This window comes from Cygnus atratus, chromosome 7 (genome assembly GCF_013377495.2).
Source record: "Cygnus atratus isolate AKBS03 ecotype Queensland, Australia chromosome 7, CAtr_DNAZoo_HiC_assembly, whole genome shotgun sequence".
Taxonomy (NCBI): domain Eukaryota; kingdom Metazoa; phylum Chordata; class Aves; order Anseriformes; family Anatidae; genus Cygnus; species Cygnus atratus.
In genome coordinates, this window is record NC_066368.1 from 11,068,504 (window position 1) to 11,184,890 (window position 116,387).

The 116,387-nt window shown below is 43.6% G+C and overlaps 1 protein-coding gene across 8 annotated transcripts; it reads right to left on the reverse strand.

Annotated features, from left to right (window-relative positions):
- Positions 1–1,554: 1,554 nt before the first annotated feature.
- On the reverse strand, positions 1,555–101,484 carry ADD3 (adducin 3). 8 transcript variants are annotated; one of them, XM_035547911.2, is made up of 16 exons: positions 101,391–101,484; positions 100,286–100,353; positions 64,199–64,244; positions 25,862–26,085; positions 13,967–14,105; positions 12,336–12,487; positions 12,129–12,209; positions 10,691–10,840; positions 9,607–9,750; positions 9,420–9,518; positions 8,493–8,675; positions 7,432–7,689; positions 6,166–6,285; positions 4,817–4,906; positions 4,153–4,276; positions 1,555–2,053 (listed from the first exon to the last, which is right to left on the reverse strand). In XM_035547911.2, the coding sequence occupies exons 4-16, from the start codon at positions 26,054–26,056 to the stop codon at positions 1,752–1,754; spliced, it is 2,037 nt and encodes a 678-aa protein (XP_035403804.1). In that variant the 5' UTR covers positions 26,057–26,085; positions 64,199–64,244; positions 100,286–100,353; positions 101,391–101,484; the 3' UTR covers positions 1,555–1,751. The 8 variants fall into 8 exon arrangements, with proteins under 8 accessions (XP_035403804.1, XP_035403800.1, XP_050567969.1 ...); XM_035547907.2 differs by lacking the exons at positions 100,286–100,353; positions 101,391–101,484 and adding exons at positions 2,791–2,886; positions 98,926–99,137; XM_050712012.1 differs by lacking the exons at positions 100,286–100,353; positions 101,391–101,484 and adding exons at positions 2,791–2,886; positions 77,548–77,631.
- Between the last annotated feature and the right edge of the window lie 14,903 nt (positions 101,485–116,387).

Below are 116,387 nucleotides of genomic sequence, written 5' to 3' on the forward strand. Positions count from 1 at the left end.
TCCAGTATTTAGTGATAGCTAGAAAATTGTTTCCAGGATCCATTCCAACATTGCATTATCACACTTACACGGTCAAAGCTAACCAGCCCCCGAACATGCTATAATCAACATTTTTGCATGCCAAACCACTCTCCAGCCATATTTAACAATTATATACTGTATAGTATTTCAACTGGCAATTTGGGAATCACATGGATCTTTCAAATGTATGTCCTACTGTGATGACTGATTTACAGACAGTTTGACACAGTGAAGAAAACTCTATGTTAATTTCTATGCTTAGTTTGTATTTACAATACAGTAAAAGTAATAAGATGACAATATCAGTAAAAATGAGTAAGTGGCAGTACCACCCTTACCCATGGCACTATGCTCTGATTTGCTCTGGGTTCATCCAAAGGACAACACAGACTCACGAGACCCTTTTACAATTCAAATGAAAGTAAGGAACAACAACAACAAAAAAGCGTTACACTCCACATGAATCCATACAAATTATTTAAAACTTCTAATATGGAAATGTCACTTTGCTGATTTAATAAAAATATCCCACAATCCATATCATATATTTAAAAAAAATAATCACCAAACTTTTACTTTCTTTGTCTCCTCCTATTTTCTTACTATTTCACTTTCCCTTTTAACAGTTTTGTTTCCTTCATTTGGTTATGTTAAGAGATTATTTTTCTTCATTCATTAGCAATACCATGAGGAAAAAAACCCAACACTAAGTTTTAAACATGAATCCAGTTCGATAATTTTGTATGTTTTTCTTTCTGATTTCTAACTCCCTGGATTCCTGAATTATACTTACGTATATTCTAAACCAAGCATTCTTAAATACACTCTACTATTAAATGCTTGGTTCACATGCCTATAATACTTTTATACTGAATGGTATAGAAACATTTGAACATATAAAATCTTTTTTGTTTTGCCACTTAAACTAAATTATCAATGTTAAGCGTATAAAACCCCCCCCTCCTTGAAAAATAAGGGTTCCCCCCAACTGATAGAATAAAAAAGAAGTCTTCAAAAATTATAATTCACTAAAATGAAGTATTTGGCAAAGAAGTTATTGATGAATGGAATTCTTAGACATTTTGTATAATTCCAAATAAACTTTCTCTTACACAGTTCTTCCCCTAATATTATGTGCCAGTGTATAATATTTCTACATGATCTAATCTTAAAAAAAGATTTAAAGGTGTGCTGTTAATATGCACCCACTCAAACAGGGGTACAGAAACATAAAATATATGGTCATAAAGTCACAATACAAAAATGCATGACCTGGTTACCAACTGAGACAGCAGGTGTTTTTTTCTTTAAAAAACCCTCATGCGATCGCTCTAAGTAACTTTATTAAAGACTTTACTGTACTGAAAATTTTAAGGTCTGCAAAATACTCCAAGCAGAATTTGCTGCTGCATACTGCGATGGTATTTGATCTTGCTATGATGGTATTTGAGCACCTGACAGTGTAGTTCTACACAAAACTAATGAATGTTTCAAACCCTCGTAGCAATTTTGGACTCAGTTATGTGAGAGATGAATTCATTTTAATTAACATGAAAGTCTTTTTTTTTTTTTGGTGGTGGTGTTTTTTTGTTTTGTTTAAAGCAAAACCTCTTCCAGTTCCTTTTTGTTTAGGTTAAAAAGTCCAGTTACTGCACACCCCTAACACTACTCTGTTAATGGTCAACTTAAACGTTTAAAATGTGCAACATCTCCTCACAACAGAACTGCATTTATGCTTCTACCTTCTCCTTCTTTTTATTCTTTTTCAGGAAAGACGGGGTCCGGAATTTCTTCTTCTTCTTTGACGGGGATTTGGAAGGTGACCCTTCAGGGGACAGGGCCTCTTCTATCTTTTCAGAGCTTTTAATGGTAATCTCTACGCTCTCCACAGTACTACTAGTGGTTAACTGACTGACCCTCTTGGTGAGGTCTTCTTCCACATCATGTGCATCTTCCTTGCCGTTCACCACCACAACGGGTAGCTCCACAGATATTAGGTTGGCATTTTGGGTATAGAAATCTTCATGATTTTCTAAGAGAATGGAAAAATTTCAATTATTTAGGTGCATTATCATGAAAACAAAACAAACAAACAAACAAAAAACCACAACCCCAAAGCTGAAACAAAGATGGGAATCTGGATTGTGATCCAAAGAATGAAACCTAAAGTGCTTAGATGGGGACTTTTCTCCTTTATCCACATGCCTACTTGTTGTAAACAGACAAATACTTTGAAAACATAATTAAAGGCTATTGGGCTGAAAATGCTAACCTCATCTCTGCCAGGTACATATACATCTCAAGCTGCCTACATTATATTACACATACAGTATACACATATATACTCTCGCACACTCAGAATTGCACTTTACTCCAGAGACTGCTTTCCAAAACTTCAGCAGTTCCATACAGAAATCTTTGGAGCACTACTGTTCTCAAGTTCTTTCTTAGAGCTTTCTGGAAAACCCGTAGGCCAAAAATCTAATCTTAACGCTTTTAGTAAAACCAAAATATACCATCTATTTCCTCCACCTTGTTAATATCTAAAGTTCAATATTCCCCACGTTATTTTCTATTTCTGAGAATTATGTATTTGAAAAAATTGGAAAAGCAGTTTACTGGATAGAGTCCCACCCAGACTTCGGTAAAAAGAGGACTTTTTTTTTTTCCCCCTCATTTGACCTCATGCAAGTGTGAAGAACCCAGCAAAAGAGTAGATGACTCAGGTTATCAGAGCCATTGATATTTCAGAGAAACTACATGGAATACCTTCTAATTTTGCTGGGATATTTTGCGGGGACTGAGTTTGTGACTGAATTTGTGACACAGATGAACCGTCATCTGAGAATAATTCCTGTTCAGCATCTGCAGGACAAGATTTTAATTAGTAGCCATGCAAAAGTAAAAATAAAGAATGTCAGTACTAGTGTTACAAGATTTACAGCTCTGCTAGCATTGTGCTGTTCATGCTGACAACCTCAAGAAGTTGCAGTACACAGTTTAAACTCTGTAGAATTATGGATTTACACATTTCATCTGCTAACAATCATTATATATTAGTTCTTTAATAGAAAGCATAAAAAGGGGGGAGGGTTGCATTCCAGGAGCATGCCCATGGTTTTATCTAGCTGTAACAGCAGAGTGTGCGACTTACAATAAGCTATATATCCTAATATATCCTAAACACCGTATATAGCAAAGTTGTTTTATTACACAATATTAGTGAACAAAAGTGCATAGTAAGTGCTATTGTTAAAAAAAAAAGAATTAGTAATTCCCTACAGAATAGTAGTACTGGTGAAAAGATGTAAAAAGTGAAAGCAGATGAGTCTTGCACATTGGGAAAATAAAGGAAAAATTAAAGAAGCCAAGATCAAACATCTCAGTAAACTTCTGGAAATAATAAGTTACAAATGTGAACTCAAAACCACTGGAATTCGAGGGTCAGAAAATGCAGAACCTATCGACAGGGCTGTACCAAATGTGAAGCAACACAGCGTATTTCATGTTCTCAGTGAGAGCTCAACAGCTTTTTTTCTGTGAACTCTGATATCTGAACGGGTAAAAAAGACCCTGGAGATCACAAAGATTTTTTTCTACCTTACCATATATTTCATAATTAAGTGGCAAAAGTCATTTTTCAGAGAGTCAACTATTCCCATATCATTTAGATATCTTAACCTTCTGCCCTTTGTCGAAGTTTTGTTACAGACTAGCTGCACAATCGTTATCCTTCCAGGTATTCAAAGCTCTGCTGGACATGGCCCTAAGCAATGCGACCCAAATTTGAAATTCACTTGGAGGAGGAGGGTGGACTAGATGACCTTCACGGGCTTGTGTAAGCTAACTTCTGTTATTCTAAGAACCCAATGATTTCTAAGAAAAAGGTCACTATGTTAAAGCATGTTTTTTTTTTTTTTTCCCTCAACCCCACTGCTGTGCAAATCCTCCATTGCTTTAATTTCAGCATTTACCAAATTAAAAACGAAAAATTAAGAAATAATTCCATTGCCTCAAGGAACAATTAAGCAAGTAGTTACGTTTTTACAGTCGAATTTCAAACTAAGAATGAACTGATGATTGAAATGTAAGCCTCAACATAAAAACCAAACCAAAACATGCACCACTGACCTTCCAACCCTTGCTGCTTGCGCTCAATTGTTTTCTTGTACTCTTCCAGTTCTTTTTCTGTGAGATGACTGAATGGGTTGGGTGGTGCTGGTGGTGCGTGCTCATCATCTTCAAATTGCATTGGCTGGAAAAGAGAAAACCACAAAAATGGACGCTTGAGAGGCAAGCAACATGCATGTGGCTAATAGTTTGGTGACACCAGACCTGCAGAGAGACAGACAGACACATCCATACTAAAATTACCCCATTGGATAGACATTTATGTAGAAATCAGCACCAACTACAGAGCTGTAACTCACCATTCTTTTACAGTGTCACAATCATATTATTTGAGGTTGGGTGTTATTTTTGTGTGTGGTTTTTCGTTTGGTCGGTTTTTTTTGTACGAAGTATGATAGTTTCAAAGGAGAGACCTCTCTCAAAAGCTTATAGCTCAGGGACCAAGATATTCTTCTGATAAGTTTCTTCAGAGAAGTGAAAATAATTTAACAACAGAGATTCAAGCATAACGCGTGATGTTCCCCCTCCCCTTTTTAAAAAAATAATGGCATTAAAACATTTAGTTCTAACAAAGTATTTAGAAAGAAAATGACCCAAAGTGAAATTTGAAAGAAAGTGAAGTGAAAAAAATAAATATTTAAATCAGTGAATTAGTCCTACTCACTGGACTTGGCTTTTTATCCACAACGATCCCAGCGAGCAGCTGAGACTGCGGTCCTGCTGTCTTTAGGTCGTATCGGTTTTGTTCCCGAATCTATATATAGAGAAAATAAACTAGGTTAGAAGCAGTTATTTATCTGTTTGTTAATTTTAAACAAATCCTATGTCCATCAACTTTGTAAAGCCAGTAATACAGGTAGTAGCATGTGGCCAGAAGAACAAATTGTATGTTGGTGCACCTAAGATACGTCTTTCCTCTGCTGAAGGCACTGTGTATGCTATTTAGCTCTTCAAATACTGCCGAATATCCACCCTACCCCCAGCTTCTGTGCTTCATGTGAGCTAGTATTTAGAAATAAACTCCAAAGAATAGTACGTCTCTAAATCTCTCCTCTCCATCGCCAAAATGCATGACACGCTAAGCTATGAGAGAGTTCTCATTGGTCATAAAGGAAGGCAAAGTTTTTCTTTCTGAGCAAAATTCACTGTTTTCCCCAAAACAACAATCCTAGCACATGGTTAGTGCTTAAGAGATTGATAGATCAGATCTAAACAAAAAAATAGATCAGATAAAAACATTGTACAGCAGAAAAAATAGGAGCCAACTAACTAAGGAGACAGTGACTTGCACAAATCTAAAAATCATTGTCTGGGACTTGCAGTATAAATCTCTAGATGATTAGAGGGAGCCTCGCCCGCTCTAAGGAAGGGAGTTGCTCCTTCTGACTCCAGTTCAATCCCCATGGACGCTGATATGGTGCTTTCCAAGAAATAAAAGGTTCTGTAATCAAATGGAAAGCGTCCCAAATATCTGTTCGTACAGTAATGTCCAGGGTGGAGTGTTTGGTCAGTCTGACAGTCAGCGCCTTATGTGCTGGAAGGGAAAAGCAGCGAGACGTGTTTACAGAGAGGTTTTTTTCCATTGCCATTACAGAGTGGACTAGGACAGAGAGACTCCAGCTTAATAAACAGTAGGAGAATTAGCACAGAGCAGAGCCCATCTGAATTGACTGATTTATGGTTCACCTGATGCACAACTATTTGGTTCATGCTGACACCTAATTATCTACTAAATATAATGCTAAATAGCAGGGCACTACCATTTCCAATCTACCATTTCTAGAGTTAATGCTCATCATTCACCAAAGTATTGCATTCAAAATGTGCAAATATTGCATGCATCTCTACAGAATTCATGTGTATCGCATGTTTAAATACATGTTTTTATAATGCTTTTTGGTGCTACAATCACACAAACTTCCTAGTAAAGTCAGAACACTTAAAAACGTTATGTTACTTAACATATAATTATACTTGGAAATGTTACAATTTTATTCATTTCACATCTTTTACCTTATTTCTCTTTTCCAGCACTTCACTGGGGTTTGTGTTTAAAGGAACAAATTGGTTTGGATCTTCAATTTTGATTGGCGTTCCTCCGCTAGTTTTCGAAGAGTCATCAGCTTTCATCCACTTAAAGGAAAAAAATAATGCTAAAAACCAGCGTGATGGAGAGGGACAATTCTCAGTTCTGTCTTACGGCTAAAGAACGGAGATAAAGAAAAACCTTCCTGACTCTATTCTCTATTCCACACGACATCCACAAAATAATTCCAATTCCTTGCAAGTTTGTGTGCTTCCCCAAAGGGATTTAAGTTGACTCGAATATGTACCATCAAGATTACTTTCAGCAAACACCAAAATTTACTCTTGCAAAATACACTGCTGTGTACTAATGAAGTCACGTTTTGGAAGTGTCACGCTTCCTAGCGACTGGCACGCAGATCTGTAAACTCCAGAGCCTGTCCTCTCTCAGTCGTACAGTCAACTTCCACCTCTGCTAACTGCACATTTTGTCTGGAGCTTTCTTACTTTGTAGTAAGGTTTTGCATCTGTTGCTGTGGATATTTCTTCCAAACTTAAGTGCAGAAGCTTGCTGGGCTGCCAGCAGGAGGAGCTGATGCTTTTACGGTTGCATTGTGCATCTGGGAGTAGCCCAACAGCAAATAACGTGTTCCACACACACATAACAGCCACCACTCTCCAGGCTGGAAACACAGCGGAAGCAGGAAAAGTCTTGCTCATGTCTTGTTCATCTTTAGAAGCAGTAACATTAGCAGACTCTTCAGTCCCGTCCCCCCCCCACTTTTTTTTTTTCAATTCACAGAGGTGAATTAGAATCACAGAATGGTTTGGGTTGGAAGGCACCTTAAAGATTATCTAATACCAACCCCCTGCCATGGGCAGGGACATCTCCCACTAAATCAGGTTGCTCAATGAGAATTAGAACTTGTAGATATGAGAGCAGCCCACATGTGATTTAAAACCTTACTATATTTGGTGGATAATTAATAGCACAAAAAGGAATCAGAGGAACTGGTTATAAAGGGAAAATAACTGTTATATTTTAACAAACCGTTGCTCTTCCAAACAATGGCAAGGCCCAAAACATTGGGAGCCCTTAATACTGGTGCCATTAAATCTCTCACAAATCTATTTCTGCCTGCTTGATTAACTGATTTGCTAGTCCTGTTAAAGATGTCTCAAAAAAACCTGCATGTAGTTTGCTTTCTCTCAAGTAGCGTAAGAACAAAGCAACTACTCGAAGCATCGGCCTACCGTGATCTTGGTCCTAGGACTGGCTTCTCCGTTCCAGGACTCCTCAGGCACATTCACTTTCAAGTACGTGTTGGGGGAGTTCAGCCATCTTGTCTTTTCCCTCTGTTGCTTCTGCGCCAGGAATTTCAGCGGGGACAGTGGGACTGCATCATCTTCAAAGGAAAAGGCAGTCACAGTGGCTGGGATCTCAACGTCACTCTTGTGTCTGGGCTTTTCCCTGACTAACGGTTGCCTATAGGCATAGCCAGTTCTGTATCCCTATGGAGAATGAAAAAGAGAAAATAATTAAAAGGAAAAAAAGTCAGAAAAAAAAAAGTGAAGTAGTCATGAACTTTTTCTGCTGCTTTTTATGCATTGAACAGGCTCACTGAGCTTTTCAGGAAATCGGCTAGTGGTGTTCTCTGTAATTCATTCCTACTGTTCTTTTAACATTCAGGATACCCATTTAAACTACCCTGCAGGTAGGCAGCTGCACAGGTCCCCCACTCACACTTCACCTTCCTCCTGCCTTTGTGAATACACAGCTACTGAGTGACCCTCCTGCTCAGGCTGTGACTTAGTTGAATATCCTCATGAAGTCCTCCTATCTTGCACAATGACAATCCTAGTTTACAACACTCTCCCATTTCTCCCTGTTTTTATTAGAAGGCTGTTCCAGAATTCATAGTGTAGTGAACAGACATTTCAAATAATCAGTCTTATTTCCTAATGTTAGAATTATTAACAAAACCAGAGGAAATATTCTACATCTATTTACTAGGGTGGCATTTAAAACATTTTCACGAGTAGGCCACTATTAAGAGCAAATGTTTGTGAGATGGGTTGGATAAAGTTTAAGATCAAAACATTATAAATTCTTATCAGAGCAGGGTAATACTTTCAAATACACTGACATAAGAACTAAATCAAGCAGAAGAGATCTAATATACAATAGAAGCCATTCTGCCTTCATTTTCAAACTCACAAAAAAAGCCAGAAAGAAACATTTGCTGTACAGAAGCTGATCCTACACTCAGCAGCTTACGAAGGCTGTATGGACAATGCCCCGCGTGCGTGCTCACCAGGTTGTCCAGCATCCGCATGAGTGCTTCGAACTCCTGTTCCCCAACTTTCCATTTCTGTTGCGAAGCCATATTAACTCCACCTCCTCCAGCTGCTGCCACAGCATGTGTGGAAGGCTTGAACTTCTGCAGATCCAGTAGTAGGAGATTGTCTATCCCACCTGCTCCAGCTAATGCATGCACCTACAGACATCAATGAGCGTTATTTTGTTTGTGGAAATGCTTTTGGATACACTGCTTCTCTGAAAGCACTGGAGAAGCGCACTTACATACAAGTTGCAGCTGTTTCTCATGCTAGCTTTCTTCTGTGCAAAAATGTATTAAAATATACAGCAAGTGATTCTTACTGAAAGGATGATAGTATCCTGATAGTAACTGCACTCCAAAAGGAATGGGCTCAAACACTAACTCTCAGAGTACCCTAAAAAGGTCTTTTTGCATCACAATACTAAAAATTTTTCATTTTAATACAAGTTTCAAAATGAATGAGTGATTGAATTCAAAACGAATGGCAGGGTGAGGGAGGAGAGACTGCCATCTGCAACTCCTCTCCAAACGTACTTGGGAACGTGCTGGGGAACACGAAAGAGTAAAGTCATGACATTTCTGGGAATAGGCTTCTGTGGAAAGTGAGGACACTTTAGTGGTTTCTCCCCACAGAATATAAATAATGCCCAGATGGCCAACAGGACAGCTAAAGTTAGACAATAGGGAAAAACTGATCTGGGGACTCAACTTATTTTTAAATACGCAACCCTGTACCTATGCTCTAAAGACCTTTTGTTTATTGGGTTTTACAGTTCTTTGTGATCATAAGGAGAAGTTTCTTTCCTTGACACAACAGTCAGCTTTGATAAATGAGCTGAATATTAATCTATCTTGAGTCACACCTTTTGCAAGACTAAATACAGATGTATTCTTTCTCACCTGTGTTTCACAGGCCAGTTGCACATTGAAAATATAGTGGAATGCTTCTTCCAGTGTCTCTCCTAGTGCTACCACACCATGGTTTCTCAAGACTAATACCTAGTAAATGAAGACACTAATGTTAAATGGTAGAAACTGGCACAGAACATGAAAATTGCCTTTGGAAAGCGTGAATGAGGCTGAATACCTTGCAACTGGGTCCAAGAACTTTCTGAAGCTGAATTCTCTCTTCCTGTTCATCAAGAGATCCCTGATAATTGTAATACGCAATGTCTCCCAAAATCAGAGCCTCTTGAGATATTGGAAGGATGCCGCACTTCATAGATGAAACCTGTTTCAAGAAAATGAAGTAATGATAATTAGGGAAAAAAAAACAACTCTTAAAACACACCTTAACCACCCAAGTCTTTGCAGGTTGTATAATGCATCTTTGCCAGAAAAGACTCTCCATAACAAGAGAGTTGAGAAATAATACCTCTATGTTTTAACTGCTCTAACTTGCAACAGAGTGGGAGAGCTGCTGCTACACAACCTAGGGACAGGTTGATTATAGGAAAAGACAAGTTATCTCAAGTTAATTTTTGTAAATTTTATCCTCCTTTAATTTTCAACATAAGCCTCCCACTATATCTTTCTTTCCCTTGTTTATAGTTTCAAAAAGCTAGCATGAAAGAACTTAGCCATTACTTTTTTTTGTCTGTAGTCAAGGAATGCTTATATATGCATACAAAAGTAAATAGATTCATTTCATATTATTGTATTTCAAAGCATTTTTTTCAAGTCTCCTTACGTTTTTATCATTGCTGCACAAACCACTTTTGATATATTTTAACTATGATATTTCTGTAGTATGGTAAACCCAAACTGAGCATAACTAATAATTAAGCCATTTAAAAATGGAGTTGCAGAATGTAAATGATGATGTATACAGCACATTGTACGGTCTGAGATGCTATAAATAAAGCCTGAGTAAACTCTGTATTTTGTAACCTCCTCAACCTGAGCAACATCATGTCTGTACATCAGTTTATTCTTATCCATTTCACAGTAGTGCCCCAGCCCTCCTACTCTGCTGATTTCATGACCTTGCAGAATCAGCTTTAAAAAAAAAAAAAGAAATAGAATAAAATTTAAAAAAAGCAGTGTAGAACTGATGTTACAAACAAAAATAAAACTGCCATGAGTAGTGATTCAGCTAGAGAAAAGTGATTTAAGTTCATAAGGTAAACCTGTTTTCTTTTACTCTTCATGCTAGAAGGAGGAAGACTTACAGCTGCTGTTGCAGGGGTGTGTATGTGTATTATACACCTGACATCAGGGCGCGTGGAGTAGATGGCCACATGCGGACTGAATCCTGCCGTGTCAATACTTAGAGTTGTGCTCCCCTGGTCAACTACATCTCCTAGGATGTTTACCTTAACCTGGAAAGGTCAAGCAAAGGAACAATATTTAAGAAGTCTGTGACAACCACAATTATTTGATAACTGCCCCCTCCTCACCTGGTACCAAATTTTCCTCACATACTTAGGGCTCAGATCATGAGAAAAAAAGGAGAGCAGCCATCAGTCTGTGTGTCATTAAACCACTCTACCATCCAAGACACTAATAGCATTTGATAGCATTTACTACTCCTACCGTGGAAGAAGTAAAAGACAAGAACCCAATATATCATATCATATGCTCTTCTTTGGTCTAGCTAACCTTTCATTTAAAAGAAAGTCTCAGCAATTTACAAAGTGGAATCACAATTGGAACAGAAAGCAGCTATGTAAAAGAAAAGATTTTGTTCAACCTGTAAACATATTTAGCATGTTTATGTAAGCATCTTCCAACTACGCAAGAAAGGAGGAAAGACACTTTCAATATTTTCCCATAAATGACATACAAATACAAACCGCTACTGATGACGTTTTCTAAGTGAGACATTCTCATTTCTAGCAGTTTAAAATTAATTTTATTAACATTTCCTGATTTTGAATATGAAGAAACTTTCAGCCTCTGAGAAATTTCCAGTAAGAAAATTAAATGCATAGGGAATTTTCAAAATTGTAGGAACATTAGAATACTAGCACATCAGGTCATATTCTCGCATTTTTATTTTGGTTCTGTGTTTGCTGGTGCAATGCTATCAGTCTTGATCCGCTGCCCCCTTCCAACTGGAGATAGTTTCTTTACAGATACGTACTGACATGAAGAACATATGGCAGGTTCTGCAGCAAGAGATGTGTGATTTAGCAGCTGCCAGTTCCTAAATGCCAACCTGTAGCTTTACCCAGCTCCTTTGTTAGGCCCAGGGAAGATTAGTCAATTTATTTTCCCACTTATAAACATAGGAGCTGATTCTACTAACGCTACTCCTACAGAATGATTTCCCCTGCATTATAATATTGCTGGGTTATAAAAGGTTGCCGCTACACTGAGGCTATTTGGTTAGCTTCAGGAGACAGGAGAACAAAACTTTGCTACTCTGCATTGAAGCTGGAGACAAAGCAACACAAAGCAAAGCTAAACCCAGAATGAAATGCTAAGTATTAAGGATGCTGCTATCTAAATAGTTAATCAGCTTTGCATCTGGTGGGTAAACAATAAACCAAACAAACAAACCCAACAAACAGCATTACTATAGTTTAGGTCCATTTTAGCAGCCACAAAAGTATTTTAGAAAACAGGTTGAGCCTTGGTGGTTATTACTGCAGGTGAATTACATACCAAATTGGAAGCTGAAGCTTCAGAAAAGGACAGACCTCTTGGAATGATTAGAATATGGTCATGTTCTTTGCTTACTCTGACCTGCAATAGAGGAAAAAAACAAATGGATTATTGACATATTTCTTAATTTATATTATTAGGGGGGAAATTAATTTGGCTGAAAAGCTGAGATCCCAAATAAAAACTCTTATTCTCTAAAATACTTACTGTGATATAGGCATTTGGCAAATGTGCCCACCCAAACAAGTCAGCCAATCTGTATAAACTGGCTAACTTGCAACGAGTAAGTTTTTCTCCCTTAACAAACAAGGAGGTATCTATTCCAGGTAGATCATTGATAGGGGTAACCATTCCATGGCCTGAAAAACAAACAGATGAAGATGGTGGCACGTCAGACAATTAAATACCTTCTAGCTATGTCATGACCTTTCAGAAGCAGTATATTTAAATTGTCAATATAGCAATAACAGCAATTATTAGACTGGACCTGTACTCCTGGGATTTCTAAGGTTTCTTTCTGAAACCTCTGTTACTTTAGGAGAGTAGGAACCACTCCCCAAAATTAAGCCTTCATCTCTCTTTCAAACACAAGGGAGAGGCAATATATAGGTTTCCTTTGAAGTACCATTCAGATTTTGAGCGCTGTCCTGATTCAGGATGCTATGTAGGACCTGAACTGCACTTTAAGACATCTGCCACTAATGAACTATTTTTACATTTTGAAAAATACATGAGAAAATGTTCCTGCTGGAACACTAACGTAACTAATCTGAAGAGATGTCTCAGTCTGAGCCCTTTAAAGTTAGTCCTAATGAAGGAATTAGGATTAGTGCAAGAGTTCTCAAACTGCTAGATAGAAGAGATCACGTTTTAACAGAGAAGGCATAAAAATCAATTTATTTCTTTGACTTGTGATTGCACAAACATCTCGTGAAGGACTACATCTCCCCTTTGCGAGAGCATGATACCCCTCTGAGAACTATTGCCTTTGCTTACAGGGAAAGTTACTACCCTACTAGAGTTACTAGTTACTACTAGAGGGAAAAGGGTTTGGTTTGCAACAGAAAGAGTGTGCACTTTGAGATTAGTCGTCCTGTCCAAGTCCCTGGGCAAATGTTGCAGAGACAACAGTTGGACCTGCAGGACCAGCTAGAGACACAGAGATAAGGCTATCTGAGCTCTCTGATGTTCTTTTCCATTTGTTTTGTTGTAGAAACACCAAAGAGACATTTTAGGACCAGTTCTCAAAAGATGTTGAATGCTGACAGCTGCTACTGTACTTCAGGCTTATAAGCTCCCATATCATATCATCCACCCACAGAGCTTAAATTGACTTTAACACTTCAGTGCTGCAGGACTTGGAAAGACTGGAAGGTCCCAGTGACATCTTTGTAACTATAGTGCATACTAGAAGCTGTTTTTAACTCTGGGAGGTGTCTGGGTAACAATCCAGTCCTGCAGGCTATTCCTCCTTTTTACAACTTATATGCAAGAGTAGAAAAATAAACAACTTCACATCTCAGTTTATGCTCATGTTAAATTGCTAATAATAGCAAGGCACAGAATTTTGTTCTCTTTCTCAATGTAACTCCTCTTAGCAAATTCTAAAATAACCAAGTGTGAAGATTCAAAACATTTTGGATATCATACAAATTAAAGCATTTGAGAGAAAGAAGGCCCAAAAGGGAAGTTAAGACCACCATCTGTACTACTTCACAGCTTAAGCAAGCTCTGACGGAACTTTTCTTTCAGATAAAGAAGAGATCCCAGCAGTGCTAGCCACTGGTGATAATAAAAGCAAAGAGAAAAAGGGGCCATTGTAGGCATAGCTCACTTACTGAGTGAAGATGAGGAAAAGCCTGCAAAAGAGCTTGCTGTAATGTAATCAGCAATCTGCTGTAACGCAAGCAGTCCGGTTGGGTTATTGCCCTTCTTCATCTGTTCTTGAATAAGGCATTCCAGATCTTCTCTAAAAGCCTGTGGAAACATTTGACAATCATCAAGGAAACCTGGATTTGATAGAAGAAAGATTATTATAGGTGGGGCTGGTAGATTTGCCTGTTATTAATGTTACATGACACTTCCCCTTAGACGTTTTTAGCTGCTTATAACTTCACCGAACTTCCACCATCTGATCTAAGCTTTGTATGCTAAGTACTGGCAATCTGGGGGGCTGAGGGGGAAGGCGTTTGGTCACAGAGGGTTAACTATTTCCTAGAAGAACACAAGGTAAAATACATTTTCGTAAAGGCTAACAACAGTGTGTGTATCAACAATTAAAGCGCACTCCATGTTTTGGAAGAGATACTTGAAATCTGACCAGGATACATTGCTTTTAGTGCTGGATATTTTTTCTTTTAAATTCAGTAATCCTTCTGAAAATCCATCCAAATTTGATAAAGTTATAAACAAATGGAAAACTGGAGTTCATCCACGCTCAAGTAGTATTGCAGACATGCAAAAACTAGAAGGAATGTCAGGAGGTCACCTGCTTTATTTCTTTCCTTCTCCTCAAGGGAAAAGCCCTTCCCCTCTTTTCCCAGTATGAAGTATCCAGAACCCCAACACGATAAACTCATGCAGAATACATTATGAAGCAGTTTTCACAGTATCAGATTTAATATACTTAACACTGTGGACAAAGCCTGTTCCTTCCAGAAGGCAGACGAACCACTATTCCTAACAAACATCTGTTTTAGGACTACTTCAGCCTTGACATTTCTAGACGAAATAAATTCAGCTCTTTCAAACTTTCCTTATAGGTTATATTTTCTAACCCTCTCATTATTTTCTGGCAGCATCCTCGAGCTTTTGTCTGAACACGCAGCACACAGGGCTGCACACGCCACCAGCTAGGTGTATGGCAAATGCTCTTGCTGGTTCATTCCAGAAAGACATTTGGTGTCTGTACAACGCAGCTGACTCCTATTATAACTCCAGGCTATTCCCTTTATGTAATTGCTCCTGCCTTAGTAGAGTGTTTAGTCTCAATTAAAAAGGAAAATAGTTCTGTAAGGCAAACGCAATTCCTTCGCTGAATTTTAATTCATTCCTCCAAAACACCCAACTTGGTTGGGAAAAATCCACCGGTTTCGTAACACACTCTTGTATACTCAGAACTGCTGATGAACAGAGTGCTGCTGCCAGACCCCCCGAAACATCTGCAGGACTCTGCTTGATACGGCCTCTCAGTTGGGCAGCTGGGCATCCACAACTACATTTAATTTTCAAGCACAGCCACCTGTGCTCTTTTTCTCCAAGTAATTTTGTCAGGATCACATGTACCTGAGACTTACCAGATCTCCACAAAAAGAGCCTCTAAAAATCCGTGTGGACTGACTACGCAGCGATCTGCTGCACAGGTCTCTCGGAGCAGACCAGATGCATGAGGCATGCCCACAAAACAGCTCACCAGCTCCCTGCTAGCCTGCAGATACACAGGCAAAGTCAGATTTTTCTCCCTCAGCACTGGGAAAACCACTTGGTGTTCCTCACTCCCATCCTCCGTCTATCCATAGGCAACTCCCCTCCACCCAATTCAGCTCCACAGACGGCCATCGTCATCCATTTTCAAACAACAAGGTGGGTGTCACTCTTATTAACAAAACAGCAAGCACTTTCCCTGGCCCTAACGTGGCTGCAAAGCCCACAACGCCAGAGGCCAGGCACTCAGTGATGTTTCTCTGCCCGCCTTGCACACAACCTGTCATTCTACCACAGCTGTCTTGTCCCTTTGCCTCACTTAGCACATGGTAGCAAGTCCTCACTAGAAAAGAAACTCAGTATTTTTTCCTCATCACGGCTCGGCACACAGCCCTGTGCCTTTTCAGCATGCTGTTCATACCCTGTTGCGATAACAATTATTACTTATCTGACTAGATTTTCTCTGGGGCAGATAAGTACTGTAAATCCAAATGCTTCTGAAGCACTGACTTCCTAATCCCCCAAACATGCCTTTAAGGTAAAGCAGGGCGCTATCACCGTTTTCACAGAACAGCAAAGAGGCGGAGGTCAGACGGTTCCACTAATTTGGGACGTTCATTTTGAGACGCCCAGGGACCGATCCGCACAGCACTTGGCAGCAAGTAGCTTTTCGCATACTCAAAGCCCAATTTTCTCTGAAAATCCAAGTGCAGCTCTGAGTGTTTAACACAGGCTGCTGTATCTCAGGGGAACAAGTTGGAAACACAAACTCCACACCTGAAAGGCCAGGAAGCAGGCGAGTCAGCATCGCTTGTGACAACCTGGATGAGATGCTGAGGCAGGTCGGGACCAGGCCCTGAGCACTTCTGTCAAGGCAACCAGAGGCTTTGGATGAAATTCAGACATGTCTGATTTATGCAACTTTGTATAAGACACAGTGATTTTTCACTTAGCCAGAAGAAAGGATTTTGGTGATCAAATAGCTCACAACTGCATAGAGAAAGGAGCTGAGGACTGACCTTTATGCTTCACCAACCTTCTTGAAAGCACAAGAAGCGTAAAATAACAGAGGTACTTAGCCCTTTGCACATCGTATTCCTGGAGTTACAGATAGCTTTACAACAACAAAAAAAAACACAAAGTAAACCAACAAGAGATTTTGTGGCAGTTTACCTCATGTTCTGCCTAAGCTTCACAACACAACTGCTACTCCGCCGTAACAGACTTCCCAGAACCAGCCATCCCAGCGCCAGTGCTCTTTTCTCCTAATGGTTCATAATGTGGCTACAGTTTCATGGCATTTTCTCCTCCTGTTACTGTGATCTATTAAGATAGCAGAGACAGTGACTGGCCCATATATTTCATCAACAAGTAATACTAACCCTTATTTTCAGACTCTGCCATTCCAAGACATGCAATTACTCCTCAAATGTTCCTGAAAGGGGCCCCTGCACAAAAGCTCTGCCACTTCACACTAGGGAAAGCTGAAATACTCTTTTACTCTTGTTTATAATCTGTATATAAGGAAATTGCACATTTGTAGTCTCATGGGGGCCATGTAGAAGACAGAATTCATGAAATTTATGTCAGTATTTGCTTGGGAGGAGATGGAGAAAAACAGTTATCTGTGTTATATTAAATCACTCTCAATTCAACAAGGACTATAGAAAGGATCTGCAAAAACATTCACAGTAAATTCCTATTAGTCATACCCAGACTTTTTTTTTCCCCAACTTGTATGAGAAACATTACTGCTATTGCAGAAAAAAAGATAGAGTAATGTATTTTGGACAGCTTTTGATGGAACAATTTTATTTTATATTGTATTTTTATTCTTTTGCTTTCTGATCATGCTATTTTCATTCTTCTGCTCTCAGTTTTGTTCTCCCGTGCTAACAGGAGTATATTTTGCATGCTAACACAAATAAGGATTTACAGTTCAATCAAGTTGCTCTTAACACAACAAACTTTCCTTAGACGTAATTTCAGAAATACGAGACAACAGGTAAAACCCAGGGAAGTAGCAAACACGGAGGTCTGGGATGAACAAAGCAGGTATGGGTATGTTGAAATACGAATACAATAAAATGAAGTATGCCATTTATCTACGTGCCAGTGCACAGCGACATTATCTAGTAGACAGCAGCCTTTGGTGTCACGCTCATGACTCACACACATTCCTCCACGCATATTTAGGCATGTTTCCCTACCTTCCAGTCACTCCTACAGACCCGTAGTACTCCCCTCTGCTGTGTTTAGGCTTCTTCCCACTTCCACGTGCTCTGCTGCATGCCCGTAGGTGATCACCCACCGTGCTGACACAACCGCCTTCTGCTCCTGACAGGCTCACAGGAGGGGCATCACCGTCTTCTGGAGAACAATTTACCTCAGCTATTCCCCGTTAAATGAATGACATTTACTGGCACTTTCACTTGCTGTAAATCAGGGCTCTGATTTTGGGATCCAACTCATTCAGTACCAATAATCTACTACTGAAAACCCAGCTGTGGCCCCAGGGGCTTGGTTTGCTGTAATTCACAGGGCAGTAACGCGGGCGCTGCGCTGCCCACAAGTGGCATGCTACAGGGGGTGTCTTCCGAAAGGAGACAAAACACTGCTCCAGCACAAAGCAGCAATTTTTCAAGTGGAAAGGTCACTAGTAATTTCAGATGTAGTACTTGACAAGAAAATGCTGACCCAGGAAAAAACGTACTGCCAGATGAATGACAAATATATGTTATTCAACTGTATGCTCAGCACCATTCAATAAGGAGAAAGTTTCAGCTCTGGGATTCAGATCTTTTCTGCACTGGAGCACCACCCCGAGCATCCCAATGACAGCTTACACAGAAAACAGCCCCCAGTATCAAAGCTGGGCCCAGGACAGCTGCTGGAAAGGAGGCAAAGCCACCCTTCAGACAAGGTGCACAACCAGCAGGAGGGTGATTAGAGCTGTTAATCACCTGGCACTGGACAGCCTCCCCATCCGACCAGGGCAAGCCACTGGCTGCAAGCCCAACTTCCACACATACCAGCTGAGGTTGTTCTCAAAGCCATGGTAGGTGGACAACAGGAGGGCACCCCTGCTTGGCCCTGTACCTACACCGAGAACCAAAGCCCATCCGTGCAGCCCAGACAGACAGACAGACAGCCTGCCCTGTGCTGTCGGTGCTCTGCTGGCATCTCACCCGTCTCCTCGGGGCCACGCCACCACCATGCAGTGGGGCACACATTTCCCCATCACTCACAGGTAGAACAACACTTGACTTGCGTACCGGGGCTCCTCAGAGGGGGTCACTTGGTCAACTGGATTTGGTACTGCACAAGTTGCCCTGTTTCTAAAGCTCCAGCCAGCTCTTTTGCAGCAGTTTCATTAGGCAGCCTCACACAGCCCTGCAGCCTGCAGGCCTGATGCAGATTTTCTTGACGAAGTCATTCATTGCACAGTTAGCTCAACCTATTTCTAATACCATTAAATTAATTCTCCAGAAATATATGCAATTGTTTTCCAAATGCACATCACAAACAAGCAGCTTAGATGCAAAAGTCTTTTAGCCTACAACTGCAAGGGCTCTCTGAAACTCAGCAGCGAAGTTGCAAGCTTTGGTTCTGACTCATTTACCTCCATTTAGCTCACGTATGAACTGACAGTGTAAATTGGGGCTTTTAAGAATCAAAGCAACTGTTTGACAGCTGGTATTTTTCAGTCAACAGAAGCAGACAACTAGAAAAACTAGCTTGCTAGAATAACCTATAACTCTACTGTTCTCTGCTAGATATTTTTTTACTAGAAAATTTCTGTGTTAATCTCTTCCATCTTGGCAGACAGCTCTCTGAGGATGTCATGAAGCAGGCAGGCTCAGAAGTATTTAGGCTTATAGTATAAGTAGTATCTTTCTATGTCATTTCTTGTTTGTTTACCATTGATTTAAGAATGTATACGATGAGACTTATCGGCTCAACAGAAGTAGAAACAAAATGAAGAGAAAAAGAATTCCCCTGTGGACAGAGAAATGGTTGGCATGAAGTTTTATCTGCAAATACCCCACACCACAACAAACTTCTAAGAGGAGAAAGCACGTGTTCCTATCAGAGCTAATAAGAGCAAGGTCCCAACTGTTTGGTACCTCAGCCTACACGAAAGGAGCTAGAAAAGATTTGTGAGATCCCTACACTAAGTAACAGCACTATTAGCCTAAAAGCTGCAGAAAGATTCAAGAAATTCCTTTAGCCTCTTTTGCCCATTTCTGATCAAAGCATTTATATATATATATATATATATATATTTTTTTTTTAACAGGGTATAATTCAACTTACCTATGTATAAATGCACCCACAGTCTCCAAGCCAAATCACTACGATTAACAAAACGTTTTAAAACTTAACTGGTATTTTTTGTTCCGGAGAACACGGAGACCCTACCTATCTCTGGTGCTCGATCGCGGCTGCCCGGGGAGGAAGGGCTTCACCGAGAGCAGCTGGCGAAAACAGCTCTGCACCAGGCTGCCTCCAGCCCGCCGTGCAGATACAAACAACCCGTGCCTGAGTGGGGAAGGGTGGAGCTGGCCGCAAAAAACCGCCACTGAGTTAAGGCTTGCAAGGAGGAGATAAGAGCAACAAGTGTTTGTTAGCTCTACGAGTTAAAAAAAAAATAGTAAGAGAGGCTTTGGTGTTGATGCAGAAAGAAACAGGCTTATTAATAAGTCTGGGGAATAGAATACAGCTGCGACGATCTCTTCACTTGCAATGAGGTGTGTGGGTATCTGGACTGGCCTGAGCGACCCGAAGGACAAGAAGCGTCCCGCTGCCAGCTCAGTATGGGCTGGTTTTTCCTGCTCCATCCCAGCTGGGGCCATGCTTCCAAAGAAACGCCTGCAGGAGGGGTACAAAGGTACCCTCGGACCAGAGCACAGCACGGGGTGCCTCCTGCAGCCAGCAGCCACTGCTCTCTACGAGTTCCCAGGCGCTGCTAGGAACTCATGCTAAAGCACAGGATTATTTTTATAAACGGAGATATTTTTATAATATGGAGACATTTTCTGTCTCCAAGAAGAAAATGTCAAAAAAAAAAATACTTAAAAGTGAGCACAGCTAAGAGCTATGTAGGTCCTTTTAACTGCCGCTCAGTACCTGTACTGCAGTGGCAACCCCTGCTTGCTCACCAGACTGACTTGATGCCTTCAGTGGCAGAATTCACAAAACCAGTGAATGGAAGAAAAACGGTGGGTTTCATTACAACGCTTCTTATTTTACAGCTCCCTATTGCTTTCCTGTAGAATTAAGGCAGATCAAGTGATATTTACAATTAGTAACTTTAAATACATATAGGGCCGTAGAAAAATCATCAGGCAGAAGGCAGGCAGACCTGGCTGCTGAATGACTTGAATAACCTAAAGGACATGGTGCTGCAGTTACAGCAGGATCTGTACCACCCCCCGACAACAAAAACCCAAACCCAAGCAGCTCAACAACAGGAAGATTAGAAATAAAAATATATGTATATTTATTCAATCTGGAAAACATTGGCACTTTTATCTAATGAAAGCCTGAGTTCAAACTAAATGGAAAGTAGCAACATGGGAGTAAGAGAGGAGTCAAAGGTAACTTTCTTTTCTAACATAACAGAGCAAAACAGCACAGATTAAAAAAATAAAAACGTTTCAATGAGAGGAGAGTAAGGGAAACGTCCACACCTCCCCAGCAGAAAGCCACGAAGCTGTCAGAGACGCCCGAAGCCAGACGAGGGAGCTGCAGAACGAGAGGCTGGTCCAGGCAGAGGCCCCAAGGCACAGAGGAGACGGGCAGCCCTTGGCTGCCAGCAGCGGACCGTGCTCCTGAAGGACCCACAGGGCTTCTGAACTTATGGGGAAAGAGCAGTGTAAGCTGAAACGCAGGAGCAACAGAATGGACTTTGGTATTTTAAAAAAATAAACTGCCTCAAAAGGGAGCGGTGTTGTGAAAACACTGGATGTTCATCCGATACAGAGCAAAGCAAGCCAGACAAATGGAAAACCTGGGGAAAAAGTAAATATACAAAACTATCCCTCATTTCCGTCCTGATGGTTTGGAAGAAAAAACATAGCCAGAAAAAAAATCGAGTGTGGGTTTGTTTGCTTGTTTACGAGGAGCAAAATCTGCCCGTACCCTGCATGCTAGGGCAGCCGCCAAGCGGGACCGGGTTGGGCAGGACCGGCCGGGGCAGGCACACATAGGGGCAGGAAGGACAGACAAGGGACAGAAGGACGTTTAACCTAAGCGTAAGGAAAACGATTTTGTGATACACACAGGCACAACTGAATTACTGCTGTTATGCAACAGCGGCACTGAACCAGCATCGCCCTGCGGGGCCGCAGGGGCCTGATACGCCCTCCCAGCCAGCACAGAAAGAAAGCAAAGCACGATGAGATCCTGCGAGCAAGCTGCTTCTCAGCCTCAAACCAAACGTGTTTCATGGGCAAAGATGGCCAGGGCACGCTCAATGCACCTTGATGAGCCACAAGAAACATTCCTGGGTAAGCTCAAAATGTAAACCAGGCATTTAAATGCCAATGGCCAGGCATTTGTGTGTTTCAACCATTCAGCTCATTGCCTCGTACATAAATTTGACTACTTTTTGCTTGCATAGGAGAATTATGAAATATATCTAATTCTATTTTGTGTATATGCCAAGTAAATTTACGCACCCTCTCCCATTTCCACCCTGACCCTATTCAGCAGGCAGGCAGCTGCTGTGCCCCACAGGCCCCCAGAACGCAATAACAAAGTGACCACACAGCCTCCATACGGGATAGCTGGGCAATCATGGCTTTTCATGGCCTTTTTAAAAAAAAAAAAAAAAGTGGTTTTGAAGCTTTCAGTTGCCATGGTGAGGGCACCAGTGAAATGCCAGAAGGAAAGGAAGGCCAAGAGCACTTGCATACCACAGCTTAAATTAGGGTTTTGATGATATAGCAGATAGATGTTTACTCATTGAAAGAGGTAGTTATTCTGTATAACAAGCAGAATACAATTATTTAGCATGTAAAATGACAAAACGGGTTTTAGTTTTAGAGTTAACTGTGAAGATTAAAAAAAAAGCTTTTCCTATTTTGGATATATTACAGGTAAAGTATCTTAGAACCAATGTAAAGAAATGAAATTAGTCTACTGCAGAAACGTATCCTTTCCTTTAAAAATAAGCCCAGTACCCAAACCTTCTGAACTTGCAGACATTACTGAAATAAACCTAAATGCTTTTCTGTTAAAACCACGGCCAGTTGTACTTCCAGATGCTATCAGGCTGGACGTGGCTAACCTGGCTGAACGTACGTACTTTCCACCAGACAGACACAGAACACCACATGTGGGTCCCATCAGACTGTGCAGGCCTTCAGACGCACATGGGTTACACGTAGCATCAAGCAAACGCCTGAGAAATCACTGATAATGTCAGGAGGTTCTTCGTGGGCAGCGTTGCAAAACTCCTATGATTTGTTTAAGAGTTATTACGAACAGGCTCCAAGACATTAGCAAACATCAGAGGTAATGAGAATAGCTTTTCAGTAGCCTTTAAATTATTTAATTTAGGAAAGGGAAATTGCACATCAGAGAGGAGCAGTCAGACTGCACATCAATATGTGCATCAAATGGCACATCAGAGAGATGCAGCAGTTTGATGTCTGAGGGTGTCTGGTCAGGGCTGTAGCCATTACAATAACACACACTGCTCAAAATATACAGTGGTTCCTGAAATATATTCTCTAATTTATTTTCGTGCTAAGGGATGTAGATTTTCCTACCGGGAACAAAGAAAAAGGCTTGTTAATTCAATATATGAGTACCAAAGCTTCCTCCTGTGCGGCAGTGCTTAACCCTTTAGCTTTATACCGTAATTCTTTGTTTGGAGAAAGTACGTCTTCACTCAGTCTCACCTCGAGTCCATACATGCTCATGTATTTTTAGAAAAGAAAGGCATTATCCTTGCTATGTACTGGTACTTGCCAGGAGATGAGTCAATGACTATTTCTCCGATCTGAATGCATACATCAACATGTAAGACCGGGTGAAGATTTACCAGTGAGCAGACTCTTTTTGAAACTGTGTCTGATAAACTCTCTTCCTCCTCTTCCAAAACACCTTCAAACCAATTCCTACTTGTCAACTGGAATAAACCAGAGGAACAACGAAGCTTTATGCAAACTTCTAATACTCTGTAATTCTGTAGCTGTACAACAAAAGCATTATGCTCAATGCAATCCTGGACCTGCATTAGGCAGACAAGTAAGAAGACACATGTTTTCTGGTACTTTTGTGAAAAATACTGTATTTATGAGGAAACAAGATGATAATTTTCAGTCCTGACTCTCAAGAACATTGTGTCACATTGCAGCCAGACTCTGGAAGAAATAATGCAGTTTCTATCTCCAAATCAGTTATGAAATTCACTTGATGGATGTTCAGTCACAGATGTTGTATTACAAATGCTTTTATTTCCTCACAAGAGAAACCCTAACAGCATTCCTTTAAGCTTTCTATTTCGAAAAGAGACGACAGAAGGAGACAGGAGGAGAAGGAAGCTGGTAGCTCAGGCACCTTCTCTCCGTGCCTGCTCCCACACTCGGCTCCATGTCCCCATCTTCTCCCTGCCAGACGCCAACAGCCACCCAGCCAGCAGGCCCCTGGCTTATTTGGACAACCGTACCCTCGCAAAACAAAAACTTGCAACTTATTGGCAGCTCCAAACAGTCACTTCCCAAAAGCGCTGGGCTCAGCTTCTCCTGCAGCAGGACACCAACAACCGCCTGGCGGCTCTTCGTCCTCCAGCCGTCTGCTAAAGCAGTTACCTACAGTCAGAGGTAGCACCCCTTCGTCCCTTCCTAAAACCTGCATGCTGACACTTCACTTCTTAAAAAAAGAACAGAGACTGCAGCAAAGAGACATTTATTACACTTGGCAGATGCAGCAAATGGTCCCCCCCAAATGCTAACCAAATAGTTACGCCCAGCAGATTCAAAGCTTCCGTCGGAAGAACCCAGGAATGCCATGCACACAAGCCCAAACAAGGCCTCTGTAACTTATTTTTACCCTGCCCCTTCTCAACAGGCCGAGGATCTATCTAGTCTTTGCTGTGAGTCCTGGCTACTTCTAATGGGAGTATTTTAACAGGAGAGAGCGGGCTGATCACATTTTACAATTGAGTGTTTAACATAATTTTATCATGATTAAAGCATTATGCAATACCTCCTTGGAGTATTTTCTTTATAATAAAGAGGCTGGCTGCAGAACTAAACTTGCACAAATGGACTCAAAAGCAATAAATTCCTTAGTCAACAGGTTCACATTATACCCAGAGCAACGCACAGATCCAAGAGGCACTCCACGACAACACTTTAGCAAACAATCCTGTTATTCATGGATGACTATAATAGGGTGATTACTAACAGCTGTTTGCAATCTCATTACATATGGAAAAGCTTCAGGAAAATGACACAAGAAACACCCCAACTTACAGAGGAACTGAACAGCGAAGGATCCGTGAAGCAGCTTAACCCCTCCGGGCCCCGCTGTATGCATCACTCACCTTACACCCCCCACCCTCGCACAGCCCTTACTCCCCGTGGCTTTAAAACACCAGTATTACTTTCTAATGCATTCATCAGCTTAAATCCACACAATACATAAATTACAATATGAATTAAAGCTAATCTGAGGGTGGTTCAATAGATTTGAGTGTTACATGCAGTCTACACAAGTACTAAACTTAGACAACCACTAGATGTGTGCTAATATGGCCACGTATGGGTACGATCGCCCCCAAGTACACGAGAAGAATGCACAGTCTAGCATTTAAACGACTGTAGCCTGCATTAAAAAACGTTAATTAAAGCATTCCTGATGCAAATGATAGGTTCACACTCCAAACCAGGAAGAAGAACTCCTAGCAATGCCGTAATTTGTTCCTATTTCACCGGTGACTCCTTTACTCTCTTCCCCGAGCCTAAGTTTTTAATTAAGTACCCTGCAGCCAACCAGATCTTTTTGTAATGCTGTAATGAAGCATAAAACCATAAAAAACCACCAGGAGGAAAAAAAAAAAAAAAACAAAACAAAAACCAGAAACCCACTCACAATAAAGACCGTTTGTTCACAGACAAAAAGCAATGCAAACAAAACGTTGGATAATCTGCTTCACGGCACTTCTTATAAGACGGTCCAGAGTTATTCTTACTAACTGTGACATAGTTTTCTTTTTCTAAGTCTCAGCAAGTTAACGAGAAATCTCAGAAAAGAACCTTTTTTTAGTTCTCAGCCCCCTCCTAAATCCTACTCACAGGGCTCTGCAGTATCTGAGTGACCCTCTTCCTCTGCTCCATCATGTTGAAGTCCTGCCTCAGGTCTGGAGACATGTTTCTCTCCCGGATATACTCCGGGTCGTTTTCATTGATGCGATCGAAGTACCTCTCCTTGTGAGGCATTGTGGCAGGGGGAGGAGTAGTGATCACCACCTGACTGGCATCAGTACTCATGCTTCAGCTCTGCGGATGATGGCCTTCACCTGGAAAAAAGCAAGAAAAAGGCAAGAGTGATTAGCAATTAAAAGGAGGACTTTGAATGCAACTTCCAAGTTTGGACACACATAACAGTTCTCTTCAGCTCTGCAGAATGATGTCTAAAATGAGAGCGGAACAAGTGAATAATTACCGTAATTAGGAAGTTAAGGAAAAACTGTAGAAAAGTGTTTAAAAACCATTAATGAGATCTCTGGTACTTTGTAACCATCTCTACTCGAGCTCAAATAAAAACCACAGCAGAACAATATTAAAAATAATGAAATCCAAAATATACACTATATATTTTATGACAACATTTCCTGTATCATTTTACATCACATTCATCACCCCCCAACATGGTTTTTTATTATATTTCTCCTTCCTGACTCATTGAACTTCAACAGAACACATCCAGAAGACGGGGCCTCTGTTTAACATCCGCTCAGAGCTCACCTCCCAGCTCCAACGAAGGCATCCCTTAATTACACCATTTCCAAAGCATCCCATAGCTTCAGTTTATAGAAATGCTGTTGGCCCATTTGCAGCCTGCCGGCAGATCTCTGCCAGTGCCTGTGCTTGGAGTTCATGCTCAAAGCGAGCAAAGCAGCAGAAAAGGGTGGCACTGGACTGCGGCTTCAGCCGCTGCAGACATCAGGGCTTTAGCTCGTCTCCTCCGCGTGCAATTGTAAGCAAGGATTCTCACCAAAGCTCATTACATTAGGAATGAAAAAACAACTTTCATGTCTTGCACTTAAAACATCATTAAAAAAACCTGATAAGCATTTGTAAACACAAACAGAAGTGGATCAAAAGCAGAAAATCTGACGCCTGGATTTTCATACACAGAATCAGGCTCAGAAACATGCTGAGGAACACCGTTCCTCAAACAGGCACCAAGAGGAAGGTTTTCTCAGGTTTGAAGAACAAAGAGAAGCAAGATTTGTAGGAAGAGATATTATGAAAATACATTTTAGCATGCAAATACCTACATTCAATAACGTACTTAACATAAGAATATTTGCATGCGAACGTCTTCAGTATATAAATAATTCACAGAACAGCCAAACGTGAAGGAACGTCGCTTGGGAAGCAGCAGTAAGCAATGTGCTTCAGCATGATACTTTCCTCTCAGAGGCTCAAAACATCCCTCCTTTGGGTCACTGCGACTACTTTTTGCAGCACTCTGCGAGCATCAAACCGATGTGCGGATCTGACCTGTGCAGCTAAAACCTCCCACCTTTTCCAGATGAGATGTTTGGGGAGAATCCCATTAAAGCAGCTTTGGCAGCCCCAGCCCTCCTCCCGCCCGTGACGAGCCCCAGAAGCAGGCTGGCAGGAGGACGCAGGTTTCTCTTCAGCCAGTTTCCCACAACGGCGCCCAGCTGGCTCTGCTGGCACGCTGCACAGGGCAGTGCGAGTATGAGAGGCTTGGGGCACTGCTGCACTGCCCCCAAATGTGAAACCCCAGACAGACAGCACCTACAGAGCAGGGAAAGCACTCGCAGATAAGGCACAGCAAAACCACATCCCCCATTTTCTTATATACCATTATCATTAAATTACAATGCTATCCAGCTTCACACCCAGCTTTCAGGGGGGTGCCAGGCCTGCTGGATGAACGCACCATGTCCTGGGACGTATAATCCACATCCTGGACACAGGCCTCACAAACTTGGATGGCTTCTTTATGGAGGCTGCGTTGCACTGGCTGCTCTGCCACAGGCTGAGCTCACTCAGCGCTTGCTGGCTGAAGTCTGCCAGGCACGGCTGGTTGGGGGATGCTGGGGAGAAGGCGAGGAGACACTGCTTGCTTCAAGGAAGTGGGGATTTGGGGGGAAAAAAAAAATCAGTGTGTGATCTTTCCCCACTACAGACTGTAATTAGTTAATGTCTTTTCATTTAAGTCTTTGCTTAGGGCAATGTGCTACAAGCAGGGGTACAAAAGGAGAGAAGGTTTTCCTAAAGAATGAGCCATTGTCTTTTCCAGCTGAGAGCACTGAAGCAGAAGGACAGACCTCTGGGGACAGCACTCGGGGACAGCATCACAGCTCAACCTCCCTCTGTTCAGGTTAGAAGAAGAGAGACCCTTGTAAATCTAACAATGGATTATGTTGTTCCTTTCCCCCTGCCCCTGCAAAATAGTGGCGTTTGAGGGAGAAAAGGCAGACCATCATGAGGACACACAAGCCTACCAGCTCGGCCTCCAAGCACCACAAGGCTGAAAGAGCTCAGGACCAGAGCTGTTCTCCATCCCCTGAGGTAACTGCCTCCATCGGGGTCAGAACGGACACCTTCAAGTGCCTGCTGGTAGCCAAGACTGGTCTAGAGCTGCAGAAGGTGAGAACCCTTGATCCGAGCGGCAACCACCCCCCACGGCTCCTGTTCATTACTTTTCTCTCAGAAGAGCTGCCTTATCCAGTTGTTTTTGCTAAAATGCTCCTGCACCCGGCTAAGCCCGAGTGGCAAGCTGCTCCTCAAGTGCCAGCCCACGTGGCTGGTCAGACCAACTGCACGCATGTCTGAGCTTCAAAAATCTTTGATTATTATTATTATGATTATTTTAAATAGGTTTACGGGACACAATTAGTTCAAGTCCGTTACTTTACAATGAAGCCTTACAGTGACAGAAAACCCCATTCATCTGGAAAAAGACACAAATGTGGCTGGCAATGCTCAAAAGCCACAAAAGAGATTTTCTAATTGCTCTGGACTTCGTTTTTTCCTTTTTCCTGCCAGATTGGTTTGTTACCTCTAGCCATTAAGATTACAACATTAAAGTCCTTGTGCTACAAAAACCTCTATTACTGGACATAATATGGGTATTGGGTCCAGTTGTTCCTACAAGACCTGGTTCAATGCCTGCTCTGTTGGGCCCAGGCTGACTCTTGCATAACCCCTACTGTTCGGCTGGAAAACTTTCAAACAAATCAGCCATTCTTTTACTATCTGTATCTTGCACCGATTTTTTTCTAAAAAGGGGTCATTTGTTAAAACATGCTCTGCTTCTGGGGATCTAAGAATCTGTACCTCCTTCTCAGCACAGGACTGGCAATGACACAGAAGCAAGATAATCCCGGAAAATCCAGAAGTTGAAGTCTATGAGTTGTGATAGAGAATTATCACTCTCTATTCACCACTTTTATTTTCTGGGACCATTCTTTTACCTAGGAGGAAATCAGTTTTGCTGCAAGGCTGCTTTGGGCTTCCACTCCTTCCAGTGATGCTTCTGAATTACAGAGAGAGAGCGCTACCACCTTCCTGAGCAGTAACATTTCCTATGCGTGCTATACTGTTTATATCTGGGAAATCTGTGGTCACAGAGCCTGAGATGCAGGTAGGAACGAGAGACCTCATGCCCCTGCAGCAACCAGAGGCTAAATGTAGACTGGTCAGAAGGGACACACATACACACGGAAATCGAACCTGACCTAGGATCTGATGTCCTGCTGACATGATCACTCCTGCTCAGCGGAGACGCATATCTCAGCCCACATTTTGGCCTAACTTGCTAAGCCATCGTGCCAAATAGACTCAAAGCATGCAGAGGAGCAGTTTTGGCACCTGTGGTTCAGCTCCTCCAACGGGGGGCAAAAGAAACCCTGAAAAGCAAGTCAGCGTGCTCAAGTTTTTTTTATACAGGAGTCCCCATCTCCGCTGAAAATACTTTTAGGGAGCTGTAAAACAAAGGAACCTGAAAGCCCTAGCTGCGGGGCACTCGCTAACGTCACCCTGCTTCCCCCACTTACTGCCGAACTGACCTCTGACACCGCGGCAGCAGAAAGTCGGCTGTGTGCTGCCTCCCTCTGATGCCCTCACACGGCTCATCGCTTTGGCCTCTTTCTGTTCTGTATTTTGTACCTGTAACTGAGCAACACGAAGTAGAGCACGGCACCTTTGTCAGGAGGATATGCAGCTCTACTTAGTTTTATGTAATAAAAATTTCCAGTTAATTGCAATAACTTGGAACCGGGCCTTGTAGGCAGCAAGATTAAGTCCTGATCGTGCCCATCTGACACTTTGTAATGTCTGAGTAACACGCTGTGCTGCTTTTGCTGGAATAACTGTTTTCAATGTCAAATCACAGAAGCAGCTCAAAAATAATAATGAGGTCAGAGAAACACAGAGTACTGGAGGGGAAAAAAAAAACACAACAAAAAACCAAGAGCAAGAAAGAAACCAAAGACAAGGAAAATTTCTTGCCAAAGAACACCCCAGAAAGCACTGACTTAATGTATCCTTCACAACACACGGAGCACACTTAAGAATAAATACCACCATAAGAGAAATTCAGCAACAGAAAAGGGAGCAAATGATGAGATCGCCTAGCAACAACTCATTAACCTACCTTTTATTCTGACTTTTTATGGCGGGTTTCAGCCATCCCCATTTTCTTTACACAGTGCAATCCATCTGTTAGAGTTTCCAGCACCATAAACCAACGGTGTGTGCACCGCATAATTAGCCACTATGGCTGATTTCGGGTCTGAGCTCTCAAGCTAGATGAGACCGCATCCGAGCACTTCTTTTAAGGCACATTGTGTTATTCTGCTCTTGCTACTTCTCGCCTGCTTGCTTTTAAGGAACAGTCTGCTCTTTCTTCCCCCCCTCCGGTATCTTGTCTGCCAGGAGACTTGTTGGAAGCAAGCTGGATGTCTCTTGATCTTGGTTCCAGCCTCCCTGTGAAACAGGCAGGTTCCAGTCTGAATCAAAGACTTGGCTCTCGCCAACGCTGTCAGCTACACAAGCGAGATGGCAGAAGGAAACACGCTTAAGGAATATGAAAGAACGGTTAAGAAGGATAGGAAAACAGGTAGGGGAATATGGACAGAGACTAAGGTCACCGTCGCTATCTTTTAGCATTAGGAATTCAACTTGCAATCCTCTCTTCTATAAGTTTTAGTAGTGATATATTATTGAGCAATCACATCTGTTCTAGGACAAGAAAACACTTGGATAACACCTCAAAACTCATTTATTTTCTCTCTTTTTTTCTTTTGATCAGGACATCAAATGACATAAATATCTGACAATAAGTTGACAGATTACATCTTATGTTACAAGCGGCTTGGATTTCATTTATCAGTCTCACTTCACACATTGGTAAGAAGAATACGATGTACATTCATACACTAGCATCTTCTAAACATAACTTGTGGAACTGAAAATACTTGTACTAGACTAGGTAGTTAGCATTTGTTCAAAATTAACTGATTTTACTAATATACAGTGATTCTGTACACAGGTACTCAAGGAAGTCAAACTGTCAAATTACACCCTTACGTTGACACAAGGTAGTATTTGCATTAGGAAAAAAAAAAACAGTCACACCTCCCGCCAACCCTCCCAGCCATCCAGTCCTTCTGCCTCTGTCACCTCTTCACGTTCGTGCCAGCTTGTGAAGTAGGATGGGTGGGAGAAACTACTCATCTGCTGATTTTACGTTTGGGTTTATTTTTTTTTTTTTGGTCAACCCGAACTTTTGTTTTTAAATGGCTGTTATTTTTGGCTGTATCAGCCCCCTGGCCAGCTCACTGCACAGCTACCCGTGCTGTTCTGGTACGGAGCTGGTGATGATACGGGGATGCCTCAAACTACTCCTGCCAGCACAGGGCAGGCACAATGATCCGTCATACTACAGCCCAAACTGGTTACAAACCAAATATGCTAATCCACTGCCATGCACTTAATTTAAGTCTTTCTGCTTTTGAACAGAGTAAGCTAATGAAATAGTCGTCGTCTCCTTTCAGACACCACATTAAGGAGACTATGTGGCGGCAGGATATTTTTCCTGAGAAGTACGAACTTGAGTGTATCTGAACTCATTTTTTGTTTCTGTACTAAAGCTAAAGCATCATTTTTGCATGCTCATATGGTGCAACACTAAAGTCAACATGAATATGCAAGCAGTTCAACTCATGCTTTGCTCAGTGCGAGCTGGAGCTGAACCACAGCCAGTTTCTTCTCCACTGCTAAAAAGTGAGATGGCATCATGGGCTGCTGACATCCACCCAAAACACGAGGACGGCACCTTCACCCGAGGACGTGACCCTTGCTGAGATGGGGAAGGTCACCTACCGTGTGCCCACCCCATGCCCCAGAAGCAGCACCGGCCTGCTGCAGGCTGCACTGCCATGCTCTCCGACAGCCTGCCAGTGTTTTTCAGATCAAGCTGGAGTGGGGGAAAAAAAAAGAAAAAAGAAAAAAGCCTAGAGTGAGGGTTTGATGCATACAATATGCTCTACCACATGGCCATAAATGCTACTTGCATGTGTTAAGTCTCAGAACTGAACTTTTGTACTTAACCTTGCAGACACAAACTACTTTAGTCATACGCATTTGGGTATCCTTTCAGCGTTGTGCGACAGCTTTTAACGATGGAGAGCCCGTGGTGAGCTCCTGTTCTGGGTGGCAGGACTACAAAGAGCACCAACAGCCCCAGAGGAATGTGCTCACACACCACGGGGCTTCCATGCCTCGCTCCATCCTCTTGCTTGCTTGCACCAGCACGGTGCTACGGCCGTACAGACAGCAGGAGCACTGAGATTACACTGCTCTTTACACACACACACAAATTGTGTCCCTAAAACCTCACTTTAAGAGAAGGTCGGTCACCCACAGATACCAAGTCGGTTCGTTGTTTCCCTGTCCCCATACTTGTTCCTTTAAAAGCAAATTTTCTTTTGCTATTCCTATTTCTTTTGTAGTTGCATATTTTTAATAAGTACTCAGTACACTGCAATTCACCAGACAAAGTTTTAATTTAGAGGTGAGTTACGTTTTGCTTGGATGTAAGTCTTATTTACATATGCAAACACATGCATATATTTAGAAATGACATTGAAGTGCACTTGGAGCGCCTGAGAGCTGCCACCTCTGCCTGGGTACACAGGGTGACCGGTCCTACGAAATGGTGTGGAGTCTGTGCATGCAGGCTATTTCTGAGGCAATTTAAAAAATCACCTCCTTAAACTGAGTAAAAGCACCAGACTGGCTGATAAATTAAACCATTTGTTAAGCAGTAATTAGCTTCTGTACTTACTAGACTTGAAAAGCATGTCAGTCCTACCTCACACCCACTTTTCCTCTGTTTCTCTTCCACCTTCTATACCATAAAGTTCACAAAAAAGCACAGTAAAACTGAACTCTGTGACGAGTGCTCACGTCTGTCTTGGTTTACGTCGTTTTTCTGTATTAGCACCAAAATCCCACATACAGACGTAAGGGTTCACCCAAAAGCACCTGAATACCGAGCTCAAACTGCCTGTTTTTATGGCGTGGCAAGATGCCTCTCCTGGAGAGGTGTCCTCACTGCGGCACAGGGAAGGAGACCTACAGGAGCTGCTAGGGGGAAGACCTCTCCCTATGGCACATGCAAAAAGCTGCTCTCACAAAGCACAGCTGCACTGAACAACAAGGATGGAACTGAAGTTAATTTCTTCTTCCCCTTCTACATTTTTCTGCCTGTTCCCACTTTGATCCAGGGCAAAAACCCAACCGCTGCGCACAGAAAGCATCCTCCCAGCCCCGCTGCCCACGAGGACTGGGCGAGGACCACAGCAGCAGAGCGGACTTTCAGCCCATCGAGTTGCACGCTTTCTAATAATGCGTTTCCTCGTGGTGTTGAGGGCTGCTACAGAGCATCTGCAGGCAGAGGGCCCCCCGCAGAGCAGCAGACAGCACGGCGATGCCAGCAGCAGCGCTGGTTCCCAGATGGAGACAGAAGCACGAGCCCTCTCCCAATGCCACCTCGGAGCTTACGCATCCCAAAGAATGAACTGTTCATCCCCATTTAATCACTTACATTAACAACGCCCCTACCACAGTAAGTCATAAATGTGATTAGCAAACATTTACATATTACAAAGAATCTCAGTACTTATTAGTTGGGTGTTAAAGCTTTCCTTTATCCGCTCCCAAGGCTAGCTAGCACTTCAGAGCACCAGCACGGGATGCAAGTCAACCTACAGAGCAGAGATCACATTCCTGGTGTTTGACCTTACTTACCTCAGGGGACAAAAACCCCTCAGAGTAATGTCAGGGAGCTTTAACCCCAAGTGTGCATTTCCATTTAATTTTAAAACCATAAACACAGACAGAAGACAGAAATACCTATTTTCAATAGAATAATTGCTTTTCTTTTTTTGGTTTTAAGGATTCTGATGAAACCTTAGCAACACAAGCACTGCAGCACAAAAGCAGTTTCAGTTTTTGGTTCTCATGACCTAGCTTATATTCATGCTACAAACTGAATGAGGTTTCGAAAACAACTGTCAGCAAAGAGGAACGAAGTACATCACAGGTGGAAAAAAAAAGATTGTATTTTAAAATTGATACCGTTTTAAAGAAAGGTGGGGCTTGGGTAATGAAAAAAATGGGCAGTATTTTCCAAAACATTAAAACACAATAAAAAGCTATTTTTTTCTTAAAGACTTATCTCTGCTTATCTACATAATCACTTGTGGTTAAGTTACCTAAAAGATTTCACGGGTCAGTAGGCAACAGAGAGCTAAATTAAAAGATTATGTTCTGGTAGTGCTTATCCGTACTAAGCTGTGAAAGTACACGAACACATAACCCACACACATACACAAGCAATGGCTGAAAAACCTCCCTAAATCCTTTGGAAAAGATGGAACCTAGGTTCCTCTACAATAAAAACTAAAAACTTATCTGTGAGAAAAAAAAACAAACAACATTTAATTGGAAAAGCTGATTGCAGCCGAAACCTTTTGCGTTTTGCAACACCCTTCCCCTCCCACTCTTGCAACTTCCTCTGGTGACTTTTTTCTGGGGCTTCCTCTGAGCAGCACTGATGCAGGAAGAAAACAATTTCACTCTTCATGCAGACCTATGCAGCATTACGGACAGAAGAATGAAGTTTGATGCAGTTTTTTTGTTTTTTTTTTTTTTTTTTTTAAATCCCAACCTGGAAAGCAGCATTTGGAGCCACAGGGGCTACTGTGGCAATCTGTAAGAGGCCTCCCTGCTCGCTGGTACAACGTGTGACATTAGATAGCGGAGAGGAATCTTATCGATCCCAGGGCACATCAGAAGCCTTGATTTATGACATTTTGATTATCCTGAGAAGTGTCACGGCCAAAGCAGCTGCCTCCCGGGCCTGAAGGAGGTCAGAGGCTGTGACGGTGGGCGACCCAGATGATGGACACGTGGCAACTGCTGGATTTCACACGTGTTTACACCAGCAGCCCATCCTGGGTATGGCAGCACGCAGCCAGACCTTTTTATAGCCCAAACCACTGGATTTCTCCTCTTCACACCAAGTCATGACCCTTCCCCTCAGCAGCGAGCAGGCCGACAGCTCGGCAAGGACCTGAGGGCCGCAGACCGAGCACGCCGCGCTGCAGCTCAATGCCCTCCGAACTCCTCAGCGAGGAAGGGGAAACCCGGCCAACAGCTGATCCCGGCGGGGACATTCGTAATCGGAGACGTGAAGAAAAGATGAAATTGTGCCAGGCCTTCGATCATAAAGTCTTCAGGACAAATCGTATCTTTATTTATGTTATGCACCACGCCCTGCGTGATTCCCCCAAGTTCACCTCAGGATCTGTGAATCACTCTACTATAAATTTTAAATATGCAGCAGCAACATAATCCATATTAATTCACTGATCCCAGCTTAGCCATGTAAAAGTTGACTAACTCCTCAAAAAAAGGAATTTTGACACTTTACTGACCCGTACACATATTTCATGTTAAACAGAAAATGTCACTTTAAAAAAAGCTGATTTATGATAGTAATAGCCAAAAATTAAGTATGTTTTAGATAACACAACTGCATATACTTATTTCATGGGTGATGAACAGGTATAGGGGGAACGATCACAGATTTTTAATTATAACTTAAAAATAGTAATTTTAGGAATCAATGAAAGTATGAAACAAACGATGGCACCAACCTCAGGCCTGACTGTGCAGCAGGAGCGTTGCCACTGACAAGTGGGAGAAGAATGGAAAAAGAAAAACAGGCATCTTGAGAATAAAGCTAGAGATTTACTCTAGTAAATGCTCACCCAAAGACATCTATGAACTGAGGTGTAGAGAAGGTACTGTTAGTAGGACTTTAACAGCCTATATCATCCACTGGATGGCATGGAGAAAACAAAACAAAAACAACCCAAACCCCATAGTACATTATTACTACAAATTATGCTGACAGTGGCTTTTCTGACTCCATTCAGTCTCAGAAGGATCTTGCTTTTCTTTTCATTACTGGAATAAGTTTTGCCTCAACATACTGGACAAATTTTCCCCTTCTTGGTCCATTTGCAACCATAAATTAAATGCTAATGCGTGTTAAAACATAACAAGAAGAAAGCAGCATTTAATTAAGGTTGCCAAATACATGCAAAATTCTCATCTGCAGACGACTTAACTTGATATGCACACCTTATGCTACCATTTTTCATATTTTCTTGGCTGGCTCGAGGCGATCCTACCCTTCCCAACTCATGCGTTTCAATTCTCCAAATGCCACCCCAGCACATCTGTCCAAGAAGCGAGGGTCTGAACTGGATACATGAACACATCAGGGCTAAGAACAATTTGGGAGAGGAGGGCAGGGAAAAGTACGGAGCGGAGAAGGGCCACATAGAGGTTCAGAGGGCAGCCAGGACCTCCTTTATGAAAGTTCAAAAGACAGCTATACTTAATTACCAGAGTTCAAAGCATCTTGCTTTAATTATCCTTCCCTGGGAAATCCCTAGATTAATGGTGGTGCACTAATGCTTTTTTCTGTGTTTACTCACATTTCTAATGCTGTCTTTAGCTTGCTTCAAAATAATTAAAAAAATACTTGACTAGTAAATCCAAGAAGTTTCCACTGCAGTCAAAGTCTTACCTACATAAATATGCACATTAATCTCAATTGACTTGGCCTGCATTTGACCTGTTTCTTGTCTCTGGCACCTTCTGCTAACAGCACTAGAAAAGCAAATTGAATTTAGAGAGGCAAAGGTCTTACATACCTTCAGGAATGGAAAATTACTCAACTGGATTTCAAGGCAGCCAGTCTGAAGTCAAATGGTCATTTTGGACTTAGCCACAGTGCTGAGCAGAGAAGCAGATGTGCCCAGCGCAGCAGCCAGCACACCCCTGAACAAGTGCTGAGGATTTATTGACAAACGCCTCTGTAGGACACACAGCGAGGGGTACGGGGAGTCATGCTAAGCGCATAGAAAGTAGTTTTTAAGATGTCAAAAGCAGAACATATAAATACTTCATAATTAGGCTACTATTATTTTCCAGTTCAAGCAAGCAATTATTTATGTTCATCACTCCTTTTCCATCATCACCTGCAAGCATTGAAAGTCTGGATAATAAAAGAAGATGCTCCGCAAACTACTCCAGTATCCCAGCACGGATGCACCCTGCATACTGTCCACAATCCTGGGTACATGCAAACACCTGCAGTGGTTGTTTCTAGAATGCAGCCTGACATCACAACCTGCTGGAGATTTACACTATATTCTCTTTCACCTAAGCAGCTGCATGAAATGTGAAGAAAATTGGACGATTTTCATGTCTAATGGTCAGCCAGTCCAAGGCACCGGTGACAGAATTTCCTAACAGCCAAGGCGGCACCAGCAAGCAGCCTCACAGGGCACGTACTTTCTACCAAAACACTGCCATGCAAGTGAAGAAAAGCTTTTCTACAATTTCTGTAAGAGGAAAAACAAGGCAGGCTCCTAGAATGAGCTGCAGCAGCAGCAACTCACGTCCAGTTGCTAAGACCCAGGTCATGATTTTGGACCAGCACGTGCAGCCTCTAAGTGACCACATACCCAGCATGGCAGGCGTTCCTGCTATTCCTTCCCCAAGCAATTCTTCCATTTTTGACTCCTATTTTTCTTTGTTTATAATTTTAAGAATATTCTTAAGCAACAAATACATCAGATGGATCTGTCAGATACAACGATTTCAAGATAATGTGTCAATGATTATGACAGAATTCATAAAATAGCATAAAAGTTGTTTTATTTGAATTTTCTAAGTTCATTTGTATACCCACTAAAAATGATATTTGCCTGTTTGCAATTCAAGTTGCTTACGTTTGCACTGAAAGCCAGGAACAGGCACGTAACCCACTGGCTTGGAGCTCAGAATCTGTGAGTGAGGAGAGATGTGGGGGCAAATACTTCTCTCAGTGATATCGTCATGAATCAAAAGCAACTGATTTACAATTTAATCAACATTACTGTAAAAATGACACTAGTTTTTACCTTTGGCAATGCTTTTTATTTTTTTATTTTTTAACTATTTAACTCATGGAAATCATCCTAGGTAAACATGGTATTTCAGCTTACGCCATAAGAAAATTATTGATGGTACAAAAATGTCAGAGGCTACACAGAATACATATATTACATCTGCTGGAAGAGTGAAAGTAAATCACATCTTTTCTATGGCTTTCAGTTATCTTGGTCACTTATGTTTTGGGTTGTTTTCATCATCTGTAAAAACCTAATACCGCTTTAATTTTCATCAAGGAATTAGAGACCTCTGTAGTAACGTATGACCGTGCCAAAAAAATACCATGAAAGCTGATTAATAAAGTGCTGAATAATAGGTGATTAGATGCCTGCCAAAGGCTGCATTCACAACAGCATCCACAGACATGCAGGAATGCTGTGTGGGACGGCACCGCACCAGCGGGCTCCGGCTCTGCAGCAAGCACCGCATCTGTGCTGGAACACATCTCCTGCTCCAAAAAGGGAAAGAGGAGGCTGAGGAAGAATCTGGTCCCCCTAGTCTGGTCTCAAAGACTTTTTTCCCCCCTTAATTAAGATGTATTCTTCTAGCTTGCTAAATTGTTGAATTATTTGAGGCAGTGATGTAGCAGGATTTCTGTTTTTCATCTTAATTACTGGGTGGCACTTACTTACTCTAATGCACACTGAAAGTATTTAAGATACCATTTGTGAGTTACTGTAGGTTCTTTTTAATTCTGTAGCACATAGCTATGGGAGTTTGAATTCTGCCTGCCTCATCAGCATTATGTTCTCCCTGTGATAAATGATCAAAACGGATCAGAGTTAGCACTGCAGTTAGAGCAGTTAGAAAGAGGTGAAGGAAAGTATGCGAAGTTTTGTGCTGAATGAACAGACTGTTTCCTGTGACTTCTGGCTTCGAGCTCAGAATGCTGGGATTCATAATGAAAAACACTCCTACCTGGTGCACAACCCCTGCCCCTCATTCAGAGCAATTACACAATATGAAACTTGAAGACAGGTTTTCATTACGTGTATCCTGTGTTCGTTTTCATGTCACACTGAAAGTGGTGTTTGTAATCCGGTGATTTTGGGCAACGAGACCTGTGGTTTCTCAAAAACTAAAATGGGTGGAACTATTCCAAGTGGTCAATTTTTTTTTTTTTTTATTTTTTGAAGTTATTCTCAACTGTCACATTAATGAGACATTGGATACAAAGCTTTTAATAATTATAAATATGATACCTAAAATAACAAAGCATGTGATAGAGAACAATAAGTAAATAAACAAACAAATCCACCCTGTGATGGGGCAGCAAGGAGCCCAGTGTACCCAACAGCCCAAAGATAGGTCAACAGCTCTCGTGAGCTAACAGCACATTGCACCCTCTCACTCTGTGTCAGAAACTACTGCCCACAACAGTAACTGCTCTAAGGCAGCTGTCACAGTATTATTTTCATCCATGTACGGGACATACACAAGGAAAAGTAATTACCAAGTGCTGCCTCATTTATTGTGACAGCACAATAGTGACCGTTCTCAAAACTACGTTGTTTGGAAATGCAATCAATGCCTTTAGGTTACTTGCCTGCATTATGTGTACTCCTAAGTTGTTTTGCGCATTTTGCAATAAAATATAAAACACTTTACATTGAAATTGTCTCTTTGTTCTGAAAATTTGATCATGAGTTTAAGTGCGTCCACTTTTACTGGACTGATTTTTTTTTTTTTGTCACTGACCTATAATCAGATGGAATGAGCAACTTACACCTCATTGCAACCTAAGCATCAAAATCCTACAACCTTCTCTTCTAAACAGGTATCAATTTTTGTAATGCATTACAGAATTATTTTCTACCAACGGGTACCAAGTTTGGCTTAAAGTAACCAACAGGTTCAGATAGCTACATGGCAGGAATGAATACGTACACAGTGTGATCACAGAAGACCTCAATTTCTTAGAGCACCAAGTGAGCTGGAGCTCTTGCTGACATGCAGTGTGAGCCCAGACACAAGTACAGAACTTAGTTCAGTCAAAAAAACCACAAAAAACCCAACCAACAACTCCCATTAAAATTAAGCTTAACCTGTAAAGGAGGATAGCAAGCACAATTTTGCAGACAGGGACAGTCCAATGTGTACTTGGATAATCATGTTTCCTTTAACAACTAATAGCATTTGCGCCCGTGGTGGTAGTATTTCCTGAAATGTGAGCAAACAATGCAATAGATACGTTTGAAAATTTAAATATGTAGTATAAAGACAGCATGAGCCATCAAAGCATACTAAACAGTGTTACAACTGGTATCTATAAGTAGCAGAGGTTCACACTTCAGGGAGAAGACAAGCATTCAGAATTCCCCAAGTGCCAGTGAACAATGACCTCAGAGTGTTGGTTGTACCTGAACAAAAAAAGCACTTAACAGAACTGGGAACTGTATTAGTAGAATAGCTTGATTTTTTTTTTCTTCCATGCCCTGTTCTTTCATTTCCAATTGCATCATTATCACTAACAAAAAGACAAATCAAATTATATATTCCAGCGACTCTACGTTTTAAAAAATAACATATTCATTGTTATTCTTGCAGCTCATCTGACCTCCTCAGTACAGCTATGACAAATGCTCAGTCAACAAAAAAAATCTGAACAAAATGTGTGCTCAGAGTATCAGTTAAGAAATATAGCTGCTCTGAAACATTAAGGAGGATACAAAAGGGCCTCTACAATAGTATAACCTTTGCCTCTGTGTGCTAGCATCACAGTTTACATGGTTTCCATGGAAACCCTCTGCAAACATATGAATGTTCTTGCTGCGTTAGATGCCGAACAGAAAATCCTTTGTGACCATTCCGGAGGGCCATGGCCAGTGCCAACCTCCCAGTGAAATAATGCCCCTCACTATGCCTTTGCCCAGCAGGCTCATGACACGCTCTCTCACATGGTACAGCTGCTACCATAGCTTGTTTTTCCCCATCTGAAAAAAAAAGAGGTGTACATCATATCTTTTAAATGTCTCTTTCCACATCAAGAGCGTGCTTTGCCCCCATCAAACTGATGGCCAAGTCCCCAGGACTGGACCCTCAGATGCAACCCAAAAGCTGTAAAACCAGGGCACTGGCTAGGAGACTTCCAGCAGGCTCCAAGTCAGGGCACAGGGGAATATATTTACATAATGAGTAGGCAAATGCCCAAAGCAAATGCCACAATTCCTCATTATTAAATATCTTGAGAAAAGCAAATTAAAAAAATCTCAGGATGCCACAAGTATACTGGTGCAGAAGGGAAAACAAGTTTCATCACTTGTTATTTTTTGTAATGGACACACCAACTGACCTACATAACACTCAATCACAGAATGGCTGAGGTTGGCAGGGACCTCTGGAGGTTGTCTGGTCCAACCCTCCTGCTCAACCTGGAGCAGGTTGCCCAGGACCATGTCCAGACAGATGAACTGCTCAGGCACTGCATGGGCTCCTCCTGCTGCAGTGGAGGCAGAAAAATTTTATCCAGGAAAGAAAGAAACTCAACAGGAGGACTGGTTTCTGGTTTTGGTAGTTAACGGTGTGTGTCTGAGTGAAGGCTGAGGGATCAAGAAAACTTGCTTCCGTTTTATAAAGGAGGAGCTACTGTCAAAACATCTGAGTGTTGCGTCCCTTGTGAACTTCCTCAAAACGTACATCTCCCCCACAATTTAACATTTTAACCAACACTGAGATAAAAGCGTATCTAATAAAGTGAATTACAAGTGCACCTTCAAGAGACCCAGTCTGTGCACACAGCTGGACGGCACCTTGTTTGTAGACTGAAGCATTACCCTGTATTCTCATTTCTCTGAAACTAAGCAAATTCACAGCAGAGCAAGTTTGACTCTCTGATCTCTGAGATATCAGTGGTGTAATTTATCAAATTACTTACAGACATGCCCAGTCTGAGGCAGGACGATGGCTCCAAAGACTACATTGAGGAGAACAGCGAGCCTGCAGTCTGTGCGGTGAGGTAAAAGCCTGACTGTTCGATCCCAAATAAAACAGGAAAGGTCAACACCTTCTTGTTTGTAAACAGGCACTTTAGTGATTAAGCCATTTTCAGACACTATTACGGTCCCAATGACAACAATCAATGCAGTAATAGTTTTGTGGTGAGTGCTGCAGAAGGAATACGACAGAATTTGTACTGGGAAGAAAAACCACGCTCTTGCTATGTCAACACCCTTGATTTCTCCATTTATTTTTGTCCCTTTACAACAGGAAGCCCCGGCAGGAAGCTCCCAAAGCTGACACCGCCACCACCCTCCTGTCTCGCACCCCAGACCAGCTCAGTCCTGCAGGCCAGCTACCACGTTACTTCTGCAGCCCGGCCCACGTCTCCCTGCAGCACCGCCTGCGGAACAAAGTAAATATTGGGTTAGCCGCAAAGCTCTCGCTGTTCCCCTGCTTTAACAGCCCATTGTTCACTTGCGGTTGCCTCAGTGAGATAAAACACCAAAAAGCAGTGTTTCCGGAGCCTTCCCACCGTGTGTCACGGGTCCAGGGCTGGGCTTTGTGGGGTGTAGGCCCGCCCAGCCACCCCATTGCTCTTAGTGCTAGGGGCGAGCTGACCACGCATAGGCCTGCTTGGCCCATGCTCTCCTGCTTTGCTGCCCAAGGGCCATTTCCAGTGTATTTGTTTAAAGTCGTGTTTATTCCTCAGCAGGAGCTGGATGGGACCTGCTGGGGTCCACCCCGACCCATCCCATTGCCCCCCAGCCTAGCTTCTGCTGCTACCTATGTCAGCACCAGGTTATGGGTAACAGCCACTGCAGGTGATATTTAAGCACAGGAGGTGATTACAGACAATATTTAAGCACAGGAGAAAGGACACAACAGACAGAAATTAATCCAACCATACAGGAAATGATATAAAATGAGTGACTTCTCGATTTTTATTTTCAATCATATCCTCTCGCCCAATAAAGTGCACTGAACTTAATTAACATCCCGCTAATGAGACCTTCGATTGCCCAGAACAAAGCAATAATGAACGTGAGCTCTGTTTCTACCAAATCTACCAGAAAGATTTTTAAGGGTCTGCTTTCCCGCTGACATAAACACATGACTCCCATTAGCCTTAATAAAGGAAGAGAGCATTCAATAAGAGATTAATTTCCCAGGACTGCACAACTAAACCGTGGCATGCCTAAAACACAGTACAGGCTGCTAAGAAAGGGTTGGCTGTCACAAAATCATAGTGACAGATCAAATTTTTTCATAACTTTCCCATGAATTTTTTCATCTCTTGTTGCAGTTCAGAGCTTTTCACTTCAGGATGGAGAAAACGTTCAGAACTTTTCTTTTGACAAAATTATGGAAAAGCAAATCAGATAGTGGAATGCTTACCTCATTTTTAGGCTGAAAAATACAACTTTAAAATAAACAAAAAGTGCGTGTTTGATCTTAATGCATTGTCCCTGTATACTATTTTTGACTATACAGTACGTAAATCCTTACTCCCACAACAATGTAAATTTGTTGACAGGATGATAGGTTAAAGTTTATCTTTCAGGCCGCTTCCCCTGCACCAGTCAGAGAAATCTAGTTATGTCAATTTATGTCCCTCGCAGTGCTCAGCGAGGCGAGGAAACGGAGTGGAGTGCCAGAATGTGGAAACAATGCAAAAAAAAAAAACAACTAGTGCCAGAGCTGAGCATCCGATGCTTCAGCTAAGCTCTACATGTCCACAGAAAACTCTGAGATTAGTACTGCGCATCTCAAAGCTGCATTAAAAAGACTTAATTCCAGATTTTGAAAGCATATTTAAGCATCTAACAGAAGTTTTTTCTTAGTTTTTTCTCCACAGCTCACGTTTATGAATTTCAAAATGCTTGAGGGCTTTTCTTCCCTCCCCCCTCCCAAAAATCCAATTTGATAGGCAAAATGAACATATTTCATGATGTGCTTATCATAAGAAATCTACTTGACATAATCTAAGACATTCAATGCTATTATAGTATACATTAATGAACGCTGTTTCACACATTCTCCTATAGCTTTCCAAGAGAATAGACTCTATCTCTTACTGCAACGGCTGATACAGAAGAATATCTTGTTTGCTACTACTTATACACATGATAAAAGCCCATTAGCACGTATACTCACGGAAGCTGAACTGCTTTGATATAACAAACCGAGATATGGACATAGAGCGCAACAGTTGCTGTAGCTGCATGACCAGTACTGTGCTGTATTTTAGAGCCATATATTAAAACGCATCTTGCGAATTAAATCAAAATTACTTATTTGTGCTCAGCCATACAGAAATATTTGTTTTATTCTATAGAATTAAAACTGAAATCTGTAAGGCCAGTACAGCAAACTATGATATTGTGCCACAGCAAGATCAGTCCTGTGCTTGACACGGTCACAGCATACACTTGAAATCCAGCGGCCAGTCCTCTGAAAGCTGGCACTCTGTTCCACTTAAACAGAAGCAAAACTAAATCCCATGTTCATCAAAGACCAACTAACCAAAACAAACAAATGTAGAACAACTGAGGCAAGCAGGGAACAGCTGACTTAAGGACTACACAGATACCAATGCACTGGAAAACCACACTCAAAACACAAAAATTGTAACTCACCAGCCATGACGCTACTCTGAAGACAAAAATCACAGAAGTTTGAAATAGAAAATAATCAAAATACATGACAATTTTCTTCAGCATCCATCCCCGACTGTTCTGTCAAATACACAACAGCAATAGCACAAAGCATCTTTATGACAGGAATAAAAGGCTCTTTAAATGCTCCTTTTATTTTTTATTGAATGAACCCACTCTTACACAAAGTTCACGCAACGATGTCTCAAGCTCCAGCACTACTAAGTCATGTATTTGATTGGCCAACCATGGTGTGCAAGTTGCATGCAGAACAATCCAAAACATTTATTAATTGCACATAACTTCATGTGGCAAGTCAGGTGGTTGGTTAAGACAATGAACTTGCAAGCACTTTGAGATATGGAGTTGCTGGTAAGATGAAAATCTTTTCAGGGAGTATTTCACCGTGACTGACCAAACACTTCTCACCTCACAGTCACTGGCTGGCAAAAAAATAAAAGCAAAACAAACAAATACAGGTGTTGAGAACCAAACCCACAGGCTCCTCCTGACAACAGTGTTAGATTTGGTGTGGTTTGCTCTTGTCACAGCACCGTGACTCCTTGCTGATGCTGCTTCTCACTGCACGGAGGCACGCTGCACTACTCCTCCCCATCACCACAGAAATGCCAACAGACAGTGACCACCGTTTGAAAAGATAACATCAGATGTGGCAACTCCAGAGAAACCTTCCCCTAAGGAGTGTTCAAGTTTATTCATGAGAAAGGGGTGGAGAAAAACCGCAGCTGCAGGATTCACAAACACGAACTCACTCGCAGGTTTGCAAAGTCCATCACGCCACTGACCTGTCACGTAACCCACAGGCAAATGCAGCCGCAGACTCCCTGAATCGAGATGTTCCCAACAGGATAATATTACACTGCCCACCTACTCTCTCTGTTCTTAAAACTGCTTTTTGCCACTTTTAATCTCAGTCAGACAGGGACGAGATTAAAGTACATTAGGAAAGACAGGGCATGAAGCCAGAGCAGAAACCAACCTGCTCCTAACCCTTGTTTTAACAGCCCCTTGCACTGGGGGGGAAGCTAAGAGCGCTGTTTTCATACATTGCTCAGTGCCTTGAAGTAGATACAGACACAGTACTGGCCATAAAAACAACTGCAGCTCTATGATTTCTTAAATATTTATCATTCAGACACACCACAGTACAAAACCCAGAGCTGTGTTCCTGATACTCAAGCCTTTCTGTCAAAACACAAACTGAGAGAAGACCTCCTGGTAAAAACAGTTCAGAACACTTTCACGCTTTTGTTTTGAAGTACAGATCTGTCTTTTTTCCCCCCACCCCAACACCACCCACTCTTCCAAACAAGTAAGCAATCCAATGTTGCAGAGGAATTTTAATTGTTTCCATAACTTCTGTTACCTGCCAAAAAAGTGCTTAGTATGACAGAGAGAGGACAGGGTGCCTATGCTGTGTGTATATTTAAAATAAAATATGAGCATACGAATATATACATATATAAGCATAATATATGACTTTCACAGCAGTTAACTTGTGTAGCTATACAGACCAGAAGACTTTGTAAGACCCACCCTTTACTCTTTGAAGTAGCAACCATGGCTTGAACACGCTTGACTCTTGGGCTCAGACTTACAATCGAGTTACTACAGCCCAACTCCTGCCTGTCGTGTGAGCCAGGCTGGGTTTGTCGTCTCCATGCACAGTGCTCGGCATGATAGATGTTAGTTAGCAGTAGCAATCTCTTGCACGAGAGGCTAAAGTAAGGCGCACACCTCTGTATTTGTTACAAGTGCAGTCCCCCCCCCAGGTCTCCCCAAAGCCTCTGCAAGTTTGGCATATGTGGGTACTGTGACTGGAAGCCTGCCTCCTCACGAGAGTTGTGTAACTTTTTATTTATTTTATTTTTAAGATCTTGGTCTGTCATCCCTTCCTCACCCTGCGTAGTATTTCTCACCACAAATAATGGTTCAGGACCTTTTAAATACTCATCTTGTGGTAGAAGTAATTGCACAACACAAGCTTGTGAGGACATTTTCAGTGTATTTGTACAACTTCATTTATTTAGTTATTGCGACCAGGTCTAAAAAACAAAAACAAACAAAACCACTTTCTCTAGCATTTGTTTAAATAAATAATTCATTCTATACATCTCACACTCTATAAATTTACAATATGTGATTCTATGTATCAGCAAAATCCCTAGGAAGGTTGTAGTTTAGGCAAAAGTGGTTTTGTTACTACAGCTTAGAGATGTTCTCTTGGGTAAACTGCATGCCAGCATAAGCTTGCTAATAGGGGAGGCCTAACAATTTCCATAAAACAAATGCATTTAGAACAGTTTAATAAACAAGAGGAAAAATATCTGTGGGATTTGCAGGGTGGAAGCTAGCAAAATATTATCTTCAAATGGTAGATATTACACATTTTTCCATTGATTTTAAAACTAAAACCAGCAAGCGGCAGCTCCTGACATCTCTCATGTTCAGAACCTACTTTTGACAGCATTTTGTGATTTGTGATGGGTGGTTTGTTTTTGAATTTTTATGGTCTGGGGGAAGCCTCGAGGCAGATGTGCAGCACTGTTGATAACGCACATATTTTCCAACACCATGATAAATTTCCCATAACTGCTGGCCCACAACATGACTTTTAGCAGTTTGAATGTTTCACATTTGGATACAGCAGTGTCAGTCCATTTGGTGTGATAGCCTTGGAGCTACTACACCAAAGACATGTCTTCCAAAGATGGAAGACAAACATTTTCAGAACTGATTACTTTCAGCGCTCAAGTGAAGACTCCTCGAAGCAACTTAATTTCCGAAAATATTGCATGTTGCATTCAGAAGCCCAAATCTCCCTTGAGGAACTTCTCAAACTGGAAATCCTAAGTCAGAGATGACTTTTGGAAGGTATAGTCAGAATCTGTATACTGACGTTAGCAGCATTGGCTGCTAGTGCTTAGGAGATGCTTTATTTCACATGCAAACCCAAATAAGCACATGTATTTCAGCACCTCTGCATCACTACCGCTGAGAAGGTCTATGCTGTTTTCAAAACCTGAAAACCTGCCCTGTCACAGCTGCAAAGGAAGCGACAAGAGAAGAAAAACATGGGCAGCGTACATCAGCAATTAATTCCAGCCACCGCTGCCCAGCTGCTTGCGCAGGGAGGAATTGGCCCATTTCCTCTCCCTGCCCCACTGCAGAGAGGGCCCTGCAGGGCTGGAGGGGAGGTGAAATCCAGGCGAAATCCAGGCCAGCGTGCAGGACAAGAAGCAGGGCACAGGGAACAGGATGGCCACGGCCACCGCTTGCTGGCGAGAATGAGGTGGGACATACCTTTAGTCTTTCCTCTGAATATAAATCTCCTCACCTCCCAGGGATTTCAGGAAAGGCACAGAGTACGAGAGAAGAGGATGGTACCATTAACATCCACAGACCCCGCTCCACCAAGCGCCGGGAAATTTCATCCCACTCTGGAATAAATTCACAAGGCTACAGGCAGTTTTATCTGCTTCCTCTAACACATTTAAACAAACAAGCAAACAAAACAATCCAAACAAAAGAATACAACAATACATTTTTTGCTCCCTTAATTGAAGTCAACCCCCATTCAGAAGCTCCAAATCATTCCTCTGGATTCCTTATCACTGGGTAAAGCCACACACAGCAGACTCTTAATATACATTACTGGCTTTTTCTTCAGCTCCAACACCACCTGCTGAACAGCTCTTTGCTTGTTAGTAACAGCAGGTCACTGTTTGGCTTGCTGGATCTATCAGGCAGGGACAACTTCTCAAACTGCACAGCTGCTCAGAAGAATGCTAGTAAGAAAACATCAAACCTTTGACAATTTTCAGAACCAGTGTTTAAGTAAGAAGTAACTACTGGAGGGCTATCCCTCTGCAAAAAGGCACCAGGAAGAGCTATCTTGCCCATCTCACTGAATAAATTTGGTTTGCTAAAAGTATGGGCTTGGGTACCAGCGTGTGGGAAGAAAAACAATACTGGAGAAGCAGGACTGGGACCCAATGTCCATATAGAATTACAGAATCACAGAATTAAGGTTGGAAAAGCCCTCCAAGATCATCTGGTCCAACCATCCCCCTACCAGCAATGTCACCCACTAAACCATGTCCCTAAGCACTACATCCAACCTTTCCTTGAACACCCCCACGGACGGTGACACCACCACCTCCCTGGGCAACTCGCTCCAACTGCTCTTTCTGAGAAGAAAAACAAGCATGAGAAACAAGCATGAGAACAATATTCTTTTAGCAAGTAACAATGATGAAATATTTCAACACTGCCTCTTTAAATACAAATCTGTGAAGTTCAGACGTATGCTTCAGGAAGATTGTATAATCTCTGCAACACCTACACAAGCATTCAGCGTTATCAGTGGGAAACTACAAAAACAGAGGATTGCAGCAATTTAGAGTTTTCCAAGGAAAGTAAATCCAAATTCTGTGGTTGACTGGCGAGCAGTATTGCATGCATTGTTCAAAATACCTTCTCTTTTTACTTCCTTGCAACAAATGGCTTACTGATGGGTACACAGAAGCAGCAAACTATTTTTAAACAGAAGTACAGCACACTTTACATTGCCGGTAATCTCACTATACTTTTGCAGTAGTTACACTGCTTACTGAAAGCACGATCATCTCTCATAAATCGTCCTGTAATTTCAATTCTAGCTGCTCAACACTGGGCAAATCCATTGAGGGATGGTTTCCTACGTTGTTCTCTGTCTGCCACAGCAAAATCTGAGTTTCTCATGTAGGAGAAACACACGCAAAAAGCTTCTTTATACTTTCAATCCAGTTTTACAGCAGGAAGGAAGGCATTGGGGGAAGGAGGGGGATGCAGCAGCACTCACACCGCACAGTCCCAGGAACTCCAGGGTATAATGCCAGCTCTGTAAGTTAGCTCCTTTCATAGCTGCTGCAATACAAATGATAAATAATAATTTATCATAATTATTTTATATTATATTAAGTACTGGGCAATACAAGGCAAAATTCAAAACAGCAAAACAGACAGTGAAGTTGTTAAAAATCTCACAGGGAGTAAAGGCTTTATTAGACCTACCTCAAGCTCCAAGGTACTTCAGTAAACTAGGGGGTGGTGACAGTGACAGCTGCCTCCTAGAAAATCACACAGCCCAGAAGCGATGCCCACCTCACCCATGCTTACTAGAGTGTTTATTAAATCAATACTCATCAATTTCAGGACTGTTTCTCAAGCTCAGTTTTACAGTGATATTTTGACAGAAGGCTACAAAAATATTGACATGTCAAGAAGGACAAGAGTAAACGTCACTGCATCAATGAAGCTCAGCTGAGTACTACAGATAAAAATAGCCCAAATGAACCCTGCAGGTGTACACGTGCCAACAGGTTAACCCAACACGACCACTCACAGACTACTCTTCTTTTTCTTATATAGAGCATAATTCCTCCCTATGCAGCACACCTGCCCAGGACCTAGGCATTGCTTAAAATCACGTAAGATGCCTCTCATAAATTAATGCCATAATTCTTCAGTTCTTCTTCAGTTCTGTGGGATTTAGCATTTAAACTGAGGTGTGACGCTTCAGGCTGTGGTGACTAGGGCTGAATGCAGATGCAGAGCAGGCTCCAAGCCTGCACACCACTCACATCCCAAAACAGCCACGGGTGACTGCAGCAGCAGGGTTTGAAGAGGTGTGCAGCTCTCAGATGCGCTACACACCGAGCATTTAACAGGGAAAGGTTGTGAAAGGTGTTTAGAGAACCCACAGCTTCCACAGACAGCCACGGCATGAGGAAGCTAGTATTATTACTCATGCTGAGAATGCGCCCACACAACCGGACAATGTGTGCAACATGCATTACTGAAATAGGAAAGTGCTCAGTGGCACCCAGAAACACTTACATTACACAGCGGCTGAGGATAAGGAGCACCCACCTGAACCTGCTAGAGGAGTCCAGGTGAGTTACCCCACCACACACTTGATGGGTAAATAGCCCGTGAGTCACTTGGGACGAGTCAAGGTTTTCTCTCTCTTGAATTTAAACCAGAAACAAAGATGCCCACAGACTTTAAGTTCCCAGTCTGAAAGGAAAATTCCTCGCTCCTAAAGTAACAGAGTTCTCATTCCTCATTCACATGATGCATGAGCTACAGAAAAATAACATTTCCATGTTCAACTCGTGTCCACAAATCCATTAGGTCCCAGAGGGGGGTTCTTTTGCTTAAGCTCAGATGTTTACAAACATTTGAATTCATTGTCTGAAGTCTCCCTCTAGGCTGAAGTGAATAATTTGCTAGACTTTGCTGCCTGTACTGACTAGACATCCATCATAACAGAAGCACATAATTCACAAGTAGACATCCATATTGCAGACATCTTCAGTTATGCAAGACAAACGCTGCTCTGCCACACTAGCAGGGTACGTGCAAGACTGAGGAAATACACACCAAGGAGAGATCGCTTCGTTATTTTAAATAACGAGGGAGAAAAATGACAAATGTTGGATTTTAAAACGAGAACCTACTCAGTAAACTATTGCAATTCACACAGCAGCGCAGGCAGCACACTTCGGCATGTGTTTTTCCAGGCTTCTCGCTAACTTCAGAGGTATCGATCCCCTCCAGAAGCTGTATTACATACTGATTTTCTGCACTGCGACACAGAGCAGTATGAAACGAGCGCAGAGCAGCTACCAAGCAAACAGCAAGATCTGGCAACGGTGGTGCGAATGTGGACGTACAGCTAAAATATGCTGCGAGAAGATGTCACCAGCACAAACAAGCTTGCAGAATATCAAGTGCAGGAGCTGCTAACATAACAAGCGCTAAGTGAAAATACATCTGGTTCCCTGAAATATATAAATCACCAAAGATGTCAACATGCAGGGAAGAGAGCAGGAGGAATGGCGACAGGAGGAGGAATGGGAAAGATAGTAATTTACATTTTATTGTATTTTGTGATCAAAATACAGGTTTACTTGATTAGGAAAATGTATTTCCATGAAGACTACTGTATAGCAAATAACCTTAAGAGGAAATGGTGCTTAACAAGCTCCATAAAAGATTTTTAAAGCAACTATAACACTTTCCCCCTTGCTCCCCATAAATGCTTGAAGCTAATGTACATCTTGAAGACCAAAATTTCCATATTTTGTTATTGCTGTCATGAGAGGATAAATGAGCCAAAGAGTTAGCAAATGCATTAAGCAGCTCACACTTCTGGACCTCAACAAGGTATCAAATTCTTTATATTACACTGTTAGTATGACATGTAAATAAGCAAAGTGATGCTTTCTATCAGAAATCCTTTAAAAGTCCATGGTGAAAGCTGAGTTAAAGCAAAAAAAAAACCCACACATCCATCAGCCCATTACAAACATCCTGTTACACTGTTTGGTAAAGGCTAATTTAAACCCAGCCCCCTTATACCACAGCTAGATATTTTGGGGTTGAATTGGTATGATTAATGGCAAGCATGGAACATTATAAATGATGGTGAAGATGAACGGGTTTCTGAATACTTTTCTGAAGCATGCAGGTTTAGCAGCACCCACCTACAAGCATATGCTTTCTTCCATATGACACAACACGTGCAAGAAAACAACAGTGCAAACTTGATGTTTTAGGTTTTAAAAAGACTAGAATAAACGTATCTGCACATGCATCTCCCCATGGCCTACAGAAAACAGATTTTGTCAAAGAAAATGTTTCAGTGGAAGGAACCTGACCTCTTTTGTGACTTTTCCCCATTTTATGATTCCTTGGTACAAAACTGGTACATAGCTGAGAGATGCAGGAGAAGGCCTTTTTTCTGGTCTAGTAAACCTGTTTTACTTCAAAACTATTTCACCATTGTTATAGTATTAACATTTTACAAAGATCAACGTTCAGGGCTTTTTTTCAGTCACTTACCTTTTCAAATACCCACAGATCATCAGCAACTTTATATACAGTCGAAATGCAAATCCTTCCTGCTCAGGGTGGTAAGCAGCTGAAAAAAGTCCTCACAACAGACAGCCCTATTGCTTTGTGCAACTGTTTACTTTTTCAAGGGAGATGTCATCAAAACAAGTCTATCAAGCATATCTTCCTTTTCATCAGGTATTTTTCTCTTTTGCAGAAAATGTAAAGTTCATTAAATGTCTACTTTCTCTTTCAGATCATGAATTCATATACATACAATGAACTATCAGGAAAAAAATGATGTTTAAATTATTACAAATTTTTTAACATAAAAAAATGCTTTCACTCTACACACAAAGTTAAACATCTCAAAGAGACTGCACCCATAGAAGAGCTAGCACAAAGCCAGAATTAGTCCCAAGAAATTTTTTTCTTTAACTCTTGTACCAGATACAAGGAAGACACTATACCTTATTCATTACGTATCCTCTTGCCAAGAAACAAGATCGGCAGTAACATTTAAAAAAAGCCACAGGCATCCAGCCTGACTCATGCCAATCACATATGAAGACAGCAGAAATTTCAGACTTGGCAGATTTCGTAGGACTCTGCTGACCATGCCGCATCCACCACTCACCACAAAGCAAGTTTTACCTACATCTTGTGGTCAGGACTTGACCAAAACTGAACAAACATTCACATCTAAATATAGGTTTGCAGTCACAGATTTTGACCACATATAGGATATTTAATGTACTCAGTACAATACAGTTGATTTCAGTCCACTACTTCTTATGATCTAATTATTCATTAACATCCACGGGTTTTACACAAAGTTACACTGTAGTATGGCATTAAACTTCTGGTTATTAAGTATGTACATTCCTCACAAAGACACATGATTGTAGAATAAATAATTGCTTTTTTGGATTTTATGATACTGGCAGTTTCAATTCTACAAGCTGAAGGGGCAGACGAGAACCAGCAAATTGCACGTCCGCCATAAGACTGAAGAGCAACCACCTATTTGAAGTGTACACGTTCACTTTTCCCAAACCACACGATAAATGATATATGCCCACATATTTACCAATTCTGTGGGGTTTATTTGTAATGATACATACCAACTCACCTGTATAGACTTGCTGGTCTGTGGTACCCCAACTATTTCTGGAATGCTTTTAAGATACTGAAATTGTTTGCCTATTTTCATACCTCTGATCCTGAGGTAGCTTTAAGCAATGGATCACAGTTGCTAGATCAGCATTTTCACTTGCAGTTACCTTACAATCTCTTGGGCAAATATCTGCTACTGGGCAATTAGCTACTTTTTTTTTTTTTTTTTTTTTTTTAAGATTCTAAAAGTCTCTTCTATCAACTTTTCGGTATGAAACCGATTCTCAAGATTCAACTGTAAAGTTCCTGCACGAAGACTTCTCAGGGAAGTCAACTTGCATACAAATCACCTAGCTTTCATTCTGCGCCTTATCTTCTCTGGGCGCTCCTTTCACACTTGGGCCATCCATCAGCTCTCCAGTCTGTCTGGCAGGACTTCCATTTCCTGCAAGTATCTGAAATGATTCAATATAAATGATTTATCATAGGCTCTCATGTCTTTAGTGAATTGTTTCTCAGAATACCTTTTGGCCAGCCTCATTATACTTTAAAATTTAATTTGAGAGAGGGTATTTTTTTTCCTTTTTATTTTCTTTGTTTGAACACAGCTTCAGCTTTTGAAAGATGTCTCCTTGTTTCTAACAGATTCCTTAACTCTGCTATAAAGCCATCCTTGCCTCTTACAAATAAAAAGTGGCAAGAGCAGAAAAAATTGGAATACAGCATATTTGATATATGGCGTGTATTTTATCCAACCTCTAATATGCAGTCTTTCAAGAGCTGCTTTACTACCTGCGAGCTTCGATTTCCTAAAAAAAAAAAAAAAAAAAAAAAAGCTCTCATTTTTATCTAGCACTTTTTTTTTCCTAAATTAAGAACTCTACCATAATGAACTTTCTGGCTATTTCTGAAAAGATCCTGAATTACAGTATATTACAGCCACGGATACGTGATACCAAGCACTTGAAATCACAGCCCATGCACACAGAATCAGATCAAACTGCTCCCCGTCCTGCAGGCTCTTTGACCAGCTGCACCCCAAAGCACCCTTTTGGCCCAAGATGTCACTCTTTGTTCTGAGTGAGCGATAGGTACTGCAATACTAGTATTTTTCATTGTACAGAATTAGAAGTGTAAGTCATTACTGAAACAAATCCTCTGTTTCACCTTTCTTCAACATCCAGAAGCTGTCTATCAACAGTCACCTCTGCCTTGCAATTATGGGATTTCTTCCGACCATCAAGTTCTGACACATCTATGGCCTCACTAAAAGACACACATCACCATTTTTAATTATTTCTTCCCGCTGGCATTTTGTAAAACCTTCAGGTGGGAGCAGGCATATATTTGGTCTGTCTGCAGACTCTTCTATTCCCTTCATCTCGCTTACTCTTTATCCCATCTGAGCTGATTTTTGCTAATCTGTACCTTTATTGTTGGAGGATTATTCCCGATTTCACTCCTAGAAGGCAGGACATGCCAAGCTGTCTTCACCAACAGCTGACTTCCTCTCCCCCTTAAGTTTGAAAACTTGTCCATGAGCTTCTAAAATGTCAAGTACCTTTTGTTGGTTCCCTGTTGGTTTTGCATGAAGTCGTCCTTCCTTTTCAGATCTTTTGATTGAAAACGTTTTTCCTCCTATTCATAATTGAGCAAAAGCCTCTTCTCTCCATGCTTTTTCACAACCACACACCAAAGTTGTCTCTGCCTCAGCAATAGTTCATACAGGATCCTGGGAACACTTCAGACCACTTCCCCAAGGGCTCCTGCCTCCTGTCAGTATACATTTGGCTTTTGAAACTCTGTCCTACCCGTACTGCTCGTCCCTGGCTCCTTCCCAGACCTTCAAAAAGATCTGAAGAGTTGCCTCCTGAGGTCTAGGATCATTGCAGCCACACGTCTTCCTTCACCCAAGTACACCTGATAACCAACTCACCCTCTGCAGCCTGACTTGTCTTTAATTTGGCTGTGACTTGCCAGTTACCCTGCTTCTAATTTAATTATTTGTCCCGATTACATATCTTAATTGCAACTGCTTACATGGAAAGCAGAAGCACTGGCATGTACATGGTAAGGAACACAAGTGTACAGAGAGCCACTTCAGCCACAGTTTGAGTGTCTTTGCAAGAAATAACTAAACCTGTCTACTACTGGAGCTATCCAATTTTCAAAGCTCCACTTCAGTTCAGCACCTCTTTACCCTTGCCATACTGATTGCAAGTACTAATTTAAAGTGATCATCATTACACGATTCCAGCTGTGCTTCTGTAAATTATGAGCTCAACCCCAATGGCCAGGGACTAAGCGAGATACCCTGCTGAAGGTGTTTTTGCAGTAATCCAAGTGTTTAGGGATAAGTAAACTAATTATCAGATGTGGAATTTAAATGTGATCACTGAAGGATGAAACTACCACCGACAAAAAGGACATATTAAATGTTTTTCTCTGCCTTGCTGTACTGGATGAACAATTGCTGTTGTACTCACTTCAAAGACGAGAAGGTCATTTTTACAAGAACTACCAAGATCATGATCAAATAAATTCATGAAGATACCTCAATGTACAGTTTATAGTCCTAAAAAAGCCACAGGAAGTTAGTATTGACTTTAAAAGCTTACTGGAAATGGCAGGTTAAAGAAATAAAATTAAAAACAACACTGATAAGCTGAAAGTATAAAATTTCCAGCCTTACTTCTCCCACAGATTACTTCTGTCTACTTAAAATATTAGCATTGCATTCACCTGTTCATATTGATAGGTTATCCACAAAGTGCTTGCAATATTCTAATTAACTACAGGGCCCTATCGTACTCATGCTGTGAAAGTCTCAAAGCTATGCACAATTAGAAAAAAATCTTCACCTCACATCTTACCAACTCTTGATCTTGGGTTTTACCCTGGAAAGCCTGTAATGGGCACACCGGTGTTTGCGTCAGGCATGGAAATGTCTTGAAAAGGCTTCAACTAGCAGAGGCGGGAGGCTGACATGGGAACTGCCGATGGAATTTGCTATACTAGAGTCCAGTTACCAACGTACTGAAAGCAACACTGATATTTTCTGAAGCTACTTCCTCCTGCAAGCTTGAGACTGGTATCAACAGGCTTCTTCCTCTGAGAGCATTCATAAACTTACTTCCTTCTGCCCCTTCACAGAAGCATGCTCGTGCTCCTAATATCAAGGTAATTTATTCACTATGTTATTACCAGGCTTGTAACTCTTGTGATTTTTACTATTTTTTATACTTTTTTTTTTTTAAATTTTAAGGATCACATTCAAAGAATGCAAACAATGTAAACAAAGGGGTTTGTTTTGCTGCTCAGTAATTACATTTGGGGTCTTGGACTGCTTTAGCTTAGAAGAACTAACTCAATTGTAATTTACAGTCTACATCAAGTATAATGACATCCTTACAGTTAAAGACAGACATAAGTTCAGAATAAACAGATTTGATACAGCACTCACAATTCATCAATTTTATGCTAACATTAATTCAGAAGCATGGATAAGTTTTACTTAAAATCAAAAGTTCTAATTACAGTTAATTCCAAACAGCCACATAGATAAACCTCAATCTGACTGGGTTGATGTGTAACCCTGTGCTTACTTCTCCATACGGAGGTTTGACACCAGGCAATAGCAGCAACTGTTGACCACTGAAAATGATTCCCAAACACAGACTGAGCATAAAATAAACGCACTTGCACTCACCCTACATCAGAGATATTTTTCCCCCCATCCCCTCTTCACCAAGACTCTCATCAGCTTAAAGATAATACAAGACAAATCACGTTTCCTAGCACCCTGTGCGGATAACAAGCAGAGGCTACAGCTTTGGAAAAACTCAGCTAACAGCACAGGCCCTTTAGAAGCAGAATTAAGAGAGCCTCAGCTGCAAAGCACTCGACTGGCACTGTTTTACCCTGATACGCCAGGGTATACGCTAAACCAAGTCTTAAAACTCGGTCCACATTTAACAAAGTTAAATGCAAGATGTTCTCTGTGAAGAGTGACTGCTCGTTAGCAGAATGACAGAGCCCTCCTGTTCTTACAACTGAACTGTTAGGAAGTAAATCCAGCTTCAGCTGAGGCGCAACAAAAAGCAGAGTGTTTATTAAACTGACTTTCTAAATATCAACATTTGCTAAGAAGGTCAGCATTACTATATACAGTCCAATGCACAACGGGAAAAGAATAATCCTAAAAAGACAGGCTGTTGTTGAAATTATTAAATCAGTATCGAGTGGATGGAAGTTTTAAGGCTTATAATTATTTTGGAAAAAGTTCAACTTTTAAACACTCATTCTTCGTTCATTCCACTCAGCTTATGAATAAAGCCAAACCAGACTGGGTTGCTGAAAAACAACCCCACTGTAAGTCACAGTGATGAGCCGATACATATCTAGGAACATTTTTTTATGCTCATAAAGATATGGTATTTTTTAAGTCATCAAGTACAGGCTTGCTCCTGAACTAAGGAGCATTTTAAAAAGTAAGTATGGTGCAGCTGAGATAGGGTGACACATTTAAATTTCATTAATAGTTTTAATGCTAGCAAAATGGAATGATTTTGCCTATTGGAAACAGTATTTAATTTTAAACTAGATCTGTCCCTTTGTAGTTATAAGCCTATTGATTTAATGTATGCCAGTCTGCAATGCTGAATGAAAATTTTCAGCTTTAATTCCAGCATCACATAGAAATAGCTGAAAATCTGATCAGCATGTCACAAGCTAGTAATTATATCAACTTAATTTTCCAGAGCTGGTCTTCATTAATTCATCATTAACAGGATAAGATAACACAGTCTGTACTACTAGCTTTTAACAGCCTGCTCTTGTCAACTGAAAAAGCTGAAAACGAACAAGTTTGTTCAAGACTGTTTTTTTTTGTTGTCGTCTGGTGTAATCCAGAGCTCCACTGCTTCCCTCCCACTGCTCGGCTGCATTCCCTCCCTGCAATTCCCTCTGGAAATGACAGCCAAGCTTCCCCGATCCCAGTGCAATCGGAGACTTTCCATTCATGCTGTCCTCTTCCTCTTCCCACCTAGCATGAAACTGCTTTATCGCACGGCCCAAGGAATTTGACAGGGAATGAGATATAGAAACTTATCAGCTGCCAGAAAACTGTTTCCAAGATAGGGGCAGAGGAAAGGGAAGGAGAAAAGAGTGGTGAGCCATCCAGCGCTCTTCAACACCTTCCAGGTACTCGTGGAAAAAAAAAGGGCAGTGCCCATGGTTCAGGATTTTAACTTATTGAAAATAATGCCTTTGAAAGATACAGTGTCCTTTTTCCTAATTCCACAACAGGAATACTATCTACAGAATTCCTGCACAAACCCTAGATCAGCTAAGACTTTAGAAAGCTGAATGAATTTGGTTGTCTTCCTCACAACCATGGATCACAGACACAGCAGCAATCAATCCTGCAAGTACCCTGGGATGATGCTTTCTCCTCTTGTACTTTAAAAGCTTCCTCAGCCTCCACTGTTAAAGCTCTTCTCTTACAGTTTTCCATCGCGGTGAGAGGGGGTTAAGTTTAGCCAAGTCTTGCCAGAACAACTTCGACATTGGATCTCTTAAGACAGAAAATCTTCAGCTTTGTGCTGAAGAAAGAACCAGGTCCTATTTTTTAAATGGCAATCCCTGTTGAAATTGATGTTTCTCAAAAACCTAAACCACACAACCCTTTCATAAGTGTAATAAAGCAACAGGAACTACATACAAAAGAAGTGCTTTTTCATGAGAAAGGCAACAACTGCAGAACTGTCGAACAGGATCTCCCTTTGTCTTTTTTATATTCTCTTTGATTACTTTAGCTTGCACAATATATATCCCACACCGCGTTTCATTTGTTTACGAGTATCTGGGCAGAGCTCCAGTGCTTTGATGCAAGCGGTCAGAGGGAACAGCTGAGTTCAGCGCGAGCGCTGCCACCAGCGGGGAGGGCTGGAGAGGTGGAGGAGGTACAGCACCATCATCACGTCCAGCACAGCACGTGGCTGCCACCAGCCAAGCAACAGGGACCGAGCTCCAAAACGTTTCTTCAGCTGAACGGGAAAGCAGTCGAACAAGTGAGGAACTCCAGTTCCAGAGAAGTACAGAAAATACAGTTGTCTTCACACTGCCTACAGATCTCTTTTTCCATTCTAAGTGGAAAAAAACGCAGACTGCAGACACAGTATGAACAAATATTACTGTCAGCAACTACAAATATTTAGTGAGAAGGTTAACTCAAAGACTTTCCTGCTCTGAAACCTCTCATGCTAAGGAAAAAAAACTTTCAAATTGATTCATGGCAGAGAATAAGACATCGGATTACAACATTATTTTATGTTATGTGCGCAAGCCCAACTGCGTGTTTAGTTTTGTTTTTGTTAACGGACTGCAAGACTAACTTATTTTCACAAATATTTATTGGGAAGGGTCATTTAAGGCAGAACTACACTTGTATCCCATATCCTGCTTCTATTATTCATGCAGATATGAGTATTGAGTCACTGCTGTTTGAAGAGACCTACCTGGGAAACAGCCCAGATGACAAAACTGCCCAAACCAGGGAGGCTCACCCTGTGCACAGTGCTCAGCAGGGACAAGTCACGTTGAGCAGGAGGAGCCTCTGAGATCCTACAATATGGCTGGGAACTGATAGAATGTGGTGATCAAGCTTTTCACGTTGGCCTGAAATGGCACATATCCAGGAGTAAACACTTACTAAGCAGTTTCCATTGCTTGAGCCTGGAAAGGGGTGAGGTTAAATGGATTTTGAGTCAATGGTCATCACAATCGCTGGCATGGAAGGGTGAGGGCTGGTAGGAAAATGGAGATCTACTCTTTGCAATGTAAGAGACAGACGTGTCGAAAGATGTGTTGGGTGAAAAAAAGCACTCAAGTGCATGCTTAAAATAACCCCACAAGCAACATCTAGTCCCTGTGTGGGTTCTGAAGGCCCAGGGCTCAACAGCACAAAGCCCACAGAGGCTGGGTTAGAGGCACGACCTTCACCCGCACCGTCATGGTCACCCTGCAGACTGGGCCCGGACCGTGTGAGTGAAACTGGGACACGACGGACTGACACTTACGGAGGTTAGAGACAAAAAAAATTGATCAGCTCCAACTTCGGTAATAAACAAAAATATTTTGGTAGCTACCCTAGCCTGCCCTGCATTGACCTCTTCCTCAGTGCTAGGTGTAAGGTGATTTTAGAGCTTTAATTTCTAGCAAAACTAGCAATGCCAATTAGGGCCTAGAAACATGCTTCATATGAGAGAGACATTACCTACTCAAAAAGCATAAAAACCCCCACATTTTCACAAGCATCTGCACCTCCTCACATGGACCATGCAGGCAGAGGTGAGGGGACACAGCTGGCCCAAAAGCTAAGGATCAGCTTCCACTTTTATCTAACCAGGTTAAATGCTTCTGGGGAATGGAGGAATGCTCTGTACTTCAGGGCCTCTCTGTACTTCAGGGCCGGGCTGACCTTTTTCTTTTCTTTTTTTTTTTTTTAAGCAATTTAGGCAAGAAATTTGAACACAGATTTACATTCATCTTCCATCTGACTGTATTTTTGTACCATTTGCTTTTAGCTCGATCCCCAGACAAAGCAGCAAATAAGAAGCTGTAGCTTTGCTGTGTTCTCCTACTGTTACAAGGCGGTGCACCAGCCTGGAGTTATTGAGCAAACCCGTAAGCCCCCCAGGTTACATTCTTCCTGCACCTGCCGCCTTGCCTTTCAAGTGAGCCCTGCTCTTATTAAAAGGATCAGAGGCTGTCCTCAGGCATCCCCTCTCTTTGAAGCAGCAGCCCCAGCTCCATTTTATGGAAGGACCGCTTGGTTCAGACCTTTGCCAAACAGCACGACAGGTTTAAACAATTACTGAAGACAGTGCATTCGGATTCCAAGCTCCTCTTGCTCAGTCTCTAGTTTTAAAAATAATATTTTTCTTTCTGCTAGGGCACTCCTGAAATAAATGCTCCAAACAGTGACGATCCAAAAGGCATTATGGAAAAAAATCAAAGCTTACGTGCTGTGACACAGGTTATCAATAAAGAATCTCATCCCACATGGAAAAATGAAAAATATGTTATTTTTCAGCAATCAGAGAAACAGTGGTGAATCCTGACAGCTTCAGACAGAAGGGAATAATAGCTCCTGGGATATGTTACACAAATGAGCAACAGCAGAGAAGGGAGGAGAATCCTATAGTTTCCTTTAAAACCAAGCGATTAGCAGTGTTTCCTTAAACTGCTGGGAAAGTCTGCAGCCTGGAGCCAGCCACATGTTACTTATCAATGCTTCGAATGCAGGGCTAGTAAAGAAAGACCACGTCTGGTTCCTTTTGCAATAGGGAAAATCTCTTTTGAAGTCTTTTAGAGAGACTGACGGAGGAGAAAGTGTCAGGAAAAGGATCTGACAGGTTCTGCACAGTGAGGGGCAAGACGACGTCTGGAATAAAATCTCCTCTAAATTGGGCAAGGAGATAGAAACCTCTCCTTCAGCATGGAGACGCCAGATAAAAGCGTCTGAGGCTCGCCCGTATCTCTTTTCCAGTTGCACACAAATTCCTTCCCGTGCTTTCTGCCAGCTCCTGTCTTACCGGGAGCCTGGGGGCGCCTGCGCTGGGGAGCACAGCACCTACAGCACAGACAGACAGACAGCCTGCTGAGCCCCTGGGAACCGCTGGCGCTTTGAACACCCCAGGTACCACAGAAGGCCTCGCTTAAAAGGTGGAAGAGAGCAAAGCTGAGGGGCTAAGGAGTCACTCCATTTCTTGAAATGAAAGGCACCCCCAACGAACACGCTGATGACGATGCCACTGCTTCGCTGCTCTGGGACAGGATTTCTCTGTGTTGCCAGTTCTGTGCAGAGCAGAGAGCTCTAAGCAGAGCAATTTTGCGCCGCCTGCCATGTAAGTGTAATTACCCACTGGCAGGCCAAGAACTGGACACCTTTCATTTTTACCAGCACTGTAGGCTGCTCTGCCCTTCTCTCAGCTTCCCACCCTCTGCAGACACCACTCAAAAGGAAAACACACGTTATTTTTTTCCCCAATCACAAAGCCAAAACAAACGCTTGATGTAATCGTTCTCTAAAAGCTGTACAGAAGTAGAAATTTGAGAGATTACTTCTGTACGAACTGTATTCTTGTCTGTATCAGACTGCTTTTGTATGTGGCGCATGAACAACCTACACAGCTAAAAATACATTAACCTAGCATAAACTCCTGCACAGGGCAGAAAGCTGCAGAGCTGACTACAACAGCACTCATAAGTAGCAATTTCATGTATTCTTACGGGAAGAAGGCAGCTTTGTATCTCAGCACTATTCAGTTTGAAGAGCATGAAGTATGCAGTAAGCTCTTAGTTAATGTCGGAGAACTTATGTTCCAACTAAACATATAATCAATGGGCACAAATAACTTTGTTGTACTCTTTCCTCTCCAGTTTGTTCTTTATGCACATGAATTTATTTAGGAAGATGAAATTCAATAACTAAATCTGCTGTGGCTCCATCTACTTATCTGCTCCCCTCTCTCCCCAAAATCATGACAAATAAAGGAGATAAACTTTCTCCAACTAAAAAAAAAAAAAAAAAAAAGGAAATCTATAAAGCATTGTGAGAATGTTTGCTGCCTATTACTATGAAAGCGAGGAACACAATACTGTATATCCTAGCCATACCACAGTAACACTTCTAAGTCAAAATAGAAGTGTCTGGAAAAGGTATAAAAACTGAAGAGTTCCTAACTTGTAAAATATCAGCTACTGCTCAGCTTTTGCAGACTTCATACTCCTCCTTTTGCAGCTTTAGGAATCGTACAAGTAACAGTTAAATAACGTGCTGAATTTTGTTAATTACCGTGACGAGGGGCCAAGCTGCAAGCACTGCCTTTGCTCAGCTGGGATAGTCCGACCAGTGGGCAGCACCCAGCTGGAGGCCACCTCACTGCCCATGCACATGGGAAGCTCTGTGCGCCCTTAAAGCAAGGGTTAGGCGGTGCTGTGCAGGCTCCAGCACTCATCCCAAAGCTAATGCACAGCTTCTCCCCACAAAAGTATTTTACACAACCTTAGTGAGATTAAAAAGCACAGATAAAAACCACAATTGCTTCAATAAAGCCACTTTAAAGTGGCAGTTCGCTAATTCAGTTATCCCCCACCCCCCAATTAAAATCATTACACTAAATGACCAGCAAGAACACAGCCAAAAATCCACGTAATAAAATGTTTTGGGTACCTCGATTTTTTTCCACAGCTCTCCTTGCTCTATTAATGCAGCTGACCTGTAAAGCAGAAGAAAGATTAATGACTTGTGGTAGGCTTTTCAGTGTTACTGGAATATGCTGTACACTTAAAACTTCACAAATCATTAACACAACATTAGGTTTCTTGAACTCTTTTTCAGAATATTTAATTTAATTATGTTTTACTTTGATACCATACAACGCATTCTTCATTAAAATAATAAATCTCAGCACAGGGAAGTCTCATTTAAGAGCGCCTGGGTGGGGAACCATGTGCCTCATGCACAGCAGACTACAAACAGAAACGAAACCCAGCTACCTGCTGAATTTTGTAAAATAACCCCCATATTCCATAATTCCTCTCCTAGGCCAGCAGAAGCTGAACTTCAGAGCAGTCAAATGCCTGCTGTGCTGCCGGGTGGGCAGACCCTGACCAGGGTGGGGAGCAGGAGAAAGGGGAGCACAATCGGGAACACAATTCCTCTCTTTGAAGGCCGGCGGCTTCATAGCTGCTGGCGTGCAAAGTTCACGCGGGAACCACCGCCTTTCCCCAACCCCTTCCCACCACCGAGCAGCTATGGGCTTTCCTCTTGCCTTCATCTTTTAACATGAAAGTAAAACGAGTAAATAAAATAGCAATTGTTTGCTTCTATCATCTTTTGTCTTCTCAGTCTTTGAGCATAAACTGTCTCCAGTCAAACCCAACAAAATCTATTTCCATCACCTTCCCTTTTCCCTTAACCACTCCTCTAAGGAAAAGCAATTATTTCCTGGTGGACAGGGGCCAGGCTCCTTGATTTCATACATGCATACAAAACACGTGCTTTTATTTATTTATTTTTAATTAAAAAGACTGACACATTGCGTATTAGACATTTTATGACTTGTGACATTGAACTCAGTCTACCAGTAGGCATAGATGGTGCTTCTTTCTAACCAGCTAACCATTTGTATTTATTCCATTGAAACAAATTTAACTATCACCAGCTTTGCCTTGTTACTCCTCCAGGACTTGAACACAGTATCCTCAGGCATTAGAGGTTTGGTCTTTTGAGTATGTACAAGTACTTTAACAGTTTCAACACTTCAGCAGGCTGGTCAGCCCTTCCTCCATTACTGAAGTCTGGATTGTTCAGTGCTGTCTTGGTTTTAGCTGCAAAGCACTGACTTCCAAAAAAAACAATGTGCACGAAAAGAAAGTAGAACGATACAAAACTAATGTATGACACTGCTGTCACAAGATATTCACAGTCTACTTTCCCTAAATTACTGTGTTAGAGAAAGCCAGTTCCTTGCTCACTTGAAAATAAACATTGCAAAAAAAAAAATCTGGCATTGTTTTCAGCCAGCTTGGACTCGGGAACGAAGGACGTGCTGGCACTCAGCATTACCCCAGGTAAGCAGCCACCACCGGAGTTCCCCTGCCTTCAAGGCCAGCAGAGGCACGAGCTGGGGGCAGGCCTGGGGCACGTTTGCTCCTCACCGAGCGACCCATGGCAGTGAGTGGGGAGGGCAGGGGACACGGGCTGGCACCAAAAAGCACCATGTTACAGCCGGAGCACTGCACAGCAGCAGGAATTTAGACACTTGAACGTGGCCATTTATTCTTGGCATGAGTACGGTTTATTTTTCACCTACTTCACGCTGCAGGAGATAAGGAAATACCATTTCTATGCGAGCTCCTGATCGGTTATTTTAAGCGTAGCTGTCACCTGCGAGAGGAGATGTCACGTTGCAGGCTGGCAGCTGCTCTGTTAGGCCCCAGTGCCCTCCTCAGCTCCACCAGCCCAGGGCCCAGTGGCCCTTACGGTGGTGGTCAGCATGTTTTAGCGCCCTGGAGCCCACAGCACCCACCACGGGGCCAGTGTGAGCCCTGGCAAGCAGTGGCCAGGCTGCGCCCCCACCTTGGAGGCCAGAAACCCTACAGCGGTCAGAAGAGGGGAGCAGGGAGGAAGGCAGCTGGAGCCAGGAGCCATTACGCTAGAAACGTCACAGGCCCCTGAGCAGATGCTTTTCCTACTGCTTGTCACCAGCTCTTTGCTACCAGCCCTTTCTTCTTCTCCTTCACATCCCTGCTCCTCAGTAGCGCTGCACGCATTTTCATAATCTTTTCCCCTCTCCCCAGTCTAAAATTCCCATAATCAAACAAAGAAAACCCTCAACAACTGTAGGACTACCACAACATTGGTGTCATGTCCTAATTCACTCTGCTTAATCGATCGAGGTCTTCTCATCCCACCCTACCACTCCTCCAGCACGGCTGAGAAATCCTCTGGTGTAGGCACTGACCAGCAGTTGGCTTTGCCGAGCTTAGCACTGCTTAGGACATGCATGAAGCTTTCTTCACTAGAATAAACATTAATTAAATGCCTCTACAGCCAAAGTGAAATTGCACATCTAATACCAAACGATGTAGATCATATCAAGAATGGGGGAAAAAAAATCTGAAAAAGGACTAAGAGTCACACAGTAAACATCATCTCAAAGCCAGCTCTCAATTCAGGGAAAATGAAGACATTCTTGGATGAATGGGCTAGGAAGAGAGATTGATTTTAACTCAAGATACGACAGCGGTAAGACAAATATTGAACATGAGCAGCTTCAGAAATTTGGAATACATCTGAATGAATGCATATGTCAAAAGTTAGACATATTACACAAATCCTAACAGGATATTGAAAACACAAGTACAAATTAAATGTTAGAAGCCTTCAGCCTGCAAGACAAATGGATTTGTGTGTCAAAGATGCCATTTCTCTTCTTGAGCATTAAAGTGAAAGCCACTTGGTTATTTGAGAGCTTTCCCCCGCTCACTCAGAGAAAGAAGTAATGTTTTAGAGCTGCATCCAGAAAGTATGAGTAATCACAATGATGGATAGTCAAGGAACTGATGGGATATCCCAAAGAAACACTCTCTGGAATGAAAATATAATCTTCAACTACTCACATTATAATGGTTGATCAGTGCATATTAAGAAAATACACTTCTGGTTTGAATCCAAACCTTGAGTGTAGAAAGCAAAGCCCTAGTAAATATTTAAGAGAATTTTGAGTTCTGAACTGAAGAGCTGGCAACTTTTTCTTTTTCTTTTTTTTTTTTTTTTAAATAACAAACAAAACCATCAAAAGATTGTGCAACTCTAAAAGAGCCCTTAAGGAAACAATTGGGAATTTTTCATAACATGGTATTTCCTTATACCACGGACCACAGGAATGCAAACAGTTCCACCAAACAGAGATTTCTTCATTGGAAACAACTGACAATCTAACCATGTTTCCATCTTTTCCACTCTCAGCTCTCAGCATACAAAATAGATGACATAATAGGATACAGAAGTGGTGTACAATCACTATCAGGGCCATGAGATTTCTTTACTAAAGCTCAGCAACTGAGAGGTATACATGAATATACTTCTAGAAGGTTAGAGAGAGAACTTATGTTGTATTATTGAGCATCTTTGCCTAATGATTTTTTTTTAATACAATTTCTACTCCTTCGCTGGATTTCACCAAAATATACCTCTCTCAACCAGAAACCCCAAACCTCAACTGTATTATCAGTAAAAAGACTCAGTCCTGCAGCATTCCCCAACAGTAAGGCAGGCAGTGCCAGTGAGGAGCTTTGCCATGAAAACCTGGGTTGTTACTTGAACAGTGGATGAAAAAAGCACTAATGGTAGTATACCCCTTGCACCCTATACAGTATCTCCTATGTTAAGTCTAATGAGTAGACTTCCTCTACAACTTCTCAGTTCACAGTTATTTCAGTAAAGCTTATCACCACTACAAATCATCCCTGAAGGAAGCCAAAAAAAAGCATATGGGAATGTGCAATGGCACTTCCAGTACTAGAGATCTACTGGCCTTCAGACTCTGTGTGATGATAGCAAGCATCAGAGACACTCCAAGGGAAGTGCAAGACAGGCCTCACAAAGGGACTAGATTTTCTTGACAGCTAATTAACAAGTCACTCTATCACGGAAAAAGCGATTAACGCCCTGTGCTGAGCTTCATGCAGGGAAGAGAGAAAAAGGGAAGAAATGAACATAAGCAGTGATAAAACCAGAGAGTATCATCAGAATTCAGAAAGGTACCAGGAATGCAAAGAGGTACTAATCATCAGCACCCTGACAAATATCTGTCATCACAAATTTGCAACTCAATTAAGTGAAGATTTTAATCAGGGCTACAACTGAATTTAATTCTCTCCACTGCAGCTGAAGGAAAGCAAGTGGAACAAGTCATAAAAACAGAACAAAAACAAAATGTGCTACAAAGAGCCCAAATTATTTTCAGAAGGAAAAAACAAAACAAACAAAACCCGTGAAAGACAAAGCTTGATGTTTTTAGTGTGCCGGACAAGTAAACTCAATAAGTTTGGATGGTATGCCTTAATGCCTTAACTTCAGACAGAGATGTTAGAAGAATTTGCTTGTGTAGGAGGTTGTTGACAATCTATGGCAGAGGGATTATTACACCAGTATTCAAGGAATCCACTCTTAGAATGGCAAGATTGGAAATTTTAGAATGCCCCAGTTTGAACTAAACAGATCATGGAAAAAAATGCTCCATGCTTCTCAGAAAGGAGGAAGGGATATGGCTCTGGCATCCCCAGAGGCCCACGGGGCCAGGGAAGACATCTCCACGCAAAACACCAAGCATGGCCTTCTTTAAGGAGTTACGACAGTTCCAGCTCACAGCTGGGGAAGGGAACGCTCCCTATTCTTTTCAGTTACGGTATCAACTTTAGCCTTCAGAGAAGGCCTAAAACACAAAACCCAGACCTGTATTGTGAGTGTAATAGATGGAATAAGGATTACAGAGTCCCTGGGAATTACAGAAAACCCCTTCCATTGCCAGCATGCTGCTCCCTCAGCCTCCACCAGACCCTTCATTGCTCACGCAACCCACAACGTAGATACTCTGTGGGGGGGGATGAACATCAAGGAGAGCATCAAAGACACTCGATGTTCGACATTTCCAAGACTCACCAGTTTCAGTTCAGAGCTGCCTGAAGCACTAAGTGACTGCTACCCTCAAGCTACCAAAAAGGGCCTCTGGTCTTAGCTCACCTTCTCTAAAGTTACAAACACATGAGCACTCCCTTCCTTTTTAGTTGATGCTGAAGATCTAAACGTAAAGTATAAAAAAAGCAGGTTGGCTTAATGACAAATAGTACAGCAAAAAAAAACATTTTTCTAGTCACTGCCTTAATTAGATAGCAAAATAAAACATCAGCTGATATGCTGAAGTCTGTACTGAGATTTAGAAGACTACTCGAAAGCTATTTTTTTTAGTTTTATTACTCTCAGTAACACAGAGGAAAATGAACACTAAAAGCTTTTCAATTTAATCTTACTGATGATGGTATACAGAGAACTACCCTGTGCTTAGACTACCCGAACCATGCAGATTGTAAGGCAAGGCAGTATTTAGAATATACCGCATATTTCCACAATTAGAGCAGAGTAGTATCAAGCTATGCCAGAAATGATTTGCTGGTTTTGATTAAAAACACACAGTTCATTTTTATTTTTTCCTACAGTTGCTGCACCAAGATACATGACCAGAACGGCAAGAAACTACAGAGTCCATGTAACACTGCTACTCAGGCTGAGCTTTCACTACTATCAGTGGAAGTGTTAGCATTAACGAGGAAGCAGAACACGATTTTAGACTAATGTGACAAATCAAAGCTATTGAAGAATTTTTAAAAGGCTTAAATTATGAATTCTGGCTCAGTTAAATACATGTAAATATGAAAGTGCTAATTCAGATTTCCCTTACTGTTTATTTGTTACTCCATTTACCTCGGATCCCACTATTAAAGGCTCAATGCTCAACAATTCAGTGTTACAAAGAACACAGCTGCAGCCTGGAATCTATTTTAATTACTAACCGTGTTTAAGCAAGCTTGCAGAAATCTTTTCAGGTAGGGTATTTTAAGCACTGCATTATTACTTAAATTAAACTTAGTTCATATAAATGCAGTCCAAGTAACGGGAAGTAGCAGTTTCAGAAATCACCTGAATGGGCTTAGGGGTCTGGATGACAGGCACAGCTCTGTAACAGGCGTCCTGCCTGGCCTTGGGAAAATCATTTGAGCATGGCATACCTCTGCCCTGCCTCGCCCCCTTGAAACAAGGTGAAATCCTGACTGAAAGCAGGATTAGTCAAGCTGTGTTCATTCACACTTGTGAATATAGTGCATCTCTTTCAGTGACTGGTATTTCAAGACAGACAAAACACAAGTGCTCACTGTTGGCTTCAAGGTCTGTCAAGGGGAGGTGGACTGTGCTCCCTCATCCTTAATTACAAAAAAAGAAAAAGCAGATGTTAAAGCTACACACAATACACTGAAAATAATTTTCCAGTTATGCCCAAGGTTTGGGTAATCATCACCAAAAAGCCATCCAGCATTTTCCAACTGCTATTTAAAACCCCTGCCTACCTACCTTGCATCCTGATCTTATTTTCACAGCTTTCTTTGTCCCGTACCACAGATATTCTGATATTAAGACTCTTTAGACTTTAAATCTCTATTGGAAAAATAAATCTCTTAAATTCTTAAAAAAAAATAGATACAAATGTGACAGCCTGTCATGACTCCTCTCTCGCCTTTCGTTATCACAGGTTTCCTGCTTTCTTCTTGTCCCTGAGACTAAATCCCATTTTTCACCAGTCTTTCAGTGTCAACTCCAACTCATTAGCTTTTGCTACAGTCTCATTATGACCACCAGATTTCATCTGCTAATATGCTGTACTGCACACTATAAAAATTGGTCTTGGCTTCTCACCAGAAGCTATCCACCCCAACCACTCCTACCTAGTGGTTTCCAGGACCCTACTCTCAGCAGCGCAGTTGTTCAAATATGTCAAGAGTGCTAGAAGCGTGAAGAAATCCCACCACCCACCCTTCGCAGCTCCATCCTTTCGCACTTCGCCCTGACTCCTGTGTTCAGTTTTCAATGCACTTACAACAACTTTATCGTTGGTCCTCTTCTGCTATTGCCACGTGTGCTCTTGACATGAGAATTGCCTATCAAGTATTGCTTAGACTAACCTCCTACGCCTGGGAATCACAAACATACTAGTTTGCCCCTAGGAAACAGCCCTGCACCTATTTAGTCCATTTTTATTCTCAGCCCAACATGTCCTCTGCAGCATCCTCACCTCAGGGAAGGCACAGACATTTCAGGGAAAGAGACTTCTGCCCCCTGCGTCTGACATGTGATAATAAGACCAGCACCCAGGTATGTGCATTTGACACGCTGTTCTCATTAGACTTGAACAGAAAAAACACACTTAAACATTTGCAGTTACAGTACTGGTATAGCAATGATGGTCTGCCCAAGGATAATAAGCAAGGCAAAGTCCATAGGGAATCTCTTCATACTTTTTTTTTGGTAAAAAGTATCAGTAAGATCCAACACATTCTCACATTAGACGTCATTTCAGAGCATGGTTTCACAAACTGTCTTTGATGTTTTACTGCAGAAAAACACCCATTCAGGATGCCTTTACTAGGAAATGATGCTTGCTAACTTGATGCTTGGACCACCTACGTAGCCATTGATTCCTTTCTAAGCCCATCTTTTCCTTTCATATTATGTTCTTATTTTTAAGTCATCGAGTCTACAGCAACCCTACACCTGCTCCAGCACGCAGATTTCTCCTCCAGCTCTGATGTGAAAGTGTTTACCCCCATTGCACTTCAGCAGCATTACTACTAAGCAATTCCAGCAAGGTTACTGTGATTGCACATCTCTTTCAGAGACTGTCCAAACTTGTCTCCTACCACACCCAAAACCAAAAAGAGAAAAGAGGAAAGGAAAAGGAAGCCCTGCAGCCACAGACCGGAGGGAGGCCTTTCCCTACACCCCACAGAGTGACTGAGTGCACGGCACGGCCTGCGTGCCTGGTGGTAGACGAGCAGAACGCATTTCACAACGTAAACTTCAAGTGCCTGGTGCTATTTTCTTCCAGCAATAATTTCTGGATAAAGTCATAGCTGGATTTGTAACAACAGCACTGCTGCAAAGGTAATAACAGTTAGTGCACACACAGATCTTTAGATCTTTTTCCTCAGCTACAAAGTACCAAACACTCATTTGTTGAAACAAACTGTATTTGGAAGTTAAAATTATTTGTTTAAAACTGATCATCTCCACTGCTGACAGAAAAACAGGTGCTATCCATTTTCTTTCTACTTTATTCTGATAAACAAACAGAAACTTTGCCTCTTCATACACTTTCATTCAATCACTATCATGAAAGGCTCAAACCAGCCCCAAACCTCAGGAAGAACAGAATTTTTTTTTTTTTTTTAAGTCTGTAACTGCATTTTCATCTTTCATTTGTTCACCTCTGACTTCTACAAAGCTTAATTCATCCAACCTCCACCCTAACCCCTGGGAGCATCTTGTACTTTCCAGCCATCTGGACTGTATTTACTTTACTAAGAAGTTAAATTTGTTCCTGAACAAAGAAAACCCCTTACTATCTTCCTGTCATGTCTGCACAGTTATTTTCTAAGTTCTTATTTTCTCAAAAAAAAATTATGCCCTCTGGGAAGCTCTCACAATCTTTTCTGAGAGCTCTACTGGGGTCATACAACTTCTTCATTCACCCTTTTCTAGTGCTGCTTTTTTTGTAGGAAATCTGTATTTTTTCCCCTTGGTTTTCAATCCCTCTTCACAAGAGCCCTTACAAACAGCACTGAACCTCACATACAATAGAACAGAACGATGGCAGCTGTACCAACGCATTCAAAAACCAAATTCACCAAAGTGAAAGTGACAGTTCTGCAAATGAAATCAGCTGTTGCTAAAACATGATCAGAAACAAGTTTTAAAATGAACACAGAGCGAGATTTACTTTTGGAGCCCTACCTATTTCGAGGGCCTTCTGCTCTGCCACAAGCACCACGCCACGACCCCCGTCCCAGCGCTCGGACTCCCACACGTCGATGGAGACTTGCAAGCCTCCTCAACTGGTTTTTAAGCATCAGCCACATGTTCTTAAAAACCGCCTGCTTTTATCTGTGCTGCTGTAAAATTCTTCCCTTTTAGCATGTTTATAAGCCTATTTTTCAAGGCACACTATCTTTTTCTATCAAAGGTAGCCAGCTACAGCTTATCATTAAAAGCTATTTTGCAGCTTTCCTCTACCCCTCTTGACAGGCACGAGAAATCTGCATTAAGTTTCAATGAAAGCCAGACCGGCCCCTCCGTTACTGACAAAATTCATGAAAGCCATCAGCAGCACATAAAAGGCAGCTAGCTAGCTTCATAATTGGGAATTGAAGGTTCCTTCTGCTTTGTGATGCTTGACTCAAACATCTGATTCATTTGAAAACTTAATTTAATGAACTAATTTAATGGCTGTGATAAGGGAAAAATGCTAACATATAACTATACTGTAAAAGAAATTAGAAAATACATACTGAAAGAAAAACACCTTCAGGGGTGACTGCTTAAAGAGAACTACCTGCTGCTGTTTATTTTCTGGTTGAGCTTCCAAATGTAATTCAAAACAAGTGACCCTTCAGAGGAATAATGATTTTTAATGACCACGTCAAGTATTTTCTTATCTCTTCAACGGCTCTTCTGGAATACCAGGGAGTAGAAGCTCAATTACGAACGTGCAGGAGGCTGCATACCACAGTAAATTCATTAGAGTAGAAAATGCACAGTATATAAAGCAAACAATGAATTAGAAATGCAACTCAACATGTCCATGTGAGAAATGACTAGGGAAGTAATTCACCAAAATAACACCACGCATAAAACAATGCAAAAGAGAAAGTTAATATTTTGCATCAAACACTGTGGCCACACAAATGCTTGGGCCAGCAGTATTAAAGGGCCAAAGCAGAGGCAGAAACACTTCCCTTGCCAACATTTACCTCTTCCATGTCTATGAAGCTAAGGCTTAATGCCACATTAACAAAAACCCAAACATTCTGCCTCTTTGCAGTTGTTGTTTCCAATTTCTCAACTGATTCAACAGTATCCCTTTCCAGTTTTTTCCTCCTCATCTCCAAAACCCACAAAGGGCCACCAGTATGAATAAACATGTTTTGTCATTAAAATCAGCTGAAGCACAGTGAAGATGCAACACATCTCTGTTTTTGGGAAGCATTGTTATGTTATTTATCAGAAACAAAACCCCGGGAGATCTGTTACCAATTGAGCAATATCTCCACTAACAAGGACTTTTTTCCCTCTTGTATGATTTCACACTGTTCAAATTTTCCCTAGAATTTGTAATTTTTTTTTCCTTTTAGAAGTGAAGACATGGACTTGAATAAATTGGACAACTGAATTGCCTTTTCTCAAGACACGAGCTGAATGTTTCAAGCACGATATTAAGAGTGTTTTGCTTCAAGCAATGACATCTCACAACTTTATCAAATGAATGGTGATCACAGCTTAAGTGCACTCTGTTCTTTAAAGCATCTGAGATGGAAAATGATCAGTAAGAGAAGACTGACTGCACTGTCCGCAAAGAAGCGAGGACCAATATATTTGCATTTAGTATGCATCAACTTGATTTTGTGTGTTTCTAGTGGAAAGGATGCAAAACAACTTGATTTTCAGTCTGCAGCTATGGTATAAAATTAGTTTCTACAGAAATCTGACAGAATCTGAGGGAATTTTGGTTTTGAGCTGCTTCTGCAGCAAACAGCATCAGCTGCAGAAGGCACATGAAGCAAAATCCCTCCAAACTGATTAAGGAATTGAATCCTGAGCATCCTGCAGAAGTAATCTGCAGTTCCAGCCCAGCACTTCACACAGCCGGCTCCTCCGCGTGTGCCACCGTTCCTCTATGACTGCTGAAACATCCGACTACCCACATTTCTGAAACATCTGACTACCCACATTTCACGGTTCCTCTTTCAGAGGGAAAGCACATCTTTCACCAGTGAGGCAGAAAACGTTTCTTTCCAGGAACTCCAGGAAGGGCAAGTGAAAGGCGCTGGTCTCCAGGAGGGGTTTCCAAGTCGTGACCCCTGAGCCACCTCCCTGTGCAGTGCGGGCACCAATTCCCTGCCAGAGGGGCTGTGGTGGCTCTGGGTGCTCTTCCATACCCCAAGAAGACCCTGGCATACTGGGGACACCGGGAGCCTCTCGCCACAGCAGGGAAGGCAGGCAGGCCCACGGTGCTGCTGCAGGCCAAGGTCCTGCAGGCCAGCACAACCAGAATCCCTCGGAGAATTTAAAAACTTCCGAGGTATGCGGTGCACTTCCGAAACTTTAAAATGAAACATTCCTTCCACCAAGCACCCACACCACGAGTGGTCAGCAGCAGGTGCTGCAGCACGCACGGGTCTGCCAGGGGCACAGCAAGTCCTGTTACCCAATATCCCCAACACAAAGCAAGGCAGCTTCTCCGTGGGGTATGCACAGGGTTTTAAAAAAGTTACCTTAAATTCACATTTCCAGGTAAATTCATGTCTCCTTTCCATTCAATACAAAGTGGACAGTGAATTCAAAATAAAATCTTTCTAAAGCAGTTTTAATAAAGGTACTAGTAAGGCTAATTTGAACTCCAGAGAGAAGGCATCAGGTCCTGCTCCAGCTTCTCCTCTTGCCATATGAACTGTATTGGCTGGAGCAGAGGTTTTCACGCAGATGCCTACTTCTCAAAAGGAAAATATCAATACACCTTGAGGCATCAGTGTTAAGAACTACTGCCAAGTGTTTGCCCAAAGACCAAGAGCCCAGGGATTTACAGACATGGTCTGAAATCCTGGATATGTCACCACAGGCCAGGATATTTTCTGCACTCAACTCCAATGCAGGCTGTATTTCAATGCCCATCTTAAAAAAGATAAAGGAATCTATTTTGGGCACAAAAAGCTTCAAAATAAATCCTTTTGATCAACCTCCCAAAATAGTTATTCAAATGCTGTTTTAAAATGCACAGATTATTATTACTTCGAATTTATAAACCCCAGCACATGTACTATGAAAGAAAAAAGAAGGTAAACGCTTAATTACACCCATTGAATAATCCAGATAATGGCCTGTCACACGCATCATTCTGAATGCAAAGTAGAATGATGTTTTTAGCTGTAAACACAATGCAAAATTGTAACATAACTTTGTTCTTGCCTTTGGCGAGAACACAATTCTTTAAGATATATTTCTGTTCTCAGTGGTAGATATATATGCAGATATACACACGTATATTTGGCTTTTTTGCCTTTTAAATTTTGAAGCCTTTTCTTACAAAACATACTCTTTAAAATATTTCAGTAGGGATGAATAATTATATTTCCTCAAAGAGAAGAACATTGCCATTTATTGCCTTGATTAAAAAAAAGAAAAAAACACACACTAGAAGCAACAACATTGTTTTTGCCAAATTACTGTTGTCCAAGAAGACTGACTGTTTTCTGTCGTGAAAATGTCTATAAAGGAAGGCTGCACTCAAAAATCCCTGAGATAAGAGGCACTTACTGCTTTGGAGAGAGGAAGAAAGAATACCCACAAAGAACCCATGCCTTACACAACAAAAACCAGGCAGAAACAAAGACATACAAAAGGAAGGTCTACAGTTGAGCAGGTATCATCAGATGAGCGCACCCATATCGGCAGTATCAGGAAGGCAACACGAACAACAGCTGCTGTCTTTGTATCTGGCACTGAAAAATTCCTTATGCTATTGCCTATGGTATAAAACTAAACTTCTGCACAGGTTAGGACACATTCCAAGTCAACATTATTAAGGGGAGATTGTGCTTTTTATGAGACAGTCACACAACTCAAGAAATTTCAGATAATAGAAAAGAACAAATAAAGAACTTCAGTGTCTACATGACGACAGTAGCTGTTTCAAATATAAAAGCAACAAGACTTCTATCTGCTCTATGATACGCAAGTCTTAACTTTTTTCCTCCCCACTGCCAAGCTTTAGTTTCTAACAACTTTTGCCACTTACAAGAAATACAAAAGATAAATTCCAAGCTGAAAATTAGACTAGTTTTAAGGTTTGAGGAAATACTATAAAATAGTAATACAGGAAAATAAATGCACAGTTTTTAAAATGAAAGATAATTGGAATAGATCTAGGGTCATGCAGTGAAAATACTGCTGCTGCACAGTTTTGTCTGGTTGATATCACCAAGTTGAGACGAAAGACAGATCCTGTCAGATACTGCTGCAAAAGCCATTATAACAAAGTCTAACTGATGCAATCCCGGTTTGTCATTCACCACAGGGATTCCAGATTTCCAAAGGAAAAAAGGGAAAAAAAAGGACCATTAGAACTATATGTAAGTGGTACAGTCAATTTACAGAAGATGTAAACAATAATAATACACCAATTTACTTACATTCGTAAGACAAATCCCTACTTTGATGAATGCCTGCAGAACACAAAGCTTCAGAAGATTGCTCAATTTGTTAACTTATTTTGACACCAAAAGCTAAAGGAAATTCTTACATTTCAACTCAGGAAGAGCCTGCATTTCACAATACACATATTATTGTCCAAGTCCCATAACTCTAACTCCAAGTCAATATGAATGTTGCAGTTTAACATATATCTAGTATTCTTGAAAATACGAGTTATCGGGGTACAAGAACATGACTTGTTAACCTTTCTTTCCCCCTTCAGAAAGGAAGTTTTCTGTTTTTATTCAGTTATGAGACAATGCATTATTTGCAACTTAGTCAAGCTGACTCACTTAACCTAGGATCCTCCAGCACACTTCTAACAAAGCTCTTTTGGAAAGGAATTATATTTCCTTTTTCAAAGCTGTAAGTCAAAACGGTGCTCAAGTGTACAGTAAGAACAATACATATGCACATTATTGCTAAACAAAAAGGATGCTATTTAGTTTTATATGTTCCTCCCCCAAGAAAGGTGGGATGAGGCCTAGTTTGGTTTAAAGACCCCCCTCTCAGCCCCAAAGTTGAATCCAACCATGCAGGCCTCCTCCTCCTCGCCTCTCAACAGGCGCCTTTCTAACGGGATCCTGAACTTCTGCTACCAGGATTTATTGTGCACACTGTGATCCCTTCAACAGAAATTACTTAAAAAGACGAAGAACACATGCACTGATCAAACAGAGCACTGCATGAAGTGGCGATGTAATACTGCACAAGATATACATCACAGGCCAACACCATTTACTGAGTTCAAGTATAAAATAAAATAGCACTACAAGAGTGTAACATTTCCTGACTATTCACACCTCAGTGAATTTACACAAGCCCTTACTAGTCTTTGCAAATCACTCATTTCCACTGCTAAGCCAGCTAAACTCAAAAGACAAAATGAATACGGTTGTTTTCATACGCTGCTTCTAAAAGCTTGCCATCTTAATAACTTGTACATCAAATTCAGTTACAAAAAAAGAGCAACACTAGGATAGAACTAATTGACATTTCAACTTGAGTGTGACTGCTGAATATTCTCTTTAATGATTCCAGTCTAATTCTAAGGTTTTATCTAAATTTTTCTTTTTACTATTCTATAGCATTATGTACTTATTCAGATTGGGTTGGGATAATGCAAACAGAGGCTTGTTATCTGTTTAAACAGAAAACCCATCCTCTGTAACATTGCATTAAGTCAACATGCAACTTAACACCCCCTCCATATTCTTATTCTCTGTGGTCTTCCTGGCCACCCAACTCCTTCCTCATCTGTTGTCTTCTGGCTCATTTTATTTCTGTTTTAAAAAATGCACAAGTTTGGGTATTTGTACAAAAACAGTCAACAAAAACTTAGAAGAATGTTATAAATTGCATGTTTTAATAGCATAACATCTCAGGAACCTTCCTTAGAGTTAGCTCTTTGTTGAGCATCAACCTATAGGCTTACCAGCAAAATGTTGTCATGTACTCATGTTTCCTGTTTTAATATCCACCCCCCCTTTTTTTTTTTAAAAAGAAAACTAAGATTATTTTCATCCTTAGAAACAGGAAGTCATTAAATTCAAAATGTTTATGCTAAATGAAAACATACATATCTCCATGACTGCTATTCAGTGACTATTGGGTGGTCTCAATCCGAATCCAGTTTCTGAACAGCAAGTGCTTCCCTTGTAGAAATTATCAAAGCCAGTATCACTAAAACACAGCCTCAGAGACCAAGTATTGGAAAGGTATAAACAATCAGCTATTATAATTACCATTCAGGATTACAAGATTTTTTTTTTTTTTTAAGAGTTTAACATATCCACAAAAACCTCTCAAACATCTGTTTTCACTAAGCATTTAAATCAATGTTTTCCCCAAATTATATCAGAAGTTGGCTTGTGTTGTACATTTCTTGGGATGAGGTCAGTAACGTGCATTAATGCAACGCCTTCGCTGCCATAACATGCACGTTTATTTGTGTTAGCATATGAATGAAGAGGGAAATTCATTATCCATTGGCATCCTCCATTGGGAAGCTTCACAACACTATCTGAAATTCCCTGTGATCAACATCTCCAACATGCTCCTAAACCATTTCAATTTTCCCTCTTAATTTTCAGAAGCATAAGAAATCTTCACTTTAGTATTTTGACTATAATACCCTAAAAGGTGGCAAGCAAAGACTTCCCATACACACAACAACGTGACTATACTCCCCAGCTTAACACAATAAGCTGCAACTTTTGATTTTAGTTTATTGTCATACTAATCCCAGTTTACTACTGCCTGCCTTCTGTGGATATAAATTAGATTCTAGGAGAAATCAAACTCAAGTCCATCAGAACAAATTCTCAATTGCTTTTTCAACACCATCTGTCCTTATCACAGGAAAATTCACTCCCTCTCAAACTCAAGTTTTTAATCATTAAATACGTGGAAGAACTCTCTTCCGAGAAGATAACTGCAAAGCAGTTCCTCAGTAATCGTGGGCATTTCCAGAAAACTTGAATGCTCCTCCAGCTCGCCCACTTGCTTTGCGTGAAAAGCAGTATTCAAAATTATCATCTGGAGAGGTCTACAAAAGTGCTGAGAACAGTTTCTGCATATTTTGATGCTCTATGAATCATGAAGAGTGGAACATGAAGCCAAAAACCTGTAAAACACACACATGTACAAACAAGAAGTAAGACCTATCTTAGACCTACCAAAACGTATCCTGAACATATCAGGAAGAGACCGACAGGAACTCATATATTATGTCTTTTCCATATGAGACTATTTACATTTGTTTGGACCCACAGATCAATATGAACATCAGGAATTAATAAAGCCAGCAGTACAGAGCAGCTCTCCAGAGACCAGCCACATCTGCTCAGCAGTGCCAAGCTGCCAGCTGGAGAGAGTCCCAAAAGCCTTTACAGGGTCATCATGCACAGCAAAAGCTCGTGCTTGGCTAAGAATCTTCCAGCCTAGCAACAAAAAAGTAATATGTATTCTGTTAATTACATTAAGTAATTAAGCCGTGTTTAGCTCTGTTAATTAGAATGCTTAATTTTAACAGGTCTAATAACCACAATATTTAAATTCTCGTTTTGTTCTAGTATTGCAATGAAAAATCTGTTCTAGACGACCATCATTCTCATGACTAAGTCAAAAAAAAAAGTTATGCTGTTAACAAATAATCTATTGAAAATCCAAAACAAAAGTCATCCTGGATCCCAGGTGAAGACAGTTAATCACACAAAGACATTTTATCTAGGTATAAATTGTCAAAACTTCCTTTCCTGGTGCACAATTGATCAGAGCCTACTATGGCAAGAAATAAACCCAATGGCAGATGATATTTGCCTCCCTCCCCACCGCATCTCTCAAGCATCTGCTAGCCTATATGGAAATTGCTCCTTCCAAACACCTCCAGACAGAAGTACAGTACATCCATACTCAGTTAAACACTCCTCAGTCCACAGCTTTTTCTGCAACTGCAGGTGGACCAGATTTCACATTAGAAAGCTACAGCTGGCACCCATAGCTACACGGGTCAGCACGTGCCGATGAGACGTGTGGCTGAGCACTACAACGGGTGAAGCCCCACCACATAGCTTCCCCCTGCTCAGGGGGTGCTCACAGCTCACTGCCCTTTTATTGCAGGAAATCATACCTCTGAATTTCCAGTTCTTGTCTTTCTGCTGCTTCCTACGCTGAACACAAAAGGTCTGTCCAGGCTGGAGCTCTTTACAAGCCCCACAGGGGTGGCTCTTTTTGTGAAAAAGCCACTTTAAAAAGCATCGTTAAGATCAACCTGTTCAAATTAGTTTGAACAGCTCATGCGAACGACTGCTGTGCAGTCTATTTTATTAAAAGCAGACCACTGCTTCCAAACCTAACTCTTAGCAGCAAACAGCACCAGGGGCTTGCTACTAGTCCTCAAAGGCATGGTGTCTTTAAGGCTTTGTCACCGCTTAGCCTCACCATTGCTGAATCCACACAATGCTTTGGGAGCATTACCAGCACAGCACTGCCAGCAGAGCATGTGGGGCACTACCTCCAAAGGCACCTGAAATTATCAGGCTCACATTCCATTACCGACTCAGATCCTAATTTTATGTCCCTTTATGTCCCAGGACTTATTATCCACACCACCCAGTACCCCAGACCGTTCATGAGGGAATGCAGATGTCATTTGCTCACCTCTGTAGTGTGCTGCAAAGTTTTCAGATGAAGAAATATTTCATCTCGTGGTGCTATATAAATAAACAAAGTATTATAAACAATCATTTTTATCTGACTGGGGTTATGTCATATGGTTTGCTTTCTTTATGAAAGAAAACACGTACATAAAGTGCAACCAGATGCTGTTGGCAGAGAGTCCATTTAATATGGACTCATTTCTAAAAACATGATTACAGATATGTCCTACATCTTGAACCCAATGTTTAAAGGAAAATTCTCTACTTAATCATTTTACTTGCCATCTTTTTTTTCCTCCTCTGTCTTTTTACATACATACAAAGATTTCTAGAACTAAAAAGTTGAAACTCCCTCACCTTTTCACATTTCTACCACAAAAACAATTCACATGTACCCTTATCTACAAGAAGTTGAACATGCTGCTTAGGAAACACTGCTGTAAGAAAACTTTTCAGGAGAGAGCTAAGCCTAGTCTGAGTTTCTTTACTACAAACAATGCTAACCTAGGACTGCCCCAACTCAAGTGTTTATTTTCAAAGTACACAAACTGTTATTATAACTCTACTCACATTTGTGGAGACACTTAAGATACTTCAATCAAATATGTTTAGTGTTTTGAGTTAGAAAAGAAATTCAACTAATACATACCCAAGTTTTAGATCACTAATGACATGTTTAACATCTCTAAACCAATCTATGGAGCTCTTGGCCAGATAACTCAATTTGAGTTAGCTCGAATATATACATTGTATGACAAAAATCAGTGTGCTCCATCATTGTTGAGAACGCAAAGTTTAATTCTGGTAAGAACCCAATCAATCAACAAAACTAATAGGAATAATAAGTAAGTTCTAAACTGAAAATGAGTAACGTCTAAAGAAGAACTTGGTTCTTCATGCATGCCGATTTATAAAATGCTACCAACTTAGCTCAGAAAGTTTTATTCAAACTCATTATTTTCAAAACAGGTTAGAAACAGCACAGAAAGCTTGACTGTATCATTGCCATCTAAAATCCAAGGACTTGCACCATATTTGACATCCAGATACTGAAGTACTTACGAACAGCACTCTTAATAAGTGCACTCCTGAACTGGATCAGGCAAGTTCATATTCACATGAGTATTGAATCCAATGTTTAAGAAAAATTCTCTCTGTATATAGTCATTTTATTCTCACTCTACATTCATGTTCATATTCATGCAAAATTAAATTAGTAAAACCCCAAGTGGTTCACGGTTATAAAGGTTATTGTCTTGATGATGTATTTATCATAGGAATTAAAGCACTTGAAGTGAGGTTAGTTAACCACCAGTGACATCACTTAAATCAACAACTGAAAACAATCCCTGTCGCCAAATTACCTTCAGGTTGAACCTTTGAAAAAAAATAACTTGGCTCTTTCACAAGACATTGCCACTTATGAACACCTGTATTTATCATTAAAGTAAGTATTTGATTAACCTAGATTATTTTCCAAGCAGGGTATTAAAAAAGTCACATGAAACTATAAAAACGCTGAAGAACAAAATCAAGGCAGGGAAAAGCCCAATTTTCACCTAAAAAACACAATGTAAGATGAGACAATTGGCATTTCAATGTGAAAACCCTCTCACAGCCAGGCAGTTTGGAACCACCAGGTACGTCACCGTGCTTGCCTCTGGAGGCAGCAAGACCTGGCAGCATCAGTCCTCCACAACTATTTAAAACGTGCCACCCAACCTCTAACGAAAACTTTAAACATCCATTGCATCTGAATTGAGCATTTTCAACAGGATTTTAGAAAGAAAAGATAGTTGTATAAATACCGTCCTTAGAGGCGGAATCAGATTAATTTAATGTGTGATTAGAACTAAGGGCTTGTTCAGAGAGGAAGCGTTGGCTGGGATGGATAAAGAAGGCAATCAGAGCACAGAGATGAGCAAATCATTTGTTTCTGCTCCCTGAGGAAGCGATGAATTCATCTGGAGAGCGTGCCAGCTCTCCCGAACTCAGCAATGTGCCTACTCTCGTTTTCCTGGGGCGGCTGGGAAGGAGGGTGCAGGTAGGCAGCTCTGAAGACTACTTCCAACAAGCTTCAATGCTACATCCTCAGTGAAAAAGAAGAGCCCACCAAAGTGCGGGAGCTTAAACTGTTTGTAATAAAAGCCTTGCTAAAACAAAAGGACACGAAAGAAAAACCTAATTGGGAATATTTGTACCTAATACTGAAGTTGACCTACAGATGGGGTGAGGGGGAGCAGGAGAAACAAATGAGGATGTGTGTGTTTGTTTATTTTCTTAAGAGGGAATGCAAACAAACTGAACTGCTTAAAAACCTGAAGCCTCCAGGTGGATTCTGACCACACTGAAGTCAACAGCAAAACTCGCTTTCATTTACTGGATGCCAACTGTTTCACACTATGGCCTGTCTGCAGAAAGGAGGAACGCCAGCAGCTGTCAGTCACTGGGGGCTTCAAATATCCTAAAAGGAGAAGAATAACACCGCAGCACTTACACAGTTTATATCAAAAAATTTAAAAAAAATCTCACAGCCCAAGACTTTCCATGGGCTAAGCCAATATGCAGATGGGGCAGTCAAATATTACAGCAGTCTGAATGATGAGCTGAGAACTAAACAGAGACTTGTTATCGATTTGTCATCTGTGCAGAGCTGGGAGGACCCAGGGATCTGGACCCCACTGCACAAAGAACATGTGTGCAGGCATGGCAGTGTAATGGCTGTATTCACACTTCCCTAACCGGGCACCCTAATTAGCCAGCTAAGTCTGAACTGGGTTTGCCTTGTTGTAAGGCTTTCACCAACAATAGAGTTCTCCAGAAAGCAATTCGAGGCAGGGATGTGATTAAGCAGAAAGCCCGGGCTGGATGAGCTGGGCGGCTGAATGGCTCCTGCCTTCCGTCTGCCTCAGGGACCGAGACAGAGAAATTCTGTGGCTCCAGAGCCAGCTGTGGAACCGTGCCCAGTGCAAACCCCACAAGCATCACGAGATGCTACAACAAAATCCTTCAACACACACATGAAAAAAATTCTACTGTTGTGCTTTTATACCCCTCAATCCATCAAATATGCCAAAGACAGCACTCAAATTAATTAGAAAGCTGTGCAACTGCACACTTCAGTCAAGTCTGCACTAGCTCAGTTTACCACAAAGAACAAACAAATAAAAGATCAGATCCTCATGTGCTAAATACGAACTCAGACCACTCAGGAGACTGAATTTCACACAATTTCAAGTTAACTGAATAACGTGAGGATGTCCACTGGAACGTTTACTCTTGCACTGAGTTACACAACCTTGTAACCCTCGCAACCCACAGCCTCCTGTAAATAACTATGTTTTTCCAACACATCAATGCTCACCTCGCTTCTGGTCATAAGTGGACATTGCAATGTTCTCTAGGCAGGCAGACAGACCCTACTTTTCAAAATGCTTTAGTAATTTAGGCACTTCAGGGCAAACTTTTTTTTTCCTCTCTTATGTAACACCCATTGCTACAGTCCACAGAAATGTTTCCAAAAGTTTCTCCTCAGGGCTATATACAGTTTTACCCCTTTCATCAGCTTTCTTTTTCATCAAAAAGATTTTTTGTGTGCGCCATACGCATATATAGCACACAAAAAAAAAGACTAAAAATGTTGCATTTGCTATATTTGACTATAATGCACTGTAGTCGCGTGCTGAAAGTGCTGATCTCAAATCACACACAGCTTTTTGCTACATGAAGAATCCAGTTTTCACCTTCCAAAGCACTATACGATTAGCCATAGCAAGGGCTTTCACCTTACCTGAGAGCTGTTTCTAACATGGACAGTATAAAAATAAGAGCGGAAAAAGAGTTATATAGTTGAACCTTAATATGAGAAAGAGCATTAGGAAAGGCTGCTCTGGATTTCTAGGATTAAAGAAATTAATAAGGCATTTTGACCAGCACATGCAGAAATAGACAGTGAAAAGAAACATTTCTGGGTATGAGGTATGACTCAAAGTTGTACCTGATTGTATACCAACATGCAAAGACACAACAGTTATTAAGAACAAAAATGGGGAGAAAATACCACCAAAGCATTTAAAAAGAATCAGATTAAGAGGACGTTAAAGATACCTACAGCTTTGACTTCAGCAGCTTTACTAGGGTTATACATTAGTTTGTAAGTGTTAATGCCAAAATTTCAATTTTTTCCCTCCTCTCTGAATAGTATCTGCAAAACCACAGCACCACACGCTCTTTGCCCTGAAAGATCAAGTGTTCTGGCACAGCAGAGACGAGACAAGGGACTCGGCATCACTCCTCTTCTGCAGCGGTTCAGCATCAGAATGAGAGAGCCAGCAGCATGCTCTGGCTTCTTGATTCACCCGAGAGGCACAGTCATTTTCCAAAGGCTTAGCAAAGAAAGCCGTTTGCATCCTGAAGTATGCTGTGATGATTCTACCCTTACAATTAAGGTCACCTTATAACAGAAGTAGGAGTGAAAGCCAACAGCAGCAGCCAGCTGTGGCATGCCAGAGAGCGGCGAGGAGCACCAGGTACTCGCCGCTCTGAGCAGCACCGCTCCTTGGCAGGCATGAGCCCAGTGCTTGGCACAAGGCTGCAGGAACCTCAGGCACAACCAGACCTGTATCAGGCTGGCTTCAGTTACACCCTCTGGTGACTCTGGATGTCTCCTGCTGAATTTACTGCTCTAATCAAAGAGACTTCCTGAATAAGCCAGAATTCAGGGGAAGTGCATAAAGATAGGACACAGTGATTAACAGTATTGCCCGAATTGCCTGCTATTGGGCTTTCAACTACTTCAGACACCCAAGCTGCTTCAGTTTTAAACTCTGCTTAAAGCAAAATGAGCAAACGCCAACAAAAAAAATAATGGAAAAACCAGCATCAGCCAAACCCAGCATTGTTTGTTTCAATTATATAGAATCATTATGTCCAGTTCTTGGATCCTCTTTATTATACCCTCATTTCCCGACTGAAGAAGCCTCTGTAGCAGAAAACCCTGAGGAGCCATAATTTAACAAAGACAGTATCCAAATTTGATACAAAGATTGCATGAATGAAGCCAGTAATCTGGGTATGGTTAGAGGGATTTTTTTTGTTGTCTTTTTAAATTTCCAGTGGACAAAATAAAAAACTACATTTGATAATAAATCATCTTTTTTACAAGTTAGCTTAATACCCTTCCTCTTGGTACAAGAATGTAATGCTATTCTCCTTGCCAAGAAACAACAAAAAAAGCATAGAAGACCCACACTGAACAAGAAATGAAACAAACATCAGACGCACGTGGTATTTTCAAAAATGTTTTTTTTTTTTTCTCCTGCACATCAGCTCTCCCGTTAACTGAGCCCCTTTACAAGGGGCAGTGCTGGAGGCCAGCCTTCAGCAAGCCCCCCGAAACAGAGCAGGGAGAGATGTGGCAGGGCAGTGCTGGGGGACCCAACTGGCACCCCAGGGCATGAGGCCTACGCATGAGGCCCACGCAGGAGCAATGGCCGACAGGGCAGCCCTGAGGAGAAGGGACAAGAACCCGAACCTGAGGGAGGGCAGTGCCTGCACCCAGCCCAACAAGAGCAAGAGGCAGCGGCACCACACGCGGCCTTCACATGCTTAAAAGGCCCAGCATGACCAGCTCCCTCTAAGCGTTTTGGCTAATCACGTCGAAAATTCGGGAGCGTTCAGCCTCCCTCTTTTGATTCATCTAACGCTGAAACCAGGTCGTCCAACACGCTGACACAGCCAGGGCTGTTATTTTTAAACACAGCCATAGTCTATTTAGCTAAAGCATCTTTACTCTGACTGAGCCAGTATTACTTTGATAAGACTCCTTAAGTATCTACACTGAAGCTGGCACATCACATCAAACAAAAAGAAAAAGCACAAAAAGTTCTGGAGATAATGCTTCATTGCAGTTGAGGGTGGGGGGACAAACAACAACAACAACAAACACAGAAAAAATATAAAAACAAAAGGAAAAAGTGAGGAACACACCAGGATAAAAGCCATGAACTGCTATCTACAGGACAGCTACGCACGCTGTGAGTGCGTATCATTCACCACCTGCAGAGAATAACTGGAAACATTTCAGTCAACTTCAACAGCAAACAGCTTTCTGCTGTTGTGAAGTCTGCATTAAATCTGTTAAAACAATTTTTGTGCCAAGTTTGTTAGTAGCAACACTAGGTTTTCTTACACATCATTTAACTGATGAAAACCTGGATGGAAGGAAAAGTCAGATAACACTGTTCAAAGGATGAAAAGAGACCACAAGTTTTAGTTACAGGACGCTCTGGGAGGCAGGCTGAGCTATGCTAAGCCAACCTATTTGTACACATTTTCCTCAATGCAATTGTCACTTCTTCACATATAAAGTTGTCTTGCAGCCGTATGCATAAGTTCATTGCTAGAACCAAGAAGAGCCCCACTCTTTCTCACCAAAAAAAATCACTTTGGTCTATAAGTTGCAGAATGCTAACGTATGAGAACAATACACCCTGTTCTACCTGATGAAATAAAGTTTTACCATGGCAATATTTTGCCTCAGTTTCTTGTACATAACCATGAAACAGAGCTAAAAAAATAGCAATGTTACACACCGCTCAATAGTGTAAAATAAAAAGGTTTTCATGAGAAAAATTAGTTATGATGCTTTGCATTGTACAGGAACGCTGCAGACTGAAGACAAGGGGATGGTGCCACAGAAAGCAACCCCAATGCCCCATCCCAAGCACCCAGACCAGGACCATCACCCACCGACAGCCCCATGGAGCTGGGACATGGCTGGACGATGCTTGAGCCCAGGAGTGGCTGCATCCAGTGCGCAGCTGTGCCAGGCCACAGCTCTGTGTGCGCAAACTGCGCTGAGGCCCCTGCTGCTATAGGACATCATGGCACAATGCCACCCGCTGCTGTAATGTGCTCGGTCTGCCTGGCTGCCAGCATCCCATGTCCCATGTGTCTGACACCCCAGCAGCGCTCCAGCTCCACGTCAGGACACACTAATGCTTGCAGATGAAGGGAGCCAGTTGGTTATTTTACTCCAGCAGCAAACTGACTTCAAGGACTTAACGCAAAATGAGAAAAACCCGAATAGCAGAGGCACCTTCCACTGTCCTGCCTGCACACACGCTCCATACCTCCACCTCCTGCAATCAGTAAGAGTTTGGTGAGCCAAATGCACAGATACGTCTGCATGTTATGGTCTAAGGATAATAAAATACGGAGGCACACTTCAATGCTTATTCCTAAAGCTTCATCAGCTTTTTCACTCCTCCTCTGCATTCTGTGCACCAGTTACATCCGCAAGTCCCACTTTCAGCTTGGTTATCCCCATTTTTCTTCCTCCCCCTCCCTACATGACACTTTCATTCTTCAAATCCAGCATCTAGGACAGGAAACTCTCCAAACTATCAGATAACAGGAGCAGCTTTTCAAAACTTGGAAGGTTTGACACATATCTGAGCCTCTTAAAAATTGCCAAAATAAACAATGGACAAGGAGGTTTTAATTAAAATAATTTTGAAGTCTATGTAGTTTCTCCAAAATGTTGCCTTCACCCCAAAGAGCCTCCCCTCAAATAAGACCTTTTCCCAAAGATTTTGGGAGTACTGGCAGGGCAGGGGGAACCTAATGACCTGGAGCTGCCAGCTCGTATCTCAAAGCCTAGAGAAACTGCCTCTTCTTTCTGACTTGCCTAAAAACAAGTCTCCTTACAAAAGGCTTAGCTTGCAGACAACGTCCACATATGTATTTGCATGGACTGAATAAGCTAGCATTGCCCCCTTCACAGGATTTTGGGACCGCAGCCCCAAGCTCAGTACAGACAGGTTCCCCTGTCCTTGGCACGTTCCCACCGTTGAGACCTTGCACCTGCTCCAGTGCTCGTGCGGCTCCTCCTGGAGCCAATTCAACTTATTAAAAAGAATTAATGCAGAAAGTGAAAGGAGAGGAGGTGTTCTGCTGTATTTTCACAGTGGACTACTTAAGTTTAGTGAGCACCAGCACTTGTAACAAAAGCGTTTGGGACAGGATCCAACTATACATGGCTTTCTTGTATTTCTTTAAATTGGTTTTGGAGAGCGAGAGAGAGAGAATAACCAAAAAAAGTTTAGAAGGAAGGTGAAATAACCTTGGAGGGAGGACATTGCATTATGCCATGTGAACCAGAATGGTTTCCCCAGCACAAATATATGCCAGCACACATTCTTCAAGTTAACTAATAAACTGAAGAGCCATAAAATAGAATTACTTGCACTACACATTTACACACTATAGCTGGTAATTCTGCAGCTTTAATTCCATCTTTGAACTATCAGTTATATTGACAAATAACAGCGGCAGCAGTGCATTATTACAAAAAGGAGTAAACAAATGACCTCTATCTAACTTTATTAAGGTAATAAAAGGCAGATTTTTTTTTTTTTAAGTTTTCTTCAAAGAGAGTTTTATAGCTAACCACCAGCAGGGTGTGGACTGAAGCTAAAAACTTTGAAATAGGTCCCTGTGAAATCTGAAACCAAAATACAGCAAAGGTCACCCTTCTGCGAAGAACCGTCTGGTCTGCATGCATGCTATAAGCAAAGCTCTGTTAGCTCAGCCGCGGTAATAACCTCACTCGACTCGCCCCCTGGGAACAGCAGCAACATCAGGTTTCTACTACAAAGATGAATTTCCTACATACAATACCCGTTACTATACATTTGCAGCATGTTTGATAGCAGCCAGACTCTCCTGTTACATGGCATACCTCAAGCTATTTTTTTCTTGTCAAAGGCTAGCCCAGGTTATAAATATGACTCTGTGAGTCCAACTCCCACCTTTAGGTAATTCATTTTAGTCAACGTTTCACAGACAGTAGAGAGTCTTATGCAAAGTATTAGCCAACGTTAAGAGCAAAGGAGGCAATGCATTTGATTTTTTTTTTTTTTTTAAACCCAAAGGAGACTATTTGAACCCTTTTCAGCAAGGAAACATGGTGATTTTTTCCATCAGAGACAGGATCTAACCCAAGTATGGGGACAATCACACCACTGTGCTGTGGTCTGCCTTGTTGGGCTGGCCCTGAGATGGCTGGGTGATCTTGGGCTGCTGCTGGCTTCGCCTACGGAGCCGGAGCAGCCTCGACCAGGCACTCCTACCTCCGAGCACCAAGCTCTCCCTTCCCTTGGCTCGAGTTGCATCCTAGGTGCTTGCCAACTGAGGGAAGATTTGGCAATCTTTGCAGCTCAGCAAGGATTTCACAAAGGGTATGACCGCCCTTGCTGGAGGACACTTCTCTGGCAGCATTGCACGCCCGCCAGTGGCCATGCTGGGTCCATCGCAGGGGACAGTGCCTTGACCCAGGCAGTTGGAAACCTTCAGGCTTAAGATATTTTGAAGGGAAAAGGTTCCCACCTGGCAGTAAATTAAGTCATTACATTTGATTAGAAGCACTGACACGCAGTGACAGCCTCATGTTAGGAACAACTAGAAAGAACATTTTCTGCTGATCTGACAGCAAAAATTGCCATTTGGAACGAAGCAGTGGTTGAGAAGAACTAAGCAGTCCTTCTGATCTAGCCCTTATTGAGCTGTCATCTTAGGGCGTGTAAAATCACAGGCACTGCTGTTTAAAAACATCTAAGCTTGAGCAAACAAACACACTGGAAGCATAACATACATCCAAACCCACATCTGAAGAGGAAGCAGCGTTTCAGTTTCCCCCCAGAGCTTGGCTCACAGGAAAGCATCTGATACAAAGAGGGAACCCGCGCTGCCCCTCCGCTGCCTCCGGGCAAATTATCCAGGTACCTCTAAGTACCACCTCCCAGTGTTTTACAGCCTAAACGTTTTATATACTTAAACTGGATTGTCTTGAGTTCTCATGTTTTAATCAGGAAGCTCCCTGGACCCATTTCAAGGCACATACTTTTTTTTTTCTTTATAAACTAACCTGGTTTTGAGCACAGACTCCCTCATGTTAGTGCTTTACAGATGTATTCAATCTCTTAGCACACTGCAAAATTATTTAAACAAAGTTTGAAATAGAGAAGAAAAGGAGGGGGAGAACCTGACTGCCAGACCACTAGGACTGTTTTTTTGTGTGTTTTTTTTAATTATGGATTTTTAAATCCCACAAGTTTCAAAGTATTTGCAAAATCCTCTATTTCTTTTCTTTCCCTTCCTGCCCCCCCCCCAATACTGGTACTATACCCATGATTTTGATTAGCTTGATAACGAACAAGCCAACTCCATGAAACGGGCTTTGCTGGTTACAGGCTTATTTTGCTTTAGAAATCATTGCACTGCCCATTATTAAAGCACATCTCACAACTTCCTTTTTCTCCCTCAGCTGCTCAGGATTAAGTCTTTGCAATGAAAATATTTATGAAAATTTTACTGAAAGATCTACTTTGGACACTTCGTCTTAGGAGACGGAGCGCTCTGTTCCAAATCATGCACACGAGAGGTGTCTGCCAAGCGCTCCAGCTGTGTCCCTCCAGTCCTTAAGCCATTTAACACAGAACACGCACGTGTCCTTTGCATGCCAAGTCAGCTATGCGTCAAAGACAAATAGCTCTGAATACTCAACTTATAACAATCGGCACGCCAACAAGAAACCTAATTTGTATTCAGTATTATGTACATTGAAGGGAATGGGAGGAAAAAAACAACGCATGTATATATATTCTTTCATAACCTTGAGAATTTTAGGAATAAGTAAAATACACAGCCTTTGGCATGAAAATATACAGTTTGCCCTAGGAGACAACAGCTCCCATTTACTAAATGAGTTGGAGATCATGAACATCTCTGCTTTCTGCCTTCTAGCCTGACAGCTGGGCCAGAAAAAAACTTAATTGTTTTGAATCTCTAGAAGAGTCTTGCCTTTGCATATACTTTTAGACAAGCATGCATTTAAAGCAAGCTGCCATTCAAAGCCAAAAATTCCACAGATTAACTGTGAACATTACAAAGACTTAAGACTTCTCAACTTGGCATTTAGTACAATACTTCATATGCAATCAAGATCTGAAACATGATGATGGGCTTGCGGGCACTGCCACAATTTAATCACGATAACAGAAATATTTCACTAGGTATTCATTTATTATGGCAGTTATATTATATCACAAGGGCTAATGTTGAATTCAGTTAACACGGGAGTGCCAGCTGTTAATTTGATATAGAAAACAGCTTCTTGCACTCTAAGTTTCACAACCACCATAAAAATTGCAGATAACGCAGCTGAAAGCAACCGTATGAGGATACGTGATCTTTCCCTCCACAGAGTACTACATCATGAAATCTCAAAATAAAGTTTGAATGTTCTAACAATTAACTTTTTTTTGTCTGGTTTTGAGGTTTTAGGATGCACAGCAAATACAGTAGGTTGTCTGGTATGTAGCAAAGATTGGTGTATTAAAGGCACGCCAGAATAACTAACTGGCTTAGATCACATTTTACTCCTGTTTTAGCATTACCCAGGGGCCTGGAAAAATGACTGTGCAATCCACAAGCACTCCTGCAAACAACTGTGTATTTGTGTCAGGAAAATACACAGGCTCTTTGCCACGCCACCACTTGTGTGTCACTGTGCTCGGTTCTCGACAGAGCTAGACGCGTTGTCTAGTATCTTTCACTCTTTCCACCTCCAAAGCTTGTTTTCAGTTTTCCCTAATTTTTCATATTTTAGGCTTAAGGTTGCCTCTGCTAAGTGTCTGCTAGATCTGAAGCATCTGAGCCAAAACACTTCAACTCTTCCTGACACAAGGGCTCATAAGTATGCTTTCCAATGCTATAGTTTAATTTTCATGTTTAAATCCAGGATATTTTCTTTGGAAAGCACTACTTCGCTTTCAAATACTTGACTTTGTGGCCTTACTGATGTTCTTTCTAAGTACAGAGCTTTTTGTACATGTATCTATAAAGACTGAAATGGGGGTGAGACCATTGCTGATTCTTGAGCTGGACACAGTCAGAAGGGCTGAGACGTCACTGTGTGGTCTGAAAAGCAGCCTGCAATGTCTTCACCCAACCTGTGTTTTGAAAAAGACCAGGCTGGCCAACAAACTTCGCCCAAAGACCTGAACTCTCCCTCCTGAGGTCATCCTTTGCTCAGGGGCTGTTGGTGAAGGGGACCTGGAATTGGCGAAAGCCCCCCCAACACACACACCTTCATACGGGTTGCTGAGGAAGTGCTGGGATGCTGAGTTATATGAAACAATGTGCTTTAATACCAGCAATCTCTCTGAACACAGCAACTTGAAAGTTCCATTGATCTAAAATGATTTGAGTCACACAGACGAGGTCAGTACCAAATGGATTCCACAGGCTTCAGACAAGACCTCTAGAACTGTTACGAAAGCCTTCCTTCACCAAAAGCCAGCCTATGCTTGGAGGGAAAGAAACAAAAGGTTTAAGATATATTTTACCTTTCTCGTTTTCTCTACAGTAAAGCAAGCTTTAGGCAATAAGCAAGGCTTTCTATTTTGCACCCAGCAGGACACGCACAGGAGGGCTTTGCTGGGTGGCACGCACCTTGCTGCCGGATCTGACATTGGCTGTGCATCTGCAAACACAAGAAGATGCAGATCCAACTGGTCTCTGAAGAACGTCACGTGTAGTGCAACAGGTACGAATGAAATGCATAGCAATGCTTGTTTTCCAGAAAAATAGAAAACGTAACGTTTTCCCGGGCAACCTGCTCCAGGTAGCCTTGCTTGAGCAGATGACCTCCAGAGGTCCCTCCCAACCTAAACCATTCTATGATTCTGTGATAACTCACTTAAATGTAGGCAACAACAACAAAAATCTTAAGACAAATTATTGTGGGCATAGCTGAAGATAGCAAGCACAAGTTCACACAGTGATTCAACAGAATCCTCTCACTTGGGCCAACGGAGTCCAGCTCATGGCTGAAGTGCCAGCCACCTCCACCAGCAGCACCACGCTGAGGACTCATTCAAGGCAGCACAGCGGCTGTAAGAGAAGCAATAAAAGCTGCAACGGGACAGGAATTTAACTCCATGGTACTCAAGATCGCCACGTCCTTCAGCTGGAGAAGTAGCTTCAGGAGGTGCTGGCTGCGCGGGGGCACAGGGATTTTCCCAGCTGTTAGCCATCGGGTCAAGCAAATGCCGAGGGAAGAGCTGCACAGGCCAAGCGGGGCACAGCTCCCACGCTGGTTAGCACATTTACTAAACCCCACAGCTCCCTGCCGCTTTGAAGTCACCAGGATTTTAACACATTAAACAACACAAGGCAAGGAAAGAGTTTCTTCCCAGCCAAGACCAGAGCAGTTTAAGAGACTGAAACACTGAATGAGGCTATTATACTATTTCCTTAATTAGCACTTTGTGCCAGCTGATTGCATCCTTGTTAAGAAGAGTTTACATTATTACCCTTTGAATGACTTTGAATATAATTATGAATCTTATACGCTCCCAGAGTCCTGACTAAATAATTACCTATGTCACATCAGCTAAACCGTGAAGATGCAGGCTATAAGAAAATAAGATTCATCAGAAGGAGCCTTCTTTCAGAAACTTTTCAATGAATCCTAAGAAAACCTCAACTTTTTAGTAGAAGCTATTTTCCATTTTACTGACTATAGAAGGAAAACAAAACCTCCACTATAGCCTGGATTAAAAGCAAGCTATAATTGAAGACACTTTCATATCTGACCAAATTTATTAATGCAATTAAAAATTGGTTTGTCTTAACTAATAATCCAGACCAAGAGCTATCCACAAAACCACCACGTACTTGCCAGGACATCCTTAAAAGAAACACCTCAAATTCTCACTTGCGACATACAATGAGTTGTTACCTCGCACAGGGAAAAGAAAGAGAAGTGCTTCCCCACATGCCAGTTGTCTCAAAGTTAATGTAGGAACTAGACCTGTTCGCCACATAATTTAACATTACCACAATGAATAAGTTACGGCTTGCTCTCTAAGGGTCAAGTAGCTTTTATTCATCTTCATGCACCAAAAAATGCTACATAAAAGACACTGCCCTCCGAGAACCATATGATGCCACACCACCACCTCTTCTCCTAGCGCAGGCACCAGCATTCCAAAACATAGCTTGAGGAAAAGCCTGTGATGTAACAGGAAGCAATGCTATTAAACCCTATAGATCGCATTCTTCTGGGTCGATACCAAAACAATGACCCACCCGGTTTTTGAAACACCGGCACTACGAAATTGCAGAATTGATCTACAAGAGAAATAACAGCCAGAGGTTGCTATGGCCACTACAGTTGCAGGACATTTTAAAAAGAATTTTATTTTCCTCCTGTTTAGAAAAGCTAGCAAGGCCAACTTTATGCACCAGCTCAAGGTCACACACGGGCTCTTTTCCTAAATTATTATATCTTTTAAGCACTGTAATTGCAGTGCCATCAGCCGCAGAGCAGGCTGTTAGGGACGCTTGCTGCAGGTTTAACCGGCAGCAGTAATTTTCACGAGGCACCCCCGTGCTCACCAACACCTCCAGCACCAGACTGGGCAGGAACGAGCCCAGCAGGGCCAGGGGACCCATTCCAGTTCGCACCCACAGCACTTCCCAGCAGCACGGGGCAGGCAGAGGCACTGCAGTGTGCAGTCCTGCTCACGCCCAGCTGCTACAAGGAGCGCTGCAGCGGGTGGGGAACGCGCCACCTGCACCCTGCCCTGCAGGATGCACCTCAGCATCACCCCCAAATCATCATTTCCTTAAATAAAAACACCAGCTGCGCCGATCCTCAGGCAAGAGTAAAGGATAATGACCGATTTAACCAAGACACTATTAAACCCCCAGCCATCCTGGGGTGCAGCAGCACTCCATCTAATGGCCAACGGGTAAGGACGTGCCCGGTCATCGCCCCCATGTGCTAACCCCGACCACCAAGCACTCGGTCCCTCAAGAGCCCCTGCTTCGGGCTTCATGTTCTCCCACTGAAAACTAAGCAGGAGTTATAATTTGTTCTGAAAAACAACAAGAAATCTTCTAAAGCTGAGGATGTGGAGACTCGTAAAGCTAAAACCAGTATCTGCTATTAACGACCGCGCACACAAATTAAGGAGCTCACGCACTCCTTTCTCAAAGCAGCACCTGCCAGCCCTTTTAGCACCAGCCCAGGAACCGGCCACATTCCCAGACCCACACCTGCTCTCCTCACCAAGCCCTGGGCACCGCCGCAGCAGGCTGCAAGGACTCACCTGGGGTTTTTGGCCACGCCGCTGTAACGGCTGGGCGTGCAGAACACCTCCACCGAGAGCTCGCTGGCACGAGACGTGCCGGTGGCCCCGGGCACAAAGCGAGCCTTACCCAGCAAAGCCACTGCTGGGGCCACCATGCACGGCAGTGCCACTTCCCTCCACACCAACCGCCGCTGGTGGCAGCACGGCACCAGCCACCCGTGCCTGGGGCAGGAGGGATCCTGAAGTTTCCCCGGTCACACCGAAGCCCAGCAGCTGAGGTCACATTTAGCAGCTTCACTCCTCTGGTCCCAAAGCCGATTCAAGCAACAGCTTATCCAGCACAATAAGTAATTTGGCAATTCCATACCTTGATTCTTTTAGAACCCTTGGATGATTATTTTTTTGCTCATTCATTGCCACTAATTCTGTTTTAAAACTCAACTCCTCCTAGGAGTGCTGGCCAGATGAGGCTCAATCCTGTTCTTGTTTCCCTCTGCTCGCAATCGTATCACCACCCTCGAGATAGCCCAATACCCCTGGACAAAGGGCAAGCCGCTGGTGCAGGCTCAAGTGCAAGACAAGGATGCTCAGAAGACAGAGCCACAAGCGACCACCTCCAGGAGCAGCCGTGGTGCTGGCTGTTTTTCAAGTCAGTTCCTCGCTCCTTTCCCCACGCCACTGCAAGGCTTCATCGCTGAAATTTGGTAACGCAGACACTGCCTAGCTGCCAGACCACCCTCAAGTCCGGGATAAACATTGGTTTACACAATAAAAGCTCATTTAAAAATTCGAGGTGGATTAAACGCAAGAAGAAAATTGTCTTGGGGCTGCAAACAGAAGTGGGGAGCAAACTCCCCAAAGGAGTCCCCACTGCAACCTCGTTACCGAAGCTCACGGCACAAACCTTGAAATTTGTGGTGACTAACACACACACACACACACACACACACACAGACAGCGCCACACGACAGAACCAAAACACCAAACCCTCACCAAACGGGGGCTGCGTGGCCGGGGCTGCTCCCCGGGGAGACAGCGGGGGAGAAGTGGGGCCGGGAGGGACAGGTACTGGTGGCGTCGGGGCAGGTACTGGTGGCACTGGGAGGCGTGCCACTGGCAGCCCAGCAAGTCGGTGACGGGAACGCGTGGAAATTGAGTTCCTGGGCTCCCCGCACCACTACAAGCGGCAAAGGTGGAGCTGTACGCGTGTGAGCATTTCCAAAGCCCAGCTCTCAAGGAGCACGCGGATTTTCAGCGGTTTTCTCAGCCTCGTGCGGCCGGGCCCCGTGCTTACGGCCGGCCCTAATTGCAATCACCTCCCCGGCTTTATGGGGTCAGGGTCTCCAAACCCAGGCGCGCTGCTCCGCGCCCCGTCCTTTCCACAGCGGCACCGGAGCCAGCAGCCAAGGCGGCAGCACCGCAGCACCACCCGGGGCGCTGGGGGCTCCCAGGCGTGCGGAGACCCCACGGGAGGGGGGAAATAAAGGGGGAAAAGGGATGGGGGCGGCCACCCGCCGGGGGGGGGGTTTGGGGAAAAGCGAGGCAGCGAAACGCCGCGAACTCACCGCTGCGCTCCGGCAAGGCGGGGGGGGGGGGGGGGCGGGGGTGCGGCGGGTCCGGCACCGGGGTGCGGGTGTGCAAGGGGGGTGCAAAAGGGGTGCAAGGGGGGGGGGTCCTCGCCGTGCCCCCGGGCACGCAGCAGCAGCCGCCCCGCAGCCTTTGTGCGCCGCCGCGCGGCCCCGCCGGGCTGCACGCGCTGCTTGCACGCGCGCTTGCACGCGCACGGCGCCAACTACCCCCCCCCCCACACACACACACCCAAGGACACCCCCATTTGGGGGCTGCCCCCCCCCCCCCGACCCCACAGCGCATCCCCAGCACATCCCGCCCGCCCCGCACCGCCCTCGGCGCGGCCGGGAGGCGACATTTTGAGGCCCCCCCTCCCTCAGAGCCCCCCGTCCCCGACCCCCCCCCATAAGCACAACAGCGTTACCTCGGCGGCCCCGCTCCTCACTCCATCCCTTCCCTTCCCTTCCCTTCCCTTCCCTCCTCTCCTCGCCTCTCCGCCCCGCGGCGGGCACGGCCGGGGAGGGGCAGGGGGCAGGGCCGGGGAGGGGAGGGGAGGGGATGGGGGAGGGCCGGGGGGGGCGGCGCACGATGTGGCAGGAAGGGACACCTGGGCTCCTCCTCCTTCCCCGTGTGGAGCACTATCTGGCAGCGGCCGCCTCCCGGCTGAGTTTGGGGGGGGGTTGCGAGGGGCTGGGGCTGTGAGGAGGAGGAGGAGGAGGAGGAGGAGGAGGAGGAGGAGGAGGAGGAAGAAGAAGAAGAGGCCCCGCCCGTCTCCCTCCATTGTTGTTCCCGCCCGGAGCGGAGGGGAGGGACCCGGGCCCCCCCCGCTGTGCTGCAGTGTGTGCGCAACATGCAAATCTCTCTTTTTTTCTTCTTTTATTTATTTATTTTTTTTCAAAAGCCGGCCGCCGTGGAGGCTCCCGCGGCTGGGCTCTGCGGCTGCAGTCGCCCCTGTGCTGCTCTCTGCCCGGTGTTACTGGGGTTTGGGGTTTGGGGTTTGGGGTTTGCTGGCCCGCCTCTGACCAGCCCTTTGAACTCGCAGAAGCACGTATCAATGCGTGCAAAAACTGCTGGGTGATATGCACGCATGCAAAAATAATAATAATAATCCCATGCAAAAATAATAATAATTTTAAAAGTCTGTTATTATATTTGTACTTGTTTTTAAGATTCAAAAGTTGTGCAAAATGCGCTTGGAAGGCTTAAAAGTTCCCTTTGAGACCCAACAGCAGTGCTTACAGGTGTAAAGCCGCTCACACAACCAGCTTTGCGTCGTTTCAGGGACAAAACCTTGTAATTCTGCAACCTGCCGGCTTTGGAAGGGCTCCTTGGGGACGGCGACGGCAGGGACACGAGCGGGGCTGCAGCATGGGCAGGGCGAAGGCTGCGTGTGCCCAGGGCCTTCGGTGGGAGCCAGCAGGGAGGCTCCAGCCCCGCTGGCTGTGCCACCACGTCAGCGTGAGCCCCAGGTCCCTCGGGCGCTACAGAGGGCCTCAGAGACACAACTGCTTGAGGCTCCGAGCTGCCCAGCCCTGGGGTGTGCAAGGAGGACGTCTTTTAGCTTTGCAAATTTCCACCCGTGGCTGAGATGGCCCCAGCTGGCGGGACCGGGGCTCTGGGAACCCGTAGGTGCTGGCCAGTAATAATGGGATGAGGTGGAGCGGCACCTGTTATTTAGTGCAGGACCTCTAACCATCTGGCGGCTGCGGGGAATTAAAGCTTACCTTGGGCACGGGAGGAGCGGGTGCGTTCACACACACACACACACACACACACACACCTACCTGCGTGTGGAGCGCGCTGAGGCAATCGGCTTCCTCGTGCGTGGTTATTCACTGCAACGCTCATTTGCCTTGTAGGAAGAAAAATAATAATACAGCTGTATCATGTTTTGATAAGCTTTCAACCTGAAAAACCAAGGAATGCCATGATTTAGTTGTGGCTTTGGAAGTGAGGGTAGTGCCGCGGTGAGGATCAGGAACTCCCTCCGGCCACTGACCAATTTCAGCTGGAAATCAGAGGGGAGTTGTCAACCCCCCGGAGCAATCAGGCTCAACCTTCCCCAGGAGGGTATTGGGAATGGAAAAACCTCGCTGCTTTCGAGATAAAGTTTATTAAAGCCATGACACGAGGCGCTGTCTGCGCAGCACGCTTGATGTCTGGGGAGGCTGATTTGAGCGCTGAGGCGCTGCGTGACATCGATCACACACCTGGAAATCTGAATTTCAGAGGCACCGCTTGCTTACTCCAGCAGAATGCTTTCAGACATGTAAAGATGCCTCGTGTGTTTATCGTAGGGCAAGTTCTCTTCTCCTGGGCATGTGGCTAAGTTTTCCCATTACTCTAGTCCTGAAAAGCTTACGGAGATGACAAATCCTCGTGATTCAGACCACGAACGGATTACAAGCAGGACCAAGGAGAAACATTCCTGCACAGGAGAGACTTTTCCCATCAGTTCTGGAGGTTTTGTTCCTTCGGAGTGGCTGCTGGGTGCTGCTGAGCTCGGCCCAGTCCCGTTGGACAGGTCTGGGTGCTGCGGCTCCCGGGGTGCCTGGGTGCTGCTGCCGAGGTGCCCATCGGTCTGCAGATAGGCAACAGATAGCACAGCGCGGGGGGATAGCAGCCAGGACAGATCCACTTGGGTCAGACTGGAGCTCTGGGTTAAAAAATACACCTTAACGAGTGAGCCCAAGCCCACAGAAAGCTACCGTAACATTGCGTTTTTGGAGAGTGGGTCCTCAGAAAGAATTAGGGCTGTGCTCCTCTCTCTGGGCTTCGTGCCCTTGTCCCTGTTTGCAGTGCCAATGAAACCCTCTCTCTGCACATTTCCTGCATCCAGCTAAATACAGTCCAACAAACAAACAAACAAAACAACACAAAGCTACATACAACAGATAACGTGTCTCCTTTCTGGGGGCCCGATCCAGCAGACGTACTTTGCCACTTACACGGTCCTGCAGCCTTTTCACCCTCCATAAAGCCATGTGTCTAATCGGGGGACCGAGCTGAGCTACTCGTTAGAATCTTGGCCAAACCACAAACATTTGTTTCCTTGCTTTATGCCAAACTCCGAGAAAGGAGGAGGGAGTGGCACAAAGCTCATGTTAATGAGTTCTTCATTCCCCACAGAGAGATAATCAGAGCACTGCTCAGAGATTCATCAACATTTTTTATTAGCACTTTAATGGCCTACTTTTTTTTTTTTTTTTTTAGGGAGTTACTTCAGCTAAGAGCTAGATAATTCCTCGTGCAGCTGTGGTTTAGGAAGCAGCTCAGGGGACGTGCATGTCAAATTACTTGAGCTCTAGTTAAAAAAAATAATATATATATATACACCACAAGGTTTCCTGGGTGCCTCCTTTTCCAATCAAGGGCACTATGTCCTCAATCTCTCTCTCCTGAGTTGTGTGGGGTTGTGTGGGGTTTTGAGGTTTCTTTTGCACTCTTTGCAGCCTGGAGAGCCGTGCGGTGAAGCGCCAGCCCCTGATGGCACTGCACGTTCACCATGGCAAGGGACCGTGACAGCTCCCTGCTCCACAGACCGCTGCAGCTTCAGCCGGCCAAAATGAGGATCGAAGGTGCTGAATGCTCAGGGCCGGAGCTTTTTACCCACTGCTGTAGGGTGAGCCCCAAGCCAAGGTGTTCACCCGTGCCCAGGAGACCTGGCTCGGCCACCTATCTGTAGGTTACGGCGAGAGCCGACGGGTGGGGAGCGCTCTCACGGCCCTGGAGGAGGCTGCTCAGAAATTACACGAAGTTTGGCATTTGCAGCTGCTTTCTCGGGGAGGCTTTCACAGCAAGAGCATCACCATCTCGCCCTCCTGCTTCCCAGGGCGTAGTTTTGGGCTTTGATTTTGCTTTTATGAAACTCGGGGCATTTTGCAGCCCCCATGCCCGCAGAAGCGTCCCTCTTCCCGCACCAGACTGCCAAGGCAGCAGGGGCGGCTGCTCTGGGGTCCCTTTGGTTGGAAAGGGAGAGAGCTGCCGGCCTTGCGCTGTTGTTGAGGAGGGCTGCTCGCTGGAAATGGCCCTACAGCTTCTTCCCATGCCTCCCCCGCTCCCCAGCGGCCAGATTTCCTTCTGGTCTTCTGGAGAGAGCTGTGAGAATATATACATTAAAGGCAGGCAGGCAGTCCAGTGCTGCAGGATAGCTGGGGTTATGAGAGTATAATAAAGGAATACTATGTACTTTTTCCTGAATCGAGCCCCAAGTGTTTCCTGTCAAACCTCAGCACAATGGGACACAAATGTCCAGTTCATTACGTTCACATTTCCTCCAAACCGCAGTCTCTTTCCTTCAAACACAGAGGACAGGAAAGGATGCTCTCTGCCCCCAACTCGTGTTTCTCAACCGACTTTGTGTCGTGTGAGAAGGGATTGGAGGCTTTCGGCAGTCGCTGTGTTCAGTAGGTTGTCTCCCTTCAATCCACACCGCCTTGGGATGCAAGAGGTGTAAATATGGAAGGATCCCTTTGAAATCAAAGAGAGCTTCGCTGGGGGATAATCAGCATGAATGGAAGCAAAATGAGGTCCGTGGGGAATAAAATGCTAATGTCTGGGGAAAAAAAATCAAGATTCACAGCACTAGTCCAGAAGAATGGTAGCTCATATCATATTAAAAAAAACATAGTTCTCATTTCCTCCTTATCCCTGCAGGACAGGAAAGAACATCCTGCTCTTTTAATATGAGCAAAATGCAAGTTATTTTTGGAAGAAAAAAAATCACGCTCAGAGCACGGTTTTCAAAAGACATCTCTAATCTGTGATTCTGATGATGCATGTGGAGCACAGCACATCCTTCTGCAGCAAGAAAGCCAGGTTTGTCGCCTCGGCACCGTTCACACTTGGGCAGAAGGTTTCTGCTGGTTGCCTGAGGAGCCAGCAGCTCCTTGCCAGCACATCGGCTGTGTCCCGAAGCCAGCCGCCCCCTCCCAGGGGGTGTGCAGGGGGCAGAGCTGCAGTGGTGGGAAGCCCAGCCCGGCTGCTGGGGGAAAGCACAGGGAAATGTCAGGGCACAAGGTGATGGGCTGGGGGGCGAGCGCTGATTCAGGAGCACTGAAATTGGCTTTCTGGACCCGTGCTGGACTCCAGGCCAAGCTCCTATTTTGTTACCTCCAGGTGTAGGACAAGGCTGGAGCCCTCCCTGCCCTCAGCGGTGGTGGCTTTTTCGGCACCATGCTTCTTGTTCTTCCCATGGACCTGCAGGGGATGTGTGCTGTCATCTCCTGGGCTGAAGTTTGGAAGTTTAGAGCATAAAGTCAAACCCAGGGCCTTTGGGGCAAGCCACTGCTTAGCGTGTTTGATGGACCGCTTGAAAGGACGGAGATGAAATCAGCCTCAGATTTGTTAATGGGCATAAACAACATTAATTCATGAATAATGTTTGATTCTGATTCTGCATGGGTAACTGTTACTCCCAATGCCCCTTTTGAAGCAAGTAAGAGTGAGGAACATATCTTAGCACAACATCTAATGATTAGGATAAACAAATTGTTAATCATTTACCACTGCAAGATTAACAAACTCCTAGTGCACTATAAAAAGAGTTCCAGTTTCCCTTTAAAAACCATTCAGCGAGAGTAAGATTTTAGCTCCTCTCTATGTCAAGGGCCCCAAATACCTAAGCAGACTCTGGGGAATGACCTCATCTGTACTTTCTGAGCGTGTTCCCAGGGATGCTAACGCTAGGAACGGCCGCCTGTCAGTGATGGAAAGCCAGAGTGCAGGAGCTCACCCCCCAGCACAGCGGGGGCCAGATGTGCTCGTGGGATGTGCCAACGGGATGCCCCAAACCCCAAAGGGCAGCACGGGTCAGCGGCACGCACACCGAGCAGCCTGGCACTCACCCGTCGTACGCTGCACCGCTGAGAGCACGCTTAAAAAATCCACCCGGAGATATTCCTATGAAGTCAGTGGATTACTCATGCACTTAGAGCACTGATTTCCCTGGCGGGACAAAATGTGTTCCGTGGTTTCATCCGCAAGGACGTGAGGCTGTTTCTGCTGACTGTCTCGGTTTGTTCTCAGACAGGAAGCGGAGCGGGGCAGCGTGGACCCACGGTCGGGTCTGTGCAAACAGCCGGTGGAAACTCACAGCACATCAGTCACTGAGATACGTGGATGGATGCGAGGGAAAAACCTGTGCTTGTCTGTGCCCGGCAAATCCGGATCATTCTGCAGAACGTGTTTTAACCAGCTCCACGCCTGGCTCTGTCCCTGCTGCTGGCGTAGCGTGAAGTGCAACGTCAGGGCTTTGACCGGGGCGCCTGAACTCTCTGGGATTCTGCAGAGGAAAGATAAATGGTCACAGCCATTTCCCTATGGGAGATAAGGAAGCTGCGGGGGAGGAAAAGCACAGATCTCTAACAATAGTAATATGTGACTCTGCGTACGGTGACTTACATACTGGAAAATAGCGCCCAGATCCATTATATAGGAAAAGCACTAAATCCGTGTAATTGCTGTACGGCAGAAGAGGAAGCTCGACCCACTGTGCAGAAAACAGACCTCGGATTGTCTCAAGATAGATGGCAAAAAGGCAGCAAACATCAACAGAGTTCCCCAGAGTGGGAGATACATCAGTGCAAATTGAGTATCTGGTCCCCTGGAGTTCTGCAAATCATCAGAAAAGACATTAATGTCATTAGTAAAAACAACAAACGTGCCTATACTTATTACTTATTTGTAATAAGATTTGGCTAATGTATAATTAGCAGGCTTCAGAAGTCTTTAACGACCTCTGAGATTAGTCTGTCTGCCACGCTGAGGTTCACCAGAAAATTCTCATCGTTGCACTGGAGCTGCAGCTTCCCCAGCAGCCCCTACACCCTCAGCGGGACCCACATCACATATGCAACGCGTCTGCTAAATCCGTGTGAGCTGGATGTATATACATATATACACACGCATTAGTTTTGTTTGATTATTTGCTGCGTGAGGGTAGTCTTTGATCGGGACTGCTTGTTTCCCAAGAGGCGATAGCAGCCTTTTGCCAAGCAGGGCAGCGAGCTGTGCTGTGGATTTGCGGTGTGTACACGCGGGATCACCCGTCAGCTGGTTCGAACACGTCCAGTTGTGCCTGGCTGATGGAGCTGGCTCGCTGTCTTTCTGCTGTCGCGCTTTTCCTCCGCTTTCAGCGTGGCTGTAAGAAGTTATTCAAACACGTGCCTCGCTAAGGATGTGCACAGCCCAAGAGACGCTGCGCTGGAATGGGGCAGGTCCTTGTGTACCGGCTGGCCTGGCATCTTGGTTTGAATCCCCATGTAAAAGAGATGAATTGGGTGACACCAAATGGCACCGTACAAGACTGCAATTTGTGCTGTTGCTCCTCGGAAGGCTGGGGGGACTTTAGCCTGCAAGATAGGCTTGGATGTGCCGGACAGGAGAATGGTACATAAATATTCAGCTGACATTAAAGCAGATGAGGATGGTGGTGCAGGAGCTGGCTCTCTCTCAAACCAAGAGCAGCCACAGATCCAGCATCCTGCCTGATGTCTGGGTGGGAAACCAGCTCCAGAGCTGGCAGCTCTGCTCCGTTTTCTATAAGCTGGGGACTTTTCAAAGCTCGTGAAAGTGCGTACAAGAACCATCTGTTTCACCTCATTTTACACCGCCGGAGGTGTTCAGAGGCTGGTATGGCACAAGGAGAAGGGGCCCTGAGTCAGCTGGGAGCTTCTGAGCATCTGATGATGCCCTCACCTGCCTGGAGCCCTCCGGCTGCCAGGGCCGGGGCTGGCAGCAGCTGCTCCGCGCCACGCTCCGGAGCCCAGCTCGGTGGCACCACCGGGTTGGAGGGGACAACTCTGGCTTTGCACAGGGTCTGTATGGAGAGGGGAGGTGCTGGGGAGGGCCAGGGGGCTGAAGAGGAGAGGAGAGACAAGGCTCTGCTGCAGGTGCCCTGTGTTTCAGCAGTCTGATACCCCTCCATGTCCCACAGGGTCACTGCAAGGGGAGCTCCCAGCAGCTTCAGCTGCTCCACTTGTCTTAGAAACTGCTTGTTCAAAAGCCATTTCTTCTCACACGCTGAATCTGTTTCGTGATCCACCTTCTGTCACCGGCATCAGGTCTCTGACGCCATCAGAAATCTGCTCCTCTCCATGCAATGTGCTGCTCAGAGCTCGCCTCCGTGCCGTGGGAGCAGTGCTGGGACAGGGGCTGGGGCTGGGGACATCCATCCCTGTCCCACGAGCAAACAATGCGGTCCCTTCACTGGTGATGCTGTTATCTGTGGTCCAGAACAAGATAGCAAAAATACTTTCCATGCTGTGCAACTGGCTTCCTAGATCTAGCCGCATTACGATGCTCGCTCTCGTACTTTCAAAGATTATCAGTGTAATTTCTAATGCTAATGGAATAACACCGAGTGCGAAAAGCAAAGGACAGATGTAATAAAGTTGGATTGCATTTCTGCCTCTGCTATAAACTCTGTGTACAAACACGGGCAGGTTGTCAGGGGGAAATATTTCCATGAAATTTGCATCCCCACATGTGAGAGTCCAGGCTTTCAGATGTACCGAAAGACTTAATTTAATTGTCTTTCGAATCCTAACGCAGCAGGTGTTTTCATAACTCACAGCCTGCCTTCCACCTGGGTCTTCATTTTCCCAAGCCCAAATTCAAGTGTCCTGAGCCACCGATGCCTCCAGTGGGATCTGACGCTGGATTTCTGTCGCAGAGCCTGCCGCCAGGCCGGCAGCACCAGCCAGCTGTGCTCACAGAGCCTCTCTGGTCTGCGTGGACCTTGCATTTCTCTCAAACAAAGTCAAACTGTTGATTCGAGCCTGATGAACTACTGTGAATGCTCTGCTTTATCAGAGGAAATAGTTGGAGGCTGAAGTCTTGGTCCCCGACAAGTCTTTGCGAGAATATTAGCGTGTCTTGCCAAGACCTCGTAATTCCCTCGCAGCCAATGCAGCATTCCTCAGAGGCCATAAGGCGAGACGGGAAGGAGGATCACGGGGCTTGGTCAAGGCTGAATGAGCTTCTACACAGAAACACTGAGTGTGTGACCTCCTCTCGGACACATCCAATGGAAAAAAAAAACCACCAGGTTTTGGAGGATCCATTAGAGGCATCTATTTTCCAAATGTCTCATGTAAGAGGAGAGGAACATATTTTTGAAAAGGACATAAAAGCTGCCCATGCAACGCGATATTCTTAGCAAAACAAACAGCCTGCATGACTGGGGTTAAAAAAAAAAAGGAATCTGGGAAGAGGATGTCGTACAACTATTACTAGATTTTGTTTGCCTGCTCTACAGTGAAACGAGAGTGTCAAGAGAAGCAAAACAGAATAATGCTAAACCTGATCCCTGCTATGTGACAGATTATGCAAAACTCTGTCCTCCTGGGAGTTGCCTATGGGAGGTTAAACCTGGCTCTCAAAAGATGAGCCGCGGGTTTTCAATTATGTCACTGAGAACACCGCGGTGGGGATTAGGAGAAGATGATCCAGTCAAGATGGCCCTCGGAGACATGCTTTTTTTTCAGCCAGAGGACGAGCCCTCCGACTGGTACTCTCGCAAGCATCCAAGGTGTGCACAGAGAGGGGCAGCCCAGAGATGCCCCCAGCAGGCTCCAGCAGCGTGGCTGGGGCTGGAGTGAGCAGCCCTTGGCTCCCAGTGCCTTGCCGTGGCTGTGCCCGTGCTAAAATGCCATCTGGCTTCTTAGTCGTGGGAGCTGCCTTGCTGCATGCTAGTCTGGGAGTCTCAGTTCCACACCCCATTGCCAGGCTCTTTCTCCAGCCTGAAGAGCAATGAGACTTTTACCAGCAGCTGCAGAGAAAAGCAGCCAGCAGGGAGGGATTTGTATCTCCTACGCTAAGGATCTTTATTTGGTTCGCCACTCATTGTTCTGACAGTTGTCTCATTTATTCACTTTTTACATCAAAATCCATTCCTTTAAAGCTTATGTTAAGCCTTAAGCTTCAGCACGTGCTAATAGTCTTAATCATTCTGGAAACGGCTCTGTCTCTTCTGTTACCAGTTGCTGTCTTGATGGTGCTGTCCTGGCTCCCCACTGCGTCCCTGCTTCCTGGGGCTGGCTCTTGAGCAACGAAATAGGGGCACAGCCAGGGCCAGGGCAGCGGGCAGAAGCAAGCCGAGGGGATGCCCTTCGGCTGTGCTGCGTTGTGGAGCGTGTGCTGAGGTGCACTTAGCTGCAGCACGATCCAGCCCTGGTTTCTTCAGGGGGGCTGAACTTCCCCTATGCATCCCATCTGTCCTGGAGGAGACATCACACAGCACGCTCAGGGTGGTGAAGCAGGTCCAGAAACCTTCCAGGAGGGTCCTACTGTCACGGGCATCAAGGGCAGATGGGACCTGCGGTCAGGACAGCCAGGTCTTGGAAACGGGCTGGGATCCTGCAGATCGAGTTCAGTGTCCTGCCCATATGGTTCTGCCTTTTTACTAGCCAGGCTTCTGTTTGTGCATCTCTTCAGAAAAAGGAAGGTTATTCCAGAGGGCTGCGAAACTATCTCCTGGATATGTTAAGAAGTAAACATCATGTGCAGAATCACCAGCAGAGAAATTCGACTGGGACTAAAAATAGTTTCCTTTTGCTTTCTTATTCAAAAAAATGCTAATGCCCAGTTTTAGGATTCTTGTGTTCCTTCATACAACAGTCAGTCTTAAAATAAGATAATAATCGTAATAATAAACAACAAAAACATCCTCTTGGGCAATGTTTTATTCCCTTCGCAATTGACTGAACCAGGTTTTCTCTCCTTTCTGATCACAGAGTACCTCACAGCTAGCTATAGTGACTGTGGAAAAATACCAGTAGCAGCAGTAAGGTTGCAAGTAAAACATCGTCAGCTTCCTTGAATATAATTTAGCTGCTGAAAAATGAGTGATGGCTACAAGCATGTGACCAGTCACTCTCTGCTTCTTGGCCCATGGCTTAAAAACTGCAAATTAGTACAAAAATGCTTCACAGTTGATTAAAAGCCTTACTTTTGTGAAGGTCAGTAGAGATGGCTCTGCCTACGATCTCACACAAAAACTTTTAGCACACTTGACAAATCACTTCCCACGTCTTAGTTTCCCATTTCTAGATGGCACAGAATGCTTGCAGACCTGACAACTTTTCCATGGCCCATAGCAGGATCCAGGAGGACAAACTCCACCGTGGGACATTTGGAGGTCTCAGGTATACTACGGTCACGTTGCTGCTGTACCGCAAGTTGCACTTGCTGAAGTAGTCCTTGAGTAGCAAAAGATGAGGTCGTTTTTAGCTATTGACAGACCATGCAAATGTGAAATGCATGGGATGTAAGTAGGATTGGATCAGAATAATGCTACAGTAATTGTTTAGGAAATATTAAGCTTTTACTGATCAATAGGCAAGTCAACAATTCATGTGAGGTCATTGTGTAACTATTTGAGGCGCTCTAGCAGTACCTGTGCTTTACTACTCCAGTACCACACACCACACGTCAAAATATTGTACTGGTAGCTGAAATTAAATTAATCTCAGGTACCTGATTTCTTCTGCATTGATCATCTATTTGACTCTGGGGTCAAATAGAAGTAGTCCTCCTTCAACTCAGAGCATGCTGTCAATGCTAACATTAGATTAACGTTAGCATACACTCATAGCCAGAATAATCAGCACGCAGCCCCATCTCTTTTTTTTTGCTAATGTTTTGTCATGAAGCATGTTTAAAAAGGCTGGAAATGAGCATAAAATTGAAAGTTAACCAGGCTACTTCATGCTTTTTACCACAGCAGCAACAATAGCCATGTCACAGAACAAATGTATCGAGAAAATTTTCGCTGTCGGTGCCATTGGGAAAAAGCCCAAGTTCCCATTCAAGCTGGAGCGGTACTGCCTGAGTTAAACGAATGTAAAAAATTAGGATGTTGTGATTATCTTTACTCCCTCCAAAAACGTGGTGCATTTTTTTGCACTGCAGGTTAGGACACCCTGGTCACCCTGGCGCTGCTTTTCCGCGATACCCGGTGCTCGACACTGTCCCCTGCTTCTCCCCGGGCTCCTTCCCTCCGGCCCCGTGCCCCTTCCCCTGCTGTGGGGCTGTGCTGTGACGCCACCTCGACTTTCCCAAGTTCGCCTTGCAGCCGACGGAGCCTTTTGGCACGAGCTGCCGGCAGCAGTCACTTCTCCAGCTCTCGCCTTCTGTTGCATTGCCTTGGCAACAAGCTTCAGCAGCAAGGCAGCAGCCTTGAACTTGTCAGGGGCTGCTGCAACGAGCAGCACCTCGTGTTGCTATAACGACTGCCGACAATAAAACTCATCTCCCGGCTTAAAACAGGAACTTTTACAGTCTGTTTCCTGGCAGGGCTGCGGTGATATTATGGGAATCCTGGCTGAGTGATTTGGGAGCAGGCGTGCAGGGGACTGGTCGTCCCCATGTCACCCATGGGTCGTCATGACCCCAATGTCACGAGTTTGGCCTGAATCACCAGTGTGAGGTCTTAAAAAAACCACCTTGGTGGAGACCAGGCTTTCCGAGCCAGAGGAGCCCTTGAATGAACGAGGAGCGTTTTTAACCCATGGAAATCATGGCGGGGGTGTAGTCGAGGCGGCAGCGTGGAAGTTCCCCCCTGCCCTGTCCCACCTCCTTCCTGCGCCTCCACTCCCGAGGACGTCATGAAGCACTCGGCCTCTTCCTGTCCGTCATGGCAAGGAGCGCTTCGTGCAGACTGAATGTCATCTGTGCTTTTCCATAACACAGGCCATATTTTTTCAAAGGGGTAGGATTCGTAAGCTGTGACCCGAACAATGGGAAGGCTTGTTAAAGGGTAACCACAGGAGGATATGGCCTAATCTCTTCCCCAGCCGCTGCTGCTCTGCTCCGTGCCCATCATTTGAAGGTGCCATGGTGTGAAGGAGACCCAGGCAGAAAGACAGGTAGCCTGTGCAGGACAGAAGAGGCACCCAGACCTGACAGACCGTCCCAACCAGCGTTACACGTGGAGTTAAAACCTCCCTGTCGCTTTCAGACAAGTTTTTGCCTGTCCTTCTCACCTGCTGTCACCATGTGCTCCTCACAGGCTTTTTGTGGGGGCAGATGTGATGTCTGCTCAAGCCCTGCCCTGGCCCTTGTGGGTTTGAGGTCTGCCCCTGCTCCCTCTTTCCCATCTTCCTAAAGGGATCCTTGTAATTGCTTTGTTTGGTTTTCAGGCTCGTGCTTCCTCTTGCACAGAGTTTTGAGCAAACATTGCCCAGCCCATGGAGGGCTGAGCAGCTGGCCTGGCGGGGACACCCCAGCCCCCAAACTGTGCCAGAGCTCCTCAGATTTCATGTTTCACTTGGGAAAAAAAAAATAAATCTGAGTTTTTCCTAACTCCTAATCTAGAGTTTTGTTTTCATGGATAAAAACAACTAATCAAACATAGCGAGCCTTTGTTTTAAGGAAAAACAGGTCAGGGCTCAGTTCTGAGAGTAGGCCTCAGGGTCGCAGCCCCCAAGGACCTGAAGTATCATGGTTGGGGGCCCATGATCCCAAACTGCCCATGGACATGGGCTATGATTTGTCCTGCCTTGAGTTAAACTAAGTGGCCAGGCACCAAACTAAACCCCGAATAGCCCATTCACTCGTTGTAGTGGGCAGGTCCATGGGCGAAATACCCGCCACAGGACCCAGGCTACACGGTTGGGGATCTCGGCCCCTACATGGGGCACACTCAGCACTTTCCACTCTCAGCTTTTCCACTTTGTCCTGTTATCTGAGACAGACAGTAACCCAATACTTCGTGTCTGGACTCCTGCACCCACTGGAATAAACATCTGTTTCTTGTGCTGCGATTCATTTAATATATTGCACAGCTCGGTGTGCCAAATTATTTCCAATGTGCTCAGGCCCCAGGGATTTTTCCACAGGTGAGCAGGTCTCGCTCACAGAGGTTGTGACTTTGGGTGGGAGCTGAGGCTTGTAAAATGGGGTCCTTATGTATATTTATGAATGAATCTCTGCTGCATGATGAATGCTAATTGCAAACAAAATCCACATCTGGTCCTTCTCTGTCAATGCCAGATGCATCTTGGAGTCCTGACGATGCAGAATTCAATGCGTGCCTAGTGGGTAACCAGTTTCCTAAGGAAATGAGGCTGCACAGGCTGTGCGCTCTGTCCATCCGCCCGTCCATCACCACCTCACAGAGGTTTGGGGCCCCTCACGCAGCTCCCAGAAAGCCTGACGGCAGGACAGGGAGTGCGGAGAGCCCCAGGTCAGTGCTGCCGGAGGAGATGGGTGCTGTCCCCAGCCCTGGCCACTTCGGGGCAGAGCCAGCAGGGCCAGGCCGTGGGTTGCAGGCACACGGCATCGCTGGTATCATTCCCCAGGGAGACACGGGAAGCTTGCGTGATAATGGTGCTCCCAGGCGTCAGGCCAAAACACAGGCATGCTGGGCACTGAGCCCCGGTAACGTTTGTGCTGATGAAGACCTCGGAGAAGAGTGGCATCACGTTAGCTGAGGAAAAGTCTCTGTTGCACAATAAGCACCTTTTTTCTTTTTTTTTTTTTTTTTTTTTTTTTAATTTAAATAAAGACAATATGTCCAGTCCATCAAGGATGCACCTACTAAGCAGCACTGTTTTATGCAAGCGGACAAACCATCTCCTAAAGCACTTGACAGGGCAGCAGTGTCCGCCATGCTCTCTTATGCAGGCATTAGGTCTAGCTTTTTCCATCTTTTTTTTTTTTTTCCCCTGCTATAGCAGACAAGGGGAAGAGAAAAGGTCTTGGAAGTCACCACGAGGCTCACACTTCCCTTGCAAGCAGCTGAGTGCAGGCGAGCAGGGATGTGTGCTGCTCAGTGTGGAAACAGATCCGGGGGGAGAGCTCAGCAAACATTTTATTTCCATCCTTGGCATTAAAGGCTTATAAGTAGAGTCCTACCTTCTGGTACTCAACTGAAAAGAGCCCTGGGACATCTACCTGGCCTGCTGCTGCCTCCCTTTCCTTCCCAAATGCACAAAGGCAGCCGCTGGGAACCAGCCAAACTCGATGAACTTCCAGTGCTGGCTGGATGAGTCGTCCTTGTAAGGAAAGCTGAGACAGGATCTCTAGATAGGCTTGTTCCATCCCTCCCTGCTATCTTTTCCCCCAAACACACCATTTGTTGTTGCAGTCTCTAGTTTCACTGTTTCCAAACACACAAAAATTATTTTAAATGTGATCCAGAAGAGACTCATTACACGTGTTTGGAGTCTCTGTTTAACTCAGAGCTGAGAGCTTAAAATACCATCACTTTTGTGCTGAACCATTCTCAGGACTCACCGTGCCTCGGCACGCTACATGCTGCTGTTATACACTACCAAAATGCAGGTGTTAATTGCTGGGTAATTTTATAAGGTGGAAATAGGAAGAAAAACATTCTCAAAACATGTGCTCTCTCCTGGGCACGCCTGCAGGCTGTGAGGACGTGCCCTGGCTGAGCCAGGCAGAGGCTGGACCATGAAGCTGCTGCGGCGCTGTGAGCAGGGCAGCATGCACAGCGGGCACAGGGCAGCAGCACGAGTCTGGTGGCTCGGTTATTGCCCGGGACGGGATGCTGCAGCACTGCCAAGAGAAAAGGGGCTGCTGGGCAGTCGTGGCATGAGTGCACCCTCGTGTTTCAGCCTGGGAGATGTCCCAGGCCACCAGCGGGATGCTGCCCTCTGAAAGCCAGCTCGTGGTGTGAACTGAGCTGTTCCCCCAGCGCAGGTGTTCAGCCCCAAGCCACAAATCCCCCTTTCCTATTGCTGCCTCTCCACAGCACCCTGCATGGGACCAGCGGTCTGCAGAGAGCCACCTGGGGCCACCTCCACCTCCCCAGTCCCACCAAGGTGCACCAACAGCCAACGGTGCCGTTAAAAAGCTCTGGGCTCCCTTGGGGCCAAGGGTCATCTCAAAAGATTAGATTGCAAAACAGGAGTCATAATTTCATCTGTGACCAACAGGAGAAGGTGAATAAAATGAAAGCTGCAGCTATAATAAAGGTATCATGGGTATGGGAGGGCCGATAAGATAATGGGAGTTCTTTTATGGCTTATTTCCCAGCCTTGATCTCTTGATATGGATCAAGATTACAACAGAGTTAATGGCTCTGTCATATGGCGAGGTTGGTCTCAGGCAATGTTGGTTGCTACTTGCTAGGCCGTCCTCCCTCTCCCCTCTCTTTTGTAATCTGATGGAATATAGCATTGTAAGAACATAAAAGATAGCCCGTTTAGGACAATTTAATAAAAAGCAAGGTATTTTGAACCACTTTCGTAAAACACCTTTGCAACAGAACTTGCACCATTTTAACTGAGATCAAACAGCTGCTTAGAAAGGACAGTTTCATCTCTTTAGTCATTTCAGATTACATATCATACACAGCACTGCCTGATAAATGAATTATTGAAGTAGTTTACATTATCTACATTGGTACGTTCATTAGAAGCTTCCCAGAGACCCCAAATGCCCAGGAAATAAGCATCAAACATTTGGGCTTAACTGGAAAGCTCATTCCACTTTCTCTTGTTTAACTGACAGGACATGTATTATTCAAATGAAATAAATAGTGCTGCCTCCTGTGCACATCTGGGCAAAGCCTTTAGCAGCAGTCCTCTGCTGGCTCCTTCAGCCTGGGGATCCACCCACCTTCGCTGGGGCTGTCTCAGCACCAGTCCCCAGCGCACCCTGGAGGCCCCCAGTGCTCATCCACAGGCCGGACACTGGTCTTGCAGGGTCAGGCCACTGGTGGCACTGGGATGCTGAATGTCCACAGGTTATCCCTACTTGCACAGGCAAAGAGATCTCTGGACCTCTTCTCCTCCAGGATGGGGAAAGCAGGGGCACGAACCATGAAGCCTGGAGGCCCTTCAGGTCTGCTGGGAGAAATAAAGGAACTGGGAACTCAAGGGTTTAGGTCTCATTTCTGCCTTGCTTTTTTTTTTTTTTGGCAGAAAAAAAAAAAGAAGTAATTTTTTTGAGTCCTCCACCTATCGAACAGCCTTGGTGCTGCCTGCTGCAGTGTAACGAGATGTCTGTGAAATGCTTCCTGGCCCCTATACATCTGTTCTTACAAGATGGTCATCTTCTGGAATGAGGTTCCTACGAGAATACCCGTCACAGAATCATAGAATCACAGAATATCTGAGTTGGGAGGGACCCACAAGGATCACCAAGTCCAACCCCTGGCTTCACACAGAACCACCCCAAAATCAGACCCTGTGTCTGAGAGAGTTGTCCAAACGCTTCTTGAACTCTGACGAGCTCAGGGCTATGACCACTGCCCTGGGGAGCCTGTCCCAGTGCCCGACCACCCTCTTGGTGAACAACATTTCCCTAACCCCCAGCCTGACCCTCCCCTGTCCCAGCTCCATGCCGTTCCCTCGGGTCCTGTCGCTGTCCCCAGAGAGCAGAGCTCAGCGCCTGCCCCTCCGCTCCCCTCGTGAGGGAGCTGCAGGCCGCCATGAGGCCTCCCCTCGGCCTGCTCTGCTCTGGGCTGAACAAACCAAGGGACCTTGGCTGCTCCTCACACACCTTGCCCTCATCATCTCTGTAGCCCTCCCTTGGACACTCGCTGATAGTTTTATGCCCTCATGTTGTGGTGCCCAGGACTGCACACGGCAGCGCTGGTGGCGAGGCCGCCCCAGCGCAGAGCAGAGCAGGACAGTCCCTTCCCTCAGCCGGCTGGCAGTGCTGGGCCTGATCAGCTTGAAATTATTCAGGGTGCCAGGAAGGGAAGGAAATTGTCTGAATTTTAACTTTCAGCCAGTCAAGTACTATTAGAAGCCACGGTTGGGTAGAGAAGCTGTCACAACACGGCCCCGTGACACCAAGGGCTTAATAACTGCAGCTCTCGAAGCCGTATTTGGCTCCCAGTGCTCTGGGCAGCGTGCGCGCAGCCTCCTCGTGCGCCTCATCAAGCTGAGCCCTTAACTGGGAAGAGAAAGA

Bases quoted from the DNA above. Each gene is read 5' to 3' on its own strand.
- ADD3 (XM_035547907.2), bottom strand. From the start codon at position 26,056: ATGAGTACTGATGCCAGTCAGGTGGTGATCACTACTCCTCCCCCTGCC. The intron at 12,488-13,966 runs GTAAGTGAGCTA...TTTGTTTTTCAG, and splicing joins CTTTTCCTCATCTTCACTCA to GCCATGGAATGGTTACCCCT. The intron at 7,690-8,492 runs GTGAGCACGCAC...CATTCTCCATAG, and splicing joins TGCGGATGCTGGACAACCTG to GGATACAGAACTGGCTATGC.